The following is a 126,620-nucleotide window of genomic DNA, read 5'->3' as shown; positions in this document are numbered from 1 at the left end:
GGGTTAGTGTTAGGGTCAGAGTTAGGGTTAGGGAGGGGGGCAAGTATGGAGAAAGGAAGGACTGAATAGAGGGAAAAGAGGGGTGGGGGGCGGGGGGAAGGGAAAAAATAACAGAATGAATCAAACAACATTACCCTATGTAAATTTATGATTACACAAATGGTATGCCTTTATCCATGTACAAACAGAGAAGCAACATGTATCCCATTTGTTTACAATAAAAAAAAAACCAAAGCACGAATGATCTCACTGATAAGCAGATGATGACACATAATGGGGGGGAGGGGGCAAGAATGGAGGAAGGAGGGACTCTATAGAGGGAAAAGGGTTGGGGGGAAGGGAAAAATAACAGAATGAATCAAGCAACATTACCCTTTGTAAATATATGATTACACAAATGGTATGCCTTTACTAATGTACAAGCAGAGAATCAACATGTATCCTATTTGTTGACAATAAAAATAAAATTTAAAAAATATTATACAATATATAATATACTGTATGTAATCATATAGAACTATTATACAGCATTTAATAATATGCTGTAATAAAGGTTATTCAAAACTTAAGAAAAAAATCCATGACATTGTTCAGAAAACTAGAAAAAATAATCCTAAAATTCATGTGGAACCACAAAAGACCCTGAATAGCTAAAGCAATCCTGAGCCTAAAAGAACAGAGGTACAGGAATCACAACATCTGATTTCAAAACATACTACAGCATTTATGGTAACAAAAACAGAATGAAAATTGATATAAAAACACAACAGAGACACAAGTGGAACAGAACAGACAACCCAGAAATAAACCCATGCAATCTAAGCCAACTGTTTCTTGACGAGGTGCCATCCCTGGGAAAACTGGGTAGCCCACATGTAGAAGTTGGACAGTAAACTCATATTTATCACCTGTACAAAATAACTTAATATGGATCAAATAGACATGAACCTTGGCAACTACTAAAAAAATGCTTTCAAGATATTGGACAAGCAACAATTTCTTGCAATAAAACTCCAATAGCTCAGGAAATAAAGCAAGAATTGGCAAATGGAATTATATCATGTTAAAAAGTTTCTTCACAGAAAAGGAAACAATCAACAGAGTGAAGAAACAATCTACAGAATGAGATAAAATCTTTGTCAGCTATTCATTTGATAGAGGATTAATATACAGAATATAAAAGAAATTCAATAAAAAATAAAAATACAAATAATTCAATTTAAAAATTGATCAATGATCTGAATAGACACTTCTCAAAAGAAGAAATACAAATGATTAATAAATATGTGAAAAAGGCTCAATATCATTACCCATCAGGACAATGCAAATCAAAACTACAATCAGAATGGCTATCACCCCACCTTCCAAAATGCTGACAAGGATGTGAAGAAAAAGGAATGCTTGTGCACTGTTGGTGGAAATGTACGTTAGTATTGCCACTCTAATAAACAGTGTGGAGATTCTTCAAAAAACGGAGAATAGAACTACCATATGATATAGCTATTTCACTTCTGGGTATATACACAAAGGAAATAAAGTCAGCACACAAAAGAGATATCTGCATGGCCATGTTTATTGTGGCACTATATGCAATAACCAAGATACAGAATCAAACGAGGTGCCCATCAACAGGTGACTGGATAAAGAAAATATGGCATATATACACAATAGAATACTACTCAGTCACAAAGAATGAAATAAGCCAGAGACCAAAACAGAAGTATTGCATGTCCTCCATCATATGAGGAAATTAAAAAGATGACCTGAAAGTAGAAAATGGATTACTAGGGACTTGGAACAGTGCCAAAAGGGAAGGTAGAGGAGAAGAGAGGAAAGAATAAAAGGATGGATAGATCAATGATTGATGTATGCATGTATAAAATATTACAGTAATCCCATTAACTTATACAATGAATATGTTTATAATGTTTATAATAATAATAACAATAACAATAATAATAATAATTAATTAATTAATCCTGATTTCCCCAACTATGTGACTTGGGATAAGTTACTCAACCTCCTGGGCTTCAGCAACCTCATCTACAAAATGGGGAAAACTAGTACCCATTACCATATAAGCTGTCTGTGACATAAAGCCGAGAAGAACCCAGAGAACAGGCTGACGCCTAATACAGTCACTCAGTCATTTGTGGTTTGTGCATGATTCTACCAAGGAAGAACTTTGTAGCAAGCTGGGCTCCAGCAGATGCCCAGTCAGCTATTGCTTGTAGAATTCTGCACATCAGGCTAGTCATGGTGATCTGAATCCATCTATCCTCGGCTATCATAGGGTGAGGGAGGTACCTCACCCCACCAACCCAGCAGCTATAAGGGAGCCACCCACTCTGTGCCCCAGAGGCCTCTGGAGTGACTGGAGCTGCAGCAGTCGTCTCTGGAGCAGCAGTGGCTGAAGCAGTGGTTCCCATGGCAACTAAAACAGGCATGGTATTTGCTGCAGCAGCAGATGTAGTCCCCTGGGCCGGCTGTGGCCAGATCTTGGGCTTCTAGAGCACCTGTAGCTAAAGTGGCAATTGCCGTGACAGCTTCTGAAGCTTCATCTCCTGGGATGGTGGGTAGTGGCTGGAATGTTCTTCCTGTGCAAGGGTGCTGACGAGGAAGCCTCTGGAGCAGGGGCAGGTGGTGTGACAGTTGCCAACCATGACAGACCTTCCAGTTGACAATGATGACAATCCTTCCAGCACAGGGACAGCAGCAGTGTACTGGATCACCTCACCTTGTTCCATAGGCACAGTGCTACTGCCTGCACCCTGGGGCAAGAGGCTGTGACTGTCAGTCAAGCGAAGTGGCTGGGTGCGATGGTGCCTCACCCACAGCTCCAGGCAGCTTCAGCCATCTGAAATGGCAACCTATGTACAAAACACACACACACACACACACACACACACACACACACACACACACACACCACAGTACACTATAAAAAAAAAAAGGCAGAAAAACACATTTTGGGGAGGTGGGCCTTTCTTATTGTGTTTTTATTCTCCTTGCTGTCTTCCTCCAAAAGGTTCAAGTTTCTGTTCTTTTAATATATCTTCTAGCTGTTATTTGTCTCTATTTTTCCTATCAATCTCAAAATTTCTAGAATGAATAATCTAAAATCATTTGCAACATGTCTTTCCTATCGCCTCATTTACCCAATTTCGTGAAATCTGTTCTTCATTATATTTCATCTAAATACCACCTGCCCAAATTTAGTTGGAAGTCTCTGAAGCTTCGGCACTTTAATACTAATTTCCATCCTGAAAATCTCCTCCTTATATTCTAAACTATGTCAATTTCTCAGTGCCTATGTTACTTTGACCACCTTTCACGTCTATTGGTTGTACACTCTCCCTCTGCCCCCTTAAAAATAGGTAATTTCTTAAGGTTTTCTCTAACCTATTTTAATTCCTAATTTTTTCCTTAGTGATCTAAACTCTGGACCTCCCGTCATGTGGATAAGTCATCGGTAACATTTCTTCAGTTGTAGACATTTTTTTCATAACAATCTGCTGGCAACTGTACTTGTACTTTAAGTGTGTATCCCAATAGAACTCAAAGGTTTTTATATCCCACATACTCAAAACTAACTTCACTCCTTTCTTTAAGCAGAACTATCATTCTCCCAATTACTTAAGCTGAAAATCCTCATATTATTTTTAATTACTTCAATTCTTTCCTTCATCTCAAATCCACAAGTAATTAACCTAAAAAGTCCTACAGATTTCCCATCTGCAAAACTTCTTGCATTCATCCCCTTCTTTCCATTTCTACACACCTACATGCTATCTGAGGACTTTCACACCTCTAAATTTCTTCTTCCAAATTAGCTTCCTTACCTTAATTTCAACTATTTTCATCTCTCACAATTTCCCTACACCTGCCTATAATCTAACTTAGAGGCTCATGCCTATCTGGGCTTTAAAATCATCAGGGACATCTCTGAAACGAAAGCCCAATACTACTCCAAGAGATTCTAACTAGCTGATCCGGGAAGTGGGGTCTAGGCACAGGCCTCTGTTCATTATATTGTTGACATACAGTATAATTTAGGCTGATAACTACAGTGAGTCAAACTAAAACTGAGTTTCCTCAAACATATACCAAGTTTTCTTGCATTGAATTTACTGAGATGTTTTTTGACTGCCACCTATGTGTCTGCTGTGGACTCCCATCAAGCCATTATGCTCCAGAAAATTTGCTCAATCTCCATACTCCCCAGTCCTCCTTCCTTCTAGCCATTTGCCAGTGTAATATGTACCAAGTAATTACTTATAAGGTTTACTTTATTTTGGTGATTAAATCATGACTTTAGACAAGTAACCTCTCTCTGAACCTGGATTTCTTGCCCCTAAAATAAAAAGACTAGATTACATAGCCTCTTAATTCTATGATTATTTTATCAAAATAAATTCTCAGCCTACTGGTGAAAGTATACTGCTTCCAGTATACTTTGCCTAAATACAGTTTAAAACCATTCTAAACCAGGCATGGTGGTGCATGCCTGTAATCCCAGCAATTTGGCAGGCTGAGGCAGGAGGATGGCAAGTTCAAGGCCAACCTCAGCAACTTAGCAAGGCCCTAAGCAACTTAGCAAGACCTTGTGTCAAAAAATAAAAAGAGCTGAGGATGTAGCTCAATGGCTCCTGGGTTCAATCCCCATTACCAAAAAACAAACAAACAAACAAAAAACAGTCCTAAGTTATCTGATGGTTTTTGAAGTGAGAATTATTACCACATCTAATATATTAGTCACAACTCACCTGTGAAGGTGTCCACATGCACCAAAAGATAAGATCACTATCTTTCTGCCTTATTTATCCATGTATGACTTCTCTTTGATTTTTCCTCCACCCCATCACAGCACATTTGTTGTGGTTTATACTTCCCTGTCAGGTGGTTCGATACCAAAAATCAACTTTTTAGCCAAAAATCAACATTTTTCCTGCCTATTGTTACCATCAGTCAGGGCTCCTCCCAGGGTTATTCTTAGAGTAGTACGAGGAGCCTGTTGTTTCTTAATCTCCAGGGTCCTCATAATCTCCCTGGTCCGGAGGTTTGGTCCCCTGAGCACTGGCTGACTTTGGAGGTGAGGGCCAACATATTTGTTGTCTTCTTAGGTCCTTTTATTGGCTTTGGTCTCCAAGTCTCTGTTGCTGAACACCTGGAAAGCCAGTTTCCATCATTCTGGAGTCATTGTTAAATTCAATCCTATTTGTCCTGTAGGTGATGGTTAGCATTTCATCATTTGCAGTAACACCAATTTCTAATTTTTACCAAAGATATTCAAAGAGAATTCAATTTGTCTGTAAAATTAGTCTAGCTTTATTAAAAACCTAAGAGTACTTGGTAGACTCCTTTCCAGGAAAAGAAAGATGGGGGTAGGGAGCAATCACATGAAGCAAAGGGAGATCAGTAGAACAGAGGAAGGGAGCTGGGGATAGGGGGTAGGGAAGGGAGGGAGTGCACTCGGGAAGGATATTGGCCAAATTATATTTTTATATTGGTTCTAAAATTTAACACCAAATCCTACCATTATGTGCAACTATAATGCACCAATAAGAAAAAACACTAAAACAAGAAAATTCTTTCCAGGAATCTGATTACAAATGCTTCAAAAAAGAACCAGGACTGTGGGTGACAAAGGCTTAGAAGAGACATAACTGGTAATGATAGTTTAGCAATTGACAAAGCAATTTAGTTATTTCAGTGTTTTAGGATAACAGTTATCACTGAGAGTATCAAACCAAGACCACCAAACTTTCAGTGGGTTAATTTTTTTGATTTCGGAAAACCCTGTGTTTTCTTAATCACACATATAAATTTCCTTTCATAAGACTTATCCTTCACCAACCTTCTGCAGCTTGCTTAGACCCTCTAGATAACATTCTATTAATGGAGGCAAAAGTTAAGTTAATTCTAAGTAAGCCAGATAATTTTCTCAATCTTTCATCAAAACAGAGAGAGGAAGATGGGTAAAGACTTCAGCCTTTGCAAAGAAACATAATGTTCTCACAGAAAGAAAACTGATATATCAGTACATTCCAACTTTGGAGTTAGAAAAGGCTTACAACGAAATACCAATTTTTTGTTCCCAGGAAATTCTATAATAGCATACCGAAAAACTACTTCAAAGAGCAAACCAAAAAATTAAAATGTTAGGGAAAAAGAAGAGAAAGAAAGAGAATGATCATGCAGTTTGTGCCAGCAGGAGATATTTTTCTCTCCTTGATGAAGAGACGGCTTGGTGAGAAACAGCATAAAGACAGGATAGAGACCATAACAGGAGAAATATGTTAACCAGCACATATCCAAAACTTATCCAGCTTGGTCTGTTTACTCAACACTTTATTTTCCCACTTTGCCAGTTTAAAATCAGATAGCAGCTGGGCTTTTGATGTTGCTGTTTCTGTTCCTTTGATCCCAGAGCCCCATGAAAATTAAACTAAGTGTTGGATGGGGTCTGGCCTGGTCTCGCATTAAGGGGAGAGAAAAAGTTTTAAGCTCAGGGCCCTGGTTGCTTCTTGAGGGAAATGAATAAATAAAAAGTGGCTAGCAGGAGAGGACGTGGGGGACGTGCCTAGCTGACGTCCGGCCCGCAAAGGGGCCGCACAGCCTCTCAGCACAGCTGTCCAGATGTGCTTCATTTGGTTCCCCGGCGCGGCACCAGCCTGGCTGCCGCGGCTGGCAAAAGCCTCCGCTGATTGGTGGCCGGGGCTGCTCACTTGCGGTCGATTGGCAGAGCGGCCCGCCACTCCCGCGGGCCTAGGACCGCACCAGCTCGCTTGCACCCCAGAGTCTGTCACCCTAGAGTGTCACCTTAGAGTCTGTCTGCCAAGATTGAGTACGCAGACACCTCAGTTTCTATGTAACTGGCTGTAATGTTATAATTCACAAGTCCCCCCAAAATCAGAAGCCTGCTCAACAAGTATAGCAGAACTACGTAAGTGGAATCCCTTTGACAGGGGCATCCACAAAGGAAGAGTCATTGAGAGAGGCTCTTGGAAGTAATCTGTATCCTGTGCTCACCTTTCTGAAGGTGTAATCTGACCGTGGTGCACCTTTTATCATAGAAGTTACTCCACAATGAATTGACAGTTCAGGAATTTACCAAACATCCACACTTAAAACTATCAATAGGTACCTGATATTATTGCCTATTAGAACAGCCCTCTTGAAAATTCGCTGAAGAAGAAGAAGAAGAAGAGGAGGAGGAGGAGGGGGGGGGGAGAAAGATTGATTGATTCTGCTTGCAGGGAAAATGGAGTAAACATAAATTACCCCATTTCTCCTGCTATGCATAATTATATAAAGCAATGTAAGAAGAATCTGAAAGGTTGCCAGAAAAAAGGTAGACCAGTTAGAAATCTTACAATTCAAGGACTGACAAGATGGTTAGTTCCTGTTTTTCTTTCTTTCTTTTTTTTTTTTTTTCATAACCCCAGACTTAATAAGCTGAAGATGCTAGTGACTTCAGCTATAGAATATTGTTTGAATACAGTACTATAATTCTATAAAATGTTAACATTGTGGGGAAATGGAAGCATGAGATCTCTGTTTTATTTCTGCCAACTATATGTGCATCTAAAATGACCTCAAATTTAAAAATGTAATTTGATAATATTGTTCTGACTCTGTCTCCCTCACCTTCTCCCAATCCACACAACTTAGTAAACTTTCATCACTAAATGGAGCTCTCCCCAGGAAGAGATCATTCCTCTGCTGCTTCCTGGATAATGTTCTGGATGAAGGAGGATTATTCAGAAGTACTTTCAAAATTCGTGATTCCATCCTGAGCATTCTTAGGCATGAGGTCTCACTCATTCCCTTAATGACAACAGTGACCATCTGGGGTGTCACACCTTCCAGGTAGCAGCTTAACCTGGTAGTCTGACATGGTCCTAGATCACAATGAACACTTGGCAGAGTGCTCTGCTCACTGAGTCCACTCACAGTAGCCTGTGCCAGCTCAAGTAGGGACACGAGGCATCTCTGTGGGCTTTATTAAGATTACTGTCCCTCTTGCACCTGACCCTCTGGACAAAAGGAATTAGCATGAAGAGGGGATGACTTGAAGAGAGGTGAGCTATGAACACACTGGTTTTCTAGAGGTGAAAGGGGTGCAGCAACCTGGCACCTTACATCCTGAGATATACAGAGGAGGGAGGCACATTAATGATACTTCATTCTCCATAATCACCTGGAACCTTCCTCTGCAAGGAAAATGCCTCAATGCCACTCTCCCAAATTGTTTTTCAAACATCTTAACTGAAACCGACTATAGTCATTCCCCTTAACCTTACCAAGAAGTCTACTGGAAACAGCAAGGGACGACCCTGCTCCTATCCTTCTAATAGAAAATGCTGTCACCTCTAGATGTCTTCTTCACTCCCCTCTTTATTTTATTTATTTATTTATTTATTTATTTATTTATTTATTTATTTATTTATTTCCAGAACTGGGGATCGAACTCAGGGCCTTGTGTTTGCGAGGCAAACACTCTACCAGCTGAGCTATCTCCCCAGCACTTCCCTTTTTCAGTCACCTCTTGGAGTAACAAATGTCACTCAGCTGGTAGCATGGACAAAACAGAACATGTTGGGCTGGATACACCACATGCAGTCTTTCCAAAAATAAGAACTAGCCTCAGCTACTCAAACTTAACTGGAAACAAACTGGCTAGCCAGAAGGCCACACCAAAAGTACTGTCATTTGCCCCCATACCCCCCACTGATATAGGTTCCTCTGAGGGTCCCACAATCATCAACAACCTGGTTTTCAAGGGTATCCTGTGCATCCCCAAAGCCTCACCTGTTGAGTGGAAGCCAGGCATTAACTTCCATCTCTCCCATAAATATGGTGAGCTGCCTCCTAGGAGTGGTCATGAGAGACCTACAACTGTTTCGACAACAACCAGCAGATCATGTATGTCTCAGACCATGGTGGAGATCTGCTTTTAAAAAGGAGACTGTCCTTGGCTACTTGGAGAAGCTTCCCAGAGGCATAAGTGACTCACTACTTATGTACACCCTGCTGGCAGTTTTTCCTCCAGTGCCACTCACTCAATTAGAAAAGATGTTACAAGATTTACCCCTACTTTAAGCGAAGACATTAATGATACCACGTGGGTCCTCAAAAGCATTCAGGTCAGACTCAACTCACTGACTAGAATTGTTATGGATGAGGAACTTTCTCTTTTCAGACCAAAGTAGAATCTATACAATCACTAATTCATTCTGCCAAATCTAGATTAATGTCATGTGCCAGGTGGAAATGTGAACACAGAAACCTAAAGAGAAAGTCACTTGACTTTATGAGGTAGATCCTGATGATATATGGTGTTTGTGCAACTACTTGGAGGCAGGAACCTGGACAGGAAGGGAAATGGTTTTGAGTCAGTAATGCAAGATTCTTGTTGCTTGGAGTCCTATTGGTAGTAGCCTTAATTAAGTGCTATGTGAGACTAATTAAAGAGATTTGGTCCCAGTCCCTGTTGGTCAGATTAATCAGATTGGCTGATGGAGTGTTACACTCAAGGATAAAATTTTCCCCAAGTGAAGATGGTATGAAGAAAAAGGATGAAATTTTTAGGAAGCAATTCTCCACGGATGTCTCAGTTTCTGCTTGTCTTCTTAACAGAGGCACCGATAGCCTTTTTTCCATACTATCTTCTCAGAAATGTTTGTAGAGCAAACAACCTCGGAAAATAGAGACAATGCCTATTTCCTGAGGAGAGGGCCTTTTTGTTTAATAATGAAGACAATGCCTCCTTCTTGGAGAGAGGTTGAAATGTTTTCTAGTAACCATACAACATTCTAGGATTTTCTTAAACTCAGCAGCCCACTTACTAGTTCACACATCATCTGGCCCTCATTATGTCATCCTCAGAATATCTGAGGAGACATTCTGGCTACTACTATTACTGTGAATAATAAACTTCCCTTCACTCTGACTCAAGAGTCTAGTGCCCTTTGACCCTACCTATGACACTTTGGCAGACTGACTTACTAGTCTACATGGAGGGTAAAATCTCAGGACTTTCACCCTGGTCTGTTAGCCATCCCCACACATCCTGTCTTTAATGACCTGCTTGTAGAATGTCCTTGTCATTTATGCAAATGTTATGCTTTCCTCAGTGGACCATATCAGAAGACACACAACGTTAATTGTCCCATTATTGGGAATGCTACCTTTTATCCTTCAGCAAAACGTCTACCAGGTTTTCTACCATGAAGTAAACTATGCCAATATGTATAATCAATATACTTCTTATGTAATTAGGAAATATTTTGTGAGAAAATTCTTTTAAATTATATCTACATTTGTTAATTGGCATTCTTTTAAGCTTTCCTTCACCACCATTCATTTGCTTACTTATTTATTTAATCTGTAAGGATTCCTGGATTCCTACTTCACAATGGGTAGCATTGTGAAATTATATATGTTGATTCTCAAATTGTCCCGACTTGGCAAGTGGAACTCCCTTCAGTGTGGCTCATGTGTCCTTTTGATATGTACCCATCATTCTTTGTGCACTGTCTTATTTGCTGGCACAAGAAGGTATTCCATGTTCAATTGGTATTCTCCTTCCCTAGCCCTAGAATCAGACATTTCTATGAGTATCCCTGGTTCCTTTTGATGGAAAATAGTATTTGGAAACCAAGATCGGGGAGCTAGATAACTTTATTGAGGTGACACTGCTTCTAGTCCCTTTCAGGTGAGAGAGAGGTGAGAGAAACATTTCATCAATGTAAATTTATTGATCTTGATAGATACACTATGGTTATGTCAGAAAAGTACCAATTTTTTTCATTAAACAGTGAAGTATCACAGTGTAATCAGGCATCTTGTCTGCAGGTTACTCTCAAATGATTAAAAATATCAATGTTAATTATACATAAAAAGAAAAATTTATAGAGATATGCATGTATGTGTATACACACATACATACTTATTTGTATACCTTTAATAGTGTTTCAATCCATCACTAAAGGACATATTCACCGTTATTGCACACTCAAACACACCAGCCCACTTTCCATCTATGTAAATCTTTTTTTTTTCAGTTAAGAAACCTAGTTGAAATAAACCTCAATATATTTATTCATCTAAATATATTACCAAAAAAAATTGAAAAAAATAAATAAATAAAAAATAAATATATTACCAACATGTCTGAATGTAACCAGTCTTCCAGATGCACCTAACTGAATCCTTAGCCCTGAAACATTCGGCTCAGCGCCAGCGCAAGCGTGCGCACACACACACACCACTCTACACACTCTCGTGAACACAAACCATGATTGTTCTAACCCTTAGCCCTAAAAAAGGAAGGAAAAGGGGAGAATAAGAAGAAAGGGAAGAGAGAAGGAGAAAGAAATGTTACCTAGTGGGATTTTGACTAAATTATTGACCCATTAGGAAAGGAGGAAAGGAAGGAAGAGAGTAAGAAAGGGAGAAAGAGAAAAAGGCAGAAGAAAGATAAGTTACCATAAAATGTCTCAAGGGATTTAAGACCATTTAAAAAAAAAAAAAAAAAAAATTTCAAATGCCTGAAAAAAGAAGACTAGAAAAATATTACCAACATATTAACCAAATTTATGTCTAGGCAGTTGGGTTTTTGGTGATTTTGTCTGCTTCTTGATCATCTTTCCAAATTTCAGCAATGAATATGTACGATATTTTGGGTTTTTTAAAAAATATTATGCTTTCAAATAAAATAATTGAATAGGTCTAATGAATATAATAACATAATAGACTCACATGCACATGCTCAATTGATCTTCAACAAAGGTGCAAAGAAAATTCAATGAAGAAAGAATAGCATTTTCAACAAATCTTTGGAAAGGTTGGGTGTCCATGTGCAAAAGCTGTTTTTACTCCTCATCTCAATCCATACTTTAAAACATATACAAAAAAGGATCTGAATACTACAAAATCTGAATACTACAAAATCTGAAATAAAAAAATAAATCTGAATACTACAAAAGTCTTAGAATATGAGGAGAAAATCTTTGTGACCTCGGGTTAGGGAAAGACTTCTTAAATCCACCAAAGGATATTCCAAAATAACCACAATAGAAAAGAATATTATCAAATTGTACCTTTTAAACATGTTTATTGTATGTCATTTATATCTTAACAAACTGTTTTAAATGGTGTTTTCGAATTAAATAATGCTGTCAAAAAATTGCTATTCGAAAACCTTTGATCTCCCAATAAAGGAAATTTGCTGAGTTAAATAATAATAATAATTTTAATGCTCTTGAAACATAAATTACTTTCAGGAAGGTCTGTACAAATGTGCACCATTACTATCTCACCCCACCCTCCCAAGTTCTGAGAATTGATTTTTTAAAACATTTGCCACTTTGATCGTTTAAAACGACTTCTTTGATTCTCTGACTTTCTCTGGGTCCTTCCAGGCCTCGGCGGAGGAGGGAGTGGAGCCAGCGCCAGGTGGCCGGGCCGGTGGCTGCCTGGCTGAGAGGACTTGGCTGGTGAGCTCCGCGCGGTTCTCCCGCTGCGGGGCGGTGCTGCCCAGGAAGGCCGTGCCCCGAAGACCTCGCTGGCGCTGGGTCACTGGCAGGACAACTCAGGACAAGCACATCATCGTCTGCAGGCAATCACCTTAACAAGGTGAATATCACCTTAACAAGGTTAATATTGGAAAAGAGTAAGCCTTGCAATATGGGATACAGCAAGTCAAGAGAGATTTCGTGCATTGGGTTCAGTTTCTTACAGAGATTCCAAAGGAGCTGTTTTAGTTTGTGATATAATAGATACAAGATTCTTTGCAAAAAATAAAAAAACTTGGTCAAAGAATTACGGAAAATGTTGGGAAATGAAATCCGTTTACGTGTAGTTGGTAATAAAATGGAGTTGGAAAAGGAGACACTGTTTCCATTCAAGTAGGAGCAAGATATTGTCATACTTCAGCCAAACAAAGAAACTGAGGAACTCTCTTCACGTTGGTGAAAGAATGACAGAAACAGCACAAGAGGGTGAGAAGGCAAAAGGCAATGACTCCAGTCACCCAGGAGCTGCAAGGCACGTACGCAGATTACAGCTGGTGAGCCTCAACCCCAGAGCAGTGGTGGAGGACGCTGTTCTTCTGGATAACCATTCTCTCCTAAGGTATTTAGAAAACAAAAATGGAACTTGGCCCTCAACATGAAGACTGCCATATTCCAAATCAAAGTATTTTACCAATGGAGTTACAGAATTAACAATATTTTAAATTACATTTATAACACTGTAGGGAACTTAAGTGTCAAACTCCAAGTGGAGTTTGTGACCAAAGAATTGACATTTTCTACCAATATTAACAAAGCAATGACCAATAACCTTTTTATACATTTTTTTCTTTAATGAAGAATAATATGCATGTAGAAAGGATTTACTTAAAAGCTTCATTTATATTCTTTTAAATCAAATCTTTATTTAGTAACCTATGTAATATGTTGTTGGAATGATATACATTTTTGCAGACCTATGTATTTTGTGGTAGTTTGAACTGTCACTTCTAAACAGAAAATTGTTTTTGTTTGGTTTTTAATTAACAGATATCTGAAGTTTTATTTTTGCATGGTTTACAAAGGCTCTGTCGACTCCTTTGATATAATCTATATACATTCTGTATACTGAACTGGTATAACATATTGTAAATTACATATTATATATTTTATCTACTTTTATAAGCACAAGGTACAAAAATATATATTATAGTCTCATTGATGACTGTGAAGTGCATTAAGTGATAATGCTTGTTTTTGGTCTCTGATCTAAAACTCATTGCTCCCCTTCACTTTTGTCTTAACTTGAAGGTGGCAGGTTTAAATATTCACACATTTTACTTGAATTATTGCTGTTCTCACATTTTTTAAAATATTTTTATTTTATTTTTATGTGGTGCTGAGATTTATTTTTTTATTTATTTTTTGCAGTGCCTCACACATGCAAGCGTTCTACCACTGAGCCATGACCCCAGTCCCTCATAGTTTTTGTCTAAGTCCATCTGATGATTGAATATCAGCATTTGACTTTTGGTTTGAATTTGGAGTTTGGAGTGTGTTTGTTGTTGTTGTTGTTTTATAAAAAGATATAACTTCTGCCAATTTTTGCTTTAGAATAGTTATCTTAGAAGAGTTTCACTAGTTTCCTCTTAGGCTTTATATGAGATGGATTCACTAGCATGAGAAGTGAGGAAGAGGTCCCAGATAGCAATCATTCACCAGGACTCCAGGAACTATAGTGACATCATTAGGAGACGGGCTAGACATCTGCTTTGATGTGAGGGGGTCAGGGAGACCTAATTCAAAGCGGATAGAACACTTCAAAGATGATTTTTAACTCAAGATGAGAAAGGACCTCTGAGGGAAAGAGGTCAGGATAGCAACAATATCAACTACAAGAACATTAACATGAGCAGCCCGGGAAAAAAGCTGGAACACACCAGGCAGACACATTGCAGGGGAACTCCTGCCTCAAATAGCATTCAGACTGAGCAGTCTTGAATCAAATGATCTTTAAAAAGTCCTCTGATTTTATTTCTCTCATTCCCCTTCCTTATGGATTTTTCTTTGCTCCTGTGCTTCTCTGGGAATCGTGATTTTCCATATTACTGTGTTTCTGAGTCAAGGGGTGAGAAGAAAAGCCACTTGTTTCTGAGAACACAGTTAGCAGTAAACACACATTAGCTAATCACAGGTGACAGAAGTGCCTCAGAGATGAAAGAGAGATTCCTGAAGAGTCCTGGTTGGCTCCTTTGTCATGTAAAAGGGGTTCATGCCTGCACAGCATTATTATTGCCCTGTAATGAGTGGCTAGCCAGTGCCCATCCCAGCTGGAGAGCATAAACAAAGAGACACAACAGTAATTTTGAAGATTTCATTTGTTGCACCTATCCCTCCACCAAAACACTTGAGGGCAATTTACACGATAGCAATGCTATGAAGGAAGGTAGACACTTCGAGAAGGAAGAAGAGTGGAACGAACATAAGGTGTCTGAAGCAATGCCCTCCTCCTTAAAGGCTGAAAAACAGTTAGATAGGGTGTTCCATGCCATGCCCTCAGGGTGTTGGGATGGAGGCTCAGACCCTGGAAACAAATTCAGGATCCCGCAGGTGGAAGAAGGTGCAGGATGCAGTTGGGATAGTAGACATTCTTTATTCAGAGGTAACAGCAGCCACCAGCCTCCCGAGTCCTTCCATAGCCCTTTTTTTTTTGTTTTTGTTTTTTTTTTGTTTTGTTTTGTTTTGTTTTATTTTTTATTTTTTTATTGTAAACAAATGGGATACATGTTGTTTCTCTGTTTGTACATGGCGTAAAGGCATACCATTTGTGTAATCATAAATTTACATAGGGTAATGTTGTTTGATTCATTCTGTTATTTTTTCCCTTCCCCCCCACCCCTCCCACCCCTCTTTACCCTCTATACAGTAGTTCCTTCCTCCATACTTGCCCCCCTCCCTAACCCTAACTCTAACCCTAACACTAACCCTTCCCTCCCCCCCATTATGTGTCATCCGCCACTTATTAGTGATATCATTCGTCCTTTGGCTTTTGAGATTGGCTTATCTCACTTAGCATGATATTCTCCAATTTCATCCATTTGCCTGCAAATGCCATAATTTATCATTCTTTATGGCTGAGTAATATTCCATTGTATATATATACCACAGTTTCTTTATCCACTCATCAATTGAAGGGCATCTAGGTTGATTCCACCGTCTGGCTATTGTGAATTGAGCAGCTATGAACATGGATGTGGCTGTATCTCTGTAGGATGCTGATTTTAAGTCCTTTGGGTATAGGCCAAGGAGTGGGATAGCTGGGTCAAATGGAGGGTCCATTCCAAGTTTTCTAAGGAATCTCCACACTACTTTCAGAGTGGCTGCACTAATTTGCAGCCCCACCAGCAATGTATGAGTGTACCTTTCTCCCCAGATCCTCGCCAACACCTGTTGTTGCTCGTATTCTTGACAATCGCCATTCTAATTGGGGTGAGATGGAATCTTAGGGTGGTTTTGATTTGCATTTCTCTTATTACTAGAGATGTTGAGCATTTTTCCATATGTTTGTTGATTGCTTGTAGATCTTCTTTTGTGAAGTGTCTATTCATTTCCTTAGCCCATTTGTCGACTGGATTATTTGAATTCTTGGAGTAGAGTTTTTTGAGTTCTTTATAGATTCTGGAGATTAGTGCTCTATCTGAAGTATGATTGGCAAAGATATTCTCCCACTCTGTAGGCTCTTTCTTCGCATTGCTGATAGTTTCCTTTGCTGAGAGAAAGCTTTTTAGTTTGAATCTATCCCAGTGGTTGATTCTAGCTTTTATTTCTTGTGCTATGAGAGTCCTGTTAAGGAAGTCTGGTCCTAGACCAACAAGGTGAAGATTTGGACCTACTTTTTCTTCAATAATCTGCAGGGTCTCTGGTCTGATTCCGAGGTCCTTAATCAATTTTGACTTTAGTTTCGTGCATGGTGAGAGATATGGGTTTAGTTTCATTCTGTTGCATATGGATTTCCAATTTTCCCAGCACCATTTGTTGAAGAGGCTATCTTTTCTCCATTGCATATTTTTGGCACCTTTGTCTAGTATGAGAAAATTGTATTTATTTGGGTTTGTGTCCGTGTCCTCTATTCTGTACCATTGATCTACCTTTCTATTTTGGTACCAATACCATGCCATTTTTGTTACTATTGCTTTGTAGTAGAGTTGAAGATCTGGTATTGCAATACCCCTGTTTCACTCTTCCTGCTAAGGATTGCTTTAGCTATTCTGGGTTTCTTATTCTTCCAGATGAATTTCATAATTGCTTGCTCTATTTCTGTAAGGTACGTCATTGGGATTTTAATTGGAATTGCATTGAATTTGTATAGCACTTTAGGTAGCATGGCCATTTTGACAATATTAATTCTTCCTATCCAAGAACATGGAAGATCTTTCCATCTTCTAAGGTGTTCTTTAATTTCTTTCTTTAGTGTTGTATAGTTCTCATTGTAGAGGTCTTTCACCTCTTTTGTTAGATTGATTCCCAAGTATTTTATTTTTTTCGAGGCTATTGTGAATGGGGTAGTTTTCCAAATTTCTCTTTCTGAAGATTCATCACTTATGTATAAAAATGCGTTGGATTTATGGGCATTGATCTTGTAACCTGCTACTTTACTGAATTCACTTATGAGTTCTAAGAGTTTTCTGGTGGAATTTCCAGGTTCCTCTAAATATATAATCATGTCATCAGCGAACAGGGATAGTTTGAGTTCTTCTTTTCCAATTTGTATCCCTTTAATTTCTTTGGTTTGTCTAATTGCTCTGGCCAGAGTCTCAAGAACGATGTTGAATAGAAGTGGTGAAAGAGGGCATCTCTGCCTTGTTCCAGTTTTTAGGGGGAATGCTTTCAGCTTTTCACCATTTAGAATGATATTAGCCATGGGCTTAGCATAAATGGCCTTTACAATGTTAAGGAATGTTCCCACTATCCCTATTTTTTCTAGTGTTTTGAGCATGAAGGGGTGCTGTATTTTATCAAATGCTTTTTCTGCATCTATTGAAATAATCATGTGATTCTTGACTTTAAGTCTATTAATATGGTAAATTACGTTTATTGATTTCCTGATGTTGAACCAACCTTGCATCCCTGGGATGAAACCCACTTGATCATGGTGCACTATCTTTTTAATATGTTTTTGTATGCGATTTGCTAAAATTTTGTTGAGAATTTTTGCATCGATGTTCATTAAGGATATTGGTCTGAAATTTTCTTTCCTCGATGAGTCTCTGTCTGGTTTAGGTATCAGTATGATATTGGCTTCATAGAATGAGTTTGGGAGGGTTCCCTCCTCTTCTATTTTATGGAATACTTTGAGAAGTATTGGAATGAGCTCTTCTTTAAAGGTTTTGTAGAACTCGGCGGAGAACCCATCTGGTCCCGGACTTTTCTTTGTTGGTAGGCTTTTGATGACTTCTTCTATTTCAGTACTTGCAATTGGTCTATTTAAATTGTTTATGTCCTCCTCGTTCAGTTTAGGCAATTCATATGTCTCTAGAAACCTGTTGATGTCTTCGAAATTTTCTATTTTGTTGGAGTATAGATTTTCAAAATAGCTTCTAATTATGTTTTGTATTTCAATCGTGTCTGTTGTGATATTTCCTTGTTCATTCCGAATTTTAGTGATTTGGGTTTTCTCTCGTCTTCTCTTTGTTAGTGTGGCTAAAGGTTTATCAATTTTGTTTATTTTTTTGAAGAACCAACTATTTATTTTATCAATTTTTTGTATTGTTTCTTTTGTTTCAATTTCATTGATTTCAGCTCTGAGTTTAACTATTTCCTGTCTTCTACTACTTTTGGTGCTGTTCTGTTCTTCTTTTTCTAGGGCTTTGAGCTGTAGTGTTAGGTGGTTTATTTGTTGAGTTTTACTTCTTTTATTAAATGCACTCCATGAAATAAATTTCCCTCTAAGTACTGCTTTCATAGTGTCCCAGAGATTTTGATATGATGTTTCTTTGTTCTTTGATATGATGTTTCATTTACCTCTAAGAATTTTTTAATTTCCTTCCTAATATCTTCTGTTATCCATTCATCATATAATAGCATATTGTTTAATCTCCAGATGTTGGAATAGTTTCTGTGTTTCACTCTTTCATATATTTCTAACTTCAATCCATTATGATCTGATAGAATACATGGTAGTGTCTCTATCTTCTTGTATTTGCTAACATTAGCTTTGTGGCATAATATATGGTCTATTTTAGAGAAGGATCCATGTGCTGCTGAGAAGAAAGTGTATTCGCTCTTGGTTGGATGGGATATTCTATAAATGTCCGTTAAGTCTAAATTATTGATTGTGTTATTGAGATCTATGGTTTCTTTGTTCAATTTTTGTCTGGAAGATCTGTCCAGTGGTGAGAGAGGCGTGTTAAAATCACCTAGTATTATTGTATTGTGGTCTATTTGGTTTCTGAAATTGAGAAGGATTTGTTTGACATACATAGATGACCACTGTTTGGGGCATAGATATTTATGATTGTTAAATCTTGCTGATTTATGCTTCCCTTAAGCAGTATGAAATGACCTTCTTTATCCCTTCTGACTAACTTTGGCTTGAAGTCCACATTATCGGAAATGAGGATGGATACTCCAGCTTTTTTGCTGAGTCCATGTGCATGGTATGTTTTTCCCCATCCTTTCACCTTTAGTCTATGGGTATCTTTTTCTATGAGGTGAGTCTCTTGCAGGCAACATATTGTTGGATCTTTCTTTTTAATCCAGTCTGCCAGTCTATGTCTTTTGATTGATGAATTCAGGCCATTAACATTCAGGGTTACTATAGAGAAATGATTTGGTTTCCCGGTCATTTGGTTCATTTTAAAATTTTGTTTGTTTATTTGTTTGACACAACTTGTTTCCTCCTTTATTTGACAATTCCTTTAGGATAATTCCTCCCTTTGCTGATTTGCTTCTTTGTTTTTCATCTCTTCCTCATGGAATATTTTGTTGAGAATGTTCTGTAATGCTGGCTTTCTTTTTGTAAATTCTTTTAGCTTTTGTTTATCATGGAAGGATTTTATTTCATCATCAAATTTGAAGGTAAGTTTTGCCGGGTATAAGATTCTTGGTTGGCATCCATTTTCTTTCAGGGCTTGAAAAATGTTGTTCCAGGCCCTTCTAGCTTTTAGGGTCTGGATTGAAAAATCTGCTGATATGCGTATTGGTTTCCCCCTGAATGTAATTTGGTTCTTTTCTCTCACAGCCTTTAAAATCCTGTCTTTATTTTGTATGTTAGGTATTTTCATTATAATGTGCCTTGGTGTGGGTCTGTTGTAATTTTGTGTATTTGGAGTCCTATAAGCCTCTTGAACTCGATTTTCCATTTCATTCTTCAGATTTGCGAAATTTTCTGATATTATTTCATTGAATAAATTGTTCATTCCTTTGGCTTGTTTCTCTAGGCCTTCCTCAATCCCAATAATTCTTAAATTTGGCCTTTTCATGATATCCCATAGTTCTTGTAGAATCTGTTCATGATTTCTTACCATCTTCTCTGTTTGTTCAACTTTGTTTTCAAGGTTAAATATTTTGTCTTCAATGTCTGAGGTTCTGTCTTCCAGGTGTTCTATCCTACTGGATATGCTTTCTATGGAGTTCTTAATTTGGTTTATTGTTTCCTTTATGTCAAGGATTTCTGTTTGGTTTTTTTTCAATATCTCTAACTCTTTATTGAAATGATCTTTTGCTTCCTGTATTTTGCTCTTTTAATTGTCGATTGGTGCGATCATTCAATGCTTGCATTTGCTCTTTCATCTCATCGTTTGCTTCTCTGATCATTTTAATTATGTACATTCTGAACTCCTTTTCTGTCATTTCTTCTGCCATGCTGTCATTGGGTTTTATTGATGTAACATCTAGATTTGTTTGCAGCATTTTCTTTCCTTGTTTTCTCATATTGTTCAGGTATCAGTGGACCGCTGAGATATTGCAGATTTCCTCTATTGACCTACAATGTCCCTGAAGATTTCTATATATATCCCCCCTTAGCCTTCAGTAGGCTGAAGTCATGGAGGAAGTTGATAATGCGGTGCTCCACAAGGAAGCTGCCTCTCTAGGAGTGGTGGCCTTTAGGTGGGGTATAATCCCTGCTAGTGGGCAGAGGTGCCTCCACTTGTTAACCAATGGTCATCCAAAGGGGACCTAGGCTGCGGGCTGAGGCAAGGCCTGTTTGGGCCTGAGTCTCTGGTTTTACCGTCCTTGTGGGGAAACCTCACCCAGCAGGGAAGACTCACCCGGTGGGGAGGTCTCGCTGGTCAGTTCCCTCCTAGAGGTTCCCCTCAATTTACAGCTACCGCCTGGGCTGGGCTGCCTTCCTCTGCAAAGTTCCTAGGGGCCCGGCCCTACCTCCTGGGCCTGGGAGCCTCACCCTTCGCAGATGAATCTCCTTAGGCTGCCCCTCCTCAGAGAATTTGCCCGCAGGTCTGGAACCTTTGCTCCGCCCTAAGCCTGTCTCTGTGTGGCTCTTCCACCCAGAAGCCTCCTAGATCCTTGGACCCTGCTCTGCACCTAATCGCCTGGCTGTGTGGCCCCTCCTCTGAGCAGCCACCTGGGGCCCCGAACAATCGCTCTGAGTCCCAGAGACCCGCCACAGGCCTCTTCCTCCAGACAGCCGCCCAGTATTCCGGTGCGGTCACTAGGAGTCCAAGAAACTCACTTCGTGCCTCCTCCTCCCACCAACCACCCGTAGCCCGGGACAATCAATCACTCCGAGTCGAAATGACCCTCCCCATTCCTCCTCCTTCTCCAGATAACCCCCCGGGTGTTCAGGAGCGGTCACTCTGAGTGGCTCTGAATCCACGTGACCCGCTGCACGGGTCCTCTGGGCAACCACCCGGAGCTCTGGTGCGGCCACTCAAGACCAAGTGTCCCACCACGCTTCTCCTCCAGGCAGCCCCCCTGTGTTCAGGAGCTGTCACTTAAGTCCAAACAACTCACCACTCGCCTTCTCCTCTGAGCAGCCGCCTGGAGCGCTAATGCAGTCATTGCGAGTCCACACGACCTGCCGCGCTCCTCCTCCTCCTCCTCCTACTCCTCCGGGCAGGCCCCAGTGTTCAGAAGTGGTCTGAGTCCAAACAGCTCGCCACGCAGCCCCTCCTCTGGCAACCGCCTGTAGCTCTGGTGTAGTCACCCGAATCCAAGCGGCCGCGCTCCTCTTCCTCCTCCTCGTCCTCAGGGCAGGCCCCCGGGTTCAGAAGCGTCATTCTGAGTCCAAACAGCTCGCCACGCAGCTTCTCCTCTGGCAACCGCCTGCAGCTCTGGTGTAGTCACTCCGAATCCAAGTGGCCACGTTCCTCCTCCTCCTCCTCCTCCTCCTCAGGGCAGGCCCCGGTGTCCTGAGTCCACACAGCTCTCCTCGCCACTCCTCCCCTGGGCAGCCACCGGAGCCCCAGTGGTGGGTCCGAGTCCCAGCGCTGAGCCGAGAGGCCTCCTTTACGGCGCTCCCAGCTGTCCGAGTTCACTGCTCCAGCGGGGGGAGGGTCGTCTCGCCGGCAGCTCTACTTCACAAGTTCCCTGCGTTCCAGGACCACCGTGCCATCTGGGACGCCTTCCCAATGGGTGAGAGTCACCCAGCTGCTTTGAGTTGGTCCCAAGTGTCTCAATATCTCCTCTTTTGAATTCTGAGTCCTGGAGCAACATGAAATGCAGCCACCCTCTAGGCCGCCATCTTGAAACCCCCCCATAGCCCTTTTTTATATGCAGGTTAGTTAAGGAAGGCACATTGCCATCAGGACACATGCTCACAAGCAAACAGTTATGACATTGAGTACGTACGCTGAATCAAGGTGTTCATGACCTTGGCTATGTACTAAAAACATAGCCTGCAGAAAGCCTAGGCAAGGAAGCCTAACTATAGCCATTTTGGACGGGCCCTACACCAAAGTCTTCACACTTGAGAGTGGCACAATCTTTTTTGTGGTGAGTTATCTCTGAGGATGTGATGTGTGGAGTGCAATGAGATAGGAAACAACTAATGACAAAAAGGAGCCCTAAGAGCTTTGAAACGGTTGAGACAGATAATAATATTAATTCATGTGGCATGTGTGACGATCACCAGAATGCTTTGAAACTTCAAGCTTGAATCATTTCACACTTGTTAAGATACTACTTCGGAGTCTCTAATCTTTAATACCTTTCCCACCCTGGTCCATACTGCTCTCATTTAAGGTTATATAAAAAGATGAATAAATTGCATCCACCAGAACTTATCTTGGGGTATAAAATATCATATGAATTTCATGTATTCCTCAAGTGGTACATTATCTCTCTAAACTATTAGTCCTATGAATCTGCTACTTTACATCTCTGACTAACTTCTCTTCATTTCCTCCCCAATCTCCCCACCCCTGGTAACCAACGTTTTATTCTCTAACTTCTCTCCCCACTTCACCACCACCCCTTCTAGATTTCCCACATAAATGAGATCTTCTCTTGGACTTAATTCACTTTGCATAGTGTCCTTCAGGATAATCCACACTGTGGCAAATGGAAAGATCTTCTTGAGTCTGAATAATACTCAGTTGTACATATTTACTACAGTTTCTTGACTTATTTATGTCAATAGACACTTATGTTTGTTTTCACACCTTGGTGATTGTGAATTTTTTTTGGTAGTGGAGATTGAACCTGGAGGTGGTTTACCACTGAGCCACATCCCCATCCCTATTCCCCGCCCTTTGTTTTTATATGTTTTATTTTTAGACAAGGTCTGACTAAGTTGCTTAGGACCTTGTTAAGTTACTGAGGCTGGTTTTGAACTTGTGATCCTCCTGCTTCAGCCTCATGAGCTGCTGGGATTAAAGGGTGCCACCATGCCTGGTTGGATTTCTTTGAAAATAACTGTACTGATGGGCATGAGGTAATATCCCACTGTGGTTTTGATTTGTGTTTCTGTGGAAATGAATGATGTTGAGAACCTTTTTGTACAAAAATTGATGATTTTATGTGTTTGAAGAAATATCTATTTGGGTCCTTGGTTCATTTATTTATTTATCTATTTATTGTTATTTTTAGTTATATATGACAGTAGGATGTATTTTGATATAGCATACATGGAGTATAAGTTCCCATTTTTGTAGGGTACATCATGTGGAATTACACTGGTTGTGTATTCATGTATGAACATAGGAAAGTTATATCCAATTCATTTTACTGTCTTTCCCATTCCCACACTTCTCCCTTCCCCCCACTCTCCCCTGTCCAATCTGATAAACCTCCATTCCTCTCTCCCCTGAACAGCCTATTGTGGGTCAGCATCTACATATCAGAGAATATTCTGCCCTTGGTTTTTTGGGATTGGCTGATTTCACTTAGCTTGATAGTCTCCAGTTCCATCCATTTACTGGCAAATGCCATAATTTCATTCTTCTTTAAGGCTGAGTAATATTCCATTGTGTATCTGTACCACATTTTCTTTATCCATTCATCTCCTGAAGGGCATCTAGTTTGGTTCAATAGCTTAGCTATTGTGAATTGAGCTTCTATAAACATTGATTCAACTGTGTCCTTGTAGTATGCTGATTTTAAGTCCTTTGGGTATATGCCAAAGAGTGAAATAACTAGATCAAATGGTAGTTCCATTCCAAGTTTTCTGAGGAATCTCCACACTGCTTTCTAGAGTGGTTGTACCATTTTGCAGTCCCTCCAGCAATGTATGAGTGTACCTTTTCCCCCACACCCTCACCAACATTTTCTGTTGCTTGTATTCTTGATAACTGCCATTCGGACTGGAGTAAGACAAAATCTCAGTGCAGTTTTAATTGCATTTCTCTAATTGCTAGAGATGTTGAACATTTTTTCATATATTTGTTGATCGATCATATTTCTTCTTCTGTGAAGTGTCAGTTTTATTGATTGGGTTGTTTGGTTTTATTTGATGGTTTTTTTTTTTTAAAGCGATTTATGTATCCTGGAGATTAATGCTGTATCTGACGTGCAGATGTCAAAGATTTTCTCCCATTCTGTAAGTTGTCTCCTCATATTCTTGATTGTTTACTTTACTCTGAAGAAACTTTTTAATTTGATACCATCCCATTTACTGATTCTTGATTTTACTTCTTGTGTGTTAGGAGTCTTGTTGAGGAATTCAGTTCCTAATCCGACAAGATGGAGATTTGGGTCTACTTTTTCTTCTAGTAGGTGCAGGGTGTCTGGTCTAATGCCTAGGTGCTTGATCCACTTTGAGTGAGTTTTGTGAGGGGTGAGAGATAGGGGTCTAATTTCATTTTGTTACATATGGGTTTCCAGTTTTCCCAGCACCATTTGTTGAGGAAGCTATTTTTTCTCCAATGTATGTTTATGCCACCTTGGTCTAATATGAGATAACTGTATTTATGTGTCTCTGTACCTTCTATTCATTCTTTTTTGGTGCCAATACCATTCCAATTTTGTTACAATTGCTCTGTACTATAATTTAGGGTCTGGTGTTGTGATGCCTTCTGTTTCACTTTTCTCACTGAGGATTGCTTTGGCTATTCTGGGCCTCTTATTTTTCCTAATGAATTTCATAACTGCTTTTTCTATTTCTATGAAGAACATCATTGGAACTTTAATAGGAATTACATTAAATCTGTATAATGATTTTGTTACTATGATCATTTTAACAATATTAATTCTGCTATCCAAGAACGTGGAGATCTTTCCATCTTCTAAGGTCTTCTTCAATTTCCTTCTTTGCTGTTCTGTAGTTTTCATTGTAGAGGTATTTCACCTCTTTTGTTATATTGATTCCCAAATATTTTTTAGGTGATTTTAAAGGGGATGGTTTTCCTAGTTTTCTTTCAGCTGATTCATCACTGATAAAGAGGAACACAACTGATTTATGGGTATTAATTTTGTATCTTACTACTTTGCTAAATTCATTTATGAGTTCTAGAAGTTTTCTAGTGGAGTTTTTTTTTTAGGTCTCTTAAGTATAGAATCATGTCATTGGCAAATAGTGATAATTTGAATTCTTTTTTCTCATTCATATCCCTTTAATTTCTTTCTTCTGTCTAATTGCTCTCACCAGAGTTTCCAGAACTATGTTGAATAGAAGTGTTGACAAAGGTCATCCTTGTCTTGTTTCAAGGGAATGTTTTACGTTTTTCTCCATTTACAATCATGTTGACCTTAGGTGTAATATATATAACCTTTACAATGTTGAGGTATGTTCCTATTAACCCTAGTTTTTTTTTAACCCTAGTTTTTATAGTGTTTTGAACATGAATGGATGCTGAATTTTGTCAAATGCTTTTTCTATATTTATTGAGATAATCCTTTGATCCTTGTCTTTAAGTCTATTGATGTGATGAATTATGTTCATTGATTTCTGTGTGTTGAATCAAACTTGCGTCTCTGGGATAAACCTGACTTAATTATGCTTCACTATCTTTTTAATATGTCTTCGTGATTTTTGGCCCATTTTTTATTTGGATCATTTGTCTACTATTGAATTATATTATTTTTAAGTAAAGTTTGGATATTAAGTTCTTTTTCCCTTTGAAACCACATACATATATCACCTGACAATTTTGTGGGTCAGGAGCCCTGGCTTGCCTTAGCTGGGTCCTCTTCTGTGATGTCTCTCACAAGGCCGCAATCAAGATTCCAGGCACAGCTGAGGCCTGTGAAATGCAACTGGAGAAGGATTCACTTCCAAGTTCATATGACTTTTGGTGGGATTCAGTTCTTTTGCAGGCTTTTGGCACAAGAGCCTCAGTTCCTCCATGACTATTGGCAAGCAGACACCTTGCTTCCTCCACATGGGCCTCTCCATATGGAAGCTTAGTTAACCCCTTATTGGATATGTGGTTGACAATTTTTCCCAATCCTTAGGCTGCAGTTCTATTTTACTGATTGTTTCCTTTGTTCAGCAAAAGGTTTTAGTTGAATATAGCCCTGTTTTGGTTTTTGCTTTCACTTTTGTAACCCATTGTTTTGGGGTTACAAAATCACCGTTAAGACCAACATCCAGGAGTATTTCCTCTATGTTCTCTCGCAAGAGTTTCATAGTTTCATGTCATTCATTTAGATCTTTCATCCACTTTGCAAACCTCCTGATTTTGCTCTGTGACACCTGTCATATGGTGGTAACTCAGTCACAGTGTCAGTTTAAGCATACTCTTAGTGTATTTTCCAACTAAAATCAAAGTTCCTTGAGGGCAAGGGCTGATTCTCACCCATCTTCATGTTCCCCACAGCATCTATTACACTGTAGTACATGCTGCCCTTGGTAAATACTTACAAGTAGAGAGGAAATTGTGCTTCAGGGCGCTGATAATACCTAGGAAATGGCTTTACTGATCATCAGTACCCAGGGTGAGGGCATGTGGACTTCAGGTAGAGTCAAAGTGTCTGATTTTCCACTTCCCAACTCTTGCTTTGTGCATCCATTCTTTCATTCATTCAACAACCCTACTCATGCACCATGCTGTTTGACAGGAAGATATTCTCAACCTGGAATCAGGGCACTTATACGTTCTTCCAACTTCAAGAAACTCTTCTTAACCACACAGTCACAGAGCTAACAGCTACTAATGATGGAACTTGGAAAAGCAGCATGATAGTGTGCCTGAAGTGGATGGCAATGTTGCTTTCTGTGTATCTTCCATTAAGTCAGACAACGTGACTTACCTGCTCCCATGCACCTTAGAACAACAGCCAACTATACCACAGATGATCTGGCCTTAGCACTTTCCAACCTCATTTTCCACTATACCCCTGTCCTTCACTCCTTTCCTGCATGACCTTGTTATTGGTAAATGGAAACCAGCTAGCTCTCAGCACAGTGCTTTGCCCTGCTGCACCGTCACCTGGGACTCTCTCCCCTCATTTCACTCACACCTGAGTTCAAATGTCTTCCCATCAAATAAGTTTCTTTTCTAAACACCATATAGAAGACCATTCCCATCATTTTTATTCTCCTAAATGTTCTTCATTCTTCATGACATTAGGCAGTATGTTTCTTTAATTGTATTTACCCTGCTTCTTGAAGATGGGTTTTTTATTGTTTTGTTCATTGTTGTAGTCATAGCACATTGCCAATAGTTAAAAAAAAAACTATCTTTGTTGAGAATGAATAAATAAATTCTGGCAATTAATAATCAAGGAAGAGACTCAGAAATCACGAGCCAAGGCAGATTGTATCCCAACAAGGTGTGACCAGCACTGGGATCCAAGCCACCCAAGAGCTTCTGGGTACAGTACAAGCTGGGGGGAAATAAAGGGGTTTTGTGGTTCACTATTGTTTCTTTCCCTACATCTTCATATCTGAAAATGTATATGATCATGTGACCACCAGCTACGAAGCTACAAAGAATTCAACCAAAACAAAATCACAATTCAAGGTTAGAATAGGGTCTTAAAAAGTCAAATCACAGAAAATCAAAATTACTAGCCCCTCCCTTTGTCAGTCTAAAATTTCCCTCTATACCAAATATTACTCAGTGACACACTATTTTAAGCTCTCTTTGTCCTTTTGTGCCTCATGGAAATAACCAGCTTGTCATTTTTTCTTCACAGGTACCTTTAAATGCATTAGCAAATCATAAAAATTACCAAACATTTCATTTTCTTAATCCAACCTCTGAAGTTTTGATAGGAACTGCTATAGTTCTCTCCTTTCTATGTGAAAGTAATGATAGTGATTTTGTCATTGACCAAACTCTGAGGTTGGTCCTGCATTACCTGTCCAAATGTCAGCTTAAGACTGCCCCTTAGAGTATATTAACCAGAGTCCTTTGACAGTAAGGCTGAACTATAAAGTTCATAATTTCCACATTGGGCTTTTCTGGGGAAATATAATTCTATATTATATGATTCTGCATTATTTTAAAATATGTGTCAAATATCTCTATCTCTCTCTCTTCCTCTTTTTTTTTTTTGTAGTTGCTGTTTTTGGGGTTTTGTTTGTTTGTTTGTTTGTTTGCAGTACTAGGTATTGAATCTAGCACATGTTAGGCAAGTGCTTTGTTATTTCCAGACAGGGTCCTAAGTTTCTATTTTAGTCAGCTTTTTCACTGCTGTGACCAAAAGACCTGAAAATAACAATCTTAGAGAAGGAAGTTTATCTGCACTCTTAGAGGTCTCAGTCCATAATCAACTGACTCAGTTGCTCTGGGCCTGAATGAGGCAGAATACCATGGCAGAAGGGAGTGGAGGAGGAAAGCAAGTCAGGACATGGTCATAAGGAAGTAGAGAGCTTTGCTCACCAGGAACAAAATATATGCCCAAAGGCACACCCCAATGACCTACCTCCTCCAGTCACACCCTGCGTGCCTATAGTTACCAATCAGTGGAAATGCACTGATTAGGTTTAGACTTTTATAACCCAATCATTTCACCTCTGAATTTCCCTGCATTAGATCACACATGAGCTTCTGGAAGACACCTCATATCTAAGACATAACATTTGCCTAGGCTGGCCTCAAATTTGCAGTCTTCCTGCTTCAGCTTCCTAAGTAACTGGAATTATAGGCATGAGCCATGGCACCCAGCTAAATACTTCTTTTAAAAGTTAAAAAAAAAAATCCTCTTTTTTTTTTTTTTTTTTTTTTTTGCAGTGCTGGGGATCGAACCCAGGGACTTGTGCTTGCAAGATAAGCACTCTACCAACTGAGCTATCTCCCCAGCCCAAAAAATCCTTATTTTTAAGTGGGAAATGTTAACTAGAAATACAATTTTTCATTCTGAAAGTAAAATATGACAGCATCTTGCCTAAAATAGGCAGAAGTAATTCAAGTTTTAGGGCTTGGGTTGTTTACAGTCAGACCCTCAAATTATGTATTGATCCACTACTATATTATAATAAGCATATTTTGGGTTTGGTAAATGCAAAAATGATAAAATTTGACCCCTTCACTAAGAATTCACAGCCTAGATGGGAAGACAGACAGGTTAGGAGATTATTACACTATATGATAAAACCTACATGAGGTACACTGTAGACGAGAACATGAACATGCAAGAACATTTTTATTCAGAGAAGAAAAGAGGAAGAGAAGAAAGGAAAGGAAAGGAGAGGGACAGATTCAGGTATAATAAACTTCATTTAAAATGCTCTAACTAGCATTAGACCAATTAACCCAACATAACGCATTGGATTAATTAAACTTCAATACACTTTAAGCTGAATAAAACTTTTAAAAATTCAAGTAATTCAAGTATACAAAAAGAGGCTTGAGAGTTACCCAGGGTATAGGTAAGTGCTGCCTAGTAGAAATATAATATAAAATACATACACAATCTTAATCTTATAGTAGCCAACTCTTTTTTTTAATCTTTTTTTTTTAGTTAGAGACAGATCCAATACTTTATTTAGTTATTTATTTTTATATGGTGCTGAGGCTGGAACCCAGTGCCTCACACGTGCTAGGCAAGTGCTCTACCATTGAGCTACAACCCTAACCCCAACCCAATTTATTTAAAAGACTAAAGTAATTTTAATTATGTTGGATTTAACCACATATACCTAAAATATTGTTTCTCTTGCCAGAAACAAGGTGAACTAGAAAAGATCTGAAATTGCACAATAGCTATGAGAATGGAGGGACCTGGGTAAATCCAAGACAAAATAGGCAGAAGTTGATGATTTATTGGATAGAGAATGAGAGAGCACAAGTGGCTTCAAACCCAAGCAAGTGCTTGCTTGAGCAACTGGTAAGTGAAGCTACCAGTCACTGAAATAGGGAACACAAGAGGACGTGCAAGTAGAAGGAAGACATGACAAGGAATAATAGCTCACTTTTAAAAGATGAGATCAAGATGCCATGAAACCTGCAACTGATTACATACCCGTGGAGTCATATATCCCCATTGGTGCAAAATACAAAACCCTCAAATGATTGGTGGTTCTAGGAGACTAAATGATTGGTGGTTTCAAGTGATGTGATGCGCTGATTGACACACTGATTGGATAGGTACTGAATAAAAGAAGAAGCTTCCCAATAAACGAGTCAGCAACTACTAGCTCGCCTGCTTTTACCTGGCTCCAGTTGTCTGAGTGGTTATTGACACTGTGCCCTTCACCGTCCATTACATGAGCCCCCGTGGTATACAATACATACCCAAGGAAGATTTGAACCCATGAGTCTGCAACACAGGGATAGATTTGGGAGCCATCAGCCTATAGGGAACTGTTTTTATAGAAAAGTTTGAGACTGCCAAGAGTAAGACAAGGAGAGTAAGACAAATGCTGAGGCAGAGACCAACATTTAAAATATAAAAATCCAACACTAAAGACTGGCCAGGAGTGATCGGAAAGGCACAAGGAAACCCAAGAAAATATAAGACTCAACAGCCAAAGAAAGAGCTTCCAGGGAGACAAAGTAGCAAACTATGTCAGATGTGTCCAGAAAGTCAAGCAAAGTTAAGTAGTGGTGTTCTCACAGAATTTGACAGTAAAGGAGGTCATGAGTGACTTTGAAAACAGTTTCTACAGTAGGAGACTAGAAGTCACATTGCACAGACTTAAAATTGAAGGGGTAATGTAGAAAACTCCTCAAGAAGTTTTCTATGAAAGGAATATAGCTAAGGTGGTACCTATTGAATATCAAGGATGGTATCTATTGATACATTGAGGAAAGATTTTTATGATGCAAGAAGCCCGATGCATTTAAAGACTATTGGGAAAAAAAAAACATTAAAATTATGCAACAAACTAATTTATTGATCTTAAAATATGTTAATCATATATTATTAAATGAAAAGAGACCATAACTGAAAAAAGAGACCATAATTGAAAAAGAGTGTTTTATGTATTTACACATGAACACATAGATGACATTTTGAAAAGATATACACCATGGTATTTATCACATTTATCTCTGAATAACTAGACTAACAAAATTTAAATTTTCTTTTTTTCTTTTTTTTATTACAAGAGGTATTATTTTATGATACAAAAAGAATTCATTTTCAGGGAGTCTTCTCACCTCTACATACTATAGCCTTGAATGTATGTTGAAAATGACTTCATTCCAGTTTGATGAAACATTTATAAAATTCCTAAGTATGATTTTTTTCATGTACTTCATCATGAGTCTACAAATGGGAAAAATCTACAGTATTCAGGTTGACATAGGAAGTGGCTACTGACTCAGTCAGTTGTCCACTAGACCAAACTAGGCTTCTAACTTTCCCAATGGGTGGGCCACCTTTCTGGGCCTCTATAAGGACCAAGTAGAAGAGCAAACTGTCACCAAATTTCAAACTTGATTGGCAAGACTGCAAAGTACCCAAAAGCAGAGCAGGAAAACAACTCTCTTACCCATGATTTCTACACAGAGAGGAAGGCAATTGGTAGTGGCAATGGACAGACAAAAGTCACCATATCACAGACTGCACTCATCTTTCATTATATGTATGAAAAACCGTAAGAATGTGTTAGAAAGGTCACATGGAATTATCAATCCAGAATGAATGCAGGTATAGGTTGTATGAAAATTAAAATGGTACCAACCAAGATGATTGATATTTTACTTTTCTTGCACTAATTTTCCCTTTGTTTTTTTCCATTCTCTATGTAATGCCGGTGTCTCGCAGTAGCAATCAATTACAGTATTACTTTTGAGTAGTATATGTGGGAGATTTTTTCTTCACAAAATGGAGACCTAGTTGTCCATGGGCATTTGAAGATCCAAGACAGAGGCAAAGAATAAATGGAGAAAGTATTAGAGTTTCAATCTCCATTTTTCCAGAGAAAATGTAGTGATAGAATATGGTCTCACAAAGCTAAGACCCAGAGCATAAAGTTGACCTGAAGTGATCAGTCTTCACCCATGTATTCAAAATTGTAACCTATCCTACCCCTGATTCCTCACTAACATCCCATCATTCACATGAACATTATGCACATGCAGACTGATGGCCTATTTCTAATGGGAAATGGAGGTTTTGCCTCATGTGAGGAGCATGTGCTCTAGCAACACAATAAATGGCTCTGGCCCTAACTTTGCCACCATCTCAGCAAGCTACAGAACTTTTCCAGACTGAAGTTTCCTCAAGCAGAAAGTGAAGAGAATAGGTCTGTGATGGTTAACATTTGGTGTCTACCTGATTAGATTAGATGACACCTAGATATCTGATAAAGCATTACTTCTGGGTGTACCTGTGCAGGTGTTTCTGGAGGGCGTTGGCATTTGAGTCACTGGACTGAGTGGGGAGGAGGATCTTCCGTCACTCAATGTGAGTGGGCACAATCCAATTGGCTGAAGGCCTAGATAGAACAAAAAGGCAAAGGAAAAGCAATCTCTCTCTAGCTGGGACATCCTTCTTCTCAAGCCCTTTGACACCAGAACTCCAGGTTCTCCAGCTTGCGGCATCAGGGACCTGCACAATCCCCCGTCCACAGGTTCTCATGACTTCAGCCTTGGCACAAAAAGAGAATTTACACCAGCTGCTTCCCTGTTTCTGAGGCCTTTGGACCTGGCCTGAGCCACAGTACTCACTTCCCTGGTTCTCCAGCTCACAGACAGTCCATCATGGAACTTCTCAGCCTCTGTAATCATGTGAGCCAATTCCCCAAATACATTCATCTCAGATATTTCACTCTCTATATCCTGTCTCTCTGGAGAACCCTGACTAACACAAGTTCCCACTTCAGAGTGGAAAAGATTATTTTAGGTAATACATTAAAGCATTCATGGTAACACTTGGCATGCTAATTACCAGTTCTCCTTAAATGATGGCCATTAGACATACTTACATAATTACTTCTAAAAGGAAGTAAACCTGAAGAGTCACACCAATGACTTTTATTTAAGATGAATTGCAAGGTTGTCATGGAAGAAGAGTTGGTGAAGATGTGTGGGTAGCTTGTTAAAATCTTCTTTTGCATTTTCAGAAATTACTTTATTCTATTAAAATACCTTTTATTCTTTTATTCCCATGAAAAGGCAAGAAAGCAGATTACACTTGAGTAAGATGCCACAAGCAGTTGGAGGGTGACACAAGTCATCTTGAGGAGCCCACATTCCAACCGCCCACCTCTGTCACTCAGCATCTGGGATGCCCTTTTACGGCTGCCATCCTGCCCTCCTGAAATGGTGAACTGGGCTCAAAACAACCAGTGGAATCTGTCATGGTGATGTAGAAATAAAGGACTACTTGGACCCTTTTTCAACCAGGGTGGCCATGGATGCCTCTTGGTGTTCTTCCTTGGCTGAGCTCCCTCCATCCTCCACCTTCTTGCGGGATCTTATCTCCATCCTCAGACATTCTGTCTCATTTCTCTCCTTTCTGCTCTCAGGTTCCTGAAAGAGAAGGGTCAGGAAATGGAAGAGATATACCAGCAGCTCCATGCTGAATCCCTTCCCCATTCCTCCCAACAGCCAGACATGAGGAAAGTCCTGATCCTGTAGCGGATGTGCAGTTTTTAGTGTCTAGTAACAAATCAGCATAACCCCAATCATCATATTGTGGAACATTTTCGTCATAAAGAGAAGGAATACAGGGTCACTGCTGGTCTGAGAAGGATGCCAACCTGCGTGTGACCATGTGCTCTGACATGCCAAAGCTAAAGAATGTATTGTACATTAAAAGGAATAGTCTCCTCCAGTTTTTCAATAAGAAAAATGAGATCACACATGGAATGATTCTAACCTCCCCATGCTCACATTAATAGTAGGATTTGTACTAATTTTAGGGGGGTACTAGGGATTGAACCCAGGAGCATTTCACCACTGAGCTACATCCCCAGTCCTTTTTAATTTTTGTTTTGAGACAGGGTCTCCCTAAGTTTCTGGAGTCCTGTTAAGGTGCCAAGGCTGGTTTCAAACTTGCAATTCTCCTGACTCAGTCTCCTGAGTCACTAAGAGTATAGGTACTGTAATCTGGTTGTACTAAACTTTAATGTGAAGACTGTGTAAAGAATGAAGTGTTGCGATATGATATCCAAAAAGAGTAGTATTCTCCTACAAATTACTCCAGTACAGCAGACATAGAAGGAAAGGGTCCACATTTACTCACTGACTAATGGAAAATACGTTGTTTTTCTATAATTAGAACATACAGCTCTAAATGGAGAAACTTCACCTTCTAGATATTCCACCTAGATGGAGGGAGAAAGACTATCAATAAATAAGTCTAAAAGGAAATAAGAAAATAAATGATGGTGCTATGTAAAATTGTTATAATTTGGATATGAGGTGTCCCTCAGAAGCTCATGATTAGATGATGAGAGCTGTAACCTCATTAGTGAATTAATCCATTTAATAGATTAATAATTTGAAAGAAATACTGTGATAACTATAGGCAGATAGGGTGTGGCTGGAAGAAATAGGACACTGGAGGCATACATTTTGTCCCTCCTCCTTCTCTCTCTTCTCCTTCATGGCAGTCTTGAGCTTTCCTCTTCCATTTTTTAATATGCTGACAAATCCCACTGTTTATTGCAGAAGTATGCAGACTGTTAAACAGTAAAAAGTTTGAAGGAATCTGCCTATGTTCTAAATTTTTAATTTTGCATTAAAGTAAATTTTATAACATATCCTTTAAAAACTGATATAAAATATTTAATTTTAAATTAGTTATCATAGCAAACTGAGTGTGATTTCCAAAAATCTCACTGCCAACCTATGAATGAAGGAGGAGTTAGATCTGTGCTCCTCAGACTTGAGGATGACAAAACCTCTGGGTTTCCTTTCCTGAAGTGTCTTAGATATGCAATTACTCTATTACATATTAAAGAGACAGACTATTTGGTTTTAAAGTATAGTTACTATTCAAAGGATTCTGGAAACTCTTAAATTTTGAAATGAGAGCCTTTTTCTTATTCCACTGACTCCCTCAATAAGCCATCCACCGAGCATTTCCTGTCATGTGAGTATTGTTTTGGAACTTCTGATCCTCATGAGAATGTCTTTGAGGGTGGCAGTCACATGGTGTAATTCTGGGAAGCACAGTAAATTGGGAATGTAGAAATAAAATTTTATATAATATAAAGGGAACATACAATATTAGCACAGAGGCAGAAAGTCTACAAACAACTAATTATACAAGTCTCATGTTTTATCTTGATCAGTAAGAGCATTCTCCCTACGATGAGGTAGCAGAGCCAGTTGGTTAAAATATTAACTAGAATATCCCAAGACTAGCTTTATTGTTTGCTACTTCACCAACAGCATAGTAAAACAAAGCACCCCCAAACCTTAAACTTACATGTCAAAAGAAATACAAAAATTATTTTTAAGTTTTCAGTACAACCCTAAATGTTTAAGAAATAATATAAAAAAGAAATAATATAAAGATGAATATTTATGTAATTTCTAAGTAAAAGTGCACTGGAAGAGTCATGAGGAAAAATATTAACTATATAAAAATAAAGCTAATGTGAACCAAAGGCTACATAAACTGTAGACAAAAAAACTTTTTTAAATGGCTCCATTGTACTAATGTTTAACAAATAATCTCAACATAAATAACTGTATCTTCCACATACACAGACATAGAGATCACATAAGACAATGACATCAATGTCATCACAATTGGAAAAGCAGCAAAGCACAGACAGTTCAGAGGAAGCAAACTTCTTGAAGGAATTGTGATGTTCTCTCAATTTTTCTCATGTCCTGCGTTTGTCAGATTTTTGTTGCTATAACAAATACCTGAGAAAAACAACTTAACATAACACAGAGCATGAAATCAGGTGGATTCTTTGTCTTGTGGATTCAAAGAATGAGATTCGCAGACAGAAAAGCGCAAAAGCAAATCATGTCATCAGTAAATAGTGATAGTTTGGGTTCTTCTTTTCCTATTTGTATTCCTTTAATTTCTTTTGTCTAATTGCTCTGGCTAGAGTTTCAAGGGCTATGTTAAATAGAAGTGGTAAGAGAGGGTATTTCTGTCTTGTTCCAGGTTTTAGAGGGAATGCTTTCAATATTTATGCATTTAGAATGATGTTGGCCTTGGGCTTAGCATAGCTCTCTTTTACAACTTTGAGATATGATCCTACTATCCCTATTTTTCCTAGTGTTTTGAAGATGAAGGGTGCTATATTTTGTCAAATGCCTTTTCTGCATCTATGAGATGATCATATGATTCTTTAAGTCTATTGATGTGGTGAATTACATTTATTGATTTCCGTACATTGAACCAAACTTGCATCCCTGGGATGAACCCCACTTGATTGTGGTGCACTATCTTTCTACTATGTTTTTGTATGCTATTTGCCAGAATTTTGTTAATACTTTTTGCATCTATGTTCATCAGGGATATTAGTCTGAAGTTTTCTTTCCTTGATGTATCTTTTTCTGGTTTTGGTATCAGGGTGATACTAGCTTCATAGAATGAATTTGGAAGGGTTCCCTCCTTTTCTATTTCATGGAATACTTTGAGTAATATAGGTATTAGTTCTTCTTTCAAAGGTCTTGTAGAATTTGGCTAGGATCCATCTGGTCTTGGGCTTCTCTTGGTTGGAAGGCTTTTGATGGCATCTTCTATTTCATTGCTTGAAATTGATGTGTTTAGATTGTTTATGTTCTCCTGATTCAGTTTGGGTAGACCATATGTCTCTAGAAATTTGTTGATGTCTTCAAGATTTTCTATTTTGTTGGAGTATAGATTTTCAAAATAGCTTCTAATTATGTTTTGTATTTCAATAAGGTCCGTTGTGATATTTCCTTTCTCATCATGAATTTTAGTCATTGTTTTCTCTCTCCTTCTCTTTGTTAGTGTGGCTAAGGGTTTATTGATTTTGTTTATTTTTTCAAATAATCAACTTTTTGTTTTGTCAGTTTTTTTAATTGTTTCTTTTGTTTCATTTTCATTGATTTCAGCTCTGATTTTGATGATTTCCTGTCTTCTACTGCTTTTGGTGTTGATTTGTTCTTCTTTTTCTAGGGCTTTGAGATGTTAATGCTAGGTCATTTATTTGTTGACTTTTTATTTTTTTAATGAATGAGCTCAATGCAATGAACTTTCCTCTTAGTACTACTTTTATAGTGTCCCAGAGATTTTGTTATGATTTGTCAGTATTCTCATTTACTTCTAAGAATTTATTTTTATCTCCTCCCTGATGTTTTCTGGTATCCATGCATCATTCATTAGTGTATTATTTAGTCTCCAGGTATTGCAGCTTCTGTTTTTTATTTTATCATTGATTTATAATTTCATTCCATTATGACCTGATAGAATGCAAGGTATTATCTCTGTTCTTTTTGTTTTTGCTAAGAGTTGCTTTGTGGCCTAAGGTATGGTCTATTTTAGAGAAGGATCCATGTGCTGCTGAGAAGAAAGTGTATTCAGACAATGATGGATTAAATATTCTATATATGTCTGTTAGTCTAAATTATTGATTGTGTTATTGAGTTCTATAGTTTCTTTGTTTAATGTTTGTTTGGAAGATCTATCCAGTGGTGAGAGAGGTGTGTTAAAGTCACCCAGGTTGTTGTGTTGTGGTCTATCTGATTCCTGAAATTGAGAAGTGTTTGTTTGACATACATAGATGCTCCATTGTTCAGGGCATAAGTATTTACAATTGTTATGTCTTGTTGATGTATGGTTCCCTTAAGCAGTATGAAATGTACTTCTTTATCTCTTCTGCATAACTTTGGCTTGAAGTCCACTTTATCTGATATGAGGATGGAAACCCCTGCTCTTTACACAGTTCATGTGGGTGATATGTTTTTTCTTATCCTTTCACCTTCAGTCTGCGGATGTCTTTTTTTTATGAGTCTCTTGAAGGCAGCATATTGTTGGGTCTTTTTTTAAATTCAATCTGCCACTCTATATCTTTTGGTTACTGAGTTTAGGCCATTAACATTCAGGGTAACTATTGAAATATGATTTGTATTTCCGGTCATTTTGGCTTATTTCTGCTTTTTAACTTGAGATCATTTCTCCTTTAAATTAGCTTTTCCTTTAGTGTAGTTCCCCCCTTTGCTGACTTTCATTGTTATTTTTCATTTCCTCCTCATGGAATATTCTGCTGAGAATGTTCTGTAATGCAGGCTTTCTTTTTGTAAATTCTTCTTTGTTTATCATGGAATGTTTTTATTTCATCATCAAATCTGAAGTTTTGCGAGACATATGATTCTTGGTAGGCATCCATTTTCTTTTAGAGCTTGGTATATGTTGTTCCAGGATCTTCTTGCTTTTAGGGTCTGGATTAAGAAATCTGCTGATATCTGAATTGGTTTCACCCTGTATGTAATCTGATACTTCTCTCCTGTGGCCTTTAAATTCTATCCTTATAATGTATGCTGGACATTTTCATTATAATGTGAGTTGGTATGGATCTGTTGTAATTTTGTACATTTGGTATCCCGTAAGCTTCTTGTATTTGATTTTCCATTCCATTCTTCAGGTTCGGGAAATTTTCTGATATTATTTCATTGAACAGATTGTTTATTCCTTTGGTTTGTATCTCTGTGCCTTCCTCTAGCCCAGTAATTCTTAAATTTGATCTTTTCATGTTATTCCATAATTCTTAGAGGTTCTGTTCATGATTTCTTACCATCTTCTCTGTGTGGTCAACTTTATTTTCAAGATTAAATATTTTGTCATCATTGTCTGAGGTTCTGTCTTCCAAATGATCTAGTCTGTTGGTGATGCTTTCTATTGAGTTTTTAATTTGGTTTATTATTTCCTTCATTTCGTGGATTTCTGTTTGTTTGTTTTCAGAATCTCTCTTTGTTGAAATAATCTTTTGTTTCCAGCATTTGCTCTTTTAACTCTTTATTGATCTTTTGTTGCCTCCATTTGCTCTCTTGTTTCATCCTTTACTTCACAGATCATTTTGATTGTGTATATTCTGAACTCCTTCTCTGACATTTCTTCTACTGTGCTGTCAATGGATTCTAGCAATATAGCTTCTTGGTTTGTTTTGGGTGCTTTCTTCCCTTGTTTTTTCATGTTGTTCATGTGTCTTCCCCTCTAGCAGTGTGGATCTGAGGCATTACAGTTTACACCCTGTAGATTTCTAGTTATATTAACAGCACCCGATGCATATAATATGCAGCTTTAAACCAAATAGTCTCTATTAAGACATTAACAGTTTTGGCACAATAAACAGAGATGATGTATTCAATTATTATCTACATCATAAACATTAGGTTTGCAATAAGGTCTATAATTTCTTATGGTGGACAGAGAATGGGGAAGGAGTACAGGATGTGATGTTAATGAGGTAAGAAGTGAGAATATAGAAGTGTCAGATAACAAGAAGAGTGAAAAAGGAATCAAAAGAAGTTGGTTGTTAGTAGGAGAAAAGAGAGAAAGACTCCAAGGAAATAGATAAATAAGAGGAAAATCAAGTGAGTAAAAACTAGAAAAGGAAAGAAAAAAACAGGTTAAAAAAAAATAAAAGAATCTACAACCAAATTGTAATACACTATTCAAACCTCCCAGGCCTCAGTAGCCTGATGCATGAAAAGTACTTGATTTCAAAAATGTTGGGGATATGCGAGCATGCAATGAAAAAAGAAAAAGAAAAAAAAGGAAGAAAGAAAGAAAAAATAGGGGAAAAAAAGAAGAGTCTTGAAAGAAAATTGAATAATGGTTTCTGTTGGAGATCAATATCTTCTCTGCTTCCCTTCTCATCTGATAGATGGGTTTGTCTGGAGTTTACTGGTAACTCCACCCTCAGGATTGTGACAGTTACTAAGGTGGAAGGATTACTCTTGGAGGTGGGACTTCTGGAGATGGGGTATAGCAATTGCCAGTCCCACTGGAAGACTGAACCCTGGGATTCTCCTTTGGGGTCAAATTGTGTGATGCAGGAGCCTGGTCTTAGTCCCTTACCTCACTTGTGGCTCCCATAATTTCTGGTCTCTAATTTAGTCTCTAAATTGTATTTCTCCTGCCCCCACCCTTTCACCTTCCCAATCAGGAAACTCTCCCCAGAGGTCCTGTCAGGACCTGTGTGCCTGTCGAGGAAATTTGCTCTGTATTGGGCAGATCTGTGAGTGTTGAGAACTGCGGGCCAGTTGCATGGCTGCAAGCACTGGGCTGTGTTGGTGGCTAGGGGTTGGTTGAGAGACTGAGGATTGAGGGGCCAGAGGGCCCTGTTGATTGCCAAACTGATGAGACCAGGTAGCCAGTGGATGCTATACTGGGGAAGAAGTTGTGGACCAGGCTGATGTCAGACCCCAGCAAGTGCTGCCAGAATTGTGTCAGGCATCCCAGTGGGTACTGGGCTGGTGGTTGGGTGAGCTGGGATCAAGATGCCCTCACACCCTCTTCCAATCTAGCGATCCCTTGCAATGCTCTCTCCTGCCTCTGCAGCAAGATAGTGGCTATTAGCACACCTAGCAGGGATACCTCAGATGTAACCAAACCTGCAGGGACCTTGGTGATGTTCTTTCAAGCCCTGGCTGTTATCTCTAGATGAAAGCGGCTACAACCTCAGTTGGTGGTGGTGGCAGCAGCTAACCTGCAGATACCTTGATATTGGGTTTCTAGCCTCCAGCTGGTGTCCCAAAATAGACATTGCCCCAACTAAAGATGGTGGTGGCAGTAGCAGAGGTAACCATGGCGTTGGAAGTATTCCAAGATGGAGGCAGCCACTTTCAGAGATGTGGCAGCAAGGGCAGGCCATGCAGTGGCATTGGGCAGCCTGTTCAGAGATGCTGCACTGTGGCAGGCAGTGCTATGTGGGGCTGTCTCCAGGCCCTGTCTGGTATCCCAAGGTGGAGGCTGCCACATGTTGGTAGCTAGGGGGCCACAGCATGATAGGATCTTTATGGGCAGCCAAAATGCTGCATTTTTCCTTCTTTGGAGAGGCTGTGGACTTCAGGTCACATATGTCTCAATTTTAAAGTGAACTTTTCCAAGTTTCTCAGAAAAAGCCTACACAGCTGGTATTTGTGCTGTGCTACTCAGGAAGTCATCCAGAGTCCCATTTCCCTATCTGCCTTGCCTTATCTCTTCCTCTTGACCTCGCTTAGAGGAGAAAAGAATTATTTGAGCACATCATTTCAGAGGTTTCAGTCCAAGGTCTACCAGCTCCATTACTCAGAGTCTGAGGTAAGGCAGAACAACATGGCAGAAGTGTGTGGCAGAGGAATACTGCTCAGCTCATGGTAGCTCAAAGAACAGAGAAATATACATATATATGTACACACACACCAAGGACAAAATATACCCTTCCAGCAACACCCCCAGTGACAAACATCCTCCTGCTAGGCCCCACCTTCAATACTCTGCACCATTTCCCATTAGTCCATTCAATTATGGCCCCACCAGCAGATTAATCCATTGATGAGATCAGTCCCCATGACCCAATCATTTCTCAAAAGCTTCACTTCTGAACATTGCTGCCCTTAGAACCAAGTGTTCAATATATTGGCCTTTCGAGGATATTCAGATATAAACTATAAGACTCCCTAACTCATTCCTACATAGCTTTTGCACTGGAATACTGGTCTTTATGTTACCAAATGCTATGCACTTTTTGTTCTTGGCCTTAACCACTGAATCACATTCTGTTTAGTTACCTATAGGGCCCTCCTGGGAACACTCTTTTCCCTCATCTTCTACCACTGTAGCCTCTTGCTTTCCCTTTGATCTTTATGCCACTGTAATTTATATGTTTTTGCTTACTTCTTCCATCAGCTCATAACTGTTGAAGTTACCACCAAGGTTCTACACTAACCTCTCTCCCCCTTCTTTCCTTTATTAATTTAAACTGTCTCCCTAAATACCTCACCCCTGGGTTTTAATTATTGGCTATAACCTATTTTTCTAATATTAACCCATTAACCCAGATCTCTCACCTATATACCTGCCCATTCAACTTCTCTTGGTACACCAGAGGCACCCAGCCAGACTTGTCCAAATCTGAACTGTTAAACAAAATTTATAGGAAGCTACTGTTTTGGACTAAGATCCTACACTGGGTCCCAACAAACCAGACTAAAAATCAAAATGGAGTAACCTATATTAAAGTTCCAAGTCATCAAACCACAACTTTTTATCAGACCTCCCAAGAAATGAGGAGCCATGAAAGATAGCCAATTCTCCCAAACAAGCTAGTTTTAGTTGGCATGATAATAAAGTTCCCTTAGCTTTAATCTTTACACAAAAGAAGTGATCTAAAGTAACTCAGTGTTTAAAAGAAAAATAGCTATTTTCTATTGTTCTATGTCCCCATCCATGCCTTAAAAGAAAATTAACTTTGAAGTGACCGATCTTAATTTTGTTCATTTTGTTCTACTTCTGCCTTTTTCAGCTTTTCTGTCTTTGAAATCAACCTCCTTGGCTCATCCCATCTGAACACCAATTCCATTTTATTGAATGGAAAAGTAGAGCAAGATGGTGGCTAAGATCCACGAGTGATCATCTCTCTTCAAATACACTAATTTGAACAGCCAGTCACATACCAAACTACTTTCATAAGAACTAAGGAAGTTAAGTGAGAGACCATAGTGCCTGGTTTGAGTATAATAATACGGAAATACACATTAAAGAAGACTGGAAGAAAAGAGTTGTCTGTATCACCCCTAACCCAACTCCAAGCAACATGCAGCCTAGACAGAAGACACCTCCCACTTGGGGTCTTAGATTTGAAACCTAGTGCTAAGTAAAATCCCACAACCCCTGCTCCCAGGCCAGTACTCATGGGTTAAACCTCTGAATCCATGTTAGCCAGGCAACCATAGGACTGTCTCCATCACCCATCCCCCAACCCCAGGCAACAGAGGGAGAAGCAAGATTCTGCCCACTGGGGAGCAAGGCATGGAAATCAGTACAGAACTCAGCTTTGAAGCTCAGTGTCAGGCCCCATCACAGTGAGACTGAACACCAGATAGAAACCAAAGTCTCCTACACCCAGGACAGAGCTTACAGAGTGAGTCTCCCAACTTGACCCAGCATCAGGTGACCTGAATCTGAGTGAGACAGATACTTGTTTTGAATCATCGTTGCCTACTGCAACATGGACCTGGGTACACCTCTGAGACTGTGCAGATCCTTATAGCTATGAGTCTTTTAGATAACTTTTATATCACAGTGAACAAAACACCTGGCAAAAACAACTTAGAAGAGGAAAAGTTTATTTGGAGCTCACAGTTCCAGAGGTCTCAGTTCATAAATGGCTGACTTCACTGCTCTGGGCCCAAGATGAGGCAGCACATCATGGGGAAAGAGTCCAGTGGAGGAAAGCTGCTCAGCTCAGGGTGGATTCACGAAGTAGGGAGGGATGGAGGGAGAGGGAGAGGGAGAGGGAGAGGGAGAGGGAGAGAGAGAGAGAGAGAGAGAGAGAGAGAGAGAGAGAGAGAGAGAGAGAGAGAGACTAAGAGAGAGAGAAAGGAAGGAGGCTTTAGAGCAAATGTACCCTTCCAGGGCATGCCCCCAGTGACCTACCTCCTCTAACCATACCCCACCTGCCTACAGTTACCACCCAGTCAATCCACTTGAACTAGGATGGACTGATTAGGTTATAGCTCTCACAATTTAATCATTTTACTTCTGAATATATCTGCATTACCAGTTTGGGGGTGGGGCACCTCATATCCAAACCATAACAGTGAGACTCAGGTATAACCCATCTTAGGGTCAACCTTGGAAGTCAACAAACCACCTTCACCAATCTTTCAGGTTAACCCATTCACCAGCAGTAGGAAGAGTAGTAACCACAGACTTTGACTTGGAAATCAATCCCAGTCTAGTAAAACCTCACAAAGGGGCAAATCATGTTGGCCTCCAAACCAGTGCCAACAAACGAGAGCCTCTGGAATAGCCCCAGTCCATCAGCTTCAATTTCAGTTAGTGTGGCCAGCTGTTAGTTGCACCCATCCTCGGCCATGAGTCCACCTCAGCAGTAGATAGCCCTCAGTAGTGTGGGCCTTGTCCCTCCCATAGTGTGTTGCAGACTCGTGAGTTGACCCAGCATTATAGCTATGGTGGCCATGGGACTGCCTGCCTCATTTCTCCCCTAACTCGCAGGCAGCACAACATAAAAAGACTAAAGTTCCACTTGGGCAAGTCGTAGCATAGGAGCCTGGGGCTGGTCCCTCTAATATACCTGACCACAGACCAGTGCCTATGGATGAGGATTCTGGGTCTTCCCTCAGCCCAGGAAAGCACTTGGGAAGATGGACTGTCTTTTTTACATGCTCCATTGATTCATGCTCTACAGTATGTCAGCTGTGGATTTGGGACACATCTGAGTTTGTATCGCCCTCTAGTGCTGAAACAGTGATGACATACCAACATTGCACTGGTGGCAAACCTGGATTTAGGGTGCCATTTAGTGCCAAAACAACAGAAGTGCCTATGGGTTCAGAGAAAATAAGCCACTTACTTAGATTTTGGAAAGAAAAGCACAAATAAAATGAAATTATAAGACTGAAATAAATACTTAACCCTTCAATGTGCAGAAATGTTGCACACCAATAAGCATCAAAACTGTCAGAGAACTATGACCCGACCTAGCAGTCAAAATGAAGTGCTAGAAATTGCCCATACAGTAACCAACATGGGCAGATGGAAATCTTAAAACAGCTGTTTTAAAACTCAATGAGCTTCAAGAGAACACAGAAGTAGATGGAGAGAGAGAGGTTTCCAGATGGCAGATAGGGAAGTCACTTTCCTGGCTGCTCTGTGGTGTGAAACCAAGAAAGCAAATAGGTAGGTTCTCAGCAAGGTGGGTGGGGAAAAAAAGGTATGGGGGTGGGGCTTCACTGGGGATTAATTCTGGAACTCAAAGTAGATTAGTGACTCAGGAAGTTGGACATAATAAAATAAGTAATAAAAGCCACTGTTGCCTACTGCTGCTGCCACTGCCACCACCATCAGCAGCACCAACCAGATCAATCCCCCCATGAAAAAAGTGGAGGGCTAGCAGGGTATCAAGGTGACAGAATACAGAAGGTCACTTTCCCAGCTGTTCTGTAGTGTGAAACCACGAAAGCAGACAAGCAGCTGCTAAGCAAGGTGAGTGAATTAAAAAAAAAAAGGGGGAAGACTATACTGGAATTTAATATCGGACCTCAAAGCAGATCAAGGGCTCAGGAGGTTGGATATAATAAGGAAGAATCCCCAGTGCCACAGTGGCTATCATAGCTAGAGACATTAGCCAGAGTAGTTCCTCCACAAGCACAGTAGAGGGATAATGGAATTAAAGGAACCCACATTTTTAAAAGAACTGCAGCATGTCTGGGAAAGAAGAGTTTAGAGATTAAAGACACTGCTCAACTAAAGAAAAGAAACCCCATATCTCCTGGCAATGTGTGTAGGACAGAGAAAGGAACCATTTTTCAGCCACAGTGCAGGGGGCAATAGCTGAGGGAGCTGACTCCTGGCAAACCCAAATCTGACCTCCTCTATTCTGATATCTGGAAACCTCTCCCTCTCCATCCTCTTCTGTGTTATCTTGAAGCTCATTTGGCAAACCCAAATTTGGCCCAAACTACAGGCATGGCAAATGCACACTGCACAACATTGAGTGTACATAAATGACCAGGAGAAAATTAAATGTGGAGAGAGGTTTATGCAAGGACAACTGGTCATGGAAACCCACCCAGCTCTCCCCCTCCTCATTCCCCTCCAATATAGCTGCTTGCAGGACTGGCTGGGAGAGATGTACCTGGCCAGGAATTTGAAAGAATGGAGGATTACATTTGGAGACTGAACCGAGACCAGAAAATGTGCAGTCCACAGGTGACATAGTGAACTAAAAATTGGCTTCTCTGCCACACAAGTGGAAACCAGGGGAGACCCCTGGGGTACAATCTTCCACAGCATGGACTGGCAATTGCTGGTCCCTAGGGGTGCACTGATTAAAATCTCCAGACCAACTGGCATTCAGCAAAGAGCCTGGAGCCTACCTAAGTCTAAACCCTGCCTCTCTCACCCTACCAACCCCACCCTGAGAGCAGAGCAAGCATCGTACTCCAGATGACCCAACCTAACACTGCTAAGAAGGAAGCTGAGAATCTTTTGAACTCCAATTCTTTAACTTTTCATCCAGACCTTATTTTTTTCCCCTTTTTTCTTTTCTCTGCTTAATTGGGACCTTAATGATTCATGGACATTTATACATATTCCTATTTGTTTTTCTTCTCATTTCTAGCATTTTTGAAACCAATTATTTTTCATGGATCAGTTTTTAAGGACTAGAATGTTTGATAGTATATTCAATTTTGTTTCATATTCTTTTAATTTTAATTTTTAAAATTTTAACTTTATATATATTTTTCTCTCACCTGTTTCCCTTGATTCTCTCTCATTGATTCCACTAACAGCCAATCTCTGTTGTTCCCTCTTTCACACTTCCTTTAATTTTTTACTTCTATATTCTCTCCTCCTCTCTCATAATCATCACATCATACACCACATCTGTTCTCTCTGTGTGCATCATTTGAAATTGTAAATATTTCTGCAAACTTACTATTTTTATTATAGGCAATCACTGATCATATAATTTACATTTATTGTGACAACACTGTAAACAGGAACTATTTGGTTTAATGCTGTGTAATTTTTGCATTGCTAGTTGTTATTATTTGTCTCCCCCTAAACAGTGAGTTACTGGAATCCTTCAGGGACACTCTAAGTCTACAGATATAAACTGTACTGCCTCAGATTCATACTGTTAGATGGGTAGACACACAAACAATATGAAAAAAGCAAGGGAACAAATCACCCCAAACAAACCAACTCACTTCAATAACAGAATCCATCAACACCACAGTGGAAGAAATATCAGAGAAGGAGTTTAGAATGCGCATAGTTAAACTGATCTACAAGGTAAAAGACAATGTAAGGAGTGAAATCAAGGAGAAAATACATTAAGTGAAATGTCACTTCAATACAGAAATAGAGAATCAGAAAAAAATTAGGTAGAAATCCTCAAAATGAAGAAATCAATAAACCAAATTAAAAATTCAGTGGACAGTATCACCAACAGGCTAGGTCCCTTGGAAACTGAGTTTCAGGCAACAAAGACAAAATATATAATCTTGAAAATAAAATTCATCATGGAAAAAAGATGTTAAGAGACCATGAACAGAACATCATTTATTTCTGGTTTTAAATTTGAATTAGTTTCTTCTTTGATTGACTATTCTTCTGGTGTCATTCCTCCCTTCGCTGGTTTCCACTTTTATTTTTTATTTCTTCTTCATGAAATATTTTATCAAGTATGTTTTATAGTATAGGCTTTCTAGTTGTGAATTCTTTTAACTTTTGTTTATCATGGAAGGTTTTTATTTCATCATCAATTCTGAAGCTTAATTTTGTTGGGTATAGTATTCTTGGATGGCATCCATTTTCTTTCAGAGCTTGATATATATTATTCCAAGACTTTCTAGCTTTGAGGGTATGGGTTGAGAAATTAGCTGAGATCCACACTGCTTTCCCTCTAAATGTAGCCTGTCATTTTTCTATGGAATCCTTCAAATTCTATCCTTATTCTGTAGGGAATTTTCTTGGTCCTGTAAGACTCCTATATCTTATTTTCCATTTCACATTTTTTTGCGAAATTTTACAATATTAGTTAAAAAAAAGATTGTGGACTGTCAAGCGCCTATCATCCGCCATTTGCCTGCCTCTCACCTGTCCATCACCTGCCTTACTCCTATCCATCACCCATCGCACAAGGTTAACCTCCCAATCGTCCGACAACAGTCAGCAAACTGATTGCCAACCACCAGTGGAGCACCAGCTGCCTGCTGCTGCCTGGAAGTTCACTGTCACAGTACCTGCAGGTTTGATTACACTTGGCTGCCGCCATTTTGAGACAACAGCCAGGCCCCATAGGACCCCTGGCCAGACTGACTGAGCCCCATCTCCAGGATCCCTCAGCCCGACTGATCACTCCCTGCCTCTGGGGCCCTCACATCCACTGAATGCTCCCTGCCGCCAGGACCCCCAGACAAACTGACTGTGCCCTATCACCGGGACCCCAGACTGACTGATTGCAACCAGCCTCCAGGATCCCACAACCACACCAAACACACCCAACCTCCAGCACCCCTGCCTGACCAACCACATCCCACCTCCAGGACCTCCTGCTCACCACGGCCACACCCTGAGCTGCAGTTCCCCATTTGCCAACACATTTTGAATCCAGAGCGGCCATCTTTGATAATCCTGGAAGCCTTAGCTCTGATCTTTAGGTGGGGGAAAACCCATCCTGAGACACCTGCTGGAGGCTTGAAGCTCATTGTCAGGTACCTCTCATGCATCAGGCTACTGAACTCTGAGAGGTTTCATTACTATATGACTGTTATACTGTAGATTTTCTTTTTTCTCCTTATTGAAAAATTTTAAGTTTTTATTTCTTTACTTTTCCTGCTCTCTTTTCCTTTTGTTTACCTGTTCCCTCAGTCTTTTTCTCCCTTTTTTGCATGCTAATATCCAATTTCTTTTGATTACACTCTCACCATTTTTATTATTTAGAACTTCTGTATATTCTTTTCTTATCCCATTAACAGCCATATTCTACATCCCTCTGCATCCTCCTTGTCCTCCATTTGAAACTGCAGACCTTATTGCAAATCTGTTTGTTTTACTGAAGATAATATTTGAACTCATTCTGTTAATTATGACAATTTTGTTATTGTCCTCATAGGGGCTATTTGGTCTAGGATTGCATAGTGTCTGATTTGGGCACTGCTAATATTGATCTCCCCTTAAAGAAAGGGTTTTGGAAACCTATAGGGCCACTATAAGCCTATAGGGGAAAATCTGCAATACCCCAGATCTGCACTGCTAGAGGGGAAGATAACATAAACATGAAAAAACAAGGGAAGAAAATGATCCAAACAAATCTAGATTCTATATTAATAGAATCCAGTGACAGTATGTTAGAAGAAATGTCAGAAAAGGACTTCAGATTATACATGATTAAGATGATTCGCGAAGCAAAGGATGAGATATGAGAGCAAACGCAGGCAATGAATGATAATACCAATAGCTGAAAGAGCAAAAGATCATTTCAACAAAGAGAGATTCTCAAAAAAAAAAAAAAAAAAAAAAAAAAAAGCAAAAATCTTTGAAATGAAGGAAACAATAAACCAAATTTAAAAACTCAATGGAAAGCATCAGCAAAAGACTAGACCACTTGGAAGACAGAACCTCAGACAATGAAGACAAAATATTTAATCTTGAAAATAAAGTTGACCACACAGAGAAGATGGTAAGAAATCATAAACAGAATCTCCAAGAACTATGGGACATCATGAAAAGACCAAATTTAAGAATTATTGGGATTGAGGAAGGCACAGAGATACAAACCAAAAGAATGAACAACCTATTCAATGAAATAATATCAGAAAATTTCCCAAACCTAAAGAATGGAAAATCAAATACAAGAGGCTTACAGAACACCAAATGCACAAAATCACAACAGATCCACACCAAGGCACATTATAATGAAAATGCCTAACATTCAAAATAAAGATAGGATTTTGAAGGCCACGAGAGAAAAGCATCAGATTACATATAGGGGGAGACCAATATGGATAGCAGCAGATTTCTCAACCCAGACTCTAAAAGCCAGAAGGGCCTGGAACAACATATTTCAAGCTCTGAAAGAACATGGTTGCCAACCAAGAATCCTATACCCAGCAAAACTAACCTTCAGATTTGAAGATGAAATAAAATCCTTCCATGATAAACAAAAGTTAAAAGAATTTACAAATAGAAAGCCTGCACTACAGAATGTTCTCAACAAAATATTCCATGAGGAGGAAATGAAAACAACAATGGAGGTCAGCAAAGGGAGGAACTACCTTAGAGAAAAACCACTCAAAGGAGAAACCAAGCCAACTTAAAAACCAAAAATAAGTCAAATGACTTGGAATACAAATCATATCTCAATAGTAACCCTGAACATTAATGGCCTAAAGTCATCAATCAAAAGACATAGACTGGTAGAATGGATTAAAAAGAAAGACCCAACAATATGCTGCCTGCAAGAGACTCGTCTCATAGAAAAATACATCCACAGACTAAAGGTGAAAGGATGGGAAAAAAACCTACCACGCACATGAACTCAGTGAAAAAGCGGGTGTTTCCATCCTTATATCAGATAAAGTGGACTTCAAGTCAAAGTTAGTCAGAAGGGATAAAGAAGGACATTTCATACTGCTTAAGGGAACCATAAATCAGGAAGACATAATGATAGTAAATATTTATGCTCCAAACAATGGTGCATCCCTGTACATCAAACAAATCCTTCTCAATTTCAAGAATCACATAGACCACAACACAATAATTCTGGGTGACTTTAACGCACCACTGTCACCACTAGATAGATCTTCCAAACAAAAACCAACCAAAGAAACCATAGAACTCAATAACACAATCAATAACCTAGACTTAATAGACATATATAGAATATTCCATCCATCAACCAGTGGATTCACTTTCTTCTCAGCAGCGCATGGAACCTTCTTGAAAACAGACCATATGTTATGCCACAAAGCAGCCCTTAAGAAATGCAAAAAAATAGAGATACTGCCTTGTGTTCTATCAGATCATAATGGACTGAGAGTAGAAATCAATGACAAAATAAAAAACAGAAATTACTCCAACACCTGGAGACTAAATAATATGCTATTGAATGAAACATGGATAACAGAAAACATCAGGGAGGAGATAAAAAAATTCTTAGAGGTCAATGAACAACAATACAACATATCAAAATCTCTGGGACACTATGAAAGTGGTACTAAGAGGAAAATTCATTGCATGGAGTGCATTCCAGAAAAGAATGAAAAGTCAACAACTAAATGACCTAACATTACAGCTCAAAGCCCTAGAAAAAGAAGAGCAGAAAAACAGCAAAAGTAGTAGAAGACGGAAAATAATTAAAATCAGAGCTGAAATCAATGAAATTGAAACAAAAGAAACAATTCAAAAAATTGACAAAACAAAAAGTTGGTTCTTTGAGAAAGTAAACAAAATAGACAAACCCTTAGCCACACTAACAAAGAGAAGGAGAGAGAAAACTCAAATTACTAAAATCCGTGATGAAAAAGGAAATATCACGACAGACACCACTGAGATACAGAACATAATGAGAAGCTACTTTGAAAATCTGTATTCCAACAAAAAAGAAATTACCGAGGACATTGACAATGTTCATAGCTGCTCAATTCACAATAGCCAGACTATAGAACCAATCTAGATGTCCTTCAATTGATGAATGGATAAAGAAACTGTGGTATAGATATACAATGGAATATTACTCAGCTATAAAGAATAATAAAATTATGACATTTGCAGGCAAATGGATGAAATTGGGGAATATCATGCTAAGTGAGATAAGCCAATCTCAAAAATCCAAAAGACGAATGATCTCACTGATAAGCAGATGATGACACAATGGGGGGTGGGAGGGGGGCAAGAATGGAGGAAGGAGTGACTGTATAGAGGGAAAAGAGGGGTGGGAGGGGTGGGGGGAGGAAAAATAACAATGAATCAAACCTCATTACCCTATGTGAATGTATGATTACACAAATGGTATGCTGTTACTCCATGTACAAACAAAAACAACATGTATCCCATTTGTTTACAATAAAAATAAATTTTAAAAAAGATTGTGCATTCCTTTGGATTATACCTCTGAGACTTCATCTATATCAATAAATATTAAATTTGGTTTTTTTCAGGTTATCCCATATTTCTTGGAAGTTCTGTCTTGGAATAATATATATCAAGCTCTGAAAGAAAATGGATGCCAGCCAAGAATACTATAGCCAACAAAATTAAGCTTCAGAATTGATGATGAAATAAAAACCTTCCATGATAAACAAAAGTTAAAAGAATTCACAACTAGAAAGCCTATACTATAAAACACACATGATAAAATATTTCATGAAGAAGAAACAAAAAATTAAAGTGAAAACCAGCGAAGGGAGGAATGACACCAGAAGAATAGTCAATCAAAGAAGAAACTAATTCAAATTTAAAACCAGAAATAAATCAAAATGACACAGAAAAAAATCATTTCTCAATAATAACATTGAATGTAAATGGCCTAACCTCATCAATCAAAAGACACAGACTGGCAGACTGGATTAAAAACCAAGACCCAACATTATGCTGTCTCAAGAGACTCACCTCATAGGCAAAGACACCCAGAGACTAAAGGTGAAAGGATGGGAAAAAATATATCACTCACGTAGATCTCATAAACAAGCAGTGGTTTTTATTCTCATATCAGATAAAGTGGATCCTTCTCTAAAATAGACCATACCTTAGGCCACAAAGCAACCCTTAGCAAATACAAAAACCAGATCCTAATGGAATGAAATTAGAAATCAATGATAAAACAAAAATAGAAGCTACTCTAACACCTGGAGACTACACCATAAGCTTTTGAATGACCAATGAATAGCAGAAGAAATCAGGGATGAAATAAAAAATACTTAGAAGTATATGAGAATAGCCATACAACATATCAAAATCTCTGGGACACTATGAAAGCAGTTCTAAGAGACAAGTTCAATGCAATGAGCTCATTCATTAAAAGGTTAGAAAGTCACCAAGTAAATAATCTAACATTACATCTCAAAGTCCCAAAGCCCTACAAAAAGAACAAAGCAACACCAAAAACAGAAGACAGAATACAATTAAAATCAGAGCTGAAATAAATGAAATTGAAGCAAAAAAATTCAAAATATTGATGAAACAAAAAGTTGGTTCTTTGAAAAAAGGAAATTGATAAACCCTTATCCAAACTAATGAAGAAAAAGAAAGAAAACATAAATTACTAAAATTCATGATGAAAAAGGAAATATCATGATGAATACTACTGAAATACAGATGAAAATCATAAACTATTTTGAAAATTTATACTCTAATAAAACAAAATATTGAAGATCAACAAATTTCTAAAGACATATGATCTACACAAATTGAATCAGGAGGGCATAGAAAATTTAAACAAAGCCTATCATCAAAATCCTACCAGCAAAGAAAACCCCAGGACTAGATGGATTCTTGGCCAAGTTCTATCAGACCTTCAAAGAAGACCTAACACCAATTCTCTTCAAATTATTCCATGAAATAGAAAAGGAACTCATGCTATGAAGCTAGAGTCTCCCTGATACCAAAACCAGACAAAGACAAATTAAGGAAAGAAAACTTCAGACCAATATCTCTTATGAACATAGATGCAAAAATTCTTAATAAAATACTGGTAAATCACATACAAAAACATATTAAAAAGACAGTGGAGTGCTGGCAGAGACATATTGCCTGGACACTTGCTGCTGTGGTCAGACCACCACCCTGCCCTCGGGAAAGGCCGCCCTATGGGAAAGGCAGCTGCCTTCCACTAACACCGCTGTCCCGGGTAATGCAGCCTACAACTGCCCTCAGGACCCCATCCAGGATCCCAAATGACATTCAATTCCTGTCCCTATAGACTTCTCTTTGTGGGTGAACAGTTTCTAAGACCTTCCTTGTTCCACTGACCTTAATAGGGTTGAGAAGGGCCTTTCAGGTAGAAAAACATTTCTATAAAAAATAGTGGCATAAGGACTCGGAGCAACCACTGGGGCTCCGGCGGCTGCCCAGGGGAAGAGTGGCGAGGAGAGCTGTGTGGACTCAGGACACCGGGGCCTGCCTTGAGGAGGAGGAGGAGGAGGGTGGCCACTTGGATTTGGAGTGACTGCACCAGAGCTACAGGCGGTTGCCAGAGAAGGGGCTGCGTGGCGAGCTGTTTGGACTCAGAACAACGCTTCTGAACACCGGGGCCTGCCCTGAGGACGAGGAGGAGGAAGGTGGCCACTTGGATTCGGAGTGACTGCACCAGAGCTACAGGCGGTTGCCAGAGGAGAAGCTCCGCGGCGAGCTGTTTGGACTCAGAACGACTGCTTCTGAACACCGGGGCCTGCCCTGAGGACGAGGAGGAGGAAGAGGAGCGCGGCCACTTGGATTCAGAGTGACTACACCAGAGCTACAGGCGGTTGCCAGAGGAGGGGCTGCGTGGCAAGCTGTTTGGACTCAGACCACTTCTGAACACCGGGGCCTGCCAGGAGGAGTAGGAGGAGGAGGAGTAGCACGGCGGGTCGTGTGGACTCGCAGTGACTGCAAAAGCGCTCCAGGCGGCTGCTCAGAGGAGAAGGTGAGTGGTGAGTTGTTTGGACTTAAAGTGACAGCTCCTGAACACAGGGGGGCTGCCTGGAGGAGAAGCGTGGTGGGACGCTTGGTCTTGAGTGGCCGCACCAGAGCTCCGGGCGGTTGCCCAGAGGACGCGTGCAGCGGGTCACGTAGATTCAGAGCCACTCAGAGCGACCGCTCCTGAACACCGGGGGGTTATCTGGAGAAGGAGGAGGAACGGGGAGGGTCACTTCGACTCGGAGTGATTGATTGCCCCGGGCTGCGGGTGGATGGTGGGAGGTGGAGGCACGCAGTGAGTTTCTTGGACTCCTAGTGACCGCACCGGAATACTGGGCGGCTGTCTGGAGGAAGAGGCGTGTGGCGAGTCTCTGGGACTCAGAGCGATTGTACGGGGCCCCAGGTGGCTGCTCAGAGGAGGGGCCGCATAGCCAGGCGATTAGGTGCAGAGCAGGGTCCCAGGATCTAGGAGGCTTCTTGGTGGAAGAGCCGCAAAGAGACAAGCTTAGGGCAGAGTAAAGGTTCCAGGTCTGCAGGCAGATTCTCTGAGGAGGGGCAGCCTAAGGAGATTCATCTGCAAAGGGTGAGGCTCCCAGGCCCAGGAGGTAGGGCCGGGCCCCTGGGAACTTTGCAGAGGAAGGCAGCCCAGCTCAGGCGGTAGCTGTAAATTGAGGGGAACCTCTAGGAGGGAACTGACCAGCGACACCTCCCCACCGGGTGAGTCTTCCTGCCGGGTGAGGTTTCCCCACAAGGACGGTAAAACCAGAAACTCAGGCCCAAACAGACCTTGCCTCAGCCCGCAGCCTAGGTCCCCTTTGGATGACCATTGGTCAACAAGTGGAGGCACCTGTGCCCACTAGCAGGGATTATACCCCACCTGAAGGCCACCACTCCTACAGAGGCAGCTTCCTTGTGGAGCACCGCATTATCAACTTCCTCCAAGACTTCAGCCTACTGAAGGCTAAGGGGGGATATATATAGAAATCTTCAGGGACATTGTAAGTCAATAGAGGAAATCTGCAATACCTCAGCAGTCCACTGATACCTGAACAATATGAGAAAACAAGGAAAGAAAATGCTGCAAACAAATCTAGATGTTACATCAATAAAACCCAATGACAGCATGGCAGAAGAAATGACAGAAAAGGAGTTCAGAATGTACATAATTAAAATGACCAGAGAAGCAAACGATGAGATGAAAGAGCAAATGCACGCACTGAATGATGAGATGAAAGAGCAAATGCAAGCATTGAATGATAGCACCAATCGACAGTTAAAAGAGCAAATACAGGAAGCAAAAGATCATTTCAATAAAGAGTTAGAGATATTGAAAAAAAACCAAACAGAAATTCTTGACATGAAGGAAACAATAAACCAAATTAAGAACTCCATAGAAAGCATATCCAGTAGGATAGAACACCTGGAAGACAGAACCTCAGACATTGAAGACAAAATATTTAACCTTGAAAACAAAGTTGAACAAACAGAGAAGATGGTAAGAAATCATGAACAAAATCTACAAGAAATATGGGATATCATGAAAAGGCCAAATTTAAGAATTATTGGGATTGAGGAAGGCCTAGAGAAACAAGCCAAAGGAATGAACAATTTATTCAATGAAATAATATCAGAAAATTTCCCAAATCTGAAGAATGAAATGGAAAATCAAGTTCAAGAGGCTTATAGGACTCCAAATACACAAAATTACAACAGACCCACACCAAGGCACATTATAATGAAAATACCTAACATACAAAATAAAGACAGAATTTTAAAGGCTGTGAGAGAAAAGAACCAAATTACATTCGGGGGGAAACCAATACGGATATCAGCAGATTTTTCAATCCAGACCCTAAAAGCTAGAAGGGCCTGGAACAACATTTTTCAAGCCCTGAAAGAAAATGGATGCCAACCAAAAATCTTATACCCGGCAAAACTTACCTTCAAATTTGATGATGAAATAAAATCCTTCCATGATAAACAAAAGCTAAAAGAATTTACAAAAAGAAAGCCAGCATTACAGAACATTCTCAGCAAAATGTTCCATGAAGAAGAGATGAAAAACAAAGAAGCAAATCAGCAAAGGGAGGAATTATTCTAAAGGAATTGTCAAATAAAGGAGGAAACAAGTTGTGTCAAACAAATAAATAAATAAAATTTAAAAAATGAACCAAATGACCGGGAAACCAAATCATATCTCTATAATAACCCTGAATGTTAATGGCCTGAATTCATCAATCAAAAGACATAGACTGGCAGATTGGATTAAAAAGAAAGATCCAACAATATGTTGCCTGCAAAAGACTCACCTCATAGAAAAAGATACCCATAGACTAAAGGTGAAAGGATGGGGAAAAACATACCATGCACATGGACTCAGCAAAAAAGCTGGAGTATCCATCCTCATTTCCGATAATGTGGACTTCAAGCCAAAGTTAGTCAGAAGGGATAAAGAAGGTCATTTCATACTGCTTAAGGGAAGCATAAATCAGCAAGATATAGCAATCATAAACATCTATGCCCCAAACAGTGGCTCATCCATGTATGTCAAACAAATCCTTCTCAATTTCAGAAACCAAATAGACCATAACACAATAATACTAGGTGATTTTAACACGCCTCTCTCACCACTGGACAGATCTTCCAGACAAAAATTGAACAAAGAAACCATAGATCTCAATAACACAATCAATAATTTAGACTTAACGGACATTTATACAATATACCATCCAACCAAGAGCGAATACACTTTCTTCTCAGCAGCACATGGATCCTTCTCTAAAATAGACCATATATTATGCCACAAAGCTAATGTTAGCAAATACAAGAAGATAGAGACACTACCATGTATTCTATCAGATCATAATGGATTGAAGTTAGAAATAAATGAAAGAGTGAAACACAGAAACTATTCCAACATCTGGAGATTAAACAATATGCTATTATATGATGAATGGATAACAGAAGATATTAGGAAGGAAATTAAAAAATTCTTAGAGGTAAATGAGAACAAAGAAACATCATATCAAAACCTCTGGGACACTATGAAAGCAGTACTTAGAGGGAAATTTATTTCATGGAGCGCATTTAATAAAAGAGGTAAAACTCAACAAATAAATGACCTGACACTACAGCTCAAAGCCCTAGAAAAAGAAGAACAGAACAGCACCAAAAGTAGTAGAAGACAGGAAATAGTTAAACTCAGAGCTCAAATCAATGAAATTGAAACAAAAGAAACAATACAAAAAATTGATAAAATAAATAGTTGGTTCTTCAAAAAAATAAACAAAATTGATAAACCTTTAGCCACACTAACAAAGAGAAGACGAGAGAAAACCCAAATCACTAAAATTCGGAATGAACAAGGAAATATCACAACAGACACGATTGAAATACAAAACATAATTAGAAGCTATTTTGAAAATCTATACTCCAACAAAATAGAAAATTTCGAAGACATCAACAGGTTTCTAGAGACATATGAATTGCCTAAACTGAACGAGGAGGACATAAACAATTTAAATAGACCAATTGCAAGTACTGAAATAGAAGAAGTCATCAAAAGCCTACCAACAAAGAAAAGTCCGGGACCAGATGGGTTCTCCGCCGAGTTCTACAAAACCTTTAAAGAAGAGCTCATTCCAATACTTCTCAAAGTATTCCATAAAATAGAAGAGGAGGGAACCCTCCCAAACTCATTCTATGAAGCCAATATCACACTGATACCTAAACCAGACAGAGACTCATCGAGGAAAGAAAATTTCAGACCAATATCCTTAATGAACATCGATGCAAAAATTCTCAACAAAATTTTAGCAAATCGCATACAAAAACATATTAAAAAGATAGTGCACCATGATCAAGTGGGTTTCATCCCAGGGATGCAAGGTTGGTTCAACATCAGGAAATCAATAAACGTAATTCACCATATTAATAGACTTAAAGTCAAGAATCACATGATTATTTCAATAGATGCAGAAAAAGCATTTGATAAAATACAGCACCCCTTCATGCTCAAAACACTAGAAAAAATAGGGATAGTGGGAACATTCCTTAACATTGTAAAGGCCATTTATGCTAAGCCCATGGCTAATATCATTCTAAATGGTGAAAAACTGAAAGCATTCCCCCTAAAAACTGGAACAAGGCAGGGATGCCCTCTTTCACCACTTCTATTCAACATCGTTCTTGAGACTCTGGCCAGAGCAATTAGACAAACCAAAGAAATTAAAGGGATACAAATTGGAAAAGAAGAACTCAAACTATCCCTGTTCGCTGATGACATGATTATATATTTAGAGGAACCTGGAAATTCCACCAGAAAACTCTTAGAACTCATAAGTGAATTCAGTAAAGTAGCAGGTTACAAGATCAATGCCCATAAATCCAATGCATTTTTATACATAAGTGATGAATCTTCAGAAAGAGAAATTAGGAAAACTACCCCATTCCCAATAGCCTCGAAAAAAATAAACTACTTGGGAATCAATCTCACAAAAGAGGTGAAAGACCTCTACAATGAGAACTATACAACACTAAATAAAGAAATTAAAGAACACCTTAGAAGATGGAAAGATCTCCCATGTTCTTGGATAGGAAGAATTAATATTGTCAAAATGGCCATACTACCTAAAGTGCTATACAAATTCAATGCAATTCCAATTAAAATCCCAATGACGTACCTTACAGAAATAGAGCAAGCAATTATGAAATTCATCTGGAAGAATAAGAAACCCAGATTAGCTAAAGCAATCCTTAGCAGGAAGAGTGAAACAGGGGGTATTGCAATACCAGATTTTCAACTCTACTACAAAGCAATAGTAACAAAAACGGCATGGTATTGGTACCAAAATAGACAGGTAGATCAATGGTACAGAATAGAGGACACGGACACAAACCCAAATAAATACAATTTTCTCATACTAGACAAAGGTGCCAAAAATATGCAATGGAGAAAAGATAGCCTCTTCAACAAATGGTGCTGGGAAAATTGGAAATCCATATGCAACAGAATGAAACTAAACCCATATCTCTCACCATGCACGAAACTAAACTCAAAATGGATTAAGGACCTCGGAATCAGACCAGAGACCCTGCAGATTATAGAAGAAAAAGTAGGTCCAAATCTTCACCTTGTTGGTCTAGGATCAGACTTCCTTAACAGGACTCCCATAGCACAAGAAATAAAAGCTAGAATCAACCACTGGGATAGATTCAAACTAAAAAGCTTTCTCTCAGCAAAGGAAACTATCAGCAATGCGAAGAAAGAGCCTACAGAGTGGGAGAATATCTTTGCCAATCATACTTCAGATAGAGCACTAATCTCCAGAATCTATAAAGAACTCAAAAAATTCTACTCCAAGAATTCAAATAATCCAGTCGACAAATGGGCGAAGGAAATGAATAGACACTTCACAGAAGAAGATCTATAAGCAATCAACAAACATATGGAAAAATGTTCAACATCTCTAGTGATAAGAGAAATGCAAATCAAAACTACCCTAAGATTCCATCTCACCCCAATTAGAATGGCGATTATCAAGAATACAAGCAACAACAGGTGTTGGCGAGGATGTGGGGAGAACGGTACACTCATACATTGCTGGTGGGGCTGCAAATTAGTGCAGCCACTCTGGAAAGCAGTGTGGAGATTCCTTAGAAAACTTGGAATGGACCCTCCATTTGACCCAGCTATCCCACTCCTTGGCCTATACCCAAAGGACTTAAAATCAGCATACTACAGAGATACAGCCACATCAATGTTCATAGCTGCTCAATTCACAATAGCCAGACTGTGGAACCAACCTAGATGCCCTTCAATTGATGAGTGGATAAAGAAACTGTGGTATATATATACAATGGAATATTACTCAGCCATAAAGAATGATAAAATTATGGCATTTGCAGGCAAATGGATGAAATTGGAGAATATCATGCTAAGTGAGATAAGCCAATCTCAAAAAGTCAAAGGACGAATGATATCGCTAATAAGTGGCGGATGACACATAATGGGGGGGAGGGAAGGGTTAGTGTTAGGGTTAGAGTTAGGGTTAGGGAGGGGGGCAAGTATGGAGGAAGGAAGTACTGTATAGAGGGTAAAGAGGGGTGGGAGAGGTGGGGGGAAGGGAAAAAATAACAGAATGAATCAAACAACATTACTCTATGTAAATTTATGATTACACAAATGGTATGCATTTACTCCATGTACAAACAGAGAAACAACATGTATCCCATTTGTTTACAATAAAAAAAAAAGAAAAAAAAATGATTTACTTCTTTATTCCGTCCCCACTATCTTTTACTCAGATTACAGTAGCCTCCTAACAGTGGGCACCCTCCTAGGAGTGGCTATCACGACTGTGATTAATAATTTGGATAATTATGTTCAGTGTTTCTCTCTTCCTTAAGACTATATCTCCATAACATTAAGGGCTGTGTTGATTCTGCTGATACCCAGCACCTTGCCTTGTTCAGAGCATAAATGATTAGATGTATATTGAACGAATGTATAAAAAGTGAAAGAAAGGGAAATAACAAATGATACAAATGTTTATTCTAATCGGTAGTCAAAGATTGTATATAATAAAGTAAGAAATTTTGACCTTTCATACTACCCTTTTTAAACGTTGTTCTTTGTTTTTATTTTGTTTTGTGTGTGTGTGTTGTTTGAGATGGATCTAGCTATGTTGCTCAAGTTGGCCTTGAACACCTGGGCTTAAGTGATCCCCGTGCCTCAACCTCCCAAGTAGCTGTGACTTACAGGTATGCCCCACCAGGTCTGGCTTAAAATTTTTTAATGGTTCCAACACTGACAATAGTACAGGGAGACAGGAACCATCATTCCTTACTAGTGGGATTATAAATGTGTATAGCCTTCCTAGAAAGCCTTTAGTAATATACGTCAATAATCTTAAATAATTCACCTGCTTAGATTCAGCCATTGGACATTGTTACGGGCTGAACTGTGATCTCCCAAAATTCATATTCTGAAGCTCAGGATGTGACTGTATTTAGTAACAGGGCCTTTAAAGTGGTGATCAAGTTAAAAGGAAGCCCATTAGAGTGAGCCCTAATCCAATCTCACTGATGTCTTGGAAGGAGCTAGGAAATGTAGACATATGGAAAGATACTATGTTCTTGTTCACAAAGGAAAGTCCATATGAGGATTCAGCAAGAGGGCAGATATCTGCAATCAAAATACAGAGGCCTCAGAAGAAAGATTGATCTTGGATTTCCCAGTCTCCAGAACACCAGAAGAAAATCTCTGTTGTTTAAGTCACCCATTCTGTGATTTTTTTTGTTATGGCAGTCCTGGTAAGCTAATTCACATATCTAGAAACTTAAACTATTTGCAATGTGATTAAAGATTTGTAAAGCTGGTACTTACCTGAGGTAAATCTATATTAGTGCACTTGCTATAGGTCAGGCTGGTACTAGGAGCTGTGGATAAATGCAGAGAGCAAAACGGGCTCAGTATCCCCCTCCAGGAGGTGGCATTCACTTGAGAGATTGATGTGGGAAGCCATTCTTATCTAGTAGAATCAGATGGTTCCCTTCCTAGTTTCCCTGAGAGTTTCCCTTAACTCCACCCTATCTTGTCCATCACAGAAGCAGCTCCTCTGGGTCTTGCCCCCTTTACCTGTGTGTCTATAAATAAAAGAGTTGGGCTACTCCATGTTGTTAGAGGCCAGAGCTGGTATGGCCTGACCCATCACGCCCCCTCTCACTTAAAAAGAGTATTAACTCTTGTGTGTTTATTGAGTACATAAGTTTAAGGGTAATTGATTGAAAAACAGTCAACACCATCCTCCAGCAGTTAACCCTTTTCTCATCCATGCAGGATGTGACAGAGAGCCCCTCCTCCCCCACAGATTGACATTAAACAAACAGGTCATATTCTTACATCCTTGGCTAAACATAAAAAGAAAGTTCAAGGTATGATGAGAAAACAGAACCTGTATTGGGAGACTTCTGTGAATATGTGGTGATTGAACTACAATGTGAAGGGTGAACAAGTGTTAACAGAAGGAACTTCCAGACATGGTGGGAAGCCCTGGTAGGGCCAGGAGTGCAGCAGACCTAAGATGAGCAAGGAAGGCTGGAATAGAGAGACACTGAGGAATTTCAAGTAGAACAATAACATAAGATTGGTGATGTTAAAATACACCAAACCATCTAAGCTTTTCTCTGTGATTTGGGGTTGTTTCCTTCCATCTTTTCAGTTTTTCCTAGTTTTCTACAGTAATATTTCATTATCAAGAAAAATGTTACCTTCAGTATTTGAGACTGGGAGTGAAATATGGATGTTTGTTTAAATGCCCTCATCCAATGAGGAGCCTGAAAAGAAGGCCAGGAGTTTTGCTCACAATCTAAGATATACTTAATATCTCCTTATATCAGAGAGGTTTTTCAATCTGTCTCTGCTTTGGTGTGTGACTTCATGGGAAGTATACTAAAAAGAAAACTAATTGGTGACAGGAAGAGGTTCCCATTTTTTAAAATATTTACTTGCTATGCAAGCTCTGTTTTTGCAATTTTGATGCATTTCAAATAAAATTTCCCTCAAGAATGCATAAAACGATGTCTTAAATAGCTTAAAATAGCCTCACCCATCTTTCCCCCTGTACTCCTGGGCTACCAGGCTGCAGTATGCAGTGGCCACTGTCTGTGGGCACAATGACTACTGAATACACCAACTCTGAGTTCAAAAAAGTGCTCTAAACAGCATGGCTGTTTCCTCTGCATTCCCAGAACAACATTCACTATCATAGAAAAGTTTTATGCACTCTCTGACCCCAAGTCATAGATTCTTATTTAAACAGAAAATTGGCTTCCAGAATGAGAATCCATTCTGTATGCTACTCTAATGGTAGATCTATGTTATACATTTGTCCAAACCCATAGAATGTACAAAACCAAGAGTGAATCCTAATGTGAAATATAAATGGATGATAATGATGTGTGGATGGTTCATCAATTATTATCAAATACATTACTATGGTGGGGGATGTTGATAAAGGGGAGGATGTGCATGTGTGGAGTAGAGGTTAAACAGGAAATCTTTGTACCTTTAACTTAGTATTGCAGTGAAACTGAAACTGCTCTTAAAAAATGTCTTTTTAAAACATGTCAATAATCTGAAAAGGAATGGGAGGGAATTGGTTATAAATATCTTCATCTCAAGAGCTCAATTTCTTGATGTACTTTATTCTGACTTTAATTATAATCACTCTTCAGTTGTCTCCCTCCTGTCCTTGAATAAATAATTAAGAGCAAGATGAGATACAATGATGAAAAAGATCCAGGTGCTGGGATCATAAGACCCATATTGAGTTTTTGTGCACAGATGTGTATCAGACACTCTGGGAATCATGTATTTGACCTCTAACTAACCTCAGAACAAATTCTATAAGGGAGTCATTCTTCCCATTTGAAAATGAGGAAAATTAATCTTAGGGAGGCTGAGTAACTAATAACTTTATTAGAGAGATAAAGTGACATGCCTAAGCATATGACATCTTGTTCCTAGAATAGCAATCCTAAACCCTTTGTCTTCAAAAGGAACAAGAACATCATTTTATTTCTATATTAAACTGCTGATGTGATTCCGCACAAGTTGCCAATTTTAAATAAAATTACATTTTAAAAATTCAATCAGAATTTGTAGGTCTTTAGAAATTGGTCTAAAAATTTTATGTGAGGAGTACTTTACAAAATAGTTGAAAGCTATCATTAAATAAAGGACTATAAATAAGTTCATTAGCTATATGTAGAAATAGCATCAGAAAAACACATTCAAGTATCCAACTGGTTAGACAGCTGCTCTTTTAGATATGAAAAAGAAAAGCTTAACACCAAGCAGTGGATATCCTATTAAAAAACTAAAAGATGTCTTAAACTAATCAGTAAAATAAGATTTTATAATTTGAGAAATGAACAGATTCTGCTCTGACATATTGTTACACAATAAATTAATGCAAAACTGTCACCAAGATCCTATCATAACCAAAAAAAAAAAAAAATAGCTAAATAAAGGAGAGGAGAGCTATAAGAAGAAACCCCTTGGGATTTATGAGTGCCATTCTTCAGGAATTGGAATCTTCTCTTATCTACTAGCCAGTGATCATCACTCTTAGCATAAACATGTACTAGTCAGCTAAGGATGCCATAACATAATACCACAGACTGAATGGTCAACTAACAGAAATTTACTTCTTACTGTTGTGGAGACTAGGAAGTCCAGGATCAAGCTTCTCGCTGACTGAGGTCCTGATGAGCACTCTCTTCCTCACTTACAGATGGCTGGCTTCACACTGTGTCCTCGTATATTCTTGTTGTATGTGTGGGGAAAAAAAGACAGATCTCTTGTGTCTCTTCTTATAAGGTCACTAATCCTATTAGACCAGAAACCTAACCCTCATGACTTCAAATAAATTTAATTACCTCCCAAAGGCTTCATCTCCAAATACCATTACATTGAGGTTAAGGCTTAGACATATGAACCCAGAGAGGATACACAGTTTATAACATATTGAATGCCAACCTTCAATATAAAATGTACAACTATCTTCCCATTGTAATATGAAAGAAATGTGGGAGACTGTGAAGGGTGAAGGGTATACAGTTGGATAAGAAGATTCTTAGCACCGCAAACAAAAATAAGCAAACAAAATGAAGACATGCTGTCAACTACAAAAATTTTTTTTTAAATCTTTCTGGGTTTGGGAAAAGGAATAGGGGTGAGAGGAAGTTAATATCTATGCACTACATAGAAACTTCCAAATGCAGTTGATGGTTTAAAAAAAAAGTTCAGTTTACATAATTTCTACCCTTGTCACTCGTGTTTCAGTGGCTGTTATCATCATGGATGTCTCAGATGACAGCTGGTGTTTAATGCTGGTTCACTACTGCTTAATATTGTTGCTTTTGTGAATTTCCCCTTTCTGTAAAGTGCTGGGGATAGAATGTGACACTTCAAGTTTATGGGGTAGATATGTTCTTCCACTGAGCTATTACTCCCAACTCGGCCAAGAGATAGTACACCTTGTTACACAACCCAACCCCATTCAAACTTCAGTGAATACTTCAACACTAATAATAGGGGAAATTAAAAATCCCCAGCCAATGACCAGTCACAAGTAAGCATGGATGGGGTGGCCTGAAGATCCATTCCTGGACATGTGCCTCTACATCATAAGCAGAGAGGAATAACACAAACACTGTGGACACTACACCTATGAGGTATGGGCCTTGGCATAGGTGGTTCCCATAACTTTTCAAAACTCCAACCCAATATATGAGTAAGTATTGATACAGAAATACATGAAATATGAAAAACAAGGCAACATGACTTCTCTTAAGCTTCATAAGACACTAGCAACTGATCCAAAGACAATGAAGTAATGAAATACCAAATAAGGAATTCAAGAAATTATTATTTTTTGGGGGGGTGCTGGGGATCGAATCCAGGGCCTTGTGCTTACAAAGCAAGCACTCTACCAACTGAGCTATCTCCCCAGCTCAAGAAATTATTAAAAAAAAAAAAAAAAAAGATGACTGGATTCCAAGAGAACACAGAAAACAATTGAATGAGTTAAGGAAGATACTATAGGATATGAATGAAAAATTCAATAAAGAGAGATTTTGAAAAGGAACCAAAAAGAAATCTTAGCAATGAAAAGCTCAATATATCAAATTTTAAAATGCAGTAGAAAACATAACCAATAGACTAGATGAGGCAGAAGAGAAGATTTCAAGAATTAAAGACAAGGTAGATGAACTAGAACATTCAAACAGTAATCAAGAAAAAAAAGTTCTGGGACAACATTAAAAGACCTAATTTAAGACTCAAGGGCTTGGATGCTAGGAAGATGGCAGATTAGAGGAGTTCACTCTCTGCTCCTCAACTCAAGATTCAAGCAGCAGAAGTATTGCTTCTTGGCAAATTAGGTGACTACTCTGAATGGAAATTTCAAGAGGTTCTTGAGATCCAGCTGTCCAGCAGAGATCAGCATCTGTCCAGCAACAGGAGATATGAATCTAATCTCAAATACCTTTTGACAAAATTCCAAAGGACAGCCAGAACTAAAACCCAGCTGCCAGAACTTCTCAGTTAGAACTCTGCATCAGCTCCAGTCTGAAAGTATATCAGTTGTTAGTACTCCCTCGTCTATCCTATCCTATACTGTGAGATAAGAAGCTGAGAGTTACTACAACCAGCTTTTAGTTGTAGGTCACAATTGCTGACAACTTGGTGAAAAATATAAAAGAAGTGGGACATAACAACCGCCAGTCCTTGATCCAAGGACTACAGAACCCAAAAATAAATGCAAAGAATGGCACGAGCATAAGCAATAACATCCATTATTGCCAATAGTTTTGACCACCTAAGCAGAAACACTTTATCATTAAGATTTTTTCCTATTTTCCCCCTTTTAAATTTAAATTTAAATTTAAATTATTTTATTTTACTTTATTACATTTTGTGATTGTGTATAGTGTGTGTATATTGTCACTACACTGAAAGGTGCTAGAAAATATACACGTATATACATATACATACATATATATTATTTTTATTTTACTTGCTTTTTTCTCCACCTGTTTGTTATTTGGCCTTGTTTAAACTTTGGTGGGGTAAAATTTTATGTGGGTGTGATTGGGTTTTGATTTTCTATTTGTTCGTAGCTTTGATATGTTCCTTTTATTACTCCTTCACTTTCTTCCCCCTCTAATTGCCAAATTTTCTTCTTCCCTCTTCCTCCTATTTATTTTATTACTTTTAATTATTTTTTTACTCATCTTTCTTTTTAGACATCAACTATTACCTCTATCCTTATTCACCTCATTCACTTTTTAAATATTTAAAAATTTATCTTCCCTTCCTACCTTATTTTCTCTTCATTTAAGGAACTGTAATTTTGCTGATAGAACTATTTCATTTTTATAATTTCTACCCCATTCTTGGTGTTGTGATTAGTAATATATTGGATGATTTAGTTAATACTTTCTGTTTCATATTTGATTTAGTTCACAGCTATTTATTATTGGTGCTGATTTATTATTATTGGTGCTATTTATTATTAGATGCTGACCCCACAATTCCTCCTCAAGTGGAATCAGTGTTATAGATGTCATATTAGGTACCAGTCATTTATTTTAAGGCTGTACATTGGTTGCTACCATTATTGCTATTCCTTGCTCCCCTTCCCCTGAGAGGGGCTCGGAAGTGATTGGGACAGTACTAGTTCATAGGGAAGAGATCCTGCTGCTGAGTTATACTCACAACTCAGCCAAGTAACAGTGAACCACACTTCACATGAACTAGATTCATCAGAGCACAAATAATACATCAAATCATAGAATAGGGAAGGAAAAAAAAATCCCAAACCAATGACCAGCCCCCAGGAAGGAACAACGAGAGGGAGATCTCAGGTTGCATTCCTGGACATCTACTCCCAAAGGAAGAACAAGAGAAATCTCTAAAACAAAAAAGAAAAGTCCACAAAAAAGGGCATACATATAAAAGAAAAGGGATCTATCTTAATAGATGTACAAATCCAAGACCTCTGAAACATAAGGAAACAGGCAACAAGTTTTCCTCCAAAATTTACAATTCCCAAACAAAGAAACCCTCAGATATGAAGATGGATGAAATTCTAGAGAGATAAAGAACTGATTATTAAAATGTTCACTGAGCTAAAAATATACCTAAGGAATGAATTAAGAAGACAAATACAAAACGTGAAAAAGAAATAGAAATAGAGATGCTGAAAAAAAAAAAAACCAACTCCTAGAAATGAAAGACACAATGAACCAAATTAAAGTCCTTTGAAAGTATCACCAACTGATTACATATAAAATAGAAATTGAGGCCTCAAAAAGAACTTTAGGACTTGAAGACAGGGTATATGAACTTGAATACTCAGTACTCAATAAAGGATAAAAATAAAAAATCATGATCACAATATACAAGAAAACTGGGACAACATAAAGAGACCAAATTAGAGAGTTGATGGGACAGAAGAGAACATGGAGATAGACTAAAGGCATCAAGAAAGTTTTCAGTGAAATAATAACATAAAGTGTTCCTAACCTTAGAAATGAGATGAACATCCACATACAGGTGTCATACAGAATCCCAATATATGAGCTCAAAAAGAACTTCTCCAAGACACAGCATAACCAAAATGCCTAACACAAAAATAAGGAAAGACTATTGAACATTGAAAAAATAACCATGTCAGGTCACATTTAGAGGCAAACCAAACAAGCTCATTTCTGAGCCTAAAATCAAGAACGACTTGGAATGATATTCCAAGCTCTGGAAAAATCAATTCTAAGATTGATACATTCCATAAAAGCAATCTTGCCAAGTTAAGCAGAAACAAAAACTTTCTGTAAGAATAAAAGAATTCATAACCTCTAAGCCAGCACTACAAAAATACACACACACACATACAGAGGAACTCAAAAACAAACCCCAAATTGCCCAAATGAATGAAGCTCTGAAAGAGCAATTAAACAAATGAAAATTAAGACAGAATTATATATAACAACAAACCAAAATGTCAGGAAATAACAAATATCTATCCATAATAATGCTGAATGTAAATTGTCTCAAACTCCCAATATAAAGACATAGAATGGCAGAATTATTTAAAAAACAAGATCCAACTATACGCTGTTTGTAAGAGACATCTCATAGGCAAAAACACCTACAGGTTGGAAGATAAAAAAATGAAAAAGAAAATTCCATGTAAATCAAATCCAAAAACAAGCAAAAGTAGTTAGTTTCATATTTGACAAAGCAGATATCAAGGAAAAGCTAATCAGAAGAGACCAAGAAGGTCACTACATACTTCTAAAGGGAATAATGTAACAAGATGATATAACAATAGTAAATACTTCGCCTCCAAATATCAATGAAACTAATTACATAAAAAAACACTTATAGACATTAAATTCCAAATAAACCCCCTTACAATAATACAGGGAGACTTCAACACACTCCTTTCACCAATAGACAGATCTTCCAGACACAAAAACCAATAGAGTTGGGCATGGAGGCACTCGGCTGTAATCCCAGCAGCTTGGAAGCTGAGGCAGGGGGATCACAAGTTCAAAGCCAGCCCTTGCAACTTAGCAAGGCCCTAAGCACTCGGAAAGACAGTGTTTCTAAAAAAAAAAAAAAAAAAAAAAAAAAAAAAATCAATAAAGACACTTCCAACCTAAATAACACTATATATCAAATGGACCTAACACACATTTGTGGAATATTTCACCCCAAAATAGCTAATTCACTTTCATCTCAGCAGCTCATTGGATCTTTTCCAAAGGAGACCATATTCTATGTCACAATGTAAGTCTTAGCAAATACAATAAAACAAACAAAAAACATATAATCCCATGCATCTTATCAGAGCATAGTGGAATAAAATTAGAAAGCAACACCAAGAAAAATTATAGAAACCACATAAACACTAGGAGATTGAACACTACTCCTTTAAATGAGAAGTGTATCATAGAAAAAAAGAAGATAATAAATCAAAAAATTCTTACAAACAAATGAGAAATACAACATCTCAAAATCTTTAACAGTATGAAGGCAATACTGAGAGGAAAGGCAATTGAGTGCCTACAATAAAATACAGATAAATTCCAAATATATAGTCTAATGGTTCACCTCATGAAAAACAAACTAATTGCAGAACCAGAAGAAGTCAGAAAATAATTAAGATCAGAGCTGAAATTAATGAAATTAGAGAATTAAGAATACAAAGGATCAATGCAATGAAGGGTTGGTTCTCTGAAAAGATAAACAAGATCATTAGATCCTTAGCCCAACTAACTAAATGACCCATATCAACTAAATTAGAGATGAAAAAGGAAATATCACCACAGACACTTCTGAAATTCAGAGGCTCATTAGAAATTATTTTGAAAAGTTGTACTCCAATAAATCGGAAAATCTACAAGACAGTGAAAAATTTCTAGATATATTTCACCTGCCCAAATTGAACCAGAAAGATACAGAAAACCTAAATAGACCAACATTAAGCAATGAGATTGAAACAACAATTAAAAGTCAACCAAAAAAAAAAAAAAAAAAAAGTCAACTAAAGGGCTGGGGTTGTGGCTCAGTGATAGCTTGCCTATTCCATGTGAGGCACTGGGTTTAATTCTCAGCACCACATAAAAAAATAAATTAAAAAAGTCATCGTATCCATCTACCACTAAAAAAAAAAAAAAGTTTTAAAAAAAGTCTACCAAAAAGAAAAGTCTACAAACAGATGAAATATCAACTGAATTCTACCAAACCTTTAAAGAATAACTAATAAAAGTCTTCCCCAAATTAGTCCATAAAATAAAAAGGGAGAGAACACTCCCAAATTCATTCTGAAAGCCAGTACAACCCTGATACCCAAACCAGATGAAGACACACCAATGAAAGAAACTACAGATCAGATATATTCCATGTAAGTATAATATGTCAAAATATACTCCACTGTCACGTATATCTAAGAACAAATTTAAAAATTTTAAAAAGAAAACTATAGACCAATATCCCTAATGAACATAGATGCAAAAATTCTTAATAATATATTAGCAAACTGCATTCAAAAACACATCAAGAAGATAGTAAGCCATAACCAAGTGGGTTTCAACCAAAGAATGCAAGATTGTTCAACCTACACAAATCAATAAATATAATTTAACACAAATAGAATCAAGGACAAGAATCACATGGTCATCTCAATAGAGACAGAAAGGGCCTTTGACAAAATCAAGCACCCATTCATATTTAACATGCTTGAGAAACTAGGGATAGAAGGAATATACCTCAACATTATAAAGGCTATATATAACAAATCCAAAGCCAACATCATACTCAACAGAGAAAAACTGACAGCATTTCCTCTAAATTCAGGAATGAGATAAGAATGTCCAATCTCACCACTCCTATTCAATATACTTCTTGAAACTCTTCTCAGACCAATCAGGCAAGAGAAGAAAATTAAATGGATGCAATTAGAGAAAGAAGAAGTCAAATTATCTGTTTGCTGATGACATGATCCTATAACTAGAAGAGCCCCCCAAAAAAAACATCAGAAGGCTTCTATAGCTGACAAGAAAATTCCACGAAGCAGCAGAATACAAGATCAATATTCAAGTGTTCCTATATTCCTATAGTGGGTCTATTTAAAAGGAAATCAGAAAAATTACCCCATTTACAATAAACTCAAAAAATAAAATATCTGGGAATAAATATAACCAAGGGGGGTGAAAGACCTCTACAATGAATACTATAGAACACCAAAGAAAGAAATTGAAAATCTAAGAAGATGAAAAGACTTCAAATATTCTTGGATAGGCAGAATTAATATTTTTTTCTTTTTTTTAAATTTTTTTTTTTTTTTTGGACAGCATGCCTTTATTTTTTTTTAATTAAAAATCATAAATTTACATAGGGCAATGTTGTTTGATTCATTCTGTTATTTTTTTCCCTTCCCCCCCTCCCCTCCCACCCCTCTTTTCCCTCTATACATTCCTTTCTTCCTCCATTCTTACCACCCTCCTTATCCCTAACCCTAAACCTAACCCTAACCCTAACACTAACCCCTCCTACCCCCACCATATGTCCTCATCCGCTTATCAGAGAGATCATTCGTCCTTTAGTTTTTTGAGATTGGCTTATCTCACTTAGCATGATATCCTCCAATTTCATCCTTTTGCCTGAAAATGCCATAATTTTGTCATTCCTCATGGCGGTGTAATATTCCATTGTATATATATGCCACAGTTTCTTTATCCATTCATCAACTGAAGGACATCTGGGTTGGTTCCACAATCTGGCTATAGTGAATTGAGCAGCTATGAACATTGATGTGGCTGTATCTCTGTAGTATGCTGATTTTAAGACCTTTGGGTATAGGCCAAGGAGTGGGATAGCTGGGTCAAAGGGGTTCCATTCCAAGCTTTCTGAGGAATCTCCATACTGCTTTCCAGAGTGGCTGCACTAGTTTGCAAACCCACCAGCAATGTATGAGTGTACCTTTTTCCCCACATCCTCACCAACACCTATTGTTGCTTATGTTCTTGATAATCGCCATTCTAATTGGGGTGAGATGAAATCTTAGGGTAGTTTTGATTTGCATTTCTCTTATTACTAGGGATGTTGAACATTTTTTCATATATCTGTTGATTGCTTGTACATCTTCATCTGTGAAGTGTCTGTTCATTTCCTTAGCCCATTTGTTGATTGGATTATTTGTATTCTTGGTGTAAAATTTTTTCAGTTCTTTATAGATTCGGGATATTAGCGCTCTATCTGAAGTATGAGTGGCAAAGATATTCTCCCAATCTGTAGGCTCTATCTTCACATTACTGATAGTTTCCTTTGCTGAGAGAAAGCTTTTTAGTTTGAATCTATCCCAGTTGTTGATTCTTGCTTTTATTTCTTGGGCTATGGGGGTCCTGTTAAGGAAGTCTGCTCCTAAGCCAACATGTTTATTTTTTCGAAGAACCAACTATTTATTTTGTCAACTTTTTGTATTGTTTCTTTTGTTTCAATTTCATTGATTTCAGCTCTGAGTTTAACTATTTCCTGTCTTCTACTACTTTTGGTGTTGGTCTGTTCTTCTTTTTCTAGGACTTTGAGCTGTAGTGTCAGGTCGTTTATTTGTTGAGTTTTACTTCTTTTATTAAATGCGCTCCATGAAATAAATTTCCCTCTAAGTACTGCTTTTATAGTGTCCCAGAGGTTTTGATATGATGTTTCTTTGTTCTCATTTACCTCTAAGAATTTTTTAATTTCCTTCCTAATATCTTCTGTTATCCATTCATCATATAATAGCATATTGTTTAATCTCCAGATGTTGGAATAGTTTCTGTGTTTCACTCTTTCATTTATTTCTAACTTCAATCCATTATGATCTGATAGAATACATGCTAGTGTCTCTATCTTCTTGTATTTGCTAACATTAGCTTTGTGGCATAATATATGGTCTATTTTAGAGAAGGATCCATGTGCTGCTGAGAAGAAAGTGTATTCGCTCTTGGTTGGATGGTATATTGTATAAATGTCCGTTAAGTCTAAATTATTGATTGTGTTATTGAGATCTATGGTTTCTTTGTTCAATTTTTGTCTGGAAGATCTGTCCAGTGGTGAGAGAGGCGTGTTAAAATCACCTAGTATTATTGTGTTATGGTCCATTTGGTTTCTGAAATTGAGAAGGATTTGTTTGACATACATGGATGAGCCACTGTTTGGGGCATAGATGTTTATGATTGCTATATCTTGCTGATTTATGCTTCCCTTAAGCAGTATGAAATGACCTTCTTTATCCCTTCTGACTAACTTTGGCTTGAAGTCCACATTATCGGAAATGAGGATGGATACTCCAGCTTTTTTGCTGAGTCCATGTGCATGGTATGTTTTTCCCCATCCTTTCACCTTTAGTCTATGGGTATCTTTTTCTATGAGGTGAGTCTCTTGCAGGCAACATATTGTTGGATCTTTCTTTTTAATCCAGTCTGCCAGTCTATGTCTTTTGATTGATGAATTCAGGCCATTAACATTCAGGGTTATTATAGAGATATGATTTGGTTTCCCGGTCATTTGGTTCATTTTTTAAATTTTATTTATTTATTTGTTTGACACAACTTGTTTCCTCCTTTATTTGACAATTCCTTTAGAATAATTCCTCCCTTTGCTGATTTGCTTCTTTGTTTTTCATCTCTTCCTCATGGAATATTTTGCCGAGAATGTTCTGTAATGCTGGCTTTCTTTCTGTAAATTCTTTTAGCTTTTGTTTATCATGGAAGGATTTTATTTCATCATCAAATTTGAAGGTAAGTTTTGCTGGGTATAAGATTCTTGGTTGGCATCCATTTTCTTTCAGGGCTTGAAAAATGTTGTTCCAGGCCCTTCTAGCTTTTAGGGTCTGGATTGAAAAATCTGCTGATATGCGTATTGGTTTCCCCCTGAATGTAATTTGGTTCTTTTCTCTCACAGCCTTTAAAATTCTGTCTTTATTTTGTATGTTAGGTATTTTCATTATAATGTGCCTTGGTGTGGGTCTGTTGTAATTTTGTGTATTTGGAGTCCTATAAGCCTCTTGAACTTGATTTTCCATTTCATTCTTCAGATTTGGGAAATTTTCTGATATTATTTCATTGAATAAATTGTTCATTCCTTTGGCTTGTTTCTCTAGGCCTTCCTCAATCCCAATAATTCTTAAGTTTGGCCTTTTCATGATATCCCATAGTTCTTGGAGATTTTGTTCATGATTTCTTACCATCTTCTCTGTTTGTTCAACATTGTTTTCAAGGTTAAATATTTTGTCTTCAATGTCTGAGGTTCTGTCTTCCAGGTGTTCTATCCTACTGGATATGCTTTCTATGGAGTTCTTAATTTGGTTTATTGTTTCCTTCATGTCAAGAATTTCTGTTTGGTTTTTTTTCAATATCTCTAACTCTTTATTGAAATGATCTTTTGCTTCCTGTATTTGCTCTTTTAACTGTCGATTGGTGCAATCATTCAATGCCTGCATTTGCTCTTTCATCTCATCATTCAGTGCGTGCATTTGCTCTTTCATCTCATCGTTTGCTTCTCTGGTCATTTTAATTATGTACATTCTGAACTCCTTTTCTGTCATTTCTTCTGCCATGCTGTCATTGGGTTTTATTGATGTAACATCTAGATTTGTTTGCAGCATTTTCTTTCCTTGTTTTCTCATATTGTTCAGGTATCAGTGGACTGCTGAGGTATTGCAGATTTCCTCTATTGACTTACAATGTCCCTGAAGATTTCTATATATATCCCCCCTTAGCCTTCAGTAGGCTGAAGTCTTGGAGGAAGTTGATAATGCGGTGCTCCACAAGGAAGCTGCCTCTCTAGGAGTGGTGGCCTTCAGGTGGGGTATATTCCCTGCTAGTGGGCACAGGTGCCTCCACTTGTTGACCAATGGTCATCCAAAGGGGAACTAGGCTGCGGGCTGAGGCAAGGCCTGTTTGGGCCTGAGTCTCTGGTTTTACCGTCCTTGTGGGGAAACCTCACCCAGCAGGGAAGACTCACCCGGTAGGGAGGTCTCACTGGTCAGTTCTCTCCTAGAGGTTCCCCTTAATTTACAGTTAGCGCCTGAGCTGGGCTGCCTTCCTCTGCAAAGTTCCCAGGGGCCCGGCCCTACCTCCTGGGCCTGGGAGCCTCACCCTTCGCAGATGAATCTCCTTAGGCTGCCCCTCCTCAGAGAATCTGCCCGCAGTCCTGGAACCTTCGCTCCGCCCTAAGCGTGTCTCTGTGCAGCTCTTCCACCCAGAAGCCTCCTAGATCCTGGGACCCTGTTCTGCACCTAATCGCCTGGCTATGCGGCCCCTCCTCTGAGCAGCCACCTGGGGCCCCGTACAATCGCTCTGAGTCCCAGAGACCGGCCACACGCCTCTTCCTCCAGACAGCTGCCCAGTATTCCGGTGCGGTCACTAGGAGTCCAAGAAACTCACTTCGTGCCTCCTCCTCCCATCAACCACCCGTAGCCCTGGGCAATCAATCACTCCGAGTCGAAGTGACCCTCCCCGTTCCTCCTCCTTCTCCAGATAACCCCCCGGGTGTTCAGGAGCGGTCGCTCTGAGTGGCTCTGAATCCACGTGACCCGCTGCACGCGTCCTCTGGGCAACCGCCCGGAGCTCTGGTGCGGCCACTCGAGACCAAGCGACCCACTACGCTCCTCCTCCAGGCAGCCCCCCTGTGTTCAGGAGCTGTCACTTTAAGTCCAAACAACTCACCACTCACCTTCTCCTCTGAGCAGCCGCCTGGAGCGCTAATGCAGTCACTGCGAGTCCACACGACCCGCCGCACTCCTCCTCCTCCTACTCCTACTCCTCCTGGCAGGCCCCGGTGTTCAGAAGTGGTCTGAGTCCAAACAGCTCGCCACGCAGCCCCTCCTCTGGCAACTGCCTGTAGCTCTGGTGTAGTCACTCCAAATCCAAGCGGCCGCGCCCCTCCTCCTCCTCCTACTCCTGTGGGCAGGCCCCGGTGTTCAGAAGCGTCGCTCTAAGTCCAAACAACTCGCCGCACCGCTTCTCCTCTGGCAACCGCCTGTAGCTCTGGTGTAGCCACTCCGAATCCAAGCGGCCACGCTCCTCCTCCTCCTCCTCAGGGCAGGCCCCGGTGCTCTGAGTCCACACAGCTCTCCTCGCCACTCCTCCCCTGGGCAGCCGCCGGAGCCCCAGTGGTTGCTCCGAGTCCCAGCGCTGTGCTGAGCGGCCTCCTTTAGGACGCTCCCAGTTGTCCGAGTTCACTCAAGATTAAATATTTTGTCTTCGATATCTGAGGTTCTGTCTTCCAGGTGTTCTATCCTATTGGTTATGCTTTCTATGGCGTTTTTAACTTGGTTTATTGTTTCCTTCATTTCAAGGATTTCTGTTTGGTTTTTTTTCAGTATCTCTAACTCTTTATTGAAATGCTCTTTTGCTTCCCTTATTTGCTCTTTTAACTGTTGATTGGTGCGTTCATTTAATGCCTGCATTTGTTCTTTCATCTCCTCATTTGCTTCCCTGATTGTTTTAATTATGTACATTCTGAACTCCCTTTTGGACATTTCTTCTGCTGTGCTGTCATTGGGTTTTATTGATATAGTATATAGGTTTGTTTCAGACATTTTCTTTTTTTGTTTTCTCATATTGGTCAGATGTCAGTGGGACTCTGTGATATTGTAGATTTCCTCTATTGGCTTATAGTGTCCTGTAGATTTCCAGTGTATCACCTACCAGCCTTCAGTAGCCAGAAGTCTTGGATTAATTTGATAATGCAGTGCTCCTGAGGAACGCTGCCCCTAGCCCACTACTGGTTCCAGGGAGAGAGACCTGGAGAGGTCTCTTGCTGCCCAGCCCTGGTCCCAGAGGCTGATTGTAGGTCGGAGGTCTCCACTGGCTTGGGGACTTGTGGCTGGCTCTGTGTAGACAGGCTCTCACTGGGCGGTCTGCCCCGAGAAGCTAGCCTAGAGAGGTGCTTCCCACTGGAGGGGGCTGGGCTGCTTGGGGGAGTCCCTGGCGCCCTGTGCTGGACTCTGAAGCAACCTGCGGGCGGGCCAGAGCTGGCAGCGGGGCGGGCCGGAGCTGGCTGCACTGCTTCTTTGCAGAAGGGTTCTCACTCCAGAATTAATATTGTCAACATGTTTATATATCAAAAGTGTTATATAGATTCAATGTAATCCCCACCAAAATATCAATGACATTCTTCACAGAACTAGAAAAATCAGTATTAAAATTCATTGGAAGAATAAAAGATCCAGAATACCCAAAGCAATCCTGAGCAAGAACAGTGACACTAAAGTTATCACAATACTTGATTTAAACTTATACTACAGAGCTACCGTAACAAAAACAGCATGGCATTGGTATCAAAATAGACATGAAGACCAATAGAAAAGAACAGAAGATACAGAGACAAACCAACATAGTTACAACATCATTATAGTGCTGAATAGGTGTTGGAGAAATCATGGCCCTTTCAACAATGGTACTGGGAAATTTGGATAACTATATCTAGAATAATGAACTAAATTCCTCTCATCCTGCATAAAAGTCAACTCAAAGTAGATAAAAGACCTAGTAATTAGACCAGAAACTTTGCAACTGCTAGAAGAAAACAGGGTCAACACTCCAACATATTGGCAGAGGCATCAAGTTCCTTCACAAGACCCTGAATGCTCAAGAAATAAAACCAAAAATTAAGAAGTGGGACAGCATCAAATTTAAAGGCTTCTGCACAGCAAAGGAAATTATTAAGAGCATAAAGACAATGTCGAGAATGGGAGAAAAGCTGGGTCAGCTACTTCTCTGATAGTGGATTAATATCCAGAATATATAAAGAACTCAAAAATCTTGAACCCCCCCCCCAAAAAAAAAACAACTAAATAGCTCAATTACTAAATGGGCAAAAGAATTAAACAGGCACTTTAAAGAAATACAAATGAACAATGAAAAGATGTCAGCATTGCTGGAAATCAGGGAAATTCAAATCCATCTCACTCCAGTTTGAATGGCAAACATCAAAAATATAAATAATGTAAAAATTAAAATTTTTAAAAAGATACAAATAATAAATGCTGGCAAGGATGTGGAGGAAAAGGTACATTCATGTTGTTGGTAGGACTGAAAACTAGTACAACTACTTTGGAAAGCAGTATGTAGATTCTTCAAAAGACTAGGAATATAACCACCATATAACCCAGCTATCCCACTAAAAGAACTAAAATCAGCATGTTGTGGGCATACAGCTACCTTAATGTTTATAGCCACGCAATTCACAATAGACAAGTTATGGACCCAGTGTAGGTGCCCCTCAACAGATAAATGAATTAAGAAAATGTGTACATACACAAAGGAGTTTTACTCTGAAATAAAGAAGAATGACATTTTGACATTTGCCAATAAATGGGTGGAACTGGAGAACCTCATGCTAAGTAAAAAAAGCCAGACTCAGACATGTTTCTCTCATATGGGGGAGTTAAAGTAAGGGTGGTGGAGAGGAAAAGAAAAGGATCTCACCAGAATAGCAGAAAGATCAGGTAGAATAGAGTAAGGAGACTGAGACTATGTATATCTATAAAGCACAATTTTAAAAATTAAAAAAATAGAACAAAGACCATAGAGGAGAGTAAGGGGAACATCGGGAGGAAGGAGAGGAGAGAAAGCAGAACTGGGGACGAAATTGAGCAAATTAAATTCCATGCATGTATGATTAAACCCCTCTATTATGTATATCTATAATGTACTAAAAAGCATTTCACAAATAAATTTAGTCAGGCACCTATGCCTATAATCCCAGCTGCTGGGGAAGCTGACACAGAAAGATCCTGAGTTCAAAGCCAGCCTCAGCAAAAGCAAGGTGCTAAGCAACTCAGTAATAGGTCTGGGGATGTGGTTCAGTGGTCGAGTGCCCCGAGTTCAGTCCCAGTATGAAAAATAAATAAATAAATAAATTTAAAAGTAAAAAAAAAAATTTAATGAAATTTTTAAGACTCAAGGGCTTGAAGAAGGAGTAAAATTACAGGCTAATAGTACAAGAAACTATTCAGTGAAATAATAACAAAAAAGTCTCCCAAATCTTGAAATAAGATGAATACACAGATACTGAATATATTTAGAACCCCAAATAGACAAAACCAGAAAAGAACATCTTCATGATATCTTATAGTTAAAATGTCAAAAATTCAGAATCAAAAAAGAATATTACAAGTTGCAAGAGAGAGATGTCACCACTCATTAAGGCCAATTCATCAAAATAACATTAGATTTCTCCGTAGAAACCTAAAAGTCAAAAGGGATGTATTTCAAGCCATGAAGTAAAAGAACTATCAATTTTGCGATACCAAGATACCAAGTTGCGATACCTAGTTTTCGATACCAAGCAAAGTTTTCTTCAGAATCAAAGTAGAAATCCTTCTAAGAAAAGTATAAACAAAAGGCATGCATTACTGACAACTAAGCCAACGCTGCAGAATATACTTAAAGGAATCCTACACACAGACATGAAAGGACAAAACTGAATTAGAATAACACAAAAATTATGTAACAAAATTCAGGAAAGGATTAGAAATAAAGAACTCACTTCAGAAATAAAGATCAAACTAGCAGGAATACAAGAGTGAATTAATGCAATGAATAATGCCTTAAAAGAAATAGAAGATTAAAAATAATTTTTAATAAAAAAATGAAGAAGACGAAGAATTCAAAACAAAAGGCAAATATTAAGACATATAAGGGTAGACATTACAGATAATTAACTTTCTGAAAAAAAAAAGTCAAAACGAGGGAACAGGACAAAGATGACTATTCAAGAAAAAAATTCCTGAAAAGAGACTTTAAAGTACATATTGAAAAAGTATAGTGTATATTTTTAAATAACAACCTAAAACCACCACCACCAGTATGTGTTCTAGTATATTTACTAGATTTTAAAAAGAAAAATTCCTTAAAAAACTCTAGATGGGGAAAGTAGAGAAAACAAGTTGTAAAGCATATGCATAATTAGATTATGATTAGACTTTTGCCAAAAATGCTTTATGTCAGAGTCAAACATAATAATCAAGATACCAAGAAAACATTGCTTTGGAAGTATCATTGTCATTAATCACACTATCAGCACAATTAGAATAAGAAATAGGCACATAAACAAAAAGATAAACACAGAAAGAAAGACTGGGCTAACAATTTTACACCCAGCAAATTAACTGCAGCAGACATAAAAGAACTCTACATGTTTAGATATACTCGTGAGACATTATTTATATCCTCATTCTATTGATTGAAAAGGCCTAGAAACAATGATGAATCCAAATGCCATGAGCATCTCTAGCACCCAGATTATGGTCCCAAAATGCCATTTCTCACTAATCAACAACAAAAGACAAAAATAAACAAAAAACACAAAACAAAACATAGTTTCTTTTTTTTTTTTTTTTTTTTTTTTTTGGGGTGCTGGGGATCGAACCCAGGGCCTTGTGCTTGCAAGGCAAGCACTCTGACTAAGCTATCTCCCCAGCCCCCAGAGTTTCTTAAAGAAAGGGATTAGTCTTAGTCTGTTGTGGACCAGGAATGACCTTGGAAACTCCTGACACAACAAAAAGCAAGGAAGCTGTTGATAACTACTAGCATCTTTCAAAAGAACTCAGGAGCTAAAGTAGAACAGTTGGAATTTCAATTTCCCTTTGCCAAAGCATTCTAACTAATGAATGAAAGCCAGATGATAGAATTAGAATACTATCATTTGGGGGTCTCCATTTAATTAGTAGACAGTAAGTTATCAGTGGCCCTTAACCTCCATTGAATTAGTGGGCTGGTTGTCATTAGAGAAACAACCAGATGTTACCTGCCTTCTACAGTCTTGCAAAGGAATTAAACCTGAATCTAGTCCAGACTCTAGATCCATCCACCAATACAGATTAAAAGAGACTTAGAAAATGTATTATCTTTTTAATATACAAGACTAAACCATGGTGTCCAGAGTTGTACATTTGGGAGATAACCTGATTGGAATTTCAGGGGAATGAAGATAAAGCATTATAGTATCTCAAAATAGTGGTGACTCATGAGGGGTTGAAAGGGGTGTGAGTTTGGACACATAGAGTTCTATTTCTTGATGTGATGGTGACCTTAGGGAGTTATCATTCTACTAGGAGAACTGCATGTAATTTTCACTTTTTGCTATTATAAACAATTATATCCTAAATATTATTGTTGCTTTGTGAAGTGTTTTTCTAGAATTTACATCTAGAAGTGAAATTTCTGCATTGAAGGTAACTAACAGTTGAGCAAAAGAGCCCAGATACAGAAAAAAAAAATTGTAACAGTTGCTCTAAGTAGTTCAACCAATGAACGATTCCATTTCCTGACATGCTTGCTTAACTGGTACTGCCAGATTTTTAAATTGTTGCCAATATTATAGGTACAAAATGAAATCTCATCATTTTACTTTGTATTTCCCTATTTATTGGTCAGGTTAAAGATATTTTTACATGTTTATTTGCTATTTGCATTTCTTCTATGCATAATTTGTATCTTCTGCTCATTTTCTCCAGTTATCTTTTTCTTATTGATCTATACCAGTTCTTCATATAGTTTGTATATTAACCTTCTGAAAGGTTTTTTTTTGTTGGGTTTTTTTTTTTTTTTTTTTTTTGGTGCTGGGGATTGAACCCAGGGCTTTGTGCTTACAAGGCAAGCTCTCTGCCAACTGAGCCATATCCCCAGCCCCTGAAAGTTTTATTCATCACAAAATATCTTTTCCCAGTATGTGTCTTGCCTTTCGATTTTTTGTGTCATTTCTTTTATTAAGTTAAAATTTATAATGTAGCCAAACTTATATTTTTCTTTAAAGCTTGTGCTTTATCCTATCACAAGGTCATTAAGAAATTCACTTACATTTTCTTCTCAAAGTTTTTGCTTTCTGTATTTATGTTTTCAATCTATTTACCATTTTGTTTATAGTATGAGGTAGGATTCCCTTTTCGTTTTTGTTATTTAGGTAATTTTAAGTTTCCAATTGCTACATATCATATTGTCACAAACATGATATGGGGTAGAATTCACCATTGATTTTTGTTATGTATCTTTATTAATTTCATGTTGCTGTATATCAAATTGTTATAAACAGAATCTTAAAACAATACAAATTTTTTATCTTACAATCTTCATCACTTAGAAATTTAAACACGTTAACTGAGTCCTCTATTAAGAGACTCCGATTGAAATGAAGGTGTTTGAAGATTGCAGCCTTAGTGCACTAGTTGGAAAAGTTGATTTATTACAGTTTTAAGACATTTTTCTTGCTGACTATTGGCCAGGGACCACTCTCAGCTCCTAGAATTCCTTTCCTTGTGACCCTTTCATAGGCGGTTTGCTTTCTCACATTCATCAGGAAAAATCTTTCTCACTCCCAATCTCTTGGCTTCTTTTAAAGACACACTTGGTTGGTTCAGGTACACTCAACGATGATCTCCCTTTTTATTAACCTTATTTAAATCACTTGAGGTCTCCCTATCAACCCATTCACCAGCTGAATACCACTGAATAATCTTTGTTGATACCAACAGAGCCTATCAAGCCCTCCCCAAACTCCTCAGCAACAAAACTGTAATATGTAATAAAATAATTATTTTAATCCAGCAAGTTTTGAATAAGTTTGTGAAGCTATAACAGATGAATACTACATAGGAACTAAAATTAATTTTTGTAGTTTTCATAATTTAATAAAATTAAGTCTCCACCTCATTGTTAGAGTTGAAGTTATTTTCCACTAGTGAGAAAAACAGCAAAACATAAAGATAAGAAAACAGCCTAGGGACTAGGCTGAAGGCCTAGACTAATGCAATGATCAGGACTACATAACCAGGGACTAGTCTATCAAGAGTGAATTAGAGGGTTGGGGTTTTGGCTCAGTTGTACAGCACTTGCCTAGCATATGTGAGGAACTGGGTTTGATTCTCAGCACCACATATAAGTAAATAAAAGATCCATTAACAACTAAAAAAAAAAAGTTAATTAGAAACTAGCATCCATGGGGCTGGGGCTATAGTTCAGTGATGGAGTGCTTGCCTAGCACACATGAGACACTGGGTTTGATTCTCAGCACCACATAAAAATAAAGGTATAAAAAAAGATAAGTTAAAAAAAAAAGAAAAAGAAAATGGTGTTCATTTTGGTGGATGCACCACTTTTAGGCTCATCACTTGACCAGCATCTTCACACAAAGGAACACTGTTCTCCAGGCAGACCCAACCTAACACCAGACTATGGTGAGAAAAGTACAGGTTGGACCCCGACTTGTCCCAGCATCCTTGTGCAGGGTATAATGAGCATAATCCATATGCAATATCTGTACAAATTACAGTGCAAGGAAACATTTCAACATTTGTGAATGACACCAATTCTTGTGAGTAGCAATGAGTTAAGTTGATAAGAATGGAAAGATTTTATAAATCTGTGTGAGTAGGCAGAAAGGAGGCAAATGAATGTATAACATACATACATATATATATGTGTGTATATATGTGGGGGGGGGTGCATATACACGTTTTCAGTCACAGTGAAGGAAAGAAACTATAGTTAGTAAGGATTATTCCCTGAGGATAAATGCAGAGACTTCTGACAGCAAGAGTGGCCACTATTGAAACATGACACATTCGCCCTGAGCAAAAAAGGCAGTAACCAACAGGATAAGGAAAAAATTAATAGTATGAGGAAAACTGCTCAGGAAAAAGGGGGGATTCTATATAGCACTAAGTAGGATACAAAGCACAAACCAATCAGTTCCCTTTGGAAACAGTTGCAGAGGTGGTAGTGGTAGCAGTGACCACAGCATGCTAGGGACTGGAGCTAGCAGCTATGATGGTGGGTGTGATGGAAGCAGACTATTTCTGGTGCAGCGGTAGAAAATGAGTTTGTTTCCTAGCTAATACCAGTGGTGTTGGTCACAATGGTGGCACAAGTCTTAATATTTGTTTCTTGTTTCTGAGACCTCACCAGAATGGCAAGAATAATGGAAAAGCAGAAGCAGTTAGGAACTCCTTATGTTGCATTAACCACGTTTCAGGTTTTGTGTTGAGTGGAAAAATAAGTTAACAAAAACCAATCATATGTCCAATCCTGTAACAGATACAGGAGTACGACGATAACTAGAACATGGACCCCCTGCTTGAACACAGGTAACAGAAATGAAAACAAACAATTGCAGCAACATGGTAATAGTGGGGAAGAAATATATACTCATGGCTGATGTCATAGTCTGTTTTCTGCTGCTATAACAGAAAACTACACACTCGGTAATTTATAAAGAACCTTCCTAGATCTGGAGGCTGGGAAATCCAATATCAAGGTATGGGTGTCTGGTGAGGGCTGTTTTCCTGTACCATAATATGACAGAGAGCATCACATGGCAAGAGCAAGGGAGTGTGTGAGCTCAGTCATTCTTCCTCTTATAAAGTCACTCATCTCATTATGAGGGGAGGGGGACACCCTCATTACCTCATCTACTTCCTAAAATCCCATTTTCAAAAACCATCAACATATGAATTTGGGGGCTATATTTTCAACACATGAACTTTGGCGGACACATTCAAATCACAGCATATGGTCCAATGCAAAAGAAGAAAATGTTATCATTTTTCTCTGACATATAAGATTAGAGGAGACACTATAGACACTGTATAAGATGCAAGATAAATTGGGACACAGCATCTAATCTGTGGCTGTTCAGCCATATTCTTAGTATTCTCTTAAGAACCAGTGTTCTCTCTTTTTTTTTTTCCCCAATATGGATAGACAGGGAATGTTGCAAATTCCCAAGTTCTTGCTTCTTTTTGGATTAACAATTCCTTCTTCAATTCACCTCTCTTCTTCCACTCTTTCTATAAGCAGTAAGGAAGTTCCAAGCTTACCTTCAATACTTCAGTTAGATATCTCCTCTGCTAAATATCCAGTTTATACAACACTAGAACACAATTCAGTCACCCTCTTCGCCACTTTATAATATGGGTTGCCTTTCCTTCAGTTTCTAAAAACCTGTTCCTTGTTTCTAAGACTTCACTAGAATGGCCATTAACATCCATATCCCTACCTACCATCTTTTCATGATTATTTATGTATTATTATTATTATTATTATTATGATACTGCAGAGTGAACCCAGGGATGCTTAATCACTGAGCAACATCTCCCGCCCTTTTTTCTACTTTGAGAAAGGTTTCAACTAAGTTGTATAGGGTCTTGCTAAGTTGCTGAGGCTGGCTTTGAACTTGGAATCCTTCTGCCTCAGCCTCCTGAACTGCTGGGATTATAGGCATGTGCCACCACCTGTGGCATAATATTTATGTATTCTCTAAGAATATGGGAACTTTGTTTCTAATTTCTTTACTCCTTTCTTTGCCCTCATCAGAATTGCCTTTGAAGTTCATATTTGTACCAACAGTTCTTTCAACAGCAATCTTGCCTTTTTCTAGCATGCACCTTAAAATTCATCTAGCTTATATCCATCACCAGTTCCAAAATCAATTCCACATGTTCAAGTACATGTTATAATCGCACCTCACTGTTGGTACCAAGATCTATATTAGTCAGGGTTCTCCAGAGAAACAGAACAAGTTACAAATGGACAGGTGAGATATACAGATAAGAGAACTACAAATAAAATATAGTATAATTTATTTTATTTATATTATATATGTGTGTGTGTGTGTGTGTGTGTGTGTGTGTGTGTGTGTTTTAAGGAATTTTCAAAAGCATGCTTATGGAAGCCCAGAAGTCCCATGTCTGTAGCAGCAAGCTGAAGAAACCCTAAAGAGCTTATAGTATAGCTCCAACCTGAAAGTTAGCAGAATCAAGACCAAAGAACAGCCAAGGTTTCAGTTCAAGTCCAAAGCAGAAAAGATGTGTCCTAACGTAAGGCAGTCAAGCAAGAAGAGATATGTCAGGATTTCTGTCCTGTTTAGGCCTTCAGTTTATTGGATCACAGCAACTGCATTTGGGATAGCAAACTTCCTTACTCAGTTTGTCAGTTGAAATGTTAATCTCATCCCAAAATACCCTGATAAATGCAAACAGAATAATATTTGATCAGATATCAGGGGATCCTGTGGCCCAGTAAACTGAAACATAAAATTAACCACTACACCAATTATCTACTGGACTGTGGGAGTACAAGATGGACAAAGTTTCTGGTAACATGGTGCTTCCATCTTGCTGAGAGGGTCACATAAATAATTTCAAACACTGCTGAGCACTAACGATGTGAATCAAGGAGAACAAGGAAGTGTATGAAGGGAGATGTGAGTAATTAGAAACATTCAGCCTTACAGTGGAAGTAGAGAGGTTCTAAAAGTGTTTGGGTTTGATAATGCAATCAGGAATTACACTGTAGGAAAGACGTGATATCAATGTGCAGGGTGACACATAGAAGAGTTACTAGGGACAGGAAGGGTATCTGGAAAACAAACACAGGGTTAGGAAAGATAAGGGAAATCAGAAAAATAAGAAAATAAGAAATGTATGGACTAAATGTATGTGCTTCCCCATTGTAATCAATATGTTGAAATTCTAACCCCAGTGTAATATTATTAGAAGTTGGGGTATTCAGGAGGTGATTATTCTAAAACAAAATGAACACAGCTTTCTTGCCCCTTTCCACCATTTGAGGATATAAGAAATCAGCCATCTGCAACCCAGAAGATGACCCTCATCAGAATCTTACCTCACTGGTACCCAGATCTCAGACTTCCAGAACTGTAACAAATAAGTTTCTATGGTTTATAATCCAACAAGTGTATGGTATTTTTGTTATAGCAGCCTGAACTAACTCAGGCAAGAAGAAACTGTTAAGCATGTTATGTGTCACACTCATTTATGTGTTTTTATATTTCAGCTCAGGAAGTGGCAGAGGGTATGAAGAGAAGAGAAACATAAAAAATTGTATTAGAGAAGTTGATCTCGTTGAAAACCTCACAGTTGATTTTCTATAAGGTAACAGTGACCTTTCATGTAATCCTTATTTTTTTTTTCCCTAATGAGAAAATGAGGGAAAAAAAGGATTACACAAAAAGAAGAAGGGGAGGGAAGATATTTCTGAAAAAAATGAAGCATCCAAGCAAAACTTCTTACTAAGTTCTAGAAAATATAATGAGATAAAGAGAGAAGTTACATCACAAGAAAGAGAACAGAGATTATCTGCAAAGAAATAGTACCTGAAGCAATGAGGTTTACTTTGACTACTGAGACTGCAGACAAAATAACTTAAAATTCTTATCAATTCCTAGAGTTGTGCTATCCAATACAGTAGCCATTAGCCACATGAAACTATTTACACCAGTTAAAATTAAATAAAATTAAAATATATTTAATCACAGTAACTACAGTTCAAGTGCTTAGTAACTATGTGCAGCTAGTGACTATCATGTTGGACATGATACATATAAAATAGTTAAAACATCACAGAAAGTTTTGTTGCGCAGTACCAATCTAGATATTGGTCAGAGAGTAGAAGAACGAGAGAATCTAGTCTCCTTTTAAAAGCCAAGGAAAACATGTAAGAAGGAAATGACAGTGTATCAAGTAAAGGGTTATGAAATTAAAAAAACAATGAATTTAGTGATTTTTCAAAGCAGTTGCGGAGTAATTTTAAAGTTACAACAAATTTTGGATTTAAATGGGTAATAAACAAGTAGAGGTAACAGGTACAGACAATTCTTCCACTAACTTTTCAATGGAGAGAAAAGGAATGAAAACCTAAGAAAAAAAGAATAGAGCTGTGTATAGATGCGCTCAATAAAAGCATGTTTGTGGACTCATTGAAAGGTGTGGGACCACCCCCCACCCCCACCCCCACCCCCACCCCCACTCCCACGCAATTCAGCTAGCTATCTACCAACTCTACCAAACTGAAAGACTTTCATATAGCAATGAAAACTGATAGGGAAAGAATCATACAATTTTAAAACAAAAGGAGCTTTAAAAACCACCTGATCCACCCCTCACTGTGGGCAGAGTTGCCCACAGTGATACAAAATAAAATCTTGAATTTCCAAATCATAGTCCATTAGAATTCCTTCTTCCTAAGATACAAACCAAAGGAGAAAGCTGCTTCTTTTAGTTCCATTAATCTACCAAAAAAATAAAATATACAAAACTTCAGTTTTTTAGAGTTTTACTTTTTTCCTTTAATAGTGAGAAAACCCAGTAACTAAGCACTGTCAACTATTTTGCAATGAACATCAAAATAAAATAATTCTAAATATTATCTAATTAAATCGCTACTATAACCTTAGAGGTGCATGTTGTTACTTTTATTTTTTATTTATTTATTTTTTTTTTAGTACTGGAGATTGAACACAGGAGAACTTTATCACTGAGCCACACACCCAGTCCTTTTTATTTTTTGAGACAATGTCTTGCTAAGTTGCTGAGGCTGGCCTTGAATTTGCAATCCTCCTTCTCAGCCACAGGAGTCACTGGGAATACTTTACTTGGCTGTTTTTACCATTTCAAAGCAGGGAAAGCATGCATCCAGTCAGCAAGGTTGCAAAGCCAGTAACATTCCCAATTCTGCTCTATATTGTAAATAGGAAATGGAAGAAAAAATGGGAGAAAAGAGATAAATATTGAAGAGAATGGAATGATGTTCTTTACAAACTATGAAAGCAACACAACCTAATTTACAAATGCCTATAGTAAAAATAAAACCAATGTCAATCCTTTAGATAAATATTAGTTAATAAAAAATTATTTTCAACAAATTCTAACATTGATTGTCCTTTGCACAGGGAAAAACAGTGGCTGGGGACAGGGACTTGAGGCAGGCTTTTCACAGTAAACCTTTTGTAACTTTTGGATCTTTATCATAGTAGTATATTGCCTCTTTCAGTAAATAAGCAAAACATTTTTTTAGTCGATTTAGTTCCTGCCAAATAGTTTATAATTACTAGCATCCTACACTCCTCCAAGATGACATAGAAAATTGAAATTTTAAGACAGAAAATCCCAATTTCTATTCTGAAAAGGAAAAAGTCAGTATTGCTTGAAGGGACAAGAGAATTGCCATTTGAAGTTGAAGGGGCTCAGGCAGGGAAAAGTAGATCACCTCTAACAATTACTATTTGATGAAACCAATTCCATTGCTATTATTTTTATCCCATTTGCTTAAGTTTGTTGCTAAGAAACCCTATTGCCTGAAAGCAATTTATTTAGATGGAACCTACATGAAGTAACAGAAAAACAATGATCCTGAAACGATTTCAATCTAGGTAATTCTATTTTAACCAGTCCATTTTGGCACCACTTAACTAGGTCCTTTCCATCTTCAAATAGCATTTCTGTGATGTTGGGAATTCTCTTGTATTCAAACGCAAAATGATTATAGATTTTTCATATTAGGCTCTGAAACCCAACATGCCTGAAACGAGGAGCGATAGTTAGGAATTCTCATACTCTATTCCTACTTGTCCTTTTTTCTTTAAAATACCGTTAACTTCAAACACCTTGCAACATTTTGGGAATGAGAAAACAGTGCAAAACAAGCACGAGGGTGCGTGAATCAGAGCGCTGGGGCAGGCGCGTGGCTCCAGGGAGCCTAGCGTGGGCTGGGGTGTCAGGTGGGATCCAGCTCCAGATACAATCACGTAAAAGGAAGGCTGGAAGCAGGTGGGAAGCCTGGGGCCTTGCATTTCTACCTACTCAGTTCCAGAACCTTAAGAACGCACACGTCATCGCTTTCCTAACTGGCTCAGATTGAGAGCGGCAGGAAGCCCGCTCAACCCCTTTGGACTGGAACCACCCTGGCATTGCCCGTTTCTATTTATCTAGTTTTTCTGCCCTCTGCTATTGCCCGCAGAACCTCAAATTCGTTCAAACTACAATCTGGCTATGGTAGAGATTAGAAGATGGGCGATTCAGTAAGCTATCTTCGGCTCTTTCCTCGCTCATTTTTAAAGTCCTTCCAATCAGTTGGTTTCCTCCACACGCGGACAGCAGTCCTAACGGCCGCTCAGGTCCAAAAAAAGCCAACGTGGCGGTAACGGGAAAACGGGATCCAAAACCTACCAATCGGCTGAGCAGCTCGGAATATGCCCCGCCCACTGCCCCTGCCAGCCAATAACCTACACACTTCTTTCGCTCCTCCCGCCCAATCAGAGTTCCCTCCCGGAGCATTCCCAGTGCTCTCTGATCGACTGCGCACCCCAATTCTGCTGTATGCGTGCCCTCCTCCTTTCCGCTAGGCAAGAGGGTCATCTGTCCTTCCACCCTGAAGGTGGACTGGATATCTGCTACCACTGGAGGCCCAAGACCCAAGTGATTCCCCAAAGCAGCAGTGAGGCGAAAGAGAAAGGACTGCCTAGGAACGCCCACAGCACACGGTTTCCTTCAACCCGGAAGTGATTCTCCCCTTCTCCCCACCCCACTTCCACGGTTGAGAGGGAGGAGACCCATAGCTAGGTCTGCCCGGCATGCCCCGGGCTTCCGGTGACCTCTGGCCCTTTTCTGCCGTCCGCTCTCGCTGCCTAGCGTGCTCTCTTGCACATTGCTTTCCTTTACTCGGTCGGGTCTTCCTTTTCACACTACCTGGTGACTGTGGCGCCCGTGACTGTCAGGGAGGCGGTGGCAGAGGACACTCGACATGGCCGCCTCTAAGCCGGTGGAAGCAGCAGTGGTTGCAGCTGCTGCACCCGGCTCCGGGAGTGGAGTGGGCGGTGGCGGCGGGACTTCGGGCCCGGGCACTGGGGGTCTGCCACGATGGCAGCTGGCGCTGGCTGTAGGAGCGCCCCTGCTTCTGGGCGCTGGTGCTGTGTATCTGTGGACCCGGCAGCGGCGGCGCCGGGAGGCCGGAGGCCGAGGCGACGCCGGCGGCCTGAAGCGCAACAGCGAACGAAAGACCCCGGAGGGCAGGGCAAGTCCCGCCCTGGGAAGTGGACATCCCGACGGTTCCGGTGCCCACCTGGAAATGGTGAGAAGCTGCCCCGGGCCATAGAGGTGGAACCGAGCGGATGCAACGTTTCCTTGAAGGGTTGTGCCGGTGAGGGGGCTTCCTTCCCATTAGTTGGCAAATGCTAAGCGGCAGCACATGAGTTTAGAAAATCTCATTTCTGGCTGTTTTGTAGGGAATGGAGTAGCCCAAGGGGACAGATTACCGATGTTCTTTGACATTTTCTTTTCGGCTTCAGAATTTTAGGTATTTTCCTTTGCTTCTCAGTGACACAGCAATTATCCCTGGTGGTGGTGGTGGTGGTGGTGGTGGTGGTGGTGGTGATGGTGATACTGGGAACATTTGCAAATATGCTTGTATATAATTAACAAGGAAGGAACCCAGATTCCTGTGATTGGTACGTTGATATAAATTGTTTCTGTGATTTCCAAGGCCTAGAACTAAATTGAAAGGACCTTTTAATAACGAACCACTCCTCTCTTGAAGTGTTTTTTGGGAGGGTGGGGGGCTCATTGGCAACTACGCTGACAAAAGCGAAAAAACTGAATTAGAAAGCTTTGTATATACAAAAAAAGAAAAAAAAAAAAACCTTCCAAAAACTAAAATAGTAACGCCATTTTCTGTGTGTGCGTGTGTGTGTGTGTGTGTGTGTGTGTGTGTTAATCTAGGGAGTAAGTTCTTAAACTTTTTGGTTGCAAGCATCTTAGTCGCCCCCCTCTCCTGAAATGTACATCACCAAGCCTAACATGCTTAATAAAGATTCTTTGATGTTGGGCCAAGCATTAGTCTCTGGTGAACTGCTTTGTATGATTTTGTGGAACTGACCATTAAATCCTTTTGGTATGTGACAGCTGTGGGTAGAATTGGGCTGGCTGCTTAACAATGCAGGGATTGGGTGAGGTGGAGGATTTTTTTCTGGATCTGGAATTGCGCAGTGGTAGTACCTGACCAAATCATTTATTCAAAGGAACTTAAGTTGAAACAATTCCCAGTTATATACACATATATAACTTTTTATACATATTCAAGTTGTATGTATACTCATACACATATGTGAGTCATTTCCATTCTATTCAAACTGAAGGCACGTTTTTGCTAAGTAGTCTTGTTAGCTTTAATGGAAGTTTTGGTGTAGGAAAGAACTATGCAGTATATTATTGCTTACAGTTTGGGGCCCATTGTGCTAGCCCATGAAAGAGATATATATATATGATCATTCCTATGAGTGAAAAATGACGTATTTTTAATCAGAAAAGATACATTACAATATAGGGAAGAACCTATAAGCTGTGAAAACTAGGAAAATGTCACTTGATATTGGGTCCTTCATCCCTGTTAGTTTGGGAAAGTCATTTTATCTCCCTGACCTTACTGTCATCCCTGTAGAATAGGAGAATTAAAATATTGGATCACTTATATTTCATCCAGCACTAAAAATTGATGATTCTGAGTGCTGCTAGTGAAATTAGTTATCAAGAGAATTCTCTGAATTAGTTATCACTTATGTCATTTTCATGTGAATGAAATTCTCTGGTCATTTCCTACTTCATTTAATTTTAATCATAGAAGAACTGAAGATGAATGAAATGTACAAAAAAGTACTCAGTTCTCTAATAGGCATTAAAAACAAAGATAGTTGTATACATAAAACTGTTTTAACATTTCTTTATTGCTGCATCCACCCCATCTCATCCCAGAATTCTGTACCATTGGTATTTGATAGAATTTAGCAAATTTCCTTTCAGCATTTAGATTCCTTTAAATCCCCTTTTCAGTTTTGCAGTATTGTCTGCTTTTTTTAATTTTATAAGTGTTTTGCAGTGTTTTCATTTTATAAAGAATTTTATTCACCTACTATTAAAAATTAAACTTTATGATTGAATTCTGTGTAACTGAACTGCTTTAAAATTATTTTTGAACTAAAATAAAACTGAGCAAAACACTTTCATATACCATTGTTCACATTGTAGAGTCTAGGCTTCTACGTAAAATCTTGCTTTGAATTACTAGATTAGTAAAGCAGTGGTAAGAACGTCTTTGTCATTTACCATGGATATGTATGTTTTCAGTGTTGGTGACTAATAAATATTGAAAGACTTTTTGTCAATTTTTAAAAGTAGTCTAGTGCTGGAATTATTAGACTATCTTAATATAACTAACCACTAATTGGAATTTATTATCTGTGGTTGGAGAAATTGCTTTGTATTTGAACAGTACCTTTAAATTGGCAACCTCAGAGTATTTTGTAAATGGGAAGTATTTGTTTCAACTGATAGAAAAAGTGACAGAATCCTGATGCCCTAACAAGTATTTCTCTACCTGACCAATAACTGTAACTTTTTAAGAGAAGAACAGATATTGTCTATTCATTGTCCAATATTGGCAAATAGAATTGAAAAATCTCAGTTTTGTCTGTTGACTTTTGTTTACCTTACTGTAAAATGAACTAATGATGTTTTTGGGCTTTTGTCTTGAATTTGGCATTTTCATGTGCAGTGTAGATGTTGTTATCTTTTTTCTGAGATAGCAAAAACTTGCAAAGCAAATGCAGTCACTATTCATATTTGTTTTAACTAAAGGAAATTTCAGAATACCATTTCAGAAAAGCATATAATCATATTTGATAGTGTCTTGAGATTGAGGTTCTTAAAGTATTATATTACATTTTAAGCCATTATAAAATCTGCCATTATGTGCCATTTTGCTTCAGTGATTTTTTTTTAAAACCTGAATTACAGATTTTCAAACCTGAAAGAGTTCTTTGAAGATCATCTTATCCATAGCACTTTTCAGTATGGATTTGAGTTATCGCAGGGACTACCAAATATATACCAAGCATGGTAACTGGCTGCACAAATATCTAACAATTTATGATTTAAAATATGTATATATGTGTGTATGTATATGCATTTATTGAAAAACTTAGTTTCGTGAGACCTTTTTAGTCCAATTATTTTTTATTCTTATGAGCTATTCCTCACAAATGTTTAGGAACCACTAATCTAAACTAGCCTACTAGAACAGAAAGGAGAAGACATACCTAAACCTTTTAATAAAAGGATCATCAATTTCCCTAAATGATCTGTTTCTAGTCATTTTTTTAAAATTAGTATGGATCACCAATGAGACTTATATAATTAATTTTTAGTGAACACCTTTCAGTAACTATCCTTTCTTTATCCTTAGCAGTATTTCACTTTGTTTTCCTTAATAACTGTTTCTCTTGTTACTGAGACACCACATTTTCCTTATTTTTTAAATATTCTGACACCTCATCCTTTAAAAGTTTTTGCTCTCCTCGCTTAGGACTCCTTTCCAGTGTCTTGTCTTTTTCTATTTAGTGACCATCATGGTTCGATCATAATCGTCATTCTTTTGTTCTCCACATATTCCCTGGATATTGCTAACCCCCAGCAACTTTACCTATTTAGCCCTTACACATCGATGGTTCCTAAATTTCTTGTCTCTAGCTCCTTTCTCTCATGAGACCCAACTTAAAAGATGTCTTCATTACCTCACAATTATTTTACACCATCTCTTTTTCCTAAAAACACCCTTTGTAAACTAATGCACCTCATCTAATTTTCCAAGCCAGAACATGTCCCTCTTTTCTAGTCTCATGTTCTCTACATCTAATCTAGAAACATATTCAGAAAAATCTGCATCATTAATGTCTTAAAGAGCTGACTACTCTATTCCCACTGCTCTCATTTCTCAACTGAATACCTGCTGTTGTCTTTATTAAAGTAAACCTTCCTATTCACAGTTACATCCACGGAGTCAACCAATTAAAGTTCAAAAATATCCAGAAAACATATTGCATCTCTGCTGAACATGTACAAATTTTTTCCTTGTGGTTATTCCTCAATGGCACAATATAACAGCTATTTACATAGCACTTACTTTGCTTTAGATATTAGATTTAAAGTATATAGGAGGAGGTGGGGTATGGTGGCATATACTTATATTCCCAGCTACTTGGGAGACTAAGGTTAGAAGATCTCTGAGCAACATAGTGAGACCTCTGTCTTAACAAAAAAGAATGCACAAAGATGTATGTAGGTTATACGCAAATACTATGCCATTTTATATAAGGGACTGGAGCATCCACAGATATTGGTATGGGAAATGGAAGTCCTAGAACTAATCACCTGTGAATACCAAGAAACAACTACATTGTCTTCTTCTAATCTTTCATATCTCCATCAGTCCCATGCTTAAAATGATTAAGAGGTTTTCCAATCAAGATAAAATTCAAACTCTGTCATGGTTTAACACCATGATATTGATTCTGCTTAAACATTCTTCACCATCTCTTGCCACTTCCTCTGGATTCTGCCTTTTGGATATTCTCAACACTGCCCAGTACCCTTTCTGGTCATTCAGGTCCCAACATTGAGGTCTTTCACTTTTTCTGAAATACCTCTTTACCTAATCACAACACTGTGTGATTCCATAACATCTTGGATTTTTCCCTTCCCTAACATCACATGATAACAGAGTTGCCTATTCCTGTCTTGGCTACCATCCTCTTGAATCTGTGAAGACTGAAACTGGCTCTGTCTTGTTTTCCATTGTATTCTTAGAACCTCATACAGTGCCTGGTATGTGGCAGGTGTTCAGTGGAATGAATGAAGCTTCATTCTTCAAATAATAATTAAAGGGTCTGTTGACATCTACGTTTATTTATTTATATGTGTTTGTGCATAGAAGGTCTCTAACTTGTGATGTTTTGACTTCATTTTTTTTTTTTTTTTTTTTTACTTTATGATGATGTGAAAGCATAATACTTTGAATTTTGAATTTTGATCTTTTCCTAGACTAGTGATAGACCCCATGATAGTCTCTTGTGATGTTGGGCAGTGACAGTGAACTGCAGTTCTCAGCCAGCCAAAGAATTACCAAAGTAAACAACCAGTACTTTACATTGTACTGTTATTAAGCTCTGGTGTTTAGTAGGTTAGAGATATTAAATTGTTTTTGTTTTTGTTTTGTTTTTTTGGTAGAACTGTACATTGAATCTTGAAGCATTCTCCCTCTGAGCTACATCCCCAGCCGCTTTTTGTGTTTTATTTTGGATAGGGTCTAAGTTGCTGAGGCTGGCAACTTGTGATCCTCGTGCCTTAGCCTGAGTAGCTGGGATTATAGGTGTCTGCCACCCTGCCCCTTTAAATGCATTATCACTTAATATTTTCAATTTATGATGGATTTATCAGGACATAATCTCATCATAAGTCATACCGCACATGTGTGTGTGTTTCAAAAGTTTTTTTTTTGTTTTTTTTGTTTTTTTTTTTTTTTTTTTTTTTTTATTCTAACAATCCATCCTGGAGTCAGTTTAACTATAACCTACAACCCTAATCCTGCAAAAGAAGCATCTTTTTTTGAAAAGCTTATTTTATTGGCATCCCCCACCACCACCAGGGATTGAATTCAGGGGCACTCAATCCCCACATCCCCACATCCCCAGCCCTGTTTTATATTTTTTATTTAGAGACAGGGTCTCACTGAGTTGCTTAACGCCTTGTTTTTTGGTTTTTTGCTGAGGCTGGCTTTGAACTTGTGATCCTCCTGCCTCAGCCTCCCAAGATGCTGGAATTATAGGCATGTGTCACGGCTCCCAGTTTAAGAAGCATTCTTATAAGTAGGTTCTTTTCAGGTAAAGAGTACTGTGTATTATGATTTAGTAGGTAGAGTTGGTTGTAGTTTTTAAAATTTTAGGACAGGAGATGGGGATGGACATTCTTAACTTAGGTTTGATAACAATATTATTTTCTTACTAGCCTAAGTATGGTTCATGTAAAAGTACCTGTTGGTCTGTAGATGTTGATTGTTTCTTACGCAGTAAGCATTCCAGAGTTGATTGCTACTTCTGTAAAGCTGGCATTCAAATACAATATGCCTTTGAATTTGTAATTTTAAGGAATAAAAACCATTTAAGAGCAAAATTATGAAACTACATCATATATATTTAACTAGATATAAATGATACATATATTAAAATGATAAATGCAGATTTTAAAACAAGTTAATACCCATTCTATTTTCCCATTAATGTACCTAATTCTATCATTTTCTTTCACAGCAACTTTATGTCATCATGAGCATAATTTGTGAACACTTGCTAAGAATTTACAGTAGTTCCTTATTGCCAGGTATACATCATCGAAAGCTTTCTGTAATGTAGTCAGTCAATGTTGCCGGACTTGTTTATTTAGAGACTGATCCTTTTCTGATCTCCCAGATTTCCATATGTGGATCGTTTTTCCTCCCTGTAATACTTTCCTCACTATTATTTGTCAGTAATAAATGACTGCATTTTTTGTTCTATAGCAGATTCTTACGACTTTCACTGACTCTGTTTAGCCAACTTTGATTGTTATTACTTTGTATTCCTCCAAATTTATATGAATTATACTTTAATAAGTGCAGCTTTTATTTCAAAATTTAACTTGTTTTCCGAGTAGAGTTGCCTCTTTTTTAAGAGGTAGGGGCCTGGTTTTAACCTTTGTTTGACAAGTTATCAACATACATATTTGTTTAAAAGCGAAAAGACATTTAATCTTTTCTGTTGTTTTCTTAGATATATTATCTGAATTATGTGCTTTTGATCCTGTTTTACCCAAATAGTTTTGTATTTATGTGTACTTGTGTATGTAGTCTATCCTGTGGACCAGTAATTTTCTGTTTGTCAGTGGTATAATTTACTAATCACCTGATATGTATTTTCTTAATGTGGATTGGGGTTTTAGTGTTTTGATGAGTGATAGTTCATTTGAGAGGCTGCCAGTTTACTTGTTTGTTTTCTGCATTGGCCTCTAGTATGTTCCTTCAGGATAAAAACTTCCCTGTTACTTTTTATATAGTCTTGTCTCATCATCTGCAAGACTCTGGTCCTAGAACCATCCATGAATACCAATATCCAGTGATACCTTATGTAAAATGGCATACTTAGGTCATTGAATTACCGTAATCCCTAATACAATATAAATGCTGTGTAAATAGTTGTTTAACTGTAAAAAATGATGACAAGGAAAAAAGTCTATACAGGTACAGTAGACTCACAGCCATCTTACATGTTATCAACGTCAGTGTTTTTTTCTAAATAGTTTCAATTCATGGTTAGTTGAATCCATGAACTTTATAATGGAGTCATATCAACAAAAATGAATTCAGTTATACTTTTCACTCATTGGCCTTTTCCTTGGAGTGGGTGATGAGCAAGATAATGATACCTAAGTTTGTTTCCTTTGTATCAGATTGTGAGTCTGAGCATTGTTGTGATGATAAAGATTCATACTTTTTGTAGAATAAAATACAATCCTTAAATAGAAGCCAACTATGTCATCCATGCAGTATGGAAGTAAAAGTTTGGCCAATCTGAGCTCAGATTGGTGGAGTTTGAATCCAGCCTTGGGCAAATTTCAAAATATCTCTAGACTTTATTTGCAACAGTGGGGATTGTAATGACACCTACCTTATATCTCTGGTATGGTGTTCTAAAGAATTTTTCAGAAGAGTTTTGACAGTTGTTTGCTTATATTAATGTCAGGATCATCAGATTTGGCTTTGGATATTTGTTGAATTTATTAAGCAGAATCATATGAAGATAGCTCTATTGACAGTTCCTTATTATGCGGAGATAAAATAATTCAAATCCTGTGTGGAAAAAGTCAAATTTTCTAGTAAATTATTTTAAATAATAATTCTTTGATTGTGTGACATAATGGGTGGAAGGGAAGATTTTTTTCTTTTTCTAATTTGCTTACCAGTATTCACAGCTTTTAAATTTATACCCATGAAATATCTTTATTGATGTTGAATACACTGGACTTAATTTTTTCAAACTGTAGTTTTTTGTTGTTTTCGTTTTTTGTTTTTTTACAAAGAGGGTAGTGGTTCTTTTTGTCATTGTTTTAATGTTAAGAGATAAGGTCTTGCTGTGTTGCACACACTGGCCCTAAACTCCTGTCAAGCAATCCTCCTGCCTCAGAATCCTGAGTAACTGGGACTACAGGCACTCCAGGGTACCTGGTGAACAAACCAAAGTTACATGTAGGAGACCCAAGTGACTGGAGCATAATAACTACATAGGTAGAGTCTTATATGCAGGCCATGTAGTAATTACTGGAGGTTTTAAAGGGGACAGGAAAAGGAAGACGTGGTCCAACTTGTTTAAACAGTTCTTCAGATCAGTTAGAAACTAATTTCTTCTAAGAGATGTAGGAAAAATACTCATTTTCACAGAATTTTAGTGTAAATATTACAAAACTTAGAAAAGACTACCCAAATTGTTATTTTCAATAATATTAAATGGCATTATTGTCTTATTTTAAGTCTCCTTAGTAGCTTTTGAAAGGGGAAGTAGAGCACATGAAAAGTTACTAGTATTTCAAGATGCTCCCATTATATTTTAGATCAGTCTTTGTTTTAATTTATAAAAAATAAGCTTTCAAAATTGTCTTTGGGTTTATTTTCCAGTTTTGGCCTTTATTTCTAAAAAGTTTTAGTGTAGCTTGAGAAAGTAGTAGGAACAAAGACTGAAAACAGAAACAAGATTTTTTTTGTGGAATGGAATTAAAATATTCTATTAATAAAAAACTGGTAGTTGTATATTTTCTGTTTTGACTTTTTCCTTCAGTATGTTTAATTTCTGCCTGATTTTGGCCATAGCATTATGAAAATAGGATCAAGTTCCTGCCATAACAGAAGGCTGATGTTGATTGCTAAATCATCATTGTGCTAATCAACTCTTTGCACTTACTTTTATCAGATCCAGATCAGTAGCTTTTCAGTACTATCCCTATTGAATCCCCTGCCTGCCTGCCCTCCTTCTTTCCTTCCTTCCTTCCTTCCTTTCTTTCATTTTTTTTTTTTTTTTCTAATGCAGTACTGAAATTGAACCCAGGGGTGCTTTACCACTGAACTACATTCCCAGCCTTTTGGTCCCTTGATCCCTTTTTAATATTTTATGGTTTTATTTTGAAACAGGGTCTTGCTCAGTTGCCTGTGCTGGCCTTGAACTAGTGGTCCTCCTGCCTCAGCCTCTGCAGTAGCTGGGATTCCTAAAGTGCATCACTACACCCATCTCATTTTCAAAATTTTGGGGGAGGACTGGGTAGATCAGGGGCAGAGCATGTGCTTTGCCTGAGGCACTAGGTTCAATCCCTAGCACCCTACCCCCAATTTTTTTCTATTCACTTGTTTTATCCTCTTTCTCAGATGTTAGTTTTCTGTTGGGTACCTCTCTTTTATATGTTGATTTTCCTTTATTGTTAGCAATTAAGGTATGCTTGTCACTTGTCCATTGGGCAAAGGGGATTCTCACTTCATCTGGATGACACAGTCTTTCTAATCTGACTAACTCTCCAGTGAAGTGAGGATTGCTGAAGTTGTCTCAAATGCAAGTTTTCTAACAGTAATAATTGTTGCCCCTCAGGGCCTACAACTACATAAGGGGTTCTCAATTGTCTTCTCTTGTGAGTGTTTTGTGTCTCTGTCAGCTTAGCTCTACCTTACTTTCATTGAATTTAGGTTTCAAGATTGCTATTTAACTTAAATTTCAAAGCTTTAGGGAAATGCTTAAATATATTGCAAATGGAAGATTTCACGTTTGATTTATTTGTGCTTTTCCTGGTTCCATTCATGCTTCTATATCTCAGTTTTAAAGTACCCATATTTCTCGTTGACAGTAGCTGGCTTAAATTATCTGAGTTATACTATGAACTTAAATATTTTGAGTTTTCTGCAATTCTCCTTTGTACACTGTGCTTTTAAAAAATAATTATAGCTGTCGTGTGATACTAAAAAATAAATGGAGGGGAAAATTCAGGAAAGAAAAATGAAGTAAGAATAGAGGAGAAAAGAGCAGGTTCAGTGGTACCTTGCCATCTCATCTTTGTAACCTAGCCAAGCAACTTGGCTTTCACAGATTCTTGAAATTATTTGTGGGGCAGTTGCTTTTGTTTTTACTTCTTCATATTTACCTGTTAGAGGTGTATATTCTTCTGTAGTCCTGTATTAAAGTTGAATGATGTTAACAACCAATCAAGTTTTTCATAAAAACATACCACAAAACTTTTGAAACTATTGACTAGAACCTGGACAACTGGCTTTATCTAGAGAGAAGTTTTAATAACTGTCCTTATTAGGTATTAGCTACCTATTCTTCCACATTTTCCATATTATGTGTATGTGTGTTGACATACACATCTTTCTTCCAGAAAGTAGATCTGAGACAGATTCAAGTGTAAAAGGTCTGTTGATGGGTGAATGATAGAGTGACAGTAGTATTGAAGTTGCCAGAGTGTTTGTATATACTATTCTACACAGTTAACAACCAACCTAATAGAAAAAGAACTGGGAAAAAATTAGTAAGTTTTTAGAACAAGAAAGCCAGATACCTAATAAACATGAAAAGATTTTCAAATTCATTAGTAGTGAAGAAAATGCAGATTAGAATAATATTATGATGTTATTTTATGCCAATTTCTCAACCTTGGCAGTGTTGCTATTTTGAATCTGATCATTCTTAGTTGTGGTGGGCTGTCCTGTGCATGATAGGATGTTAGCATTTCTAGTTTCTATCTACTTTATGCTAATAGCACCTTCCTTCCTACTTGCCATAATCAAAAATGTTTCCAAGGTTGAGAAAGTAGCTCAATAATAGAGCACTTGCCTAGCATGCAGGATGCCCTGAATTCTGTCTCCAGTACTAAACAAAAACAAAAAAATGTAAAAGAATTTCCAGACATTGTCAGATATCCTCTAGGGGTGTAGGGATCAGCTTTACATGACCACAGCTGTCTTGGTCAGAACTGCAATTTTGCCTGTTAGGTAACTTCGACACACATCTCACACTCTACAAGACAAAAAGAGGTGAAGATAGTCAGCCAAGTTTATTTTGCCAGCCACTTTTGCCTAGACTTTTTCTTAACTGAAGTTGGACTTGTTACTAGTTTTTGCAGAAGACCAGGTACATTCTGGTTGGCTGCAATTCACCATAGCATATGACTCCTTTCTTTCTGCCTTTCTGGGTGTGGGGATCTTCCCGCCTTGCTACCTCTCAGGACATCCTTCTTTCTGTGTGTTAAGTCCCTAACAAATTGTACTTTTTGCATTCCTGGATCTGTCTGCCTGTTTCTTTTTTTTTTTTTTTTTTTTTTTTAATAATTTTTTTTAGTTGTCAATGGACCTTTATTTGTTTACATGTGGTGCTGAGAATTGAACCCAGTGCCTCACACATGCTAGGCAAGCGCTTTACCACTGAGCTGCAACCCCAGCCCCTGTCTACCTCTTTCTTTAGTCTCAGTGTATTCCACCTTTGGTGGCTGGTTCTGATATGCTGAAACTGGGTTTTTCTAAAACAAGGGGGTAAAATTACCCTTGACTGAGAACCACTGTTTTAATACCCATACTGAAAACAAATTAAATAGTTGTTGCTTCTAATGCTAACAGGAATGATTCAAAGCACTGAGCACTGGGAAAGTTTGAGTGGTTTTGAAATTAAAAAATATAAATCTTTTGACTCAACCCTACTGATAAGTCTGTCAAATGAAGTTATTTATATGAAGCAACTTGCTCTGTAAACAGCCTTCCTATCCTCCCATTATTTTATCACTTTATCATTTAATCACTGTGGTCTGACTCTATTCACAAATGTTGATTATCAGTGTTAGGTAATTGTTTCCTCTCATTTCAGAACTCTCTTGATAGAGCCCAGGCAGCCAAGAACAAAGGCAATAAATATTTTAAAGCAGGAAAATATGAACAAGCTATTCAGTGTTATACTGAGGCTATTAGTTTATGTCCCACAGAGAAGAATGTCGACCTTTCCACGTTTTATCAAAACAGAGCTGCTGCCTATGAACAGTTGGTATGTACTTTACATTGTTTTCTCTGTTTCTTCTATTTTTCCTGATTTTCTTAAAATTTCAGTTACTACAACTCAAATCTAATACATTTTTTGAAGTTTTTTTAAAATTTCAGGATTTTTGTTTTCAATTTTCTTTAATTAAAAAATCTTTAAGAACAAAGGTTAGTTTTGCTAGCTACAAATGTACTCCAAAGTTACATACATTTCAGCTTTTATAAAATCGGTTATTTTAGAAAATTAAAGTTTCCTCATGACCCTATCCTCCTCAATAATTTACATCTGTTTCTTCAACTTGTCTCTATCTGTAATAGTTGCATATGCAGGGGGAAAAAAGACCAAAGATAATTCCTTTTATGCATGTTGTTCTTGATTTTTTTTCAGTTGCCACAATATCTCATACAACTTTTAATATCAGCATATGCAGATCTGTTTCATTCTTTTTAAAGGCTATTTGTTAAGATCATTGTATATTTATATGTGAAGATTGATACACAGAATAGTGAAAAAGAAAATGTTATAAATAAAGGTGGCAGAATATCATTTGCTTGGAGGCAAGAGAGAGTTTGGTATATTTAAAGAGGCCTGAAAGTTCCTAGAGTATCAAGAGATGAAATTGGGAAGAGAAACAGGGACCAGATCAGGAAAAACCTTATAGGTAATAATAAAGAGTTTGGATTTGATATGATTCTGAGTGTAATGGAAAAATTTAAAGGTTATAAGCAGGGCAGGAACATCAGCCAAGATTGCTCTCACTGTTCTGTGAAAGAGGCCAGAATGGTCACAGAGGGGACCTAAGTATGAATTTTGCAGTAGTCTCATGTGACATGAAAGAAAGCTGAAGACCAACAGAACTTGCTAGTGCATTGGATGTGAAAGACAAAAAGCAAGGATTTTAATACCAATGGGTGGAAAAGGAGTGAGACAGCTAAATAGACAACTTGCGAGATGTCTGTATTTTAGGAAAATAGTCTGGGCTAGAGATAAATTTAAGAATCTAATTTGAGATATAGAAAATCAGACAGTAGATATATAGGGAAAGAGAAGTGATAAGGGCTTGAAGATTCCAGCATGTAGAGATTAAGTAGAGGGAGATAATTCAAAAAGGAAATTGAGAAGGAACTGCCAGTGAGTTAGGTAGAAATCAAGTAAAGTGGCAACTCTGGAGGATTGGCAATAAAGAGGCCCTTGGGGTTGTGGAGGATAACTGTAGGGAATTACAGAATCAAATAAGGAATTTTAAAAGATGGAATGTACTAGAGCAAGTGTTTTTATAGTTATGGGAATGGTTCAAAAGAGAAACAGGAAAGAGAGAGCTCAGTGAAGTCCTTGACCCAGATCATGAGAAAAGGGTTAGTCTTTGATCAAGAGGGGTACAAAGGAGGAACAAAGGGAACAAAGGAGGAAAGGGTATGAAAACAAAAGCCACAGGTAGAGTTGTAGATTTGGAGGTAGAAAGGTGTCCTAAGTATGTCCTTTGCCTATTTTTTTTAACCTGATTGCTTTGGTACAGATATTTGTAAGAGCTTTTGTAGTATATAGTAGATATTAAGTTTTTGTGTTGGGAATATGTTTTTTATTATGAGACTCCAAATACTTGACCTGCTAAGTCTGGAAAACTGATGTCTGTTGAACGGTACTTCTGTTAGTGGACGCTAATAATTTCAGTTCTTCTCAATACTTTTAATTATAGCAAAAATGGAAAGAGGTGGCAGAAGATTGTACAAAGGCTGTTGAACTTAATCCCAAATATGTGAAAGCTCTCTTCAGACGTGCAAAAGCCCATGAAAAGTTAGATAATAAGAAGGAATGTTTAGAAGGTGAGAATGCTTTTATTATTACATATGAAAATTACTAGAGACATTGTGGTCATTGGTGAATTTATGTGAAACTGCCTTGTGAGCAGAGAAATCAGTTCTCCAGTTGAGACTTTTCTAGTTTAAATTTAAATTGCTGATATTTAAGTATTACCTTTGTTCTCAGCTATGGTATTAAGTGAGTATTAAAATTTGAAACTTATACAGCACACATTTTATTTATTTAATTTTAGTTGTCAGTGGACCTTTATTTTTATTTATTTTTTTATATATGGTGCTGAGAACTGAACCCACTGCCTCACACATACTAGGCAAGCACTCCACCACTGAACTACAACCCCAGCACCACACATTTTAAATTTGACATTTAGTAAGGATTGGTATAACTCCATGAATAAGAAAATTAGAAAAGAGGTTTTAGCAAGTGATAGTGTTTCTAAGATTCTACATATTTTCAGTTAATATCCTATATAAATATGAAATAACTCCAATCTTAGAGAAAACACTTTTTTTGTCCTTCATATTTTCAGGCCTCTTATACCCAATTGCAAATTATGTAACTAGTACAAAACATTCAAGTGAATTTGTCATTCTCAAATGCTGTAAATGTTCTGCAGCCTCTAATTGGCCTTGTCTACTCCCAAAACTGCAATTAAAATAAGAGACCACTGACTTTTAAAGTACATTTTTCTAGGTGATGTGCAGCTCAACCAAAGTGTAATTTCTATAGCATAAAAGCACTTTCTACTACATGTTTAGATCGGCTTTTAAAGCATCAGTAAGATTTAGCCATAGTTAGTTATTAAAAGACTCCCTCCCCCACATGCTGGGGATCCAACCCAACACCTCACAAATGAAAATCATACCTTCTACCACTTTGCCCCCAGACCAGAATAACATTTTTTTAAAAGGAAAAGACTGTTTTTTTTTTTTTTAAAAAAGAAAAGGTCTGGATTATCAAATACTTTTAGAGAACATTTTAGCAAAAGATGAGGGTTTTTGGTATTGTGAAATTTGATAGGAGTGTTACTTTAGAAAGGGGAAACCTAAATTGGAGTTTTGAAAGAAAAGGGATGAGAAAAAGAATGACATTGGTACTAGCTAAAGTTATCAAGGGAATGTAACACTTGTTTGGAGAACCAAAGATGTAGAATTGTAAGAAAATTGAGTTCGGAAAGAGAGAGGACAGCCATTGTTTGAGTCCTTTGAATGAATGGTTAAGGAACCACTGGTCTTGTAAACTGAATTAATTTCATACTGCTTCTTATTTTTCCGTCACTTTTAGATGTCACTGCTGTGTGTATATTAGAAGGGTTCCAAAATCAACAAAGCATGCTCTTAGCTGATAAAGTTCTTAAACTTCTTGGAAAAGAGAAAGCCAAAGAAAAATATAAGGTAATTTAATCTGAGTTTGGGGTAGTGGCGGAAGGGGAGTAATACATTGTAAAAGATAATTGCTAATTTATGCTACTTGAATGTAGGCATGGTGATAATGGTAACAACTGAAATTATAACTGAATTATATTTTCTTTTTTTCCCGTGCGATTGGGCTTTGTGGTATATCCTTTTTCAGTAGGACTATAACCAGTGCTATACTTGGAGAATATTGGAGTACACCTCTATACCCTGCCACACTGGCCCACGGGCCAAATCCAGTCTGCTGCCTATTTATAAATAATATCCAACCACTCACACATTGTTCTTGACTGCTTTTGAACTGTAACAACAAAGTGGTTGTTGTAGCATACAGAAACTGGCCTTCAAAGCCTGAACTGTTTATTACCTGGCCTTTTACAGAAAAATATTTGCCAGCCCCCATTCTGTATCATTAGTTTTTAAAGACATACTATATAAATGGGCATTCATTTTAGACTGATAGTAACAGATACTTTATTTAATTCAACAAATAGTTATTAAACAAAGTTCCATGCTGGAGGGATAGGGTCCCTTACCTTACAGAATTACAGTTTAGTGAGAGAGATTGTTACTAAGTGTAAAAGACCTGATATAGCTAAGAGTCCAAGGGAAGAAGTAAGTAGAGTGCTAGGAGAGTAGCACAAGCTTCTCTGCATATCACACATATGTATATGTTTATATTTACTTTCCATCTCTGAATGTTTGTAGAATTACACAATTTAAAACAGGTTTCTTCATTGTAGGACTTGAATACACTAAGATCTATTGTGAATGTACAAAAGGAATTCAACTGTAATGGCTCTAAGTCTTTTAAAACTATGGATCTTTTTTTTCCCTTGAGTATCTCATTAGGTTGATGTTCCTCAAAAACAGTTTGTGAAACATCATGTTAGGGTCTCATAATTGAGCCTTGAAGGAATCTAGTTTCTTTATATTTGTTTACTTAATGTCACTTTTGAGCAGTTAGACTAGTTGAGTTGCAAAGTGGTAAGAAAATACAAAATAACCTATTTGCATAGCTTACAAATCACTTTCTACATAGATTTTCTAATTTGTTTATATGCTACTTTGTAAATCACAGAACACTTTTCATATTGTTATTTTAATTTTTAAAACAACCCAATTAGATAAATGTGGGAGGTATTTCAATTGCGGTTTTAGAGATCAGAACAAGCTAGAGGGTTAATGACATGAGTGAGGTTATGTAACTAATAAGTGGCAGAGTTTTTATCCTTTTCCTTTGATATTGAAGTCCATTGCTTATAGCATATTATTTTAATTTTAAACTTACAACCATGTATGGAAAGCAGGGAGGTGGTGATAGCCTCATTTCTAGGCTAAAATGGGGAACTATAAAAGACATTAACAATTTACCCAGTTTCAAGTAAATGCTGTTTATATTTCTATTTAAACTTTCACCATAAAGCAATAAATGATATATATTTCTTTTGAGTGTCTTTAGTGAAATGCTGAAGTTAGGCATATTTATAACTTGATGAGTGATCCCTTTGATTTAAAATATTTTTTATGTTACTCTAAAGTAAGACATTGAGTCTCTCCCCAGGGAAAGCAGAAAGATAAATATGAGTGATTTTATATTGCTATAACAGAATACCACAAATTGGGTAATTTATAAAGAAAAGTGATTTGTTTCTTATATTGTGGAGACTGGGAAGTTCAATATCAAGGTGCTGGCACCTGTGAGTGTCTTTATGCTCTGTCATCCTTTAGCAATGCAAGAGTTAATTTGTATAAGGAATCTAGTATTTTGATAAATAACCCACTCCTGGAATAATAATATTAATCCATTCTTGAGGATAGAAGCCTCATGACTTAATCACTTCTTATAAAGCCCAAACTCCTAACACTGTTGCACTGGGGATTCAGTCTCTTAACATATAAACTTTGAGAGACACATTCAAATCACAACAGTGAGATCCCCTTAGATTTCTTTTTCAGTTTGCTTCTATCCCACCTTCATCTGTCCAAGATTGACCATTTACTTACAAAGCCAGATCCCTTTTTTCTCCTTCAAATACAAAGACATTAAAACCTACCAAGATGATAATGACATTTGTTATACTTAAAATTTAAATATCATTTTTAAACCCGTTAGGTTAAATTTTATACAGAGTCAAAAATATCTTGAGGGAAAGCTGGGTTATGACAACACACATCTATAATCCCAGTCATTTTAGGAGGCTGAATCAGGAAGAATGCAGGTTGCATTGGCAACTTAGGGAGATCCTGTCTCAAAAATGTCTGGGTAGTAGCTCAGTGGCAGAACACCCCAGGTTCAATTCCCAATACCACAAAACAAAAATAAGTAAATAAAACTTAAGGAAGTTCTTTGGCTATGTTACTTCCTCTTCATTTAAAACTTTCAAAAATTAGGCTTCATAAGGAGAAATAAAAACTCATATAATAATGAATCAAGTAGCTATGCCAAAAAAGAAATAATATAGGAAATGTGATTTCAATGAAACGCTAAGTGGTATTTGCCAGTAATGGAAATCTTCAGAGGAAAGCCCATGGGAATGAAGTTAACATTTTTATAACAGTTATCCTTAGTGTTCTGCAGTGTGTCTGCTTTCTTGATTAGTGTTTTCTCATTTCATTAAGTTTAAATGTGGTTAAATTTCAGAATCGTGAACCTCTGATGCCATCTCCACAGTTTATCAAATCTTACTTCAGTTCTTTCACGGACGATATCATTTCTCAGCCCATGCTAAAAGGAGAGAAGTCTGACGAAGATAAGGACAAGGAAGGAGAAGCTTTAGAAGTAAAAGAAAAGTAAGTATATTAAGCATGGTGTCTACTGAATAGCTTTTTTGCTGCCATGTACTGTTCTTTGAGCTCATATGGATTTAGTCACCTAAAAAAAGAAAAAAAAAGAATCATATCCTCAGATACAGATAGATAAAAGTATAATAAAAAAAATTTTTATTATTGTAAAAATACTTCTCTTTCTAGCATGTGTTTGTTACTTTTTGGTGACTCAAGTTTTTACTGCCAGGAGTTTATCCTACTTGTACAGTCCTATGTGATACTCTCAAGTCAAGTGGTTGACTGTATTTGAATAGAGGCACTAACTTGAAAATTATTTTGTAGTTCAACACCCAAATGCTAGTGCAGGATTATTTTTAGTTTAGTTTATAAGTTGTGAGGTGCTTAGGAGTGCTTGAAGAGTAAATTTCTTCAAGGTTTTTTCTGCTTGCCCAGGAAAATACCATTTTTTAGACTTTTTATGTTTGATCCTGCAGAGAACTGAAACCAAAGCACATGGTGCTATGTTTACAACTGAAGATCTAGCCATATAATGGAGTATATATGCCATGTAGCCTGCTTATCATTGATTATTATCAGTACTTATGTTTCGCAGTGAAAACTAACTCTCCTCTAAGAGAAGGCACAGTACTATTACCAACATGACATTTTTAATTAATTTTGGATGAAAGAGCAATATTGTTCCAATAGTAAAATATAACAGGGCTTTTGCATCTAAAGCATTAGAGGCTTTGGGAAGCAGATTGCTTTTGATCTTTATATCCCAATTTTTCTATTGTTGTTGGCCGCCTTTTGGATGTACAAATATTAGTTGATACATGTTCTTTAAAAAATCATAGTTGGGGCTGGGGAGATAGCTCAGTTGGTAGAGTGCTTGTCTTGCAAGCATAAGGCCCTGGGTTCGATCCCCAGCACCGCCAAAAAAAAAAAAAAAAAAAAAATCATAGTAGGGAAATAAATGTTTGAGATCAGATAGCTCTGATGACAATGATGTAAATATTTTCCTCTTCTGGTTAGGAAATAGTCTTTCTCCCATAAAAACTACAGTGAAATTAATTATTCTAAGCTGTATTGAGAGGTGACAGGACATAGCCAGCTCTCATCAGAACACTAACTGGAATTGTCCTCAAATTTCTAAATTCTATTTCTGAACCTTAGTTTCATCATCTTTTAAATAGAGCTAGTAATACTTACCTTGCAGGGTTATTTGGGAGTTTAGAGATTATGATTATAAATACCTAGCACTTCAGTTCTCAACAAGAAGTAACTTTTTACTTTTGATTTGTTTCTATTTTGTTAACCTGGTGACCTGAAGAACAAAAAAAGAGTATAAGAAATGTTAGAATGTGATTATGGGAAATGTTATCGCAAAGTTAAAAGATTTTAATTCACATAACTTTTAAGTTGCATGCCAGTTTTCTTTATACCTAAAATAACTGCAGTGAGAAATTATATTTTAATTTACAGTGTCTTATACAGATGCTCCTTGACTTAAATGGAGTTACATCTCAATAAACACATCAAAGGTTGAAAATATCATAAGTCAAAAATGAATTTTACTACATCTAACCGACTGTGTATTATAGCTGAGGACATAGTACACTGTAGAGTATTGGTCGATTGTCTTCAGGATCCCATGGCTCACTGGGAACTGGCTTGCTGCCACTGCATAGAGTCAACAAGAGTATTGTAGCACATATCACTAGCCCGTGGTAAGATCAGAATTTGAAGTATGATTTCTACTGAAGTGTATCAAGTTAACACTAATAGTCAACATCTTAAAAGAATAATAAGTAATATTGTGCTCACTGCGATTTTAAAAACAAGTGTCTTTTAAAGTCCTATTTGATGGGAGAGTCTTCCTTTAAATTGACTTCTTTAGTAAGTCCACTTAATAACTCTACATCTGTTCTTTTAGGTGACACATGAATCTTCTTTAAGAGGAGCCTTTTAGTAATTACCTGTCTTCAGTCTTGTTCCCTTATTCGGTCCATTCTTTCACAAAACAGTGATCTTTACAAAGCACAGCTCTGATAATAACTCTTACCTTGGCTTTTATGACAATAAATTCATTTGATTATTTCCTATTTCTCTGTTCCTCTGTTAGGCATTAAACAACTGTTGAGTATTATCAGTGTGCCACAGACAGGAAGGTGTGTAAGTCAGGATCCTTACCCAAGTTACAGACCAATCTGTGTCTTTGATTAGCTTAAGTATCTAACTATCTAAGCCAGGGTGTTAACTTCAGGATTCTGCCTTTGCTTCAGAAATCCTAATTCACTTAATGTCTACCCTCAACTCCTGTTCCACACTGGCTGATTAACTTCTTAAAGCAGTGAGTAATTTCTTAACTTGGGTGTGATAAATGTGGCAAGATTTTAGCATTTGGTCCTTTCTTAGTAAATAATTTCCTGTTTGTTTTCATCTTCAGTTCTGGATATTTAAAAGCCAAACAGTACATGGAAGAAGAAAACTATGATAAAATCATAAGCGAGTGCTCAAAAGAAATAGAAGCTCAAGGCAAATACATGGCAGAAGCATTATTACTACGAGCTACATTCTACCTGCTTATTGGCAATGCCAATGCAGCCAAACCTGATTTAGATAAGGTCATCAGTTTGAAAGAAGCTAATGTGAAGGTACATTTTGAAATGCATGTGCATATGAAAAATTTAATAAATGGAAATGATGCTTTTATAGATGTTTTACCAACTACTTTAACATTCTGTCATTCTTCAAAAAGCTATTTTTGCTTTGAATGAAATTATACCTATGAATCTAAAAGATAAATATCAATAATGTGTATCTCAGCTCACAAAGTAAAAAAATGGTTTTTCTACAACATCTGGTAGTTTCAGCTTCCCCTTGTAACCGCTGCCTACTCTATTGAACTATATTTGGGTAATGGTAAGGGTAATATAGCAGTGCTATTGATAATGTTGTAAGTGGCTCAAGATACATAATACCAGAATATAAACTTGTTTAATGAGACTAAACATATTTAATAAGAAGAAAGATTTTGTTATAGGAAGGGAAAAGACAGGTCTAAAACTACAATATATTTTGTATTATAGGAAGGGAAAAAATAGATTCTAAGAATATGATATATAACCCTACTGAAAGTTTTTTGTAGTTGTGTGGTTGGAACAGCTTTTCATTTTCCATGTATTTGTGTAATTTTCATAATTAAGGTGGGGAGTGTCTTGAATTACATGATCCTTCTGCTTGGTGCTATGAGACACAACTTAGCCAACCGTTAACTACATTCCTCTTAATTTATTATTATCTCTGTAACCTGTTTCATTGAATTAAATATACTCTGTACTTTCTTTCACTTCCAAATGAATCATTCATATATTTGGGGGAATATAAAAGTTGTTTTTAAGGCTTAAATATTTGTAAAAGTTTAAAAATTAGATTTTCCAGTTGAAGATAACCTCCAAATATTATATTTAACTTTATTTCCTCCTGATGTTTCTGATGACTTATGTTCTATTGTGTTTGTTTTTTGTTTTTGGCACTGTTGATTGAACTCAGGGTGCTTTACCACTGGACTCAATCCCTAGCCCCTTTTTATTTTTTTCATTTTGAGACAGGGTCTCACTAAGTTGCTTAGGGCATTAAACATTTTTGTTAGAATTGTGGGGGCTACTCTTGGTTTATATATACATAAAATTGATATACATAGTATTGCTTCGAACAAAATTTTGAAGAAAAAACCTATTTGTTTTTATGATCAGAACTTTTAATTAACAGCAAGTGGTAATTATGTCTGCTGTATACCATGTATAAAATTAACCCAAAATGGATCAGATTCCTAAATGTAAGAGCTTAAAATATAAAAATCTTAGAAGAAAACTGATGAGTAAATGTTCATTATCCTGTACTAGGCAGGGGTTCCTAAGATATGACATCAAAAGCACAAGTAGCCAAAAAAAAATAAATTGGACTTCATCAAAATTAAAAACTTCTGTGTTTGACAATGGAGTTTTATTCAGCCATAGAAAAGAATGAAATAATGGCATTTGCTGGTAAGTGGATAGAAATGGAGAAAATCATGCTAAGTGAAATAAGCCAGAATCAGAAAATCAAGGGTTGAGCACTAGGGTTGTGGCTCAGTGGTAGAGCACTTGCCTAGCATGTGTGAGGCAGTGGGTTTGATTCTCAGCACCACATATGAATAAATGAATAAAATAAGGGTCTATCAACAACTAAAAATAAATGAGTGAAAGATTAGTAGAGTTGAGGAGAGAAAATAGGGGAGGTAAGAGGGAAAGAAAAGGGGGGTGGGAATTGAAATCAGATTCCTTGCATATATGGTTTTATCAAAATGAACCCAAATACTGTATAATTATAATGCTCTAAAATTTTAAGAAACTTTTATAATATGAAAAAACACCTTCCATAGAATGGGACAAAACAGTCATAAGTTATTTATCTGGTAAGGGGCTTGTAATCCAGAATAAAGAACTCTCAGAACTCAACAATAAAAAGACAATAAAAAGTGTACAAAGGATCTAAATAGACATTTCTCCAAAGAATATATATACATGGCTAGTAATAACATGAAAAGATGCTCACCATCATTAGCCATTAGGAAAATGTGAATCAAAAGCACAATGAGAGCTGGACATATGAGCAAACAGCTGTAATCCTAGCTATTTGGGAGGCTGAGGTAGGGAAGATCGTGAGTTCCAGGCTAACCTGAACAACCTATTGAGACCCTCTCTAAAAGTAAAAAGACAAAAAGGGCTGTGAAGATTGGGGGAAAAACAAAAAAAAGCTCAGTGGTAGAGCACTTGCCTGGCACGTGCAAAGTCCTGGATTCAATCTCCAGCATGGGGGAGGGGGAACCACATGAGATATCACTTCATTCCTCCTTGGATGGCTATATAATAAAAACAGACAGTAGGGTGTAAATCAAAAAGATGAGTAGTAACAAGTGTTGGTAAGGATGTAGAAAAATTGTAACCTTCCAAATTGCTGGTGGAATGTAAAATGGTAAAGCCTCTTTGGAAATTAATTTGCCAGTTTCTCAAAAAGTTAAATATACAAGTACCATGTGATCCAACAGTTTCACTCCTCAGTATATACCCAAGAGAACTGAATACATATATAAACATAAAAATTTATACATGAATGTTCATAGCATTGTTATTCATGATAACCAAAGATAGAAGCAACCCAAATGTCCATCAAGTGATGGATAAATAAAATGTGCTAATCTTTACAATGAAATATTATTCAGCCTTTAAAAAGAATGAATAATATATGCTACAACATAGATGAACTTTGAAAGCATTTGCTAAATGAAAAAAAAGTACCAAAAAAAAAAGCCATATGTTATATATGATATCAGAATATACAAGTCCATAGAAATGAACAGATGAGAGGTTTTCTAGGGATAGGGAACAGGAGAGACTGGGAATGGCTGTTAATGTGTATGGAGGTTTTTTTTGGTTGGGGGGAGTGTGATGGAAATATTCTGGAATTAGTGATAACCTAGTGATAGTGAATATACTCAACAACTGTTGGGGGTGCTCGGGATATAGCTCAGTTGGTAGAGTGCTTGCCTTGCAAGCAAGGACCTGGGTTCAATCCCCAGCACCACAAAAAAAAAAAAAGGAAAAGAAAAAAACAACTGTTGACATGTACACTTTGGAAGGATGACCTTTATAGCATGTAAATTCTGTCAGTTTATATTTTAAAACATCTAAATTGGGGGGAAAAGAAGTAATAATGAGCTTTTTCTCTGTTTGGGTCCATAGCTTCGAGCAAATGCCCTCATCAAAAGAGGGAGCATGTACATGCAACAGCAGCAGCCTTTACTGTCTACTCAGGATTTTAACATGGCTGCTGACATTGATCCTCAGAATGCAGATGTTTATCACCACCGAGGACAGGTAAATCTTTTTTTCTTACCTAGAGTTCTGACCTATAGATTGAATTATTTGATAATCAGTTTTGAGAATTTCTTGATTTTCTTACATCATAGCTGTGGGAAAAAAATATTGTACATCTTGAACATTTGTCTTTTAAAATCTTTATATTGAATGATGAAAAAAACCAGGAAAGCAAAAATACTGGCTTGCCGGTTCAGTTCATTTTTCATGTAATCCTGGTTAGTAGGTTTTCAGTGAATAAAACATTAATGACATTTAGTTAAACATTTTGAGTTAATGCTAGAATGAACAGGATAGTTTTTGTGGACTTCTTACTATTAAGAAAATATTAGCCTGGACTCCAAATAGTACCCTCCCCCAAAATAAAATCTGAATATAGAGTTTTATAATAGACATTTCATTTTTTAGTAAAAATAAATAGTGAAGAAAACAGTTTCCAACTACAGCATAACTCAGTGGTGGGGCCACAATTTTCTTAATATAACTTTTTAGAATGCAGTATGGTAGAAAGTAGTGCTATTCATCTAATAACAGAAAAGCTGTTCTTTCTAAATGGAGAATTTTAATGTTTCTGTAAAAAGGGTATTAGGAAATGTTGAGACAACCTTTTATGATTTTTGACATTTTCATCTTTCCTGGTAATACTCAAGATTATTTTGAAAGGTAATTATCTAAAATCTAACCTGTTTTGAAATCAAGAAATACAGAATGTTTAGTTTTTCTAGAAAAGGTTTCTGCTTAATAGTTCAAAGCGGGGCACACACATATAATCCCAGCTATATGGAGGCTGAAGCAAGAGGATTGACACTTCGTGACCAGCCTAGGCTATTGTTCATAATTGCAGTGCAAAAATGGTGAGCTGATCACTCGTTTACCAAAAAAAAAAAAAAAAAAAATGGACATCTGTTTGAAGCTTTAGAATCTTTCCTTTAAAAATTACAGAATAGGCTGGGCATAGTGGCACATACTTTTATAATCCCAGCAATGCAGGAGGCTGAGGCAGGAAGATTTCCAGTTCAATGCCAGCCTTCGCAACTTTGCAAAGCCCTAAGCAACTTAGTGAGACCCTGTCTCAAAATTTAAAATTTTTTGTAAAAGGGTTGGAGATGTAACTCTGTGGTTAAGTGCCCCTGGGTTAAATATATATATATATATATTTTTTTTTTTAAACTGGGGATTTATATGTATAATTATATATAATTACTTATATAATATATAATTGTATTTATATATGTAAATTTATATGTCTATATGGGGCTGGAGGTATAGCTCAGAGGTAAAGTGCCCCTGGGTTCAGTCCCAAAAAAAATTAATTAATTAGAATTACAGGATGGCAGTGAAACTCCACACCATTCATGAACAACCACAAGAATGGGATCCTAATTAGAATAAGTTTTACTCCATTTTTTATATATCAGAGTACACTCTACTGTCTTCTGTATCTAAAAACAACAAAATTTTTTTAAAAATTATAGGATAGTTCACTGTTTATACAAATTAATTCTATATTAAATAATTGCTACATGCTAAATATTAGCTATGGTAACAGAAGAGACCCTGGTACCTAACTCATGAACCCATTATCTTGAATTGCATTTGCGTATTTTTTTCCCTAGCTGAAAATACTGCTTGATCAAGTTGAAGAAGCAGTGGCAGATTTTGATGAATGTATTAGATTAAGACCTGAGTCTGCTCTGGCACAAGCTCAGAAATGTTTTGCATTGGTAGGTACTACATTATTTTGTAATTCCTAAATGCTTTTATTTTCAGTGTCAACAAAAATGAGTATCTCCATTGTCTTTAAGAATAATCTATTTTTCACCCAAAGGGTGACTACACGGAGAAAAAATATACTAATAAGCATATATGTTAATCCATATATACCTCCTATATTTCTCTAGATGTTTGTTTGATTTCATCTTGACAAATATTTGACCCTGACTTTATGCTATCCTAAACAGAACAGGTCTGCTTTTCTATAATAGAAGAGCACAAAGAACAAAAGCATTTTGAGGATCTAGTTTGTAATCATGACACCACATAACTTTTCTCTTCATCTCTCCTTTGTAGAGCTATCCTTGATATTCAGAAACACAAAACCGAAAAGGTGAAATAAGTGCACTTTTATTACAATTAAGTAACCAGAGTCCTGAAAGAATTTTTCTTTTATAAAAAGAAATTACATTACAACATAAACACACTTATAGATGAAAAATGATAAAAATTTATTAGGTTAAAAATTCCCACCAACCAAGATGCCCTTCAATTGATGAGTGGATAAAGAAAGTGGTAAATATACAAATGGAATATTACTCGGCCATAAAGAAGAATAAAATTATGGCATTTGCTGATAAGTGGATAAAGTTGAAAAATATCATGCTAAGTGAAAAATATCATGCCAAGTCCAAAAAACCAAAGGCCAAATGTTTTCTCTGATAAGTGGATGACGATATATAATGAGGGTGGGTGGCAGGGTAGGGAGAGAAGAATGAAGGAACTTTGGATAGTATAGAGGAAAATGAGGTGGGGGGGTGGGGGACAGAAAGAGACTAGAATGAGACAGTATTACTATATGTATGTATATGATTACATTGCGTACAACCATAGAAATGAAAAGTTGTACCCCATTTGTGTACAGTGAATCAAAATGCAGTCTGTAAAAATTTTTTTTAAAATTTATTTTTAAAAAAATCCCCCATGTAGCTGTGTACAGTGGCACATGCCTGTAATCCCAGTGGCTAGGGAGGCTGAGGCAGGAGGATCACGAGTTCAAACCCAGTCTCAGCAAAAGCGAGGCGCTAAGCAAATCAGTGAGACCCTGTCTCTCAATAAAATTCAAAATAGAGCTGGGGATGTGGCTCAGTGGTCAAGTGCCTATGAATTCAAGTACCCCCAGGACTGTCCCCTCCAATTAAAATTCCCCCATGTAGCAGGGCACATTGTGCACACCTGTAATCCCAGCAACTCAGGAGTCCGAGTCAGGAGGATTGAAAGTTTGAGGCCAGCTCTTTGATTTCCTATTGCTGTGGTATTTCCTTGAAACGCTTTAGAATGTAGCAAATTATGATGACAAATCATCTACTTTTCTGGAAAGAATTATATAATTTTGTGTCTTTTATATGTTCGAGAAGTTTTTGAGTTCTTGGTTTGACAGACCTGTTTTGATTTTTTTAAACAGTATCGCCAGGCATATACAGGAAACAATTCTTCACAAATCCAGGCAGCTATGAAAGGTTTTGAAGAGGTCATAAAGAAATTCCCAAGGTGTGCTGAAGGCTATGCACTGTATGCCCAGGTAAGTGATTTTTCTAAAACAAATTTTTAAAGAACTGCATTTGTTTGCTGAATCTCAGTATGGAAAACAGTGCTGCCTGATTGCAACTTTTTGCTGTTTCTCATGGCCCAGGCATGGTCTTAAATCACTCAGGAGAGGCTCTGATGTTACACAGTTTAGAAAACATAACCCTAAACTTACAGTGTGGTGAAGTTTATGGCAAACATTTCTCCTTTGTTTTCATTTGGAACTGATTTACAAAAAGTAATTAACCTTAGAAAAATAGACTGTTTGTAATTGGGTGGGGAAAATATTAATGGAAAGGTATTTTGTTTTTCCTTGACTTTTTGAGACAGGGTTTCACTCTGTTACCCAGGCTGGTCTTGAAGTCCTGAGCTCAAGTGATGCTCCCAAGTGCTGGGATTATAGGGACCTTCCACTATACCCAGCATTAGAAGAGTTTTCTTGTTGTGTGATCACTGTCCTTTTAAATAGTTAGCTAGGCTTTTTAATAATTTAATGGCCTATTTTAATTTCCTTTTGGTTTGTCTAAAATTCTTGATGCTTTAATGTTTTAGGACTGAAACTGAGGAAAGTAGGACTTAAGTTTGAATTTAACTTTTTAATTGAGTCTGAAATTGAGAAATTAATAATTTTAAATCACCTTTTTTAATAAAAATGATTAGCTTCTGAAAGCTTCAGTTATACTTTGCCCCCGAGTCTTTCAATTTGAAAGTTGTTTTTGGTGTCTGCATAAACTAGCCATCTCATTAGTCCGTTGATTTTCTAACTGATTCTTTATTACAAAAAAAAAAAAAAAAGAAAAGTTGGAGTTCATTTCTCCACTAACATCTGAGAACTCAAAAACATTTTAAAATTACCATCCCTGGTAGATTCTTCTCCTTAAACCATTCTTAAGGTAGCCTATTTTGGTTTTAGTTTCCTTCATGCTGTCTTTAGGCCAGGTTATAAGGTAATTTTCACAAGGATTTTGAGGGTTGATTGAGAAGAGGGACTATGAAAAGATTGATTTGTGTTGGATCTATTCTTAGAAGGTAGGTTCTTCACATCACTGCATTATCAGGATTGAAATTGTGGGATATGAAACAATCCAGAAGTCTTTTAAACCTCTGTTCGAAATAATGTCATCTCTTTAGTCATAGTTCTTTACAATTCCTGAGATAATAATATATGAAACATTGGTTGCTGGCTACACACTAATTAATTATAATTAATAGTATACACTATATAATAATTGTATATAGTGTATCAATATTCAAATAAGGCCATTGTACATTTTTATCAGATGATATTTGTATCGATCAGGTACACTGAGGGCTAAACCTTAATTAGTAATATACCAGAAAGTGACACCATTATCACGGAATTTAAAAGGACTTTTTTTTGGTGCAGATTTCTATGAGGATTTGAGAGAGCAAAGGCACTGAATAGCTTTAAAGAAATCAGTACTATCAACAACTTTTCTGCAGAGGTTTTTGTTTTTGATCTGTTTATTAATTTTGCAGTCCTGGGATTTGAACCCAGATGTGTGTTCTACCAAGACACATAGCCCAACCACTTGTTACTTTGAGATAGGACCCCGCTAAGTTGCCAAAGCTGGCCTCAAACCTTGTGATCCTCTTTCCTCAACCTCCTGAGTCGCTGGGATTACAGCGTGTGCTTGCCTGCCCTCTGCAGAGCTTTTCTTACTTGCATATTCCCTTTAAGTGTTACATCTTCAAAATTGGTTTGACCTGACTTATGTGAACTGTCTCCTTATCAGCACAAGCATTTTAACAGTGTATTTGCACTGGAATTTCTAATTTTTATTTACATAGTTAAATGTAACTATTACACATATACACATATATATTTAAATCCTACTTTCAGTAGTTCATATATATATAATTAATTATATTAACTGTTTTTAATCCTCAACTTGGTCTTAAATACTAAGAACTCTGAGCATGATATGGTATCCACATAATCTATTTCAGCCATGAAATTTGTATAAAAGTACCTTTACCACATGCTTGCCTATAATCTTAGCTACTTGGGAGGCTGAGATAAGGAAGATTGAAAGTTCAAGGCCAGTCTAGGCAATTTAGCAAGACCCTGTCTCAAAATAAAAAATGTAAAGGGCTGGGGTTGTAGCTCAGTGGTAGGGCATCCCTCTACTCACAGTTCAAAAAAAAAAGTACTTGTGTCTGCTTTTGTTTTTATTAGTCATCTTTTAAGGAATGACTCCAACAATTAACACACACATGTTAACTTATTAACTTATCCTTCCAAGTGAGTTTTGCCCTTAAAGTAATGCCTTTAAGATATATATTATGATAAATTATGGGTAAGCAGATGAACATACTTGTGAGATGATAATATAAGAACCGTTACTGAGAGTGGGATTTTCTTATTCCACAGTTTCCCAGATTATCTGGTTACATATAACTACTTTGAAAAATGAGAGGACAGTTAAGGTTTCATATTTATAACAGTTCCACCTAGAAACTCCTGTAATTAAGATGTAAAATTTAAATCAGTTTAAATAACAATTATTTAAAACATAATAATTTGGTAATGAAGTAAATTTTAATAATAATAAGCAATATGCTTTTGTGTTTAGGTTAACAGTTTCTTTAATATAACTGAAGTATTTCCTTACATAGGCATTAACAGATCAACAACAATTTGGTAAAGCTGATGAAATGTATGATAAATGTATTGATTTGGAACCAGATAATGCCACAACATATGTTCATAAAGGGTATGTATTTTTGTGGTTCTGTTTGTTCCAATAAGATAATATAATTTCTCCTTCATTTTACTAAAGTGGATTTCTTTTGGCTTTTGAGGAGTGGGATTGTGGTAGAGAAGTGTAAGTGAGTTAATCAACCAGTTTCCTAACACATATAAATGCTGGTTTTTTTTTTTTTGTTTTTGTTTTTGTTTTTTAATGTTTTTTAGCTGTAGATGAACACACTACTTTCATTTATTTTTATTTTTATATGGTGCTAAGCTTTGAACCCAGTGCCTCTCGTGTGCTAATAAGCAAGCACTCTACCACTGAGCTACAGCCCCAGCCCTGTTTCATTCTTACATAAAAATGTACCATTTTTACTGTAGCTTAAGGGATTCAATTTTAGTTCAGAACATCCTGTCAAATGTTACTTATATCAAAATAGGAAAAATACATAGTGTGCATTTCTTATCCTTGTGTACTTGTACAATGTAAAAATTAAGGAATGCTAGGCAAATCAATAATGGAGCCCAAGCCAGGCACAATGTCACTCGCCTGTAATCCCAGCAACTTAGTAAGGCCCTAAGCAACTCAGTGAGAACCTGTCTCTAAAAAATATAAAAAACAGTCTGGGGATATGGCTTGGTGGTTAAATACCCTGGGTTTAATTCCTGGTTCCAAAAGGGAAAAAAAATGGAGCCCAGACCATTGGATACTGTTGTGGTGTGTGTGTGTGTTGTTTCTGTGGTGCTAGAAATTGAACCCAGATGGGCTGGGAAGGTAGCTCAGCTGGTAGAGTGCTTGCCTTGCAAGCACAAGGCCCTGAATTCGATCCCCAGTACCTCAAAAAAAAAAAAAAAAGTGAAATTGAACCCAGGGCCTTAGGCATAATAAGCTCATGCTCTACTGCTGAGCTATACCCCTAGCCCAGATGTGCTTTGTTTTTGTTTCTGCATAATAAGGAATGTAAACTACAAAACTAGTAATAGGTTGGAAAACACACACACACACACACACACACACACAGTGTGATACCGATTATGTACTGCTTTGATTTGTTTTTCTTTATAAGTCAAAATATGAATTTATTAAGGGTAGAAGTTGAGTAACACATTTGTATTTCTATTAATACGGAGCCATGGTCACTTATGATTACTTTTTTGCATTTGCAGTTTACTTCAACTTCAATGGAAACAAGATTTGGATAGAGGTTTGGAGCTTATCAGCAAAGCTATTGAAATTGATAATAAATGTGATTTTGCCTATGAAACCATGGGAACTATTGAAGTGCAAAGGTAACTTATAGAGTCTGTTCTTAGCAAGTTTTTGGTAGCTCCATAGGGTATCTTTTTGTTCTCTTTACATACGTGTTATTATTATGCCTATTGATGCAAGCATCCCTTGAAACTATGCAGCTTTTATATGCCTCATTTTATCATTCTTCCAAATTAAAAATCACACTTGTAAAATTGTATGAGTCTATGCATTAGAAAAGGAAACTGTCTTTCTCTAATGTCTGTTGTGTGTTCTTTCCTCCTTTCCCTTGTTATTCATGTTGGAAGGAAAAAAAGTAATGCGGTATAAGGAATACAGAATAAGAAAGATTGGTAGCCAGGTTGCCATGAGATCTAGATTCTACAAAGAAGCAACCAAAGAAGGAACAAACAAGTAGAAAAGTTGTAACATCTTCTCTGAGCCCCTGAGTTTTCTTTAAAATTAGGATTAGATAAAATTATGTTTTCCAACTCTGACTTTCCATAACTTCTTGTTCGTATAAATGTTTATCCAGAGTTACTTTTAAAGATCTACATTAACAGGTATAATTGTTGATGCATGGGACTTACTGTAGTACAGCATCTTAATGGTGGCATTGCCTTCCATTTGAGTACCTATTTTAGGTCAAGTACTAAACTCAAGGTGTTCTCCAAATATTACTTAAATTGATCTATACACCCCTCTTTATAAAGATGGAGAATGTATATATGGTCCTGCATTCCGTTGAACAGTGCAGAAACTAATGCCCAGGCCAATTATGTTAACAAAGTGAATCAGGAATACAAGATTCAAGTCCCTATTTCACTGATATCAAAATCACTGATCCTGTCACTATCACTTGAACCATTCTGTACTGACAGTTGCATATAGATATTTCTAATTTGTTAATGTGAATAATACGTTCTCCTACTAGAATAGAGTATTTGTTCTTAATCATTCTTGAGCAAAGCTATGAATCTTTTTAGAATAGTGCATGTATAAAAACACTTTGTATTTAATTTAAGGTGTTTATAAATCATGCTGTGACCCTGATTTAATCAAGTGGTAGGTGACATTTCATTTGGTAATTGTTTTTTAAGAATTCCATTGTAAATCTTACTTTACATTTAAATAAAACTAATGTGAATGAATGAATAAAATTGCTGATTATGCTAGGGTTTAGCATATCTGCTAGCTGTTGACCTAATATCTGAACTCCTATAAAGATTTTTTTTTTTTGAAAATAAGTCTATCATGTAGGCATATGTTATAGTAGGTTAAATATAGTCACCCTAGAGGTTCCTCTTACTTCTTAGAATCTAACTGGCACATATGTAGTAGGTACTTAATAAATACTTGTTTTGGGATTACATACCTGTATGCATATATACATTGTTACTTAAAACAGTTGTTTCTCAGTAATTGTATAAAGCCTAGCTACACTTAGACTGTTATGAGGTCCGTTTCATCTTATTGCTCAAGCATATTTATCTATTTACTCAAAAAACAGATACTAATTATCAGCCATTATCTAAGTTCTGGGACTTGAAAGGAGCTAGTAAGATTATGGTGTAAACAAACATACATTCATCTGACTATGCATAGAATTAAATAGAACACTGGGAACACTGATGGTAAAGCAGCTAGTTCCCTGTTCTAGGAAGGGAAGGGGAATATATTTTTCATGAGGATATGGTATTTGAACTGGGCCCTGCAAGTTGAGGATTTGACCAGAATCGGGCAAACAGGCAGTAAATAATCTGAGTTTTGTATGCAGGAATGAGTGTTGGCAGAGTCAAAGGACTGCGATTGTCCTTTGTGACAGAGAAGTGCATGGGGCTGGGCATAGGGTGGTAAGAGATGAGGTTCAAAGGTGGGCTTGCACAAGCCTTCGAAGTTAAGGCCACTGAAGAAAAGCCTTCAGTTCTCTGAGGCTGTCACTGCTTTCTAAAGGAGCTTCATATTTCAGCAGAAACATGTAAACTTTAGGAACCCAACAGAATTACAATTTTAAATAACCCATATGATTTAAGTAGCCCTCCCCCACTTTTTTTTAATAAATAAAGAATGTAAGAGGTATATGGAAGTACACAGTATTTGCAAAAGCAGTTAACATTCCCTGAGTGCTTTCAGTGTGCTAGGCACTTTGTTTTATGAAAGAAGTATCTTACTAGAATCACAGTTGAAATTTAGTGGTCATTAGATTTCATGTAGTAGCACTTAATAGACTTTATTAGATATTGTGAAATGCCTATTTAATCTGAGAATTCTTAAAATTTTGTTCTTTTAGAGGTAACATGGAGAAAGCCATTGACATGTTCAACAAAGCTATTAACCTGGCCAAATCAGAAATGGAGATGGCTCATCTGTATTCACTTTGCGATGCTGCCCATGCCCAGACAGAAGTTGCAAAGAAATATGGATTAAAACCACCAACATTATAAAACAAGGGGAAAGGAGACTGATGTTCTTTTTAAAAGTTTACCCCCCTCTTCAACTGAACCCTAAGGACACTCATGAACTGTGTTGAATGGTGGAACTTAGTATTCCCCTTTGTGGTGTTGTCATTCTTTACATGTTTCATGTTTAAATGTTGTGGGCGTGGCTGCTGAAGGAAGTTTGCAGTCTTGCAGCTTTTATTCCCTGTGCAACAGAAGCTTAGAACCTGTTAAAGGGATATTAAAACAACATTGCAGAGTACAAAAGATAATTTGGTCATGCAAATAAAAACTTTGATTTGTTGATTCTTTTTTTTTTTTTTTTTAATGGGTGGGGGTGGATTATGTTCTGGGTGATTTTGTCTAAATATGTGTGTGTGTGTGTGTGTATAATATATGAGTCTTTTACAATATGTTGGTTTTTAAATTAACAGTATATAAGTAATTTCTTTTATATTCAATTAATCCTTTTTAGTTGATTTTTTTTTTTTTAAGGATGCAAAGCTTAAATGGGGATTACAGTAAATCGAGAGATCCTTTAACCATTGCCAGCATGCACAATGCCTCTGATTCTGCAGAACTTTAGAAACTTAAAAGTCCACAGCAGCTGGTTTTTATTCAGTAAATTTTGCAGAAGCAAAATATTCTGATTGATATCTGTACTAGAAGACTATAATGGAGAAGTGGATCAGGAAAAAAGGTAAGCTGAAATAAAAGTGTGTTCATAATTGCCAATGGCTTTTTTCTGCAATAAATACTATTTTAAGTGTACCTTTTTTAAAAAAGTGCAGGTTACGTGTATAGCCCAAATAAATATGGAGTATGTTCATGGGAGTCTTTAATTTGCTTAAATTTTCTAGTGAAAAAAATGTGACTAAGTTCAGAAAGGATATAAGTCTTGGAGCCAGAACAGTTGTGGGGGTTTTGGGGGGATGGTGTTTGTTTTTTCAGAACATAGTATTTTTTGAAATGACAAGTATAGTGCTTTAGCTATGGCTACAAGTGCTTAAGGAATTTTGAGCCAGTATTTTCAAAGATGCTGAATACTTGCAGAATGCTTTTTTGTGTTGCACTAATCTCATCCTCTAAGGACTAATGGCCCATTTCCAGGTGTTCACTAGGAATACTGAGAGCAGATTTTTTGTTCTGTTGATTTTATCTGTACTCCCCCTTACTTAGGAATCACTTAAGTGTACTTCCAGTTACTTTTATAGACCATTCTTTGGCTTATGTGCAAAAGGATCTTTCAGGTGGGGGAAGGGCTGTGTTCTTAACAGGTCTCTTTGTTTTAGACATCAGATAAGGAGGGGTTTATTTAAGTCTGAATATAAAGAGCAAGCGTTATGTTACACTTTTCTGGAAATGAAGTCTAATTATAGTTTACATTGTTGGAAGTAAAGGAACATTTTACTCTCTTTGAAAGGGTGCTTTTTCCTGTTGAAACCAAAAAGATTTTGTCTATAAATGCTATCTTTTTAGAAATAACTAGAAATGATTATTCTTCCAAATAAGTCTTTGGAAAATATTGAGGCCACCAACAGATTTTTAGTTGGGATGGTTAACATAATTTAAGATTGGGATAATGGAAAACTGGAGAGCTCTACATTTTGT

At 37.6% G+C, this 126,620-nt stretch overlaps 1 protein-coding gene and 1 long non-coding RNA gene across 2 annotated transcripts; one reads left to right on the top strand and one right to left on the bottom strand.

Annotated features, from left to right (window-relative positions):
* Positions 1 to 31,248: 31,248 nt before the first annotated feature.
* Positions 31,249 to 90,895, bottom strand: LOC306638205. The gene is made up of 3 exons (XR_013757406.1): positions 90,761 to 90,895; positions 89,059 to 89,140; positions 31,249 to 33,784 (listed from the first exon to the last, which is right to left on the bottom strand). It is a non-coding gene; the product is annotated as an uncharacterized lncRNA (long non-coding RNA).
* A 163-nt stretch (positions 90,896 to 91,058) lies between these two features.
* On the top strand, positions 91,059 to 125,315 carry TOMM70 (translocase of outer mitochondrial membrane 70). The gene is made up of 12 exons (XM_079101395.1): positions 91,059 to 91,532; positions 103,213 to 103,386; positions 105,077 to 105,203; positions 106,486 to 106,595; positions 109,261 to 109,409; positions 111,835 to 112,042; positions 115,172 to 115,306; positions 116,923 to 117,030; positions 118,485 to 118,601; positions 121,247 to 121,344; positions 122,490 to 122,612; positions 124,862 to 125,315. Exons 1-12 carry the CDS (start codon positions 91,206 to 91,208, stop codon positions 125,013 to 125,015), a joined length of 1,830 nt encoding a protein of 609 aa, XP_078957521.1. The 5' UTR covers positions 91,059 to 91,205; the 3' UTR covers positions 125,016 to 125,315.
* The last annotated feature ends 1,305 nt before the right edge of the window (positions 125,316 to 126,620 follow it).

Source organism: Sciurus vulgaris, assembly GCF_902686455.1.
Source record: "Sciurus vulgaris genome assembly, chromosome: 10".
NCBI lineage: Eukaryota > Metazoa > Chordata > Mammalia > Rodentia > Sciuridae > Sciurus > Sciurus vulgaris.
The sequence above is the reverse complement of the archived record's forward strand: the minus strand, read 5'-3'. Positions and strand labels throughout refer to the sequence as shown.

What these genes read in the sequence shown, in the direction of transcription:
- TOMM70 (XM_079101395.1), top strand. Translation starts at nt 91,206, where the DNA reads ATGGCCGCCTCTAAGCCGGTGGAAGCAGCAGTGGTTGCAGCTGCTGCA. An exon ending in CCGGTGCCCACCTGGAAATG is followed by an intron (nt 91,533 to 103,212) that starts GTGAGAAGCTGC and finishes CTCTCATTTCAG; the next exon opens with AACTCTCTTGATAGAGCCCA. An exon ending in AAGCCAAAGAAAAATATAAG is followed by an intron (nt 106,596 to 109,260) that starts GTAATTTAATCT and finishes GTTAAATTTCAG; the next exon opens with AATCGTGAACCTCTGATGCC.